This window comes from Euleptes europaea, chromosome 1 (genome assembly GCF_029931775.1).
Source record: "Euleptes europaea isolate rEulEur1 chromosome 1, rEulEur1.hap1, whole genome shotgun sequence".
NCBI classification, from domain to species: Eukaryota; Metazoa; Chordata; class Lepidosauria; order Squamata; family Sphaerodactylidae; genus Euleptes; species Euleptes europaea.
Window position 1 is genome coordinate 148,471,387 of NC_079312.1, and position 144,179 is coordinate 148,615,565.

A 144,179-nucleotide genomic window follows, 5' to 3' on the forward strand; every position below is an offset into this window, starting at 1 on the left:
AGATGGTGAGGGGTCTGGACTGAGACCAAGTCCTAAAAGGTTGAAGGAGCTCGGTATGTTTAGTCTGGAGAAGACAACTGAGAGGTGAGATGATAACCATCTTCAAGTACTGGAAGGGCTGCCATATAGAGGATGGTGTGAAGTTGTTTTCTGTTGCCCCAGAAGGCTGGACCAGAACCAACGGGTTGAAATTAAATCAAAGGAGTTTTCAGCTAAACATTAGGAAGAACTTTCTGACAGAGTGTTTCCTCAGTGGAACAGGCTTCCTCGGGAGGTGGTGGGCTCTCCTTCTCTGGAGGTTTTTAAACAGAGGCTAGATGGCTATCTGTCAGCGATGCTGATTCTGCGAACTTAGGCAGATTATAAGAGGGTGGGAAGGTTTGGCTCTCATGGCTGTTTTTTACATGCTCATGGTAATGCTGATAGCCATTTTGGATTCAGGAAGCAATTTTCCTCTAGGCCAGGGATCCTGGAGAGTTTTTTTCCCATCTTCTGGGAATGGAGTAGGGGTCTTTGGGGGGGGGGGACGTGGTTATGAATTTCCTGCATTATGCAGGGGGTTGGGCCAGATGACCCTGGTGGTCCCTTCCAATTCTATGACATCAACTTAGGATGCTTATGGATGGATTCCAATACTGGCACACCCTAAGTAGTGCATTTTATTTACCAGCTCATTTTAATAAGTAACCTGCGATTCAGGGAAACTGAACACCTGCCCTGAGCAATCGACACCCTTCAAAGTCCAATGATCTAAGTGGACTTTGTGGTTTTCGCTTAGGATTGCAGTGTAAATCAGAGTTGCATCTCATTGTGCAAGTCTGCCAATCTTGTGTCTATAAACTGAGGTCCAAGCTACTTGTTTGGGTGTTTTTTAAAGAGGATTCCTTGCAGCCACATAGCAGCTGCGAGGAACAGCTTTCAAAAAATAAAGAGTTGGTTTTTATACCCTGCTCTTCTCTACCAAAAGGAGAATCAAAGCAGCTTACAATCACTCCCCCCCCCACAACAGGCGCCTTGTGAGGTAGGTGAGGCTGGGAGAGTTCTGAGAGAACTGCAACTGGCCCAAGGTCACTCAGCAGGCTGCATGTGAAGGAATGAGGAATCGAACCCGGTTCTCCAGATTAGAGACTGCCACTTTTCACCACTGCAGCATGCTGGCCCAAATATGCTCAGAGTGCCACCACAGCAGGAAGAAGGGCCCCTGCCTCCCGCCCCTGCTTTTTTCCAGAACTGAAACAATACTGGGGGAGGGGGAGTTGCATAGGGAATGTTCTCTGCAAGTGCAGCAGCAAAAACAGGAAAACAACCACCCTAGTGCTGTTTCCACACAGGGGAAAAAAGGCTTGGGGGGAAGCCAGGAGCCCTTCCTCCCTTGTAGAGCATTCTCAGCCCGTTGGCTTTCCTTTTTTTTTTTTTTTAAGCGATTCCCTGCAGCTGCTGTGTGGCAGTGGGGAACCTAAGTTGGGTCCTGGGAACCCAGACCCAGCTCTTTGGGGGAAAAACCTGAACTCGTACTTTGGCCCTGAGATGTCTCCTGAACTATGGCTAGGCTTCCAAACTGTATACCAAGCACAAGAGTGCCGCCTACTGGTAGCAGCTGCACACCCACTTATGTTCAGTACATTCTCACCTTCATGTCATGGCCACAAAAGGCTGTATCAGAAGCAACAACAGTAAAAATGACAGCGTCTTTATTGAATACAAATGTTTCATACTCAGCAAGATTGTAAGAAAGCAGAATATTTTACAAGTCTAAAAATATAGTTAGATCTAAATTTAAGTCAACACATTAGAAAAGACTAAAAACTACACAAGAAAAACCCCTTCACCCAGCTCAAAAATACTATGATTTATAAAATGAATGCAGTCAAGTTAAAAAGCTCTACAACACACAATGCTAGGAAATCAGTTTCAAGAAAAATCTCACGATTGTGTCTTTTTTTAATCATGTAGATTTTGTTTGTTCTGCATGTGTTATTTTTCGTGCTAACTCTGAAAATCTGGCAGTTTGGTGCACAGAGAGCTTCTTAACTTAGGGTTTGCATCCAAGAGTAGAAAGAAGAGTGGAAATTTCAAGTAGAAAACATGATTCAGGAAGACAAAATGCAGAATACGAGTAGTAATACACTGTAGACAGAAGCCTTGCCCTCTACACAGACAGTTCTACAACTTACTACTGTTCTTGGAAATTAAAACATCATGGTTCTAACCTAAGGATGAGAAAGGTACTCTGTCACACTGGCCAGCCAGGAGGCTCAGATTCACCTAGGTCCTGATTTGCAACAACGAAAGTTGTACGCAAAAGAGCAAAGTGCAAAAGAGATTTTTCTCCTGATTGCTGCCAACTATGTACCCCTAAAATCACTCTGTCAACTGCATATTTAAGATACATAGCTACTGGACATCTAGAAGACAGTGTTTTCACTATTAAAAAGTATCCCAGTTATCCATTGTGCTTTAACACATACATTAAAGTGCAGTCACCATTTAAAGCAAACTCCACCCACCCCCCTCGTTTGGAACTGGTCCCTAAGCACTGAAATCTCAGTTAGTGGTAATAGCAGTGAATTTTCTTCCACTCCATCTGCAAGCTACCAAAAATGTCAAGCTACCAAAAGCAGAACTGGATAAGAGTATTGAAGAAGTGACCAGGATTCTGAATGGAATTTTACTCAGTGGAGGTGGCGGCAGCTATCCCACACCAATGACTGTAATGTATACTAATTCACTCCCACAAAGTTAATTACATTGCAGGTTTCCAATGAACTTTCCTATGCAATATAGATCCGAGCACGTCTTTATGGTTCCCTTATGTGTCAATTTGCGGCACTGTGTTATTTCTGCAGAGGGCAGCCACTTTAGGAAGAAAAAGACCCCCCCCCCCAATTAAACATACATTAATTTAAGGCCCAGCACCTTGCAGTAAGTTATCTAGTAAAGCCCATTTATTCTCCTTCCCCCTCCTCGTCCTCATAGTATCTGTTCCTCTTGATCTGTTCTTCCACTGTCAAATCTTCTAGCTCTTCGCCTTTGAAAAAACCAGTATCTTGGGATTTATGACTTGGACTAAAGAATAAATCTTTTGTGGTTGCAGAACTGACAATTGCATGCATAGGAGATGGAAGAATGGATGCTGCTTTATCCATAGACTCAGATGGCTTTTCAACATTTTCGTCTTCCTCCTCATCCGTCTCTACACTCCGCTGGCCATTCGCAAACAGGCTTTCTCCTCCTCCTCCTCCTGCTTCTCCCTTCTCCTTCTCCAGTTCTTTAGCCTCCTCCTCCATCTCCTCTACACTGGGGGTGTTTTTAGGATCGAATGTGCTATTTTCCTCCCTTGGCTTGTCTTCTACCAACATTTCCTTGGCCAGTTCCTCGTGTCGCCTGACAGCACTCCTCTCGGTTTTGGAATGAGACCCATTTTCAGTTCTATGGCTCTTAACAGACATTGTTCTAAAAGAGGCTGCCACTGTAAATGGCCGGCTTCTTTCTTTCAGTGAAGAGGACCTTCGTAATTTTTTAAGGTCTTGGTCTACATCTTCTTGATTATCTGGCCTAGAAACCTCGTCCTCTGGGGGCCACTTGGGCTTCAATACTTTGAGACCTTCTTCCAAGACACTGCCTTGACTACCATGCTCAGCAGGTGGTGGCCAGGCAATCTTCAGTTTCTTCGTTTCAGTCGGCCTGTCTTCCTTCTCCAGCATGCCGACAGCTTTTGCTTCCATGCTGGCTGCCAGAACTCCAACTTTTGCAATCGGTGCATCCTCCACTCCAGGACTTTGGGGACCTTCTGTTGCATTCCCAACAGATGCAGGTTTCTCTGGGGATTCTTCGCTCTCCATTTTGCTTACCCACAGTTCCTTGTGTGGTTTATGCCCAAAGCCTTCATCATAGTTGCCTTTGGATTTAAAGAGCTGGTTAAAATGAGGCTTGCAGTAAATGCTCCCGTGTAGAGATGCGTATGTTCCAAGACTGCAAAAGAAAACATGCACACACACACACACAAAAAAAATTCAGTTAGAATACCTAAAAGGATATACAGCAAATATAATATTCTCACTTGCAGGTTAAGTAATACAGGTATCTGTTCCTCAAAGTACATCTGCCCCATCCCTATCTTTCAGGTAACCTTTTAAAGCCTGGGCTGGCCTAGAGGCATGAGAAGGGGAAAGTACTGGACCACCACCCAGCTGCTATAAGCCCTTTTAGCCAAGTCTCTGCCCTGCGCTTTTCCTGCAGGTAACCTTTCACAGCCTGAGCTGGCCTAAAGGAGTGAGTGGAGCTCAAGAGCCAAAGGGCATCTTTGCCTTCTGCTGTTAGCCCAAAGGATCATAGCCTGGAACAAGTAAAAAGATCTGCCAGCAGAGAAAGAAAAACTGCCCCCTCACCCAGAAGCCCTTTTCTCTCCTTTTGTTTACATTGTATTTTGTGTGTGCTGTAAGCTACCTTGAGTCCCGGGGGGGGGGGGAGATGGCATATAAACAAATAATATCAGTAGTATTGTAGCATCATATAAGTTGGCTGCTGCTTTACCATAGCAAGGACTAGCGCAAAGCACCGACACTCATATTCTGCTAATGGTCAAGGTGGAGGACAGACAATAGATTCGTTTTTCTGAGACAGATGAGGTCAGGTGAAAGAGGGATTGATGCTCTTGGTGTAGATATTGAATCCACCCTTTGCAAACCAGCATTTGTGTGTGTTTTTAGTTTAAAAACAAACCAAAGGTGAAAGGTGTGTGAATACCCCATGGGACGCAAAGCCTCTCCTGAACAACTTGCAGCTTTCAAACTAGATGACTATCTCCAGTCTAATTTACCTTCTGAGAAAACACAACCCTGACACCTTCCTGCCATGAAACCAGCACAGGCAGGGGTGGAAATCAGTCCTTGGATTCCATTGTAAAGTACAGTGATCAATTCCTCTTGCCCACAGGGAAATGGTCTCTATCAGGTGGTCCTGATACCATCATGACATAAACACTTGCACAACAATAGCAGAGCTGCCTTGCAGCAGGGTAAGCAACTGCCACCCTAATTTGCAATTTTCATGACGATCTCTACTTTATCTTCCCGAGTATCCGGCATTGTGGTATGGAATCCTTTTCACACTCTTCTCAGTGAGAAGAGCAGTGACCAAGTCAAATCCTAGCCCAGACTACTAGGAGAGGTTTGCCTGCCACCAATGATCTGTCCAAAACATGCACCTTTTCTGATGAAGAGAACAGTGGGAATAGTGGCTTCTTTTTGCATGGGCAGATGCACCCACTACCTTTATAAGATCTCTGCTACATCAAACCAACGATTAATCTAGTCCAGATTCTGTTCTCCACAGTGACCTGGCAGATGATTCTGAGAAGCAGAGTGTGAAGACAGCAAGCTCCCTATTTGTTCCCAACATCTGATGTTCAGAGGTGCACTTTCAGGACTTGGAGGCTCCACTTAGGTCTGATCAACAGCTATTAGGCATGACAATGATCCATGGAGTCATTAATTTTTAAAGCCCTCTGAGATGGTGGCCTCAACTGATGGAATTCACTACCACAATATATTGTAAGAAGAGTGTTCCTTTTACTACCATTCCTAGATCTCCTGAAGTAGTTCAATGATCAAGGGCAGTCACATATGGGGCATGCGCAATTGTAACCAAAGCACTCAGTTCCTCAGCAGCTACTGATTTACAGCCAAAAAAGGAAGAATTTCATGTTTCTGAGCCCAGAAAAGATTCCCCCCTCCTCTAACCCACAGGTTTATGACAACCCCCCATTTGTTTCAGAGTAACTCCATTGGTACTGCAATGATCGAGGCTTACGTGAGTCTACTGTTACAGTAAGAACAGCGGAAGCAGCTAATATGGTAAACTTGCTGGTTGGCAAAGAGACGCTCCATTGGGTAAACGGTTTTCTTGCATGCAAAGCAGGTTTCCTTTGCTGGCAGCTGGAACTTCTGATGAAAAAAAGGGAGGTAACGTTAACGTATGAGACTGATGCACTCTCCCTTCCTTAGTATTTTTCTTTAGGTAACCCTGAAAGTTAATTCTAGCCAAAGTTCCCTTAAAGCTGAATACTGATCATTTAGTTTTGAAACAGCAGTACCACCTTCCCTTCCAGTTCTCATACTGCAGCCAGGCTCCACACACCCAAAAACTGTACAGCCTTCTCCTCCCATTTTTATGGAAGTGGCCCAAAATTAAACCAATAAGAAAGAAACATGGAACAGTGAGCAATAAATTAACTATCTAAATCATGCCCCCAATCTATTGCAACCATCTGCACATATCTTCAGTCTCTTTGCAGAAGGCCAGCAGATGGGAAAAGAGAATGCAAGAGGAAAACTTTAAAAAGGGCTAGATCAGCAAAAAGCACTCAGCTGTCTAGGGGTAAAGACAGACGCAACAAACAGAGCTCACACCAGATTCTTCTGCTGTTGTGCCAGACTGGATTTTCACTAACGAAAAAGCTATGCTTATCAACAAATCAAATGCTGGCCAGCATATATATTTTTTAAATGCCACATGGGTGCACATTGTGTTTGAGCATTTACCACCTGATCAAAAAAGGATTTTTTTTTTAATGTAGAACTGCTCCAAGGATTCAAAGGTCTTGGTGACGGGTGGGCAGCCAATCAGCACCATGCTCATCAGGCTTCCATTTAGACATGCTTGTTTGTTCTCCCTCACCCCCCAAGTTTGAAACTGGAGAGGAAAGGTATGTTTGGACTAACACAGTGAGGGCTCTTCCAGATTAGGCTGATCTTCTGAAGAGTTGTGTATGTCTTTACCAGCACATAAAACGCAAGAGAGAGAGAGAGCATGCACACCCAAATCAAACAAGCAAAAGGAAAGAGGAAGAGTGCTTAAACAAATCTGGCACCTCAAGCAAGTGGGCATACTTAAAGCAGCTTTTATGACACATTCTGCCTTCAGGCCAGGAGTTAACAGTGACAGGTCTGCTTTCCTAAAAGCAACTTATGTGGAAACAGTTTCAGAAGCTAGTGCCAATGTTCTAAAGCGACAAGTAATCTAATCTCCTGAACTAAACCTTGAACCATTACGCCTGGCAACTGGGATGTGTGGCCCAAGCCAAAAAATAGCCAAAAACTATCCACAGATGACAGCTCCACAGCCAATACATTATGTTGCACTAATTGCCCTCATGGGTCAAAAATTGCCTAGGTAATCCCGCCAGTTTAAGCAATGCAAGGCTTTTTATCCCTAACATAGAGAAATTGCTTTTGAAAGGGAGGGAGAAAGAGAGCAAACAGCAATTTTTTCTCTCTCCCTGGTAATCACACAGAAGTCCCAATATTTGAGCAGCATGGGGAAAATATTCTTCCAGCTACAAGTGAAGTGCCTATAAACTTCATTTATGGAAAAACATATATTCTTTCATATGTATGTACCCTCATAGCTTTATGAGGTGCTATGCTCAAGTATAAGGGCATAGCATCAGGCACACATATATTCTGCACACATATGTAAAGGCAATGCCCCAAAGAGAACTAATCTTTGGTTCATATTCACTAGTGTGTGAATATGAGTTAGCATAAGCTGGCAGCCATTGCTATCAGGTGTCAGTGATCTCATCCTGCAGGCCTGGTACAACCAGGCTCCTTAACAAGGCCTAAGACCAAGGGATTTAAGACACCAGAAGTGTCAGAAAGGAATGTTAAGTTTCGGTTCTTCATGCAGCCACCTAAATCCCCGCCTCAAACCACAGTGATAGGCCTATGCTAATCCAAAGGTGTCCATCATTGGGTCTTTGTGTATCTATGCACTATATTACATACATTGTAACACCCCTGACCAGAGGTTGTTGCAATCCTTTGTTCTGGTGTGTAAATTGTCCTGCGCATTTGGGGCAGTTTTCACCCGGTGTGTATATTGGGCCTAATAGACTGCTTGAAACTCTCAACCTCCTTCTGTATTATAGTCATTGGAAATTAATACAATAATGCAGACCATTTCACAAGAACCTAAGCACTCAACTTGATTGTCTGTTGGAAACTGATTTCCCCAGTCCTGTTTAGGAACCTAACATTTGCAAAGCATAACATTATTAGTGCATTTGCTGCAAACATGTTTCCCCACAAAACCTAGAAGAACCTTTGTAAACGTTAAGTAGTTCTGATGGTGAAGAATAGCATAGTGTGCGGACTCCAATTGTTTGAATCAGTTCAGAGTTGCAATTGTTGCGGCTCATCCTACCTGCTTTTCCACTGATGAAAGGGGGATGAGCGCCCCTTTCTTACTGCCAAAAAGAGTATGAGACCCATGTGGGCAAAAGCTGCAATGAGGAGGGGAATCAGGCAAAGTTGAGCAGGGAAGCTAGTAGCATCCAAGTCACAGATCTTAACTGGGGCTTTTTCTATATGAGTTTTAAGAAAACAATGTAGCCTTGGATCCTTTGGGTTAAAAGTGCCCTGCACAAACACAGGCAGGGAAATGCAAGCTATGAAAACCAACTACTGCAGAAGGCTGAAGTCCCTTTCATAAAAAGAGAAAACAGGCAAGAAAGCTGAGAGTTGAGCTCACATTAAGGAGGGAGGCAGAAGGCAGGAGTAGAGATTAGGAACCAGGAGCAGGAAACAGAAGCTGGAAAAGACAAATGGCTATTTTATAAACACATCTCTGGGCTGATATGACGTGTGTTCAGAGAAGAACTCGAGAGTGGAAAACCATGCCCATATTCACACTGAAAAACGCCAACTGATAATTGGGGTGCCCAAGCCATAATAGAGGAGCCTTCCTCAAAAGTTATAATCCTATACATTTTACAGCATTTGTCAACTATGAATAATCATAAACTAGATTTACTAGTTATTCTCTCTAGTTAAAGAATGGGGAGTGATGACTTAATGGGCTACTTCCAAGTCTTTAAAGCAAGCTCATTGCAAAGCTGAGAACATAATTTCAACAGTAGTGGGAGCCACAATCACCCCCCCTTCAGTTACACAGTCAAAAGCCACCAATAACCAAAAGATCTTAAGCTGTCACTGTACCAACATTTTAAAAAAAAAAGTTCCTACCAGAGTATCTTCAGCCTATAATCTATTTTTAAAGCGTTAATAAATGAAATTACACAGTAGGTTTTGTTTTCCTTCTCTGCAGTTCCTACATGCTTTAAATTAGCAAAATTAAGCATGGAAGAGTTTGGCTGCTGATAATTTTGAAAGTCAAGACTTGGGAGTGGGGAGAGGCAAATGCAACTCACTAGCCAACACTTTAAGTTCACATTTCTTTTGTATCACATGTTGCTACTAAGGTCTCCCCCCCCCTCCGCCCCTGGATGCCATTGAGAAGTGAGGTTTTTTTCCCTGCAGTCTTTCCCACAACACTATGGAGCTTCTGTGTACCTCCCGGGCTCTCCCTGCCTTTCCTGCAAGCATTCCCAAACCTGCTTTGCTGTGATGTTTTGAGGAAAAGATTGCTGTGAAGCCATGGTGCCCCAATGTGGATGGGAAAGCCCACTTTCCCAGTCCTGCCTGCATAGGCACCATTTTCCCTGGCCCAGTCCTCCATGGTGGCTATTTTGTGCCCTGCCATTGGGGGCTTTTAAAAAAAATCAGCCATTGAATATCATTACAGCATTATAATGGCATGCCCTGACTTGATGGGACAAAAAAAAATGATGTAGCAATCTGCCTGAATACCCAGCTTCAGGTTCTCTGAATACCCAGCTTCCATTAAAAAATTAGCCCCTTTACTTTTCCTTTATGTCTCCACAACAAAAGATTTTTTAAAATTAAAGCTGGGAATTCAGGGAACCTGATTCTCATGAGCCCCAACCTGGTCCTCATGATTTTCCTGTTTCGGCTTCTAAGCCCAGGCTAGGTCTATATAAAGCATCTCTAGTCAGAGCAGTAACAGGACAACAAAGCCCCGGAGAGAGGAACAGGAGTTCACTTCAAAAAGGAATACACCAATTGGCTTAGCATCAGCCAGGAACAGTGCACCTATCCATGTTAGGAGGTGATTATAACAGATAAAACTCTGAGAGTTACTCTAGCCTTTTCCAGAAGCACAGAAGGGAAAAGGAATCCCTCATAGGATAGGCTCGTGTCAGGCTAACAGAGCTCAGGAATTATGAAGAACTGTAAGCCATGAAGCTAGGGAACCATTTTATCTTGGCTGCGTTAAACTTACTTAACTGTTTTACATCCTTAAATCATTCCCTTGTCCCTGTTTCCCATGCAAGCAGTTATAATTAACTTCCCTCTTTACTCTGTTTTCCAAATAAAGTTCATCTTTCTATTTAAGAGAACCTGTGTAGTACTTGTATTGCTTAGGTGCAGTAGGACTAGGTTCTATGTATGTCAGCTCTTAGCTGAGCCAGGCTGCATGTTTAGCTGGATGAAGAATATGTGCGCATGATAGAAAGGGGCAGAAGTAGGACTGCCAGATTCTTAAAAGGATGAAAGGGGCAAAATAGACTTTTTAAAAAACAAAAATTGGGACTTGAGTCTGATAGACAGATTGGTATAATGCTGTAAGGATAATCAATTGCGTCTTTAAAAAACAGGAAAAAAAACTCTGGTGGCATATAGGGGGCACTTCTGGGGCAGAGAAAATGTGGGGAAACCTACCATGGAGAAAGCCTCATTGTTACTGCACTGCAGCACCGGGAACTGGGAAACCACACAAGCCTGTCTCCATGTGAAAAAACTTTTAGTAAAGAAAAAGAAAATCCACTGTACCTTCACTGATTTGGGTGGAGCAGCATCAGTCTGGCAGGATGATTTAGAATCAGGACTTTGTTTGGCATAGACTGATCTCAGGGCTTCAATTTCTTTCCGGGAGTTAAATCCAACTAGAATGGAAGGAGGAGACTTATTAGCATCTCTTTTTAACAACCATTCAGTTCAAATCTTGGGTCAAGAAAGGTACAACTGAAAGCGGATGCATCCGGAAATAGCAATTACATCTCTATAAATCAAGTGGACAACAAAATGAAATCATTACAAATAAGGTGATCCCACTACTTCCGATACGGCACATCGTTCAGAGTAAACTTCATCCTCCTTCAGAGAACCAGGATTATGACAGGCTTCAAACAGACAACAGCTTGGCACAAAGGAAGCTGTTTCCATATAAAACACACAACCAGTGCTGAATTCGCTACATCAGAAGGTTAAAGGATGACCTACATAGGGAAAATGCTAGGCAAGGGGTCTCATGAGATCATCCACCTGTCAGTTTCTGCTTTCAAGATGCCCGGTGGTGGTGGACACAACCATCTAAAACAAATATTCAGAACATATGCAACCATATGTTGGAGAAGGACATGAGAAATAAGCACCACATTTGCAATGGTGGACATCATCATAAATATAGAGTGGAAGTTAAAAAAAATAGTGGACTACTCTGAGCTCTAGATCAGTCCTGGGAATTGTATGCGAGGTTCCAATCACTTTCAGTCAGAACAGCAATGATGCAAAAACCCTGCAAACTGGTAGGATGCTTTACCTCCCACCATATGAGTTCAGTATAGATATCTGGTGATGGGAAAAACACAAAGTACAGGATGGTATATCAAGAATAAGGGTGTGTTGTAAACTCCAAGTTGAAAACACCAATGGGACCCGCCACACGAGAAAAAAAACAAGTATACAATTATAAACAACGTACCAATAACAAGTATATAAATACACAGTAAAATGAACACTACAAATGTAAAAATATGTAATACTAAAAAGGAGCTAACGCATGACAAGCAAATGGATTGCCAGCCAAACTCTATTTTCAGTGAATCTTCATCAGATCCTTTCTGTGTTGTCCTCTTTATCCAGAACATGCATAATTTTAAAACAAGCTGCCAATTCAAAACAAGGCATCAATAAAAGGTCTCCTGCTGTCAGGCCTGTGTCTCAGATAGTTTCGTTTTCTCACAAACCCCCCTTCAAGGACTGTTTTCCCAAAACTGCATTCCTGTTCCCTTTGAAGCTTGCAGATGTCCGTGGGAGCAGCGGCGCCTCTGTGCTGTTTGTAATGTGTTCGAAATAATCTCATGAGACTGTACTGCTGAGTGCTTTTTTCAATGCTTTTATATTATCAAGTGCATGCCAGTTTCCCCCATTGCTGTCTTGGGTTCTCTATGCGCTGTTTGCCTTTGTTACCATTAAACCAACTGCTTTGGACAACTACGTCTCCTGCTGTGGCTAGTGGTTCTCGATAGGGCAAGAGCTGACATTAAGACAGAAATCATTTCTCTCACCTGTCAGGCTGGAACCCCGGGGGGTTCGCCTGCCACTCGGACTGGAGCAGGGACGGTGCTCTCCGAGTGACCTACCCGTGGCTGGAGCCCCGTGTGGTTCGCCCGGACCCGGGGGATCTGTTCCCCGGGTGACGGGTTCCTGCTAGGAGCCCTGGAAGGCTTCCATCCCTGGTCTCTTCCGTTGGGAACAGTGACTGACGACCCTGAACTCTTACGGGACGTTATAGCTGAACTACATCGAACTGATGCGGAAGTTAAACACCTGACTGGACTTGTTCGTGCTCAGTGGCGTTCTCTAGCCGCGACGGTCCCCTGGACATCTGACATTGCGGATACCAGCGCCTGCCAAGACCTCCATACCCTTGACTGGTTGGTGGAAGATGCTCGGTTGGCGGCTGAGGATTTACAATTGCTGACTAGCCTGTTGGCCGGACTTACTGCCTGTGAAACACAAATAACTCTGACCGCGGTCCTGATCCGTTCTGACGACATGGCGACCCCAGTCACACACACCCCGAGCTCTGCCAAGCGGAAGCGAAAGCGGTGGCCACACGGGTGGCTACCCTCTTCCAGGGCCACACTGCGGCCACTATTTCAGTGGCTGACCTCACGAAACAACTCACCCCCGACTTCGGTGCTGATGCGGCAGCCTTGGCGGTACAGATCCAGCCGATGTTGGATCTGGCAGATCGCGCTGAGCTCCTCTACACCTTGGAACAGGAGGCCCTTCCACTCGTTACCACGGCACTGACTGCCAAACTGGAAGCCGACCAGGCCCTAACCGAGCGCAAGAGAGCGGAGGAGCAAGCACGGACAGCAGCTGAAGCAGCGGCAAAAGCTCGGGCTGAGCAGGAAGAGAGGGAACGCTTAGCTGCTGAATGGGCACATGCCCCAGACAGCCTGGGGGCTATGAATTACCCCCGTTCTCCCCGTCTTTCAGCCCGTCGCGTAGCGTTCAACGCTCCCGCAGGTTGGCGGGGACTTTGCCCGAGAGGCCAGACAATTCCGACGAGGAGGACCTATATGGGGGGGAGTCTCTCTGGGCCACTAATTTATGGGTCAGCCAGTCCCGCTGGGCTGGCGGCACTGGCGACGAGGTATTTTTGTTATGTAACCAAAATCTGGACCTTATGGAGGAGGTGGCACGCTTGCAGGATCAATTGACCTTAGTACTCAGGAACAATGACACAACGGGCCCAAGCTGCGCCCGTTGCCCCCGCTCCCGTGACACCACAGCAGCCACCGCAACAACCGCCACAACAACCGCCGCAGCAACCAGCTGCGCCGGTGGTTCCTCCTGACGGAGGCCCCACAGCTCCTGGCGGGGGTTCCGTCGCTCCTGATGGAGGACCCATAGTTTCAGGCAGAGGCCCCGCAGTGCCCAGCAGAGTGCCTGTTGCACCTGCTTTACCGGTGCCACCGGGTGCACCGGGGTTACCAGGAGCCCCAGTGCCTGGATACCCGCCTGTACCCCCAATGCCATTGAAGCCACCGAAACTGAAGGTTACTTATGATGGCTCTGTTGAAACTTTGCCCTGTTTTTTGCATCATGTGGATAGTTATATGAGGGAGCAAAGACAATTCTTCCCTACCGAAGATAGCCGCGTCCGTTTCGTTGCCTCTCTGTTAACAGAAAAAGCGGCCGACTGGATGATCCTCCAGTTTGATACGCAGTCCCGCTCCATTCGCTCCCTCGACAATTTTATGTTCGCCTTGCGACGGCGCTTTGGAGATCCCTTCATGGGAGAGAGAGCCAAAGCGGAACTTTTGCAACTCAGGCAAGGCTCCTCTCCAGTTCGGGAATTTGCAGATGAATTCCAACGACTCGTGAGTAAGGTAGTGGACTGGCCTGAAGCTACCCTTATCCACTACTTCCGAGAAGCCTTGCACCCAGACATTTTGAACTGGTCTTATATGCGAGGCGACCCAGATACCCTTGAGGATTGGATTTTACTGGCCGAGGAAGTAGAAAGCCGCCGGCGATTTGTTTCACTAGTCCGAAATAGGACCAAGGAGAAGAGCGGGCAAAAACCGCCCACCAAACCTTCGACTCCCAACCCGCGGAGACCAACCCGACTCCCTCTGGATCGCGAGTCCCGATTCCAGAGAGGAGCCTGTCTCGTTTGCGGTGCTATGGGCCACTTTGCAGCGGCTTGCCCTCAAGGTCCAGAACCCACTCGACCAAGCGTACTGCCTCGAGCTCGGGACGACCTCAACGCAGAGGCACCGCGGCCACCCGCAGCACCGGGACGACCCACACCCTCTGCACTTCACGTCAGAGAATCGTCTAGTCTCCCTGCACCCATCAATCCCGTAGGGTCCTGGATTACAAGTGCCCCAGTGGGGGACAGCTCTCCTTCTTCTGACAAAGATCATCAATGGAATTCCCCAGCCCTAAATCTGGAATCTCCTCTTGACCTGTCAAAAAATGGATACGGTCTGTGGTGAGTGGAGCGTCCCCACAGACTCCTGCGGAACCTCCTGCAAAATCCAAGGCTCCTGTCATGGTGAGTGAAGTCGAAAACACTGTTTATGTGGACGTAGTGTTACAACACTATAAAAAGGGCCCCCAGTTACGTGTCAAGGCGCTCATAGATTCCGGCTGCGGGCACTCTTTAATCAATGAGGCCACGTTTGCAGCCCTAGAAGTCAAGTCCAAAGATCTACCGGCTCCCGTCCAATTTGCCCAAATGGACGGTAGCCACTTTAAAGGGGGGCCGGTCAACTGTCGCACACAGGGGGTGGCGATGGGTATCGGATCCCATTGGGAGCAAATAGACTTTACCATAGCTCCTATCCGGTACGAAGTCATTTTGGGGATCAATTGGCTTAAGGGACACAGTCCCTCCATAGACTGGGAAGCTGACACTATTACGTTTACCAACCCTGGATGTGAATAGCATCGACGTGAGGTCGCGGTTGTACTTCCACCAGCCTCAGCCTTAACCTCCGATGCTCTATTGCCGACCCCATTGCCCGAGGTATACCGAGACTTTGAGGACGTTTTTGGTGTAAAAGAATGCGATGCCTTACCCCCTCACCGCACCACGGACTGTGCGATTGAGGTAGTGGGAGACTGCAAACTGACTAAAAGCAAGATTTACCCTATGAGCGTTTCCGAACGCGCCGTGCTACGAGACTTTTTGGATAAAAATCTTGCTCGAGGGTTCATTCGGCCGTCAACTGCCCCCAACTCAGCCCCTGCTTTCTTTGTATGTAAGAAGACGGGTGACTTGCGCTTATGCATGGACTTTCGAAAACTCAACGCAGTCACCCAAACCAACGTCTACCCCATACCGTTGATCTCGGACATCTTAGGACAACTAAGGGAGGGGCGCATTTTCACTAAACTGGACCTGGTTGAAGCTTATTACCGGGTCCGGATTCGGGATGGGGATGAACCCCTCTGTCATGAGTCAGCCTGCAGAGAGTCAGCCTGCAGAGACCTCCTCTGACGAAGAGGAGGTAGAGGCCAGAATAGAGGATCAGCCAAAGTCAGGAGATGACTCACCATGCCTGCAGCCTGCCAGCTCAAGGACTCCAGTTGGACCTGACACCTTGCAACATGCAGTGTCTCCAGAGGCCTCGCCAAGGCCACTGGAGCAGAAAAGACAACAGGTTCGTCTGGCAATGCAGCAGAGACGGCAGAGTGCTAGACTGAAGGCTTTACACAGGAACCTCCCCAGTAGCAGTGATGAGGAAGAGCAGGGCTGAAGCACCACCTGTGAACTCAGCCTCATCAGCACCAGCTGGCTCTGCTACAGCAGCAGGGGAAGGGATTTAAGCCATCAGTTAGGCTTGGCTGTTGTGCAAGCAACTTGTCACCAACCTCCTGGTGTACCGGCCTTGTTTCCCTGCTATCCTTTGGATTCCTGATATCCTGACTTCTTGAACTGGCTCTGACTAACACCTTGGACTTCCCTTGCCTGTATTGATATCTCGGACTCTGCCTTCACTGTGAATGACCTTGGACTGTTCCCCAGACTACGCTTACAGCTTACAGCCCTCGCTCCTCACCTGCACAACAACACCCTCACAGCCTTCTCGAGCTGCTTCGGAATGTACGAATTTCTGGTAATGCCTTTCGGGTTAAAAGGGCCCCCGGGGGTCTTCATGCAACTCATTAACGAGATCCTCCATGATTTATTATATCGGGGCGTGGTGGTTTATCTTGATGATATCCTTATTTACTCTAATACCATGGATGAACATATTGCTCTGGTCAGAGAAGTGTTGCAACGTCTCAGGAGCAATCAGCTCTACGCAAAGTTGTCTAAATGTGAGTTCCACCAGGAACAATTTACTTTCTTGGGATACATAGTTTCACATCAGGGCCTCACCATGGACCCTACTAAGATTCAATCTGTACTTGATTGGGCTCCTCCCTCCACCTGCAAGCAAGTGCAACAGTTTCTCGGCTTTGCCAATTTTTACCGTGGTTTCATTCCCAACTTTGCTCAGGTGGCCCTGCCAATCACCGACCTCCTTAAAACTAAGGGTAAAGGGGTCTCTGCTACATTGCCCACCGCCAAGGTACATTGGACTGATCAATGCCAAACTGCCTTTGTAACTCTCAAGCAGCTTTTTACTTCTGAACCTGTGCTGCAGCACCCCGATCCAAACCGCATGTTTGTTGTGCAAGTTGATGCGTCGGACGTAGCCATGGGGGGAGCTCTTTTGCAAAGGGGACCCGATGGTCTTCTTCGCCCCTGTGCTTATTTTTTAAAGAAATTTGCGCACTCTCAACTGAACTGGCCCATTTGGGAAAAAGAAGCTGCAGCCGTCCATCATGCCCTCACTACGTGGCAATTTTTGGAAGGTTCCAGGGTCCCCTTTGAAGTCTGGACCGATCACAAAAATCTAGAAGCCCTCACGGGGACCCACAAACTATCCGCAAAACAACAACGTTGGGCTGGCTGACTTCTTCGCTCAATTCCGTTTTGTGCTCAAACATGTACCTGGAAAGCAAAACGTGCTAGTTGATGCTCTTTCCAGGCTTCCCCAATATCCAGTGAAAATCGACCGTCCTACGGACTCCTTATTCACCCCAGCACACAGAGGAGCTCTACCAGTTCTAGCTGTAAAAACTCCGTCCCAAACTCTGCTCCAGTCCCAAACCCAAGCAGCGGACAGCAAAGCATCTGTCCAAGGGGAACCGATGTCAGGTCCCGGGCTGGGCTAGGAGGCTGGGTAGTCATGCGGTCCAAGGTCGAGTTAGTGGAGATCAAAACAGGAGTCCAAAGGTGTCCAGAAGAAGAGTCGTTAATCAAGCCGAGGGTCAGAGTGCCAGGAATTCAAGCCGGTCAGAGAGAGAGTCAGGAGCCGAAGTGGATGCAAAGCAGTCCGGAAACTGAATCGTTGCTTCCAGGGAGAAACCTTCCAACAGCCTGGGATTATATGACCCTCCGGTAGAGTGCTCATTCACCCCATCAATTACCTAGCCTGGCTCCTCTCAGTATTCAGGGCTTTGTGTGCGTCTATACTCCCGTGCCTGCTTGCGACGGGTAGCTAAGTCTTTGCGTAATCTTTCCCAAAGCCTATCTATCCGTGGGGGTGAATCTTCTATCCTTGCCGGCTGACTCTCCTCATCGTTAATCATGAGAGGAGTGGGAACTTCCGACTCCAACGGAGGCAAACTGCCAACTTCAGAGGAGTCAGAGGGCCCGGTCTCTGCCTCTGTTACCAACTCAGCCGGGATCTGTGTCTGTTCAGTATCTAGATCCCTGCTGCTCACGACAACCGACTCCCTCGCCAGACCAACCCGCGCCACCTATTGCCAGCGCTCCACATCACCCGGGCCCCCCCTCCACCGCCGACGGCTCCTGCTTCACCCTCTGCAGGGGGGGTGATCCTGCCCGACTCCTTCCTGGACTCCCTTTGTACTCAGTGCCTAGCCGAGCGCACTGCTCAGGCACTACCTTTAGGCCTGCTAGAACGGGGTGGTTATTGGTACAAAGTCTCGAAATTGTACATGCCTAAGATACTTCGGAGAGAGATCCTACAATTGGCCCATGGAGCTAAAACGGCGGGACACTCTGATTTCCTAAAAACCTTCACTTATTGCGCAGGCAGTTTTGGTGGGTGGGCATGCGCACTGATGTAGATTCCTTCGTTCGCAGCTGTCCCATCTGTGCCACTGTCAAACGTTCCCAAGGTAAACCCCCGGGACTGTTACAACCGCTGGAAATTCCCACCAGACCCTGGGAAGTGATTGCTATGGATTTCATGACTGATCTCCCACTCAGTGAAGGGAAAACTGTACTATGGGTTATTACTGACTTGTTTTCCAAACAGGTACATTTGGTTCCGTGTGTGGGTATACCCTCCGCCCCCAAGTTGGCCCGCCTCTTTGTGTCACATGTTTTCCATTTACATTCCTTTCCACGTAAGATAATTTGCGACCGCGGAAGTACCTACGTAGCCAAATTTTGGAAAACCTTTCGCAAGTTGGTGGGGGTGGAACAGGGTTCGTCTAGTGCTTATCACCCCCAAACGGATGGGCAAACTGAACGTGTAAATGCTGTACTAGAATGTTATTTACGTTATGTCAATTATCACCAAGATGATTGGGTTGAATTATTGCCTTTTGCTGAATACACTTAAAATAATGCTGTGCATCAATCTACAGGCTTTAGTCCTTTCTATGCTGTGTATGGTCAGGATTTCGGTCCTATTGGTCATGTAGATATGGCGGGGGAGGAGGGAAATGTTGATGTAGCCTCTTGGACTCAAGCTATCCACACCACCTGGCCCTGGTTAGTAAAAAACTTAGACAGGGCCAAACGCAAATATAAAGCTCAAGCAGATAAGCATCGCTCTCCCAGCAAAGACTTTCAGGTTGGTGACTTAGTGTACCTTTCCACCAGGAATCTGCGGTCCACCCGACCATGTCATAAGCTCAGTGCCAAGTACGTGGGGCCATATCCCATTGCCCGGATAATTAACCCAGTCACTGTGGAACTGACTCTCCCTAAAACCTTGAGGCATATCCACCCTGTCTTCCATATCAGCCTCCTCAAGCCGCATGTTGCCGCCTCAGATTGGCACCCGAAACCGCCTCCTGAGGAGGCTGTGATGGTGGGGGGGGAGGAGCATTTTGAAGTGTCAAAGATCCTGGACTCTCGTGTGCGTCACGGCTCTCTGCAGTACCTAGTTCGTTGGAAACACTTCCCCCCTGCCTACGATGAATGGGTTCGTGCACGAGATGTCTCCGCCACACACTTAGTGCACGCCTTCCACACCGCGTACCCCCATAAACCGTCCCTCTTGCAGAACGAGAGGGGGCCCTAAGGGGAGCAGAATGTCAGGCCTGTGTCTCAGATAGTTTCGTTTTCTCACAAACCCCCCTTCAAGGACTGTTCCCAAAACTGCATTCCTGTTCCCTTTGAAGCTTGCTGATGTCCGTGGGAGCAGCAGCACCTCTGTGCTGTTTGTAATGTGTTCGAAATAATCTCATGAGACTGTACTGCTGAGTGCTTTTTTCAATGCTTTTATATTATTAAGTGCATGCCAGTTTCCCCCATTGCTGTCTTGGGTTCTCTATGCTCTGTTTGCCTTTGTTACCATTAAACCAACTTCTTTGGACGACTATGTCTCCTGCTGTGGCTAGTGGTTCTCGATAGGGAAAGTGCTGACACCTGCCTATGCTGTATGAAAGCCAGGAACTAGTACACTGTTGCAATAAACAGTTATACTGTTCAAATTCCACAGTGACCTAACTGTTAGCAATGTTTTAAAAGCCAGGGTGGGGGGAGCCATGGGAGGCTGAGACAAGGAAAGCACGAGGAACATTTCCATGTGGATGTGTCAGGCCTGCTCTCTGCGTTTAGGGATAGTTTTGGTTTCTCACAGATGCTCTGCTGTGCTCAAGGACTGTTTTCCTAACAATCGCATTCCTCTTAGGCTTTGAAGCTCGTGGGAGCCTGGCCCGTTGGACTAAGGGGTTACCATGCCAACCTGTGCTATCATGATACGACCTATTCCCCCATATATTCCGTTGTATGTCCCTTTTGCTCCATTCCTGCCTTTTTTACTTTTGTAAGCTCTGAATACCTGTATGATCTCCATTAAAGTCAACTCTTCTTTAACTACCTGTCTGCGAGTGTTGCTTGTGGGAGTGCATCGGGAACAAGTGCTTACATTAAGGCATGAAACACTCTCTCCTTTTACCTGCCTGGCTACAGCCCTGGAGGATTCGCCTGCATCTCAGCTTCGAGTTTCTTGTGTGGAATCCTGGAGGACTTGGACCACTGGTCCCTACTGTTGGGAACGTCGACCTGCCCTGACGAACCTACTCTGCTGCGTGATGTGCTCCTCGAAGCTGTATGGACTGATGCGGAAATCAACCGCCTAGTGGAACTTATTTGGGTTCAGTGGCGCTGCCTTGCCGATGCTAAGCCTTGGACGTCCGAGGACTTGGATCGGGATGCCTATCAGGAACTCTTGGTCCTGGACGGGCTATTGGATGAAGTGCGCGCCGCACAAGAGGACTTGGTAACCTTAACTCGCTTGTTGGCGAGATTGACTTTGCTAGAGACTCAACAAAACTCGGCAGCGGCCCCTATCTGTCCCGACTCGCCCCGGGTCATGGCGGGAACACTGGTGGGGGGATCCCCGCTGTCACTAGTACCTGATCCTGCTGTGTGTCAAACGGAGGCACAAAAGCTCGCTGTCCAAACAGCGTTATTATTTGTGGGACTGCCCCCGACCACAACCACGGTAGCCGATCTAATGCAACTGTTAACCCCGACGTTCGGGGATGGTGCAGCGCACTAGCTGTCCAAGTGCAACCTCTGCTTGGTGGGGACATTATCCCGCTCCTCACTCTTCTAGAACAAGAAGCCCTTCCGATTGTCACCACGACCGCCGCCTTTAAGCTCGAAGCTGCCCAGGCGCTCGTCAACCAAAAGAAGGCTGAGGAACAGTTGCAAGCAGCGGATGTGGCGGCGGCCAAGGCTCAGGCCGAAAGGGAAAAGGAGCAACGATTGGCCGCCGATCGTGCGCGAGCGGCCGCAGATGTACGCCCTAAAGACACTGTAGGAGTTGAACTCTCATTAGGGTCCACATTTTCCCCGGTCTTTGCCCCGTCTTGCACCACACAACGCACAAGGCGCCTTGCAGAATGTCTACCAGAATCGGACTACTCCGACGAGGAAGACCTGTACGGGGATGGATCCCACTGAGCTACTGGTCTTCCGAGTCAGCCAGGCCCGGCGCACGGGGGGAACTGGAGATGAAGTGCACCTCTTGCGGAGCCAAAACCGGGACTTGAATGATCATGTGACCCGCCTGCAGGACCAAATGGAACGTTTGCTTCGGGAAAACAACCGTTTGCAACAAGCACTGACTACTCCGGCCCAACCGGTGCCAGCTCAGCCAGTTCTACCTGGCCCCGGGGCCCCAGTTGTGTCAGCTCCCAGGGCCCCGGTTGTGGCAGCTCCTGGAGCGCCGCTTTGGCCGCCTCCAGGGCAACCGCCGGCCCCCGGAGCACCAGGTGTGCCAGCTCCTGGAGCACCACTTCGGCTGCCTCCAGGACGACCGCCTGCCCCTCTGCCCATACAATGGAAGCAACCTCGGTTGAAAACCACCTACGACGGCTCGATCGAAACTCTGCCCTGTTTCCTACATCATGTGGACAGTTACATGAGGGAACAAGGACAGTACTTTCCCACCGAGGACAGCCGAGTTCGTTTCGCTGCCTCTTTATTGACGGGGAAAGCGGCCGACTGGATGGTCCTCCAGTTTAACACTTGGCCCTATCCATCCGCTCTCTTAACAATTTCATGTTCGCTCTGCGGAGACGGTTTGAGGATCCCTTCTTGGGAGAAAGGGCTAAAGCCGAACTCCTGCAACTCCGGCAAGGCTCTACTCCCGTCCGGGAATTTGCAGATGAGTTCCAACGACTCGCCAGCAAAATTGTGGATTGGCCTGAAGCCACCCGAATACACTATTTCCGGGAAGTGCTTCACCCTGACATTTTGAACTGGGCGTATATGCAATGAGATCCCGACACCCTGGAAGATTGGATCTTACTAGCTGAGGAGGTGGAAAGCCGCTGCCAGTTCATATCTCTGGTCCGTTGCCGGACCAGAGAAGGGGGTAATCATCCGAAATCTTTTGAAAGCCCCAAACCCCGCTCTGCGGAGACCAACGCGGCCCGTGCAAGACCGCGAATCCCAATTCCAGAGGGGAGCCTGTCTTGTTTGCGGCAATATGGGTCACTTTGCTTCTGCCTGTCCTCGCCGTCCAGACCTCACTCTTCCTCCCCGACCAGACAGACCACCCCGGACCCATGGACGGCCTCAATGTAGAGGCACCACAGCCACCCGTAGTGCAGCTCCTGGACGACACGCGCCCTCCACACTTCACGTCGGAGAAGCTCCCAGCGAATCTGCATCTACCACCGGGGTCTCGGATTACAAGTGCCCCATTGGGGGGCAGTTCTTCTTCAGATGACAATCACACCTGGAATCCCCCTGCCCTCAATCTGGAATCTCCTCTCGATCTGTCAAAAACGGGCAGGGTCTACGGTGAGCAGAGCGACACCGAAGACCCCTGCAGCTTCTCCTGCAAGACCCAAGGCTCCTGTTATGGTGAGTGAAGTTGAAAATACTGTCTATGTGGACGTAGTGTTACAACATTACAAAAGAGGCCCCCAGTTGTCAAAGCCCTCATAGACTCTGGTTGTGGGCGCTCCCTGATCAATGAAGCCACTTTTAATGCACTTAAGGTCAAATCAGTGATGCTGCCCAACCCCATCCAATTTGCCCAAATGGATGGCAGTAGCTTTGGGGGGGGGGGCAGTAGACCGCCGCACACGTGGCGTCGCGATGGGTATTGGCTCTCATTGGGAACAACTTGATTTTACCATAGCCCCTATCAAGTACAAAGTCATTATGGGAATAAACTGGCTCAAGGGGCACAGTCCTTCTATAGACTGGAAGGCCGATACTATTAGGTTTTCCGACCCCGACTGCACCCAGCACCGTCACGAAATTGTGGTCGTCCTTTCAACAGCCCCAGCCTTGCTCTCTGACGACCCCCCTCCCTCCTCGCTACCCATTCAGTATCGAGACTTTGCAGACGTGTTTGATGCGAAAGAGTGCGATGTGCTACCTCCCCATCGCAGAACGGACTGCACCATTGAAGTGGTGGGGGATGGTAAACTTCTGAAAAATAAAATCTACCCTATAAGCGCTGCGGAATGTACTGTATTACAGGACTTTTTAGACAAAAATATTGCTCGTGGGTTCATCCGACCGTCGTCTGCCCCTAACTCTGCCCCCACTTTCTTCGTCCGCAATAAAACGGGTGATTTGCATCTATGCATCGATTTTCGGAAACTCAATGCAGTGACCCAAACCAATGCCTACCCCATCCCTTTGATTTCGGACATCTTAGGGCAACTAAAGGAGGGGCACATTTTCACTAAACTGGACTTAGTCGAAGCGTACTATCGAGTTAGAATTCGTGACAGAGACGAGCCCCTCACTGCCTTTTCCAGCTGTTTTGGTATGTTTGAGTTTCTGGTAATGCCATTCGGATTAAAAGGAGCTTCGGGGGTCTTCATGCAATTTATTAACGAGATCCTACATGACTTGTTATACCAAGGCGTGGTGGTTTATCTAGATGATATCCTTATCTATTCCAACTCTATGGACGAACATATTGCTCTAGTGGGAGAAGTATTACAACGCCTTAGAGACAACCACCTCTATGCTAAAGCATCCAAATGTGAGTTTCACCAGGAACAATGGACATTCTTGGGTTACATCATTTCGCACCAAGGACTCACAATGGATCCTGCAAAAGTGCAATCGGTAATCGATTGGGATCCGCCCTCAACCCGCAAACAAGTGCAGAAATTTCTTGGCTTTGCCAACTTCTATCAGGGATTCATTCCCAACTTTGCTCAAGTGGCACTCCCAATCACGGACCTACTTAAGACTAAGGAGACCTCAGCCACACTGCCCACTGCAAAAATCCAATGGACTCCCCAATGCCAGACCCCTTTCCAAACCCTTAAGCAATTATTCACCTCCGAACCCGTGCTGAAGCATCCTGATCCAGAGCACCTGTTTATAGTGCAAGTGGACGCTTCCGATGTAGCCATGGGAGGTGCTCTTTTGCAACAGGGTAAAGATGGTCTGTTGCACCCCTGCGCTTATTTTTCTAAAACGTTTGCACACTCTCAACTGAACTGGCCCATTTGGGAAAAAGAGGCAGCCGCTGTCTACCACGCCCTCACTATTTGGAGGCAATTTCTTGAGGGTTCCAGAGTCCCCTTTGAGGTCTGGACCGATCACAAAAATCTAGAGGCATTCACTGGGACCCGTAAACTGTCCGCGAAACAACTACATTGGGCTCAATTCCATTTCGCTCAATTCCGTTTCATGCTCAAGCATGTCCCCGGTAAACAAAATGTGCTAGCAGACGCCCTATCTCGACTTCCCCAGTATCCTGCCAAGGTAGACCGCCCCACAGAGTCGCTCTTCTCCCCTGCGCACAGAAGGGTACTCCCTACACTAGCTGTTCAAACCAGATCCCAGACCCGACTCCGCTCCCATCCTGGACTGGCCGACATGAATGCCCGAGGGGGGGAGGCCGCCCTCGCCCACTCCATCCACTCCGCCGGCTCCTGGGAGCCAGAATGAGCTGCTTATGCAACCCCCCTCCTCGCCTCCGAACTCGTCTCCCACTCAACCTGACCATGTCCCGCCTACCTCTCAGGGTAAGATGGATCTACCTATTTCTTTTCTAGACTCTCTCCGTTCCCATTGCCAAGCAGAACTCTCTGCTCACACACTCCCCCCTTCTCTGCTAGAACGAGGGGGTTGTTGGTACAGAGACTCAAAACTGTATGTGCCTAAGGGGTTACGAAGAGAAGTCCTGCAACTAGCCCATGGAGCCAAAACCACGGGGCACTTTGGATTTCTGAAAACGCTCCACTTATTACGCAATTATGGTGCGCAGGCATGTGTGCCGACGTGGACTCGTTCATCCGCAGTTGCCCAGTCTGTGCCACTGTCAAACGATCCCAAGGGAAGCCCCCTGGACTATTGCAACCGTTAGAAGTCCCTTCTAGACTCTGGGAAGTTCCATGCGCTGGCATTCCCTCCGCCCCAAAGCTGGCCCGCCTCTGTGTCACATGTCTTCCGACGACATTCATTTCCGCGCAAGATTGTGAGCGACCGCGGAAGTAGTTACGTTGCCAAATTTTGGAAGGCTTTCCTCAAACTGGTCGGGGTGGAACAAGGTTTCTCTAGTGCTTTCCACCCCCAAACTGATGGACAGACTGAACGTGTTAATGCTGTGTTGGAATGTTACCTCCGTTGCTATGTGAATTATCACCAAGACGATTGCGTTGGGCTGTTGCCTTTTGCTGAGTATGCTTATAACAATGCTGTACATCAATCCACAGGTTTCAGCCCGTTTCAGACTGTATATGGCCAGGACTTCAGTCCTATTGGCCATATCGATGTTTCGGGGGAGGAGGGTGGCAAAGATGTGGCAACTTGGGTGGATGCAATTCACTCCACCTGGCCCTGGCTAGTAAAAAATCTTGAACGAGCTAAAGGTAAATACAAGGCTCAAGCTGACAAACACCGGTCTCCTAGCCGAGACTTTAAAGTGGGCGAGTTAGTTTATCTGTCCACCAGGAACCTCCGGTCCACCCGTCCATGTAACAAACTTAATGCCAAATACGTGGGTCCATATCTCATTTCTCGGATCATTAACCCGGTGACTGTAGAGCTTTCCCTTCCAAAAACTCTGAGACGCATCCATCCAGTCTTCCATGTGAGCCTGTTAAAACCTCATGTTGCCTCCCCGGAGTGGCATCCCGACCCACTTCTGGAGCAGCCGGAGATGGTGGGGGGGGAGGAGCATTTCGAAGTCGCCAAGATCCTGGACTCCCGTATTCGTCACGGCTCCCTCCAATATCTGATTCGTTGGAAGCACTTCCCCCCTGCATATGACGAATGGGTACGGTCAAGCAATGTCTCCGCCCTGCACCTGGTGCGCGCCTTCCATGCCCCCTACCCCCACAAACCAACCCCCTTGCAGGACGGGAGGGGGCCCTAAGGGGAGCAGAATGTCAGGCCTGCTCTCTGCATTTAGGGATCGTTTTGGTTTCTCACAGATGCTCTGCTTTGCTCAAGGACTGTTTTCCTAACAATCGCATTCCTCTTAGGCTTTGAAGCTCGTGGGAGCCTGGCCCGTTGGACTGAGGGGTTACCATGCTAACCTGTGCTATCATGATATGACCTATTCCCCCATATATTCCGTTGTATGTCCCTTTTGCTCCATTCCTGCCTTTTTTACTTTTGCAAGCTCTGAATACCTGTATGATCTCCATTAAAGTCAACTCTTCTTTGACTACCTGTCTGCGAGTGTTGCTTGTGGGAGTGGTGCATCAGGAACAAGTGCTTACAGGATGCTCCATTGTATTGCAAATGCAGCTGCATTCACAGCGTCAATGAAAACTACAGAGAGAATGAAAGCGACACCACTACATGTAGAAGCAATCCTGCTATACTAGAGGTGGGGAATATCACGCCCAGGGGCCGTATAAGGCCTGCGAAATCATTTGGTCTGGCCCTTCGTGGGTCCTGGCAGATCTCTAGCTCAGAAAGATCTAAGACTGGTGATCCGCCCCTCCCACGGACAGGAATAGCCTCTATTCCAGGGGAGGGGAACCTTTTTTCTGCCAAGGGCCATTTGGATATTTATAATATCATTCGCAGGCCATACAAAATTATCAACTATTATCAATTAGCCTGCTATATTTGGTCAAACATTTAGCCAAGAAGCATGACCGGAGATGGCTCTGAGTGTCTGTCACATAGAGTGACTCGCTTTTGAGCTCTGCATCCCCAAGAAGGCAGCTGCCCAGATGATCCCCCCAGCATGCGGGCAAGCAGGCAGGCATCCAATCGGTGGCGCACTCGCCCACCTGGTGGCACAGGATGATCTGTTGCACCAGCGTAGCCATCCAGCCAAATTCTAGAGTTCCTTCTGCTCAGCATGGTCGGGGCTGGATTCTACAGCTGGTTCCTGCTACCTTCGCCTGCAGAGATGAAATGAGGACACACTGGCTAAGAACTCACCCTCTGGCCCTGCCCCCTTTAACCCCTCCATTGTCGCCACTTCCACCCCTTCTGCAAGGGGAAAAGAAGGTTCCTTTTCTTGGCAAAACAAACTCACATCCGCTTTGAATAGAGACATCCCAGAGGACTGCCATGGCAACTTTGAGATTCTCCTTTACAAAAGGGGGTGCCCATATACCTTCTGCCATGGAAGTCTTCCAGGGGAAAGTGATCCCTCAACTCACGTTTGGGTCGCAGATATGCCTCTGTAACAGTTTTCACAAATTAGAAGTAGTCCAGTCAAAATTTCTCAGATCCTTATTCGGTGTCCCTCAATGTATTTCAAATGCACTGATTAGATTGGAAGCTGGGATGGTATCGTTAGAAACATGAGCCTGGTACCATGCCATTTCCTATTGGTTAAAGATGAAATTGTCCTCATCTGGTTTAACTCCCCTAATCTTTGCAGATAATTTCTCCTCAAAATGGATTAATCTAATCGAGGATAAACTTAAACGTTGGAGTTTATCAAGTACAACTCTTCTAAATCTTGGCTATCAAGGAGCAAAAACAATAGCCAAACAGAGGCTTCGGGACATTGACCTTCAAGATGACAGATCAAGGGCTTACTCGGTCCCAGTAGTGGAGAACCGTAAAAACTTTTTGGCCCCTCCAAATTATCTCTATACCTTAGAACACCCTAAACACCGGAGAGCCTTCACCTTAGCACGTTTTAATGCCCTTCCATCGACTCTTCTTGACGGGAGGTATGCCAGCCTCCCTTACGAATTCCGCCTCTGTCCATGCCAATCTGGAACGGTGGAAACGGTTAAACACGTGCTATTACACTGCCCATTTTATCAAGACATACGCAAAACGCTCATTGATCCAATTTTGTCTAGCTTCCCAGATAGAGACAGAGTTAGCTATACCACCTTACTATTAGATGATTTTGTTAAAGATATTACGTATCAGGTTGCGAGATTCTGTGCTAGGGCATGTGCAATAAGGCAGAAGAAGCTGTTAAAATGACTTTTACGTCAAACAGACTATTTTACCAAGAGCTGTTGTAACTAAATTTACGATTTATTGAGCAAATATCAGACATTCTGTTTTAATTATTATGATATCTCTTTTTGTAAAAACTGGTCTTTGACCGTATTAAATAAATGATGATGATGATGAATAGAGGCTATTCCTGTCCGCGGGAAGGGGTGGATTACCAGTCTTAGATCCTTCTGAGTTAGAGATCTGCCAGGACCCACGAAGGGCCAGACCAAATGATTTTGCAGACCTTATATGGCCCCCAGGCCTGACGTTCCCCACCCCTGCTCTATTCAAAGCGGATGTGAGTTTGTTTTGCCAAGAAAAGGAACCTTCTTTCCCCCTTGCAGAAGAGTAATTAGTTATGGAGCTGCTAGGACCACCCAAGAAACTGTGTTAACCCTTTCCCACCCGGGCCATGGAGAAACTTATTTCCTCTGTACTACAAAAGGATTGGGGCTGGAAATGGCGACAATGGAGGAGTTAAAGGGGGCAGGGCCAGAATGCGTGGGGCAAGTTCTTAGCCAGTGTGTCCTCATTTCATCCTTGCAGGCAGAGGTAGCAGGAGCCAGCTGTAGAATCCAGCCCCGACCATGCGGAGCAGGAGCAACTCCAGCGTGTGGCTGGATAGCTATGCCCAGCTGGTGCAACAGACCATCCTGTGCCACCAGGTGGGTGAGTGCGCCATCGGTTGGATGCCTTCTTGCCCACATTGGGGGGAGGGGTCATCTGGGCAGATGCCTGCTTGGGGCTTGGTCGGTACCCCCCCTCCCTTCTGGTTCTTTCCCCTCTAAGTCCTTCAAAAGACGCGTAGGGTGGGAAAGTGCCGGATCAGGGTGTTACTGGACTGGGCTCCTTAGCCTACAAGCCCAGAGCAGCTTGTCGTTCACTCCGTCTTGTGTTTGCTGCCCTGCCTGAACCTCTTGGGCCCAGATGGGGACGGCAGAGCTCAAAAGCGAGTCGCTCTATGTGGCAGACACTCGGAGCCGTCTCCGGTCATGCCTCTTGGCTAAATGTTTGACCAAATATAGCAGGCTCATTTTTAAGCTGATAATTTTGTATGGCCCGCGAATGATGTTATAAATATCCAAATGGCCCTTGGCAGAAAAAAGGTTCCCCACCCCTGTGTTATACTAATGAGGAACAAACTCCAAAAGGAGATTCATCCGCAAGACTAGGGTTGTGCATATCAACAAACCTGAACCGAAAATAAACCTGAAATTAGCCATTTCGGCTTTGTTTGGGTTTACAGAACGTAAAAACCTGGGATGCTGCCCGAAGCTGAATACATGCTTCCCGAAAAAAGCCGAATAGATATTGGGATTTTCAGGTTACGGCTACTCGCCTTCTGTGGAGTCTCCATTTCGTGGCCCTTGTTGCGTTTAAAGGAGAGGTATCTCCTTTCTTCATAATCCTGCCCCCTGGCTGGTTTCCAGGGCAGCCGGAGGGAGAGAGCAGGCATCTTGGAGTGGCCAATAGGAAGGAAGGCTCACTGGAGCTTCCCATGTGGCCAATGGCAGCCATGCATTTTGCATGGCTGCAAAGCCAGCTAGTGCAGTCTATCTTGATTTTTGCAATAGAGGACAACCTAGAGGGAAGAAAGCCAGGAATTCTCAGTGGCCAATAGATATCCAGGTAAGGAAGAATTCTTTGGCCAATCACAGAAGATGTTTTTTGGCTAGAATTATTTTTGAACTTTTCTGTGCTTGGCCAAAGACTATAAAAGCAGATCTGGTTTCCAGACCAGATCATTCCTCAGAGGTTTGAGAGAGTTTGGCGGCAAAACGTGGCTTAAGTGCCTGCTGCCCAATTCTCCCTCTGCATGCCTGGATCCTGGTGCCTCATCCTGACCTGCTGGATTACTACCTGCTACTTGGATTGGATTCCTTCCTGCTTGCTGCCTGGAGGAGAAGACTTTGAACAGTTTGAGATATCATCGTTTTCCTTTTAAACCAGTTGTTGTATTTTGGGCTTATTTTCTATATTTTGCTAGAAGCCAGCAGGCCTTGACCTGTTGGTTGGTTGGTGGGGGCGTTGATTTGATTATTTTTGGGTGAGAGGCCCTGCTTCCATCTCTTCACTGCTGTTTCAAAGTTGCACTGTTAGGATTTTGGGGTTTTCTCTGCTTCAGATCTTGCTGACTTTCACCTGAAAGGAGAAGGTGATTTGACTGATTGTGTGTGTGTGGGGGGGAAGGACCTGCTTTGTTGTTGTTGGCATCATCATTCTCACTGTTGCCTTTAGAGAGAGGTTTTTTGTGGCATTTTGGTATCTGTGTTCTCTGGTCTGCATAAGCACACTCTCTCCACAGGTTTGTTGTTCAGCCATAGAGACACATATCTTTAATAAGGGCCTGTTAGGAACTTGTTGAGTTACATTTCCCTCAAATGTAAACCACAGCTGTAGGGCAGTAGTTTCTTACCAATTAGGCTTCTATTAGGCCTTCAAAAGAGTGAAGGATATCGATTTCCAAATACTTAAATAAATAGCTTAATAATTTATTTGTGGCCTCTGTCCTGGGCTCTATTGAGGCTGGCTGAGGTTAGAGTTACAGTTCCATGGTTAGGGAAGCAGTTCCTTGTAGGACAAACTTATCCTGGTCCCTTGGGAATTCATTGGCGGAGTCTGGAGTTAGATAGGGTTAGTGAAGGTACTTCCCATTTTTTAAAGTTTCCTAATTCCATCTCCAGGGCAGTGTGAGAGGTTAAACTTGGACAGGTCTGGACAAGGCAGGAACTCATCATCACCAGGTAGTTAAATTATTAACTCAAGGTTAGGGCCTCTTTTTTTCTTCCAAAGAAACCTTAGTTTCTTGGGGGTCAGTCCATTAGAAGTTTTCAGGGCAGGGACTGATTATAGTACAGGAAAGGTAGCTAGGCCCTTAATTTCCCTGCATTACAGAAAGCCAGAGTTTGGTCCAGGGGAACAATGAGTGGCAGGGGTGCAGCTCAGAAGGGCCCCAGGGGCAAAGCAAAGGAGAAGACTAGAGGGGGGGGGAGGGGAGGGCTGCAGCTCCTCCCCCCCCCCCCGAACCTGAGAGGAGACTAGCTCCAGAGCCACCATCCGCCACCCCAGCCTCTGGCTGGATGGTGCAATGAAGAATCCACGCAGGGCTCTTTGTCAAGGGGGCCTCTGGAGCTGCCCAACCCTCACAGTTGACTGCAGGTGCTGGCACTGCGCAGGGGTCTGCTGCTCAGGCTGTCCCTCCTCCTTCTGCTGTTGTTCACCTTTCACAGCAGCAGGGGAAGGAGGAGCAGCCTGGGGTGTCTTTGGGGCTGAGCTTCATGGACGCGAGTCTGTCGGAGCTCACGCCAAGATCCAGGAGAGTGGTGGAGGAGCTTGCAGAGGTCCTGGGCCATCCATCACCTTCGCCTCCTTCACACCCCAGCAGTCCTTCCAAAGGGAAACAAGAGGAGAGGGTGGAGGAGGTGCAAGAGGAAGAGATGGAGGTGCAACCAAAGGTGCAGCCATCTCAACCCCTTCTCCCACCACCATCTCCCCTTGCGTCCTCCCCAGACATGGTGTGTCTGCCCTGAGTTCCTCAAGGAAGGCTGCTCCAGTGGCGCCTGTTGCTTTTGGCAGTGTGGATGCCCCCTCGTACCCTTGGTCTAGAAGCACTTCCAGGTGGTGGAAGATTCACGTTATGCACTGTGCCAGCTGTGTAGGGCCCAGATCAGTGGAGAGACAGTACTCATCTCTTGACCTCCGGAACCATCTGAAGAAGTACCACAACTCAATGCTTCTTTGGTTGGGGGGGAGAGAAGCTGGTGCACCAGTGGCCAAGGGGCCAGGAGCCAGCTGAGGGAAGAGTCGATCACCACCCTCACATCATGTTCTCCCCATTGCATGCAGTGCAGGGTCTCCGGTAGGGAAGGAAGGCCAAGCAACTCTGTCCGAGATGATTGGTGAGGGTGGCACTAGTAGGGTGCCAAGAGGTGGGATTAAGGTGGCAGGGAGGAGGGCCACTTGATCAGTGAGATGATCACCCTTGATGGGTTGTCGTTCAGCATTGTAGAGAAAGTCAGTTTTAAACGTGACACAGCAGAAACCAACAGAGAGGCTACAACAATAATTAAGCTTTTCAAGTGTTTCCCCCCCCCCCTAACTTTCTTCTTTGCAGGGGTGGGAAGAGGAGAGCCAGCGATGATGAAAGGCAGCTGCAGCACCATAGTTCCCACCTTGTGGGCTGTGTGAACTGCAGAGAGAGGAGGATCTGGGTGCACAACAAACCCCCTCCCTCTCACTTTCTGAGGCCTTCCTTCCAAGGGAAAAGTCTGGGTATGTATCTTTGTTGTGTGCCTCGTTGTTGTTGGGTTTTGCCCTGTGCGTTGGCTTGGCTTGGCGCCACATCTTGGCTGGCAGTAGTGCCCCCAGACCTCCAGCTACCTGGCATTGTGTGGCTGGATATGGGTTTGTTGGGCGTGTGCCGCCAGAGCATGTCTGGGTGCTGGTATTTGGCCTCCGCCTTGTGCATAGTGTCGGATTGTGGTTTTGTATGGGATGGGATTTTGTTGTGGTATGCTGTGCTTCAGGGTTCTTGTAAAGAGTCTCGGCTCCATTAGACTTCTCTATGTGGTTTGTTGTGCTGCTGGACTGGGTTGGTGTCTGGTTGTATAGGGTTTACATGAGTTCTTGGGGAGGGAGGCATTGGCCTGTGCTCTCCGCTTTTCCACTGCAAATTAGACCTGTCCTCCCATTGCTTTGCATGGGCCCATTGAAATTAATCATAGGAAAGTTGGCTTGGCAATTCCCAGCACATGTGAAATAGGGCCACTGTAGTCTATAGGGATTTTTTTCAAAGTTCCTGTGGGGGTGTTTTTGGAGGTAGAGCCCCCAAATTTGCAGCATAGCTTGAAGGGGTCACCCCCTCCTCCACAGAGAAACATTGTGAACTTCGCAATGTTTTCCTATGGGGAATGGGGCAACCCCTTCCAGACCCCATAAAATTGGACCCCCAACCCAATTTTCACCAAACTTCGGGTTCATGCAAGGACAGTCTCTTCAAGTTTGCTGCAAATTTGGGGGCTCGTCCTCCAAAAATGCCCCCACAAGAGCTTCGGTGAAAATTCCCCCCATAGACTATAAGGGCCCAAATTTTTGTGTAAACCCGGAAATAAACCGAATGCCGATATTTACCGGTATGGGTATTCGGCTTATTCCGGGTTTACCGAAAAAAATCAGGCCCAATAAACCCGTACCCAAAATTTACAGAAATTTTGTTTTTTGCACAACCCTACACAAGACAAATGTTTGCTCTCAGAGATTACAAAATACATCATTTAAATATTTAAGAATAAAAAATATTTCAAAGGAACATGGCTCGCTTTTTTACGTTTATGCAATTTGTCTGACATGGAACAGGATTCAATCAATTACACTTGCATCTTTGCGTGTTAGACTGAAGCAACTTTCCATAATAAAGATCTGTGTATGTTTAGAGGAACACTGTAGCTCCCATGTTACGGAATGGCCTGTCTGAGGAGGTCAGGAAAGCTCTCATCTCCTGGCTTTCCGAAAACTATGCAAAACTGAATTATTCAAGAGAGCTTTTCTGCACAGGTAATAGGGTTGCACTGTACAAAATCATTCTCAAACTTACTTGAATAAATGATTAGGGACTGTGGTCTATATTGCTGTGTACAGCTTACTGTAAGTAGGATGCTATTATGTAATTACTGCTTAATGTGTCATGTTAATACTTATGCTATGCTTCATTTCATTCTGGTTGGTTCTAAAATCCTAATGCATTGGTTATTGAATGTCCCATTTTGTTGATTGTACTGACTCACTACGTGTAATCTGCCTTGAGTCCCAGTGAGAAAGGTGGACTGTAAATAACACAAATAAATAAAAGAAACATTCTTCCCTGAAAAGGAGAAATGCTTCTTCGATGCTCTCACTTGCATTCCTGACTTTTACAAGTACTTGTACTATACACACATTTTTAACATACACATCGGCTGTCCAGTTAATGGGGACACTGTTGCCACTGGCTGATCAGTTCATTAGTCATTGCAGCCTTACGCAGATTCCTATTCCATATCATCCCCTTACTCCTCGACCAAGGATACCCACTGAAAAAAGTAAATTCAGTATATCTGATTGAAGAGAGCCAATCCCTTAGTAAAATGCTAGCTTAGCATCTAACTTCAATACTTACAAGTTCTACTAACATTCTACTTCTTTGCAAGGAGCTTGAAGTATCAGCTGCAGTACAAACTTGTTCAGCTTAGAGCATTTTGGTGCAAAGAAGTGCATAATATTATCTGAGCATACAAGTTTATTCATATTTTTGATCCAACCATTCAAACGAAGATAGGCATTTAGGCTACAATCCTAAGGACACTTTCCAGGAAGTAAAGCCCCTCTAAACAACATGGGACTCACTTAGGTGTAGACCTGCTTAGGATTGTTCCTTCTGTCCCATAAATATTTGCATTCTTATGTATTTCTTGAATCTCTCAGCTGTACACCCTTTTCTAATTATCGTGTTACTCTCACAATCACTCTGTGCTTCTTTAGTCACTTGCATTATTCTAGGTCACTAACCTCCTATAGTGGCCACCAGAAACTCATTTAGAACAAAACCCGCTATTCAGTTTTACCACACCGCTTGAATGATTCATACGCATCTTGCAGCATGAAGTTTTTTGTAATGTCTACAAAGTCATACTTCCAATCAACTAGGAAGACCAACACTGCCTCCAAAAAAATTCAGTTTCAAGATAAGTAACAATTGACCTTAACCAGACACAAATATTTAGTGGTGTACATGCATCCATTCTGAGGAACAGGGAGAAGGGAAGAGCTTAAGAACTTACTGGTGCCATCTTCACAGAGGCTGGAATTCAGACCATCACCTATGGCAACCTGTGGGTTGGAGAGGGGGAAATTGCACACTGTCAACCTTTTCATCACACATGTTATCCAGTGAACTGGGTTCAGAAGCTTGATTAAAAAACACACATAAGCAGCAAAGTGAAGGGTTTTTTTGGTTTCTTTAACCGATCAGACAAGGAGCAAGTGATTGCTGCATAAAGGAACAAAGCAGAGTGATCAGATGCCAACAACCCAGCAGCCTTACCAGATGCAAATTACAGGACTACACTGCTACTTTTCAGAGATCTATCCCAAAAATCAGACAGGAATCTTCTTCCATTCAAGCTTTTGCATTCATAGGAGAGGAGCTCCCATGGTTACCTGGCCTAATTATTTTGCCACTGTCATTTTATGTAAGGGCTATCATTGCCAGGATAACTTATCAACAGTTCTCAATTTATGAACAGCCTATTCACACATCTCTCTGACCCCCCCTTGCCCCACTGTCACTGCAGTGAAACTGTACACCTGCTGTCCAGGAATGTGCAAGAGTTTACCTGCATTCCTTAACCTGGAATTTTTGCAAGGTATGTGCTAGTCTGATCATCTATGACCTCAAAAACAACCCCACAGTGGATTCACATGAACAGCTACATACACTTAAGAGCACATTGTGTGGCTGCTCTAATTAGGGGGAGAGTTGACTACCTCTGGAAATCCAGAGAAGCTGGTGATGTGGTACAGCTGTATGCAGTGTGCACCTGGAAGCTGTACAAGACTGTTTCTCTGTACAGAGTCAGCACACATGTCGCTGTAAGAATCAGCTCCCAGAATGCTGCCCTTAACACTACTTACTCTTGATTTGCTTCTTTTCAAAACTGTTCTTTGTACTTTTGCCTCGTGTTTTCCCGACTGGGAAACTTCCTAATAAAGAGGAAGAATCTTCCTCTGCATAACAATCCTGATATTCCTTGATGGTCTCCCATCCAATTATTAACCATGGCCACCCTGCTTAGCTTCTGAGATCTGATGAGATCTGGCTAGCCTGGGCCATCCAGTTGAGGCCCATTCCCACAGATAGCAGTGGCTATTCCATTGGGAGAGGTCAGTGAAGATTTATGTGAAGTCTGGGTCTCCATGGAACATATAGAGCCCTCTTACCCTTTTAAGTCCATCAGAGTCAGTGGACTTAGAAGGGTGTGTAACTGCTTAGGGCAGCACTTCTAGTTATTTGCCATCTACCACCTTGGCAGTCTGGCAGGCCTTTGTTATAAAAAGGTTTTAAGTATAGGTTCACATTCAGGGCAATTACAAGGAAAGAGTGAAAGATTCAGAACCCAGAGGGTTGTTTTTTCCCCCTCAGGGATGTCGGCTCTATTAAGTAAAATAGAGCTTAAGACTGTTCACGGTAAGGAACTAATACACCATAATAAGCTTAACAATAGCTTCTCATTAATTTATACTAGCAACTGGAAGCCCCATTCTGATCAAGTGAACAATGTGATTTAGTGAGGAAGCACTTTAGCTGGGATAATGCACTGTGCAAATGCCCTGTTTTCGGAACAGGTAATTGTAAGCGTTCTGTAGCTGCTCACGTTGAAGTGCTCATGTACCAAGCCCACGCTGTCAAGTGAGGTGTGCCAAGGAGCAGCACTTTCTGCATGCAAAACTAAGAATGTGCAAATGAACTAGGCCTGGTTATATTTGTTGAGCATTTCTACCCCGCCCCACACACACAATGCATTTTTTTTAACACCAGTGTCTTGACACCCAAGTGTGGACACAGTGCTCCCACCACTCTAGTTTGGCTTCTCACATGTGCAGGTCCATGCACATCAAACAAGCATTTAGTCACCAAAGGGAAGAATGTCCATAAATGGAGAGAGTTATTCCCTCTTTCAAAAAAAAAAGGCAGCAGGAAGAGGGTCTTTTAATCAAATCATCCATTCAGCTGCAGAAAAGGGAACAAAGAGGGATATTACAAGCTCACCTTGACTGGGGAAGTCACTTCCTACAAGTTAAAAAGGTTACCAGTTGAGGATTCACAACAGCTGCCTGGGAGTGCAGTGGTTTGCCCAAGGAGGAATTAAGAAGCTGCTGATCACTCTCCAGAAGTTAGACCAACACATGTGCATTGTTCAAAGTACTGGCACTTGAAACCTGGAAACCTTTTTCAACAGTTCCCCGGTTTCAAAGATGTAGGGCAACTCAGCTTCATTACTCAATTTAGATGATGCTGATGCACTGTTTCGTTTTGCAAATCATGTTGAGAATGGGGAGAAATGATAGGGCAGCAAAGAATTTAGTAGAAAAGCCAGAGAGCTTAACGAAGGAAGCTCTGCTGCTTTTTATAGGAAAGGAATTTAACAATTGATAGCACAAGTTCTTACACCACTACTGATTAAATTGGGAAAAAACATGATTATTGAACCCTAAGGAACATACCATTTAAGGGGGGGACCCCATTTTATAATTAATATAGACAAACTGAAGATGGCAATCCTACACATGGTTGACTTGTTTAGATCCTGTTTACTTTCATGAAGTTTAAGCAGCTATGTGAACACTGGACTGCAGCCAAAGTGTCTGTCCCTTGAATGTTAAATTATGGAGGGCAAGAAGAACAGGACATTACTCAGTTTTTCCAAACTTTGGCTTCTCCAAACACACACTATACCATTCCTTAAGTCTCTTGAATTTGTACAATATTTTTTCATCTGAAGATACTCAATTTTTCAACAAAATCCAATTAGGAAAGAACCATTTAAGAACAAAAGGGGGAGAGGGTTTAAAAACATCAGAAAGCAATGGTTTCAGTGACTTGCCCAAATCTGATGAATGGACATTGTCTATTAGAAACTTCTCTTGTTCAAGAAGCATCATTGCAAGCAAGCAAGCTCTGTGAAAGGAGATACCCCAGCTGTTTTCCGAAGGGTCTGCACAAGAAAACCTTCTAGTGGACTTTGCATGAATCTTGGTAAGCACACTTTACAGATAAATCTAAGTCTAAAATTCAATTATGTTTTCCATGAACCTTAAAACAGAACCTTAGAAACAGCCTCAAACAATTTGCATTAGTAGATAACATTTAATTTCCAGAAGCTGTGGTTTTATGGCGCTCTGGGTGTGCTTCTTCAAACAATTCATCCCGAATGAAGCTGTTTTGATCTTCAGCCAACATAACCATTGCTTACCTTCTCCCCATCCTGCTGGGGAAAGAAATCTTCAGAGCCTGGTGGCCAATTTTCTTTCAGCTCACAACTGTAATTCTTGACTTCATTTTCACTGGCTTGAATCTCATTCTACAGAATGACAAAGTACTTGAGTGTTGCATATTTTATCCATTAGAACACAGAGGAAGAAAAAAGAAGGCAGCACTTCAGGTGGAAATGTGATGCAGCATTCAGCATGTCTCCCCTAAAAAAAACCTCTTACAATATCCAAAAACAATAGCAACATTCTGATATACAGCAAAAGCTTTGTTATCTGGTGCCTGATTACTCAGAATTCTCAGTTAACCGGCATCAACCAGAGGGCAAGCTCCTCCCCCTCAGCCACCATACCCCTGGGTCTTCAGGAATGGGTGGAGCCCACATCTCCAGCTGGCTTGTTGATGCCTTCAGACACTACCTGGATTATGACTGCTGGCATTGCCAACGGAGATCAACCTCAGGCGCCTCCTTTTCCTTCACCCCGTCTCTGCTGAAGGGCTCCCCAGGTAGCCCCCCTTGTCTGCCTGTTCTGTAGGATGTCTCCATGGCTCGGGAGGGGTGAAGGAGAAAAGTCCTGCCAGGCATGGGAGCTATTGCCATGCCACTCCCAATGGTCTGAGACTTGGCTGCTGCAGTTTCCTCTGGGTAGTGGGCAGAACAGAGCATATTTCATTAACCAACAACCCTCCTTCTGCCTGAGTGCATGGTAAAGAAACTTTGTTTTTAAAGATAATACAGATCATGATTACTTTTCCAGCAATGGAAGTCACTTGCCTTTTAGAGCTATGCTAGCCCAGATGAGGTACCAGGAACATTAACCTGAACAAATGTGAACACAGGGAGCCTTGCCACAGTGAGGACCTGCCTGTTCTCCTTCTCTTTAAAGGGGGCCATTGTGCACTCCACTGTAGGAGAAGGAAAACCACAATGATGTCTCCATTAAAGACCATTGCCAGAAGCAGCCTGAAGCCACCTCATGTGTGATAAAAGCCACAAACATCTAAGACAACATTTAGTTAAGTGGCAAGGTGTTGCTTTGAAGATTGGTGGCAAGCTCTCCCTCCCCCTGCCACACTCCTGGAAGAGTATATGAGCCCTTCTGCATTACAACAGGGAACTGCTTTGCCCTCCAGGGGAGGGGCTGTGTAGTTCGGTAGAAGAGCCTCTGCTTTGCATGGAGAAAGTCCTAGGTTCAGCCCCCAGCACCTCCAGTAAAAAGGATCAGGGAGTGGGTAATGTGCAAGACCTATGCCTGATCCCAGGAGAGCCGCTACCAGTCTGAGTAGACAGTATTGTCTATCATGTACCAATGGCCTGATTCAGTATAAGGCATCTTCATGTGTTCAGGCAAGACATCAATAGGGGTATCAAGCCAATAAGTGTGCATTCTGGGGGGAGGCTGCCCCTGGATCCATCTCCTTTATGTCCCATAAAAGCCCAAAAGGGGCAGAAAACATTTCTTCCCCCGCCACAAGCTTCAGAGAATACTGCAAAGGGAGAGGTGAGATCTCATTGTGTTGGGCTTTTGTAGAAGACACAGGAGGTGTCACTGATTCTGGAAAAGACCAGTGGGAAAGAGAGAATGTAGCCCCACCCTCTCCACAGTTCTCAGAACTTGACATTGAACTGAGGGCAGTTGCTGGGTGCTCCAGTTGCAGAACTCTCCACTCATGTCTAGTTTGACCCTGAAGCTCCACCACATTAAAATTATTACTTACCTTTAGAATCTTTTAAATGGCCAGACATTACTCACAAGAACACTTCAAAAGAAATATCTACTCAACTCTGACCCAAGCCAGCTGTTGGGCTTCAGCACAAATCAGCATTAAGGTCACCAAAGAAACATGCATTCCTTCACACAGCAAAACAGCAGGATTTTCTGTGCATGCCTTTTATAAGATAATCTTCTGTCAAGTGAGGGGATCACTTAAGCAATACCATCTTGCAGATAACAGACTCAAGCAGAGAAAAGTTTAAAGTACCATGGCATGTTTCATTTTACAGTCTCACTGGACTGTTTTACTTCACTCTCCTTTGACGAGTGGGTGGGGACCACACACAATGTGCTTAAAAAAATCAACTCATGGGCATTTGCTCCCCCCTGTAGAAGTACCTACACTGCAACAAAATTAAACAGAAGTAAGGTGGTACTTTAACTATTAAAACAAAATTAATCCAGCATAGCTTTTTGTGAGTCAGAGCTCACTTCATCCGACGCATTTTATGATGTAAGCTCTGACTCCCAAAAGCTTACGGTGGGGCAAAAATTATTAGTCTTGAAGGTGCCATTGAACTTAGGTTCAATTTTGATAAAATAAATCAACACAGCCATCCCTGTGAAATATAATACCCTACAGTATTTGAAAGTTACCACTGATGTTATTACAATGCTGAATGTTTCCAGCCATGCTCGAACACCCCTTCTTAGAGCAAGCTCAAGAGAAAACACGCTCCTGGAACTCTGCCAAGGTAAATGGGTGGGGAAAGCGTTAGCTACAATGAGACAAATGGTAGAGAAATAAATCCACCCCCCATTGCATTCCAAATAGTCTATTTCCTAAAGCTGCTTTTCCCTTAGAACAAGGTTCTAGGTTACCATATAATGCATTCTTCTAAGTCAGGGCAACTTAAGGCTGCCAATTAATCTGGAGAAAAAAATGTCCTGTCCTTTTAACAGAGGCTTAATGGGATGTTATTTACCAGATGATGTTATTTACCTCCATGCCATGGAAAGCTTCAGCTAAAAGGGACAGGACATTTTACCTCAGGCCAGTTGGCAACAGTCATGCTCATGCATTAAGCAGCTGTTCATTGGCTTACTCGTTCCTTGAAAGCTAATAAAACTGCTGACACCTGTCAGTTGAGTAGGCAAAGCTAGAAAACTGGAATACAGAACAGAAGAAAGGAAAGCTTGAAAGCCAGCCATTAGCACTTAAGCAGATTTGTTACACAAGGTGCAATTACTCCTTCCTTTCAATTACTGAAATAGAGCATAAGAACTGCAGACAGCACGAAGAGATCCTTGTGCTATAGCAAAGAGTGTTCCAACAGCAAGGTTCTGACAACTTCATTCATAACAGAAAAGAGCAACCAAAATGATTAGGGGACTAGAGCAACTGTCCTATGGGGAGCGGTTAAGACACTTAGGGCTGTTTAGCTTGGAAGGAAGGTGGCTGAGGGGAGACATGATAGAGGTCTATAAAATTATGCATGGTTTGGAGAGAGGGGACAGGGAGACGTTTTTTTCCCTCTCCCATAATACTAGAACACGGGGTCATCTGCTAAAGCTGGAGGGTGAGAGATTCAAAACAGATAAAAGGAAGTATTTTTTTCACACAACGCATAGTTAAATTGTGGAACTCCCTGCCCCAGGATGTGGTGATGGCTGCCAGCTTGGAGGGCTTTAAGAGGGGAGTGGACATATTCATGGAGGAGAGGGGTATTCATGGCTGTTAGTTAGAATGGATATTAGTCATGCTGCATACCTATTCTCTCTAGTATCAGAGGAGCATGCCTATTATTTTGGGTGCGGTGGAACGCAGGCAGGATGGTGCTGCTGTACTCGTCTTGTTAGTGGCTTCCTAGAGGCACCTGGTTGGCCATTGTGTGAACAGACTGCTGGACTTGATGGGCCTTGGTCTGATCCAGCAGGGCCTTTCTTATGTTCTTATAACAGATCTGAGAGGCCTAAGAATTTTCAGAGACTCTTTTCAACACAGGAAGCCAGAAATTCAGACCATCTTCCCGATTTATTATGAAACCCATTTGTATTATGACAGCTTGGCAACAGCTGACATGCACTACTGGGCTGCACACACACAAAAAAACTATTAAAGACTTATAAAATAGGGGTTTGCCTACTGCATCTCTGCATGATTTACTGTTCTGGCCTTACCACTTTCAATCTTCTGCTGAAGGTGGCTAATGCTGCCCCATTTCTACAGCAAAGGCAACTAAGTTACCCAGTCACCTGATCCAGAGATATAACACAATTACTCTACAAAAGCTCTGTGTCTGTCTCCTTGCAGAAAGCACATAATGGTTCTTACTCTTAGGTTACTCTACTGTTAAGCAGCCCTTGCCACTTTAAACCCAAGATAAAAAAATATGACTCCTGTCAGAGGATTCTGGAAACACTGGGCTAGGGAGAATTAACACATGGCTGACATAACCCTCTAGTAATGGATCAAAGCACATAATTCCCATGCTGAAGTGAAGAGGCTAGATTTTTCCTTCCAAAATCTGGCTACATTTACCACCTTCATGTCATGGGCCCTGCCTTGGGAGCTGAGGACTCTGAGGACTCTGAAGCTGAAGTGCAGGAACAGGTTGCCTCTGGGCCTTCAGTACCTCCATTGCAGTCAGTAGCACAGGAGCCTGAAACAACTCAGCAGGAACCACAGCTAGGCAGAGAGATGGAACAAGGGCAGACAGACGCTACTCTTCCCCCAACCCCTGCAGCGGAAGCTGAGAATGGCAGCCCTCCAAGCTCACCTGAACCTGATAGGCATATCAGGACTCGGCAGCGTGTGATTTTGCAGGGTAAAAGGAGGAGTGCTCGCTTGGAGAGGCTAAGCAGACAGAGAACTGGTGCTGAGTCGTTTCAGGATGAAGCCTAGCTTTGAAGTGCACTGACTGATAAAGGCAGTGCAGGCATGCTTTCACTTTGTGGAAGCAACCGTGCAGTTTCTCTGTGTTCCTGCTACCGTTCATGATTGATCTTTCCGGCCGTGGACTCCTGCCTGCTTTGATGACGCCTCTGACCTCTGACCTTGGTAGATAGCATAATCTTTGTTGCCTGCTCCGAAAGGGGCTAGATACCTCCCGCACGTCTGAGGACTGCGGGCACCGCCCAGCCCTTGGCCTACGCCGGCACACTTCATGGCTCCTATTCAAATGTGTGTTTAGCAAATACAAATCAGGAGCAACAGAACAGCATTAGCAAGCCAAGGTAACATAGACTGAAGGGGAAAGAGACAGTTATTTAAAGCACATTTCAATGAACCAGAAAGTTGGGGTGGGAAGAAAAGGGGGCTGGTTGGGCAAGTCACATCACCTTTTGGGCAAGTCACATTACCTTTTAGCCCCAGCTTCCCTTAGAAGGTTAGCAAGGCTATACGCCTATTGTATACAGAGATCCTCAGAGGCAGGGTGTTGTACTCATGCAAATAAAGAAAGCAACATTCCAGAAGCAAATGGAAGAGTTTGTTCAGTAGCTTTAGGATGCAGAATACTCATCTTCTCCAAAGATTAACAGGAGACCCTCCCCCCTTGCCCTTATCGCATACACAAAAAGAACACATCTTGTTTTCTTCAACCCACAATCAACCTTTTAACAAGCCAGTTTTCATTAGAAACATCTCCTAGGCAGAGTGTTCTGGCAAAGCATTAGCTGGAGCCTTGGAAGGCAAAAAACAGGAACCTACCAACTGACTGCTGGAGCCGCCCTGCTTGGACACTGCTGCCTGGTACTTAGCAAGTCTATCCTTGACTGACGTTTCCGACAAACGAGGTATCTCCTGGTTTTTCCTGTTCTCTAGGCTAGATGTTGGAGAGCAGCATAGAGGATGACCTAGAACAAGGCAGACAGTGTAATTTGCCTTTGTAAAAGACTGAATCAAACATTTTGGAAGGACTATTTATTAGAACAAAAGAGGCGGCAGAAGGCCACCAAAGGGGTTAAAACCCCTCCTCCTAGACAAGATAGGATTATTACACCTAAAGGGATTAGAGGGGATCAGTTTTCAAGGTTCCCCAGCCTCCTTTGCTAACCAAGGCTCAAAGTCGATGTGATAGCAGCAGACTCCTTTGCCAGGATTGGGGCACTGCCTAATCCCTTCTAACCAAATTGTATAGCCAAGGAAAGGGGTGGGGGAATGAAACCTTCCGTTACCCGACCTTCTGCCTCCAAAACCACTTGTTAGTTCTTTCTCCTGTTTGGAAGCCCAACTAGCTGAACCCAGCTTGTAAAAGAACCACTGGGAAAGGAGGAAGAGGCACAGGCAGCAGCTTAATTTAGCTCATCACACCCTCTTCCTCGCCTATGCCCATATAATAAGTGTGCTGTCAAGATGCAACAGTCTCATGGCAATCCCAGCACCATGGGGTTTTCAAGGCAAAAGATGAGCAGAGATGGTTTTCATTGCCTTCCTCCACATAACAACCCCAGTCTTCCTTGGGGGTCTCCCATCCAAGTACTAACCAGGGCTGACCCTACTTAGCTTCCAAGCTCTTTCTAGATCGTGCTAGTCAGGCTGGGTTTAAATCTTCCCAGCTCCATTTAGTAGGATTCACTGTAACCTAGGCTGAGTCATGTAGCAGTTGCATCTGGTCATGCCCTTATTTCATGTGATAATCTTCTCATGTTTCTGCTCCCCCGCCCCGTCTTTTTGCTTGCATCAATTCTTTTTGGATAGTGGCACTGCTGGAAACGCAATGTCACCCACAGCTGCAAGTAAGCAAACAGTGTTTGAGGCTTTATGTTGCTCCAAAATGTGTACAGCAAACAGAGCACTGCCAAGTAGCACTTGGTGCATTTTAGAATTCTTGGTTTACCAGCCAACATGAAGAACAGTCATACATGTTGGGAATTTCTCTCAACAGGGTTCCATAAAATGTAATTTGCTTCTTCTCATACACGTTTGCACACATAATGCCACCCATGCAATATTTAACATGGTATGGAAACAACACAAGCCTGTGAATAGCATGTACTCACGGCACACTCTTGTAATGTGAAAGAGCTACCCTGATCTTTTTAATCTCATGTACACATCTTAGGAGTTCAGCGACTACAGTAGCTTCCCTGCAGCACACATCACCAAAAAGTCAATAGACACCTTACTTGTATGCAGCAGAGAAGACCACACGTACCGAGTACATCAGCATCTACCTGCCAATTCTGTTCTGAGATATAAGCAGTAAAGCACATTTACAGTCCTTAAACACCCCAAGTTTGAGTCTGTGTGAGTGGGGAGGGGGAAGAACAGCTTCTACATCTGGAATGGCCTGCAAAACATTCCTACTTAAACAGTATTGAATATTGTCTACCGGAAGCATTGTGGTTTCTTTCTCCAGCACTGAAGTCAAGGTCCTCTGATGAAAAGCTGTTCTCTGAGATCCTCCTGTCACCAGCAGCTCTGCCCTGGTCACGAAGCACCTGTTTTTAAAAAAGACAGAAGCCCATCTATTTACTACTTGGACCCAAAGATGGTGGTGTGTGTGGGGGTTCCCTCTTCCGAAACACAATAACGTTTGAGCACACAATGGCATATTGAGTTAAAGGAGACATACTTTTAAAATTTAGATGTCGCATATATTACAAAAAAGTGCCTCCTCTTGCCCTGACTGCCTCCTGCCTTAACTACTGCAACCTACTTCTTAGGCCTTGTTTCACTTCAGTCCTTCTGCTTCTTCCCAGACCTCTGCTAAAGTTCCCTTGTTGCTCAGATCGTGAGACCCTATGCCCCCACACCATCCTCAAATCTCTGTTGGCTTTCCCATCTTCTCTCACATCTGGCACAAACTTTGTTTTTTAAAGCTTTCCTTAAACATTTACCTTCCCCTTAGGTTTTTACCTTTATTTTATTTTCTGCTCTTGTAAATTACTTTCACTCTTCCCTATTACCTTGCTCTTAGACAATTCTTCCACTTTGTTGCTCTCTGTGTCTGGAACTCTCAGTAAACAACTATATAAGACCCAGCCTCATCTTATCCATCATATCCACACTCCACATCAATGTCTTCCATCAACTCTTTGGAATAACCTTTAAAAGCATTTATCCCAACTAAAACAAACACATGCATGCTAATAACTGAGTTGTGTGTGCATGCATGCAAACACACATGCCTATCCCACTGATCTTTTATCCCCTCTGTTAAGTTTACAATCTAAAGTATATCTTACTCTAGAAGTGTCATGTAGATTAACTATCACTCTACAACTATTACCATCCTGCATAGTTTAAGCAACTGGTCAAGCTTAATCTAAAACGATTACCTAATAAGACATTGGCTTGCCCCCATCAAATTAGGCTCCACAGCTGTGACTCAAACATTTTTCATTTATTTAAGTCTTTAGAGCCCAAAGGGACACAGTGATTCATAACAACCAAAAAACTTAAATATAAATAAACCAAGAAAACAAAACAAGATGTCTTGAGCTAGGTGGGGTTTGATAGCTTGTTTCTCTAAGGGCACGAACTGCCAGCCACAGGTCAAGAGTTTCAGATTGCACTTAAGACCAAACTTATATTTGACATTCCCACTAAACATAGCTCAGGTGGAGAAGCAGTACATGTTGGCAGGGAAATTAATACAGCAGAGGTGCATAAAGATTAAATTATAAAGCTTTATTCAGGAACTAACATACTTGATAGTAAAGAAGAGACAAAGATAAGTTCCTAGCTACATCACTAGTTGAGGCAGAGAGATACACACTGTGGAATTTGGAGAAGAAGCAGAATATTGCTACGGGAATAGCAAGCTGGAGACAGACAAGGAACAACACTTCACAGGAGAGAAGGTGTTGTCCTTACTATCCAATCTGTGTTCTTTGTACAACAGGCACTGCCTATTCCAACACCCCTTCTCAACGCCTAGTGTACAAAGTCCACAAGCTTTATCTTCTTACATAGACTTTCAAACCTTTCTTAAGAAAATGGCTTGGTGAGTGTGTCTGCAATCATTTCTTCTGTAAGGCAGTATTGCAACTCAACAAGCCTTTCTTGAATTGAAGCCAATATGGTGACAGAGTGAAGGTGCAAATCAAAATGTGCCTTCTTGCATCTCCTGTTCGGGGGCATTAACTGGAGTTAGTTGATAATCAGGGTTATCAACTAACTCCAGCCTCTTTCTAAATGGAAGGCATACTGCCTGGTGATAGAAAAACAGGCAGGATACTTTCATTGAGGAAGCTTTTCATCTGTTTGAAGATTAGAAGAAATCTAGAGCCATGCAGGAGTTTGCTCACAATTTGTATTTCAATAAGGTCAGCCCGGCTTTTATTTGCTATCAGTTAATTATTTTTGTGGAACTTGCCTTAACACCAACTGCTTGTAACTTCAAATAATTAGAAACCTTGAGCTTTGAATAACAACAACGTTCTCTGTTTTGCTCTTTTTTTGGGAATTGTGCAAAAAAAAAAAAAGATCCACGCCGGGGGAGGGGGGGAGACAACAGTGTTATTATCTGAAAAAACCCAACAACCAAGTTGGGCTATATATATTTTTGGAGACATATCTTTTGGCGTGTCTGCTCAGCCACGTCTGTATTAGGATTATAAATAATGTTGCTTGTGTTATTTTGGTATCAGGAATCTTACAAAACGAACATTTGGATTTTCTTCACCTATTGGGATTTAATATTTGGATGTTGGATTATAATTTCCAAAGGAACTCTTACAAATATTATTCAGAAAACTAGGAACGGGAAGGGAAGAGAGTGGACTTAATTTGCTATTTTTTCCTACTATAATCTTTTTTTGCTCTGTGTTGGACCTTTACAATCTTTATAATTTCTGTTGCCTTGCTAATGAGTAAAAAGGACTACAGAACTATGAACATTATCCCTTTCTTATTTTTCTCCCATTTTGGGACAGTCACTCTGAAAAGCATTCCTGAAGTTGGAAAAATACATCTTTGCTGCCATTTACTGGCGTTTTGTTGCAATTGCTATATTTTTATCAAAAACCGTAATTTTAACCCTTTGTTGGTCTGATAATTTTAAACAATGGTATATATTTTAGGTGTTTAAGTTTTTACAATAATTTTAAATAAGTTAATGATAAAAGTAGTAATATCTATAAAAGACTATTTCATTATTTTTTCTTATAGCATATATTTCAGGTTCTTAAATTGTTACAATAACTTTTAAAATAGTAATAGAATGTACCATTCCAATCATATATAACACACATAATAACATCATATTATATATTAGCAATTATTAAGTTGATGAACACAGTAGTAGTATCCATATAAGATTAAGGCAATGAACAGTTATGTAAAATTTCCATTATTAATATATAGATATATGACTGCAAAGTTAGATGGAAAAAGTGTTCAGGGCAGTTAGAGATGGAGACTAACAAAATTAAGGAATATGGTGAAAGTAATTAGAATGGCCAAGGAAGAACTCATTTCACAAGACGACATTGATATAATACTGAGAAGTTAGCAGCAACTGTAGCAAGACAAATTACTGTTCTTGCAACAGAGTTAAAACACGAAAATAAAAATGTTAGAGATCAGTTACAACAAATAGATAAAAAGACACAAGATCTTTCAACTCAATTACAACAAACAGACAAAAGAACGTAAGACATAGCAACTGAACTGCAGGAAATAACACAAAAAAACCAAGAAAATAAGTTAGAGATCCAAGAAAAAAAATCAAAGATACACAAAAAGAAATAGGCTAGCACAAGAACTTGCTTAGAGTAGTTTAATAGAAGCAAACCAAAGGATGGATAGCCTCGGGGGGAAATTTAGAAGCAATAATCTACGTTTTCCAGGAATTCCAGAAGGGGGATTTGGATTTAGAGGAAGGGTTTAGGAAATTAATGCAAAATTTTGTGAAGGGACAAGGCAACTTCCCAGAAATTGAACAATTTTTTAGAATTCAAAATATGCATCGCATAAGAAATTACCGAGGGATATATTAGTCGTTTTACACACACACAAAAAGAGCAAAGGACACAACTTTAAGTAAACATAGAAAAAAAAACCCACTCTAAGTAGAAGGACGAGAGATACAGATATTCCAAGTGTATTCAGAATATACTAAAGAAAGAATTGGGAAATCTGAGACAAGCATTACAAATAAAACTGATAAGATGTGGTTGAAAAATTCCCTTTGCTTTAGAACTATTTCTGTCAAAAGGTATGAGAATACTAACTACTGAACAAGCCAAAACAATTTTATAAGAACTAATAGCAGGAGATAGAGTTTAAAGCTCTGAGTCAGAAGAAGATTGAGACACATTACAAGAAGAGGGAGGAGCAACAAAGGAAAAAAGGTAGAGTAGAAGAAAGTTCTTAAAGTATGGAATCTGAAGATGCAGGACCTAAATCTACAGAGGCCGAAGGAGCAATACTGGAAAAAGTGAAGCAATAAAAATAAATGGGTAAAAGAATTTCTGTGAATTTAAATGCATTAAATTCAAAAATCTTCAAACAATAAAGGAAACAAAAATAGATATTGTGTCCAAGAAATCCACATCAAAAGAGAACAAGGAAATATACTGAATTGTAAAATATTAGGAAAAGTAGATATAGTTTCAGCACAGACTAAAACTAAAAGGGGTTGCAATATATATCAATAATCCAAGTTTGGAAATATTTGACTAATCAAAAGATCAAAATGGAATGTACTTGACTTTGAAGGTAAGATTACCAGGACAAATATGGACAAGTGTGTCAATATATACACCAAATGACTGCAAAACTGATTTTTTGAAAAATTCATTCAAGCATTATTGGACTTTTAATAAGGAAAGACTTTAATTTTTGGAGCTATGAATGGGGTTTTAGATATAAAGAAAGATAGATCAAATAATTTTGGAGGAAGATTTCCTTCAAATGTGTTTTATAGGGGAATTTTAGAATTAGAAGGTGTTTGGCGAGCACTTCATCCAGATGGTAAAGACTTTTACATTTAAAAAAAAATAGATATTCAAGAATAGATATGTGTTGGATTTCAAATACACTATTAAATACAGTTGAGAAAGCAGAAATTCTGTCAAAGATGTTGGCAGATCATAACCCAATAGAAATAAATTGGCAGATCATAACCTGTAAGCCCTTGGCCCAATCTGAACCAAAAACCACATCAGAGACAGTCAGGTCCAAAGAAGTTGGTTTTTACTGGTCAAATAGGTTAACAGAGCACAAAGAAAAGGTGACAGCAATGGAGCTTGCTGGCTTGCACTTGGTAATATAAAAGCATGAAAAAAAGCAAGAGATTACAAAACACAAACAGCGCTGTGGTTCTCACAGCTTCAAAAGAGTTTAGGTATGCATAACAGTCCTTGAGAGCTGGTCAGTGGGAAAACGAAACTAACTGAGACACAGGCCTGACATAACCCAATAGAAATAAGATGGCAAAGTGGAATCAAGAACGAAAGAAGATGGAGATTAAATGATTCACTATTATTACAAGATGATGTAATACAAAAATGTTCCCCCCTCCCTCTACCGTATTGACCCGCGTATAAGCCGAGTTCGGCTTTTTCAGCCCTTTTTTTGGGCTGAAAAACTCGGCTTATACGCGAGTATATACGGTAAATGGATCTTTAATGGAAAAAATTGAAATAGCAAAAGGAACACAACAAAAATGTCCAATATCACCAATATTATTTATTATAGCAATGGAAATATTAGCTACAAAAATCAGACAAGATATGTATGTCGGCTTCTCAGTCACAAAACCTAATATTTCAGTAAGCAACATTTAAAAGACACAACTATTTAACCACATGGTGGCAGCGGCAAGAGCAACAAAATGGACAGCATGGAAATACCCAGATTTAGATGAATGGATTTTTAAAAAAAGAGTATGCAATTTATGGAAAAACTGACATCTTCTATACATAATAGATCAATTTCAGAATTTTGGGAAAAACTGATTTCCCCCCAATTATATAGCTAGAAATGTGAAATAGAACGGAATTAAATTGAGACAGAATGAGAAAGATTTAGGTAATATATGTTTAATAAACAAGTGATAAATATGTTATTAGATATGGGAAAATATCTGTTAAGAACGAAGATTAATGTAATCCAAAAAGTTGACAATCCAGTTGTAATTTTCAATGGCAAGCTTCGCATATGTTGTTATATTATTTAGTTCTTGAGTTGATGTTCTCTGTGCAAGTTTTATGCATCCTTGGTTGTCTTCAAAGAGTTGTACAGGTTTGGGTTCATCTATCGCAAAGTCTTGCATTTGTTGCAGTATCCATTTGAGTTGTCTGCATGCTTCTGCTATGGATACGTATTCAGTTTCAGTTGAGGACACAACTACAGTTTCTTGCTTCCTGCTGCTCCAGCTGACTGCTCCACCATCACAGAAAAACACGTGTCCACAGGTTGACTTTCAGTCCACAGTATCTCCTGCCAAGTTTGCATGCAGGTGTATCATGCATGTTGTCCATTGTGCTCAGATAAACTATTTCTATTTACTGTGCTTCACTATTCTCTGTTGGTGTAGAGTCGCCGATGTCTACTTTCTCCATGTTCCTTGATTTTTCCCTTTCATTGATGTAGACCACATTGCAGATTTGACCATTTTTGTCTCTGGGTTGAGGATTCTATATCCTTTGCATCCTAGTGCATAGCTAACAAAAATGCCACCTTCTGCTTTAAGATCCATCTTGGTCCATTTTTCTTTAGGCTTTTGATCCAAACACTCTTAGATGATTCAGCCTGAGTTTGTGCCTGTACTACAGCTCAAATGGTGTATTACTGCCAGTAGGTGATACCTACAGTACCTGTTTTGCAGGTAGGTAGCAGTGTTGGCTGCTTCTGCTCAATACTTGTCAGGTAGCTCTACCTCAACAAGCATACATCTAGACATTTTGGTGGGTTTTCCTTTCTGCTATACTATTGTGGTCTGAAGTGTATGAGACTGTAACATGATGCTCTATTCTTTGTTCAGTCAAATAATTCCTCATCTCATGTCCCATGTACTCCCCTCCATTATCAGTGTGGATTGCTAGTGCCTTTCTTTGGAATCTGTTACTGACCATTGCCACTTATACTTTAAATTTTTTCAGCACTTCACTCTTCTCTTTAATTAGGTAGGTCACAGTGTATTTTGAGTAGTCATCAATAAAAATTAGTACCCATGTATTTCCACTAGGGGGTTGAGTTTTCATTGATCCACAAATATCACTGTGAATCAGCTCTAGGGGTTGCTGCACTTGGCTTTTGCCACAGCAACAATGCAGACTGGTTGCGGGGGATAGGACTACCAAGCCTCCTCACCAAACCCATCTTGGCCCTTGACCTCACAGAGGCCTCGGGGGGCGGGAGAGGAAGTAAGGGCAACCCCAGGCCCAAAGGGCTCAAGGAATCCCTCCTTAGAAAACACTCCTCCACCAAGGTGGTCTTTTCCCGAGTACTTAAAAATTTGGTGATGAGAAAAGGGGAGAAGTCTACCACAATCAGGCACTCCCCAAACAGCACTAGGGAAACATACACTTTGGCCCCACTTGCCATGGAGATGCTGAGGCTTCCACTTGCGGATGCTCCTACAGCAGCAGTCCAATCCTCTGGACTGTTATGAGAGATGACATGGAGTCTCTCAGAGACCCAGTGGATAGGCAGGCCAGCCTCGCCTCCACTAAACCTCCTGATGCTCTGACTACCCCATCCAGGCCTCTACTGCTGCATCACTCATTGCCAGGGCAGCTAGTGTCTGGTCTAGGGAGCTGCCCACTCTAATTCAACCTGAGCAGGAGGGCACTGCGGATGAGGGTGTGGGCAGCAGATTCCCTGCTACGTTCTTACCCCTGGCCTAACAGTATAAAGGGGGGACGCCTATCTGGAGGGCAGGCTGGATTAACCACTAGTTGACATAAGGGACAAGAAGATGGCCATGCCCCAAAGCCTTGAGAAGCAGCAGGGGCAACACTTCTTCAGCCTGTCCATCCTTTTGGTCCTTTCACTCCCTCCCACAGCCAAGATCTGATGCATGCCACTCTTCGTGGTCTTCTCCACCATCCCCAAAAGGGATGGGGACTGGCGCATGATCCTGGTCTTAAAGTACATGGACAGATTCACATGCACCAAGCTCTTCCATATAGAATCCCTGCACTCCATTGTCAAAGCCCTACGCCTTGGAAACTTCATGTCTTCAATAGACCTGATAGAGGCATACCTCCACGTACTCATTCATGTCAGTCACTGATGACACCTCCGGTTCACCAACAGGGCCACCACCTTCAGTTCAAGCGGCTCCCATTCGGCCCCTCCACCACCCCTGGTGGTCTTCCTCAGGTTTACCCTTATCCAGATGACTTCCTGGTCTGCACTCCTGCGAAACAAGATGCTGCCCAGCACACAGCAAATGTGAGTTACTTAAATTTGCTTACAGGATTAAACAAAGGACTTTTCCTCTAGCAACAGCCTGTATTCAAGTATATTATATATTCCATGCATTCAGAAAACTTGTGTCCTTAAAGTCTTTGAAATGCATGGCATCATTCAGACTGAGCGGTCGCTCTTTGTACTAATCACTAAGTGGTCACACTTCATATTCAAAATTTAAATCAGAAGGAAGATTAAACACTTAAAATAAAAGGCTCACAAAACAAAAGCTAGAAGTTGCTCAAGTTTCTTAGGACTAGCTTTATCCTTTTCTCTCCCCATCCGATATCTGCAGTCAGCAGATAGGAATTCAGTTGGCAAGGATTTTCCCAAACCCTTAACATGAGAAGATTGTGTCAACAAAATTTTAGATCATTGCTTAAGTTCCAGGAAATCTCAGCATTGTAAAAAAACAGAAGTCATAACTTTTAGTGAGGAGTGTCACTTAAACAATAAAAAATATATAGAAACTTTGGGTCACAGTATTCACCCTGTAAGAGGCTCTCTTTGTGATACACACTTTTATTAGAAATTTAGAACAAATGGGAAAATATATCACCTGCAGCTTAAGACACACTGAAAGCCATCATTGTCACCCAAAAATGGAGAGGATATGGATAGCAAGAGCTCATGCTAATTCAGTGTTTCCTTGTTTTATCCAACAAGGAGACCTCTCCCCTCCCCCCTTTGCTCATTCACAACAATTTCTTGGGTTAATGAAAAGCTGCCTTTGTGGGCTGCAATGGAGTAAGGAATAGCAGCAAGGATGACAGTATGTTCTTCCCCTTCTGACTATTAAATATAAACTCAAACTGTTCTCCTACTTGGCATTCCCATATCTTTTTCTTGATATCGGTATCAGGAAAAGCAGCTGGGGAGGGGAACATAGTTTGTAGCAAGCAAACGTCAGTAGGCATCACCTCCTCACCTCTGCCACTCTTCAGTTCCCCATCACAGCCTACAAAGGCTACTTATTAAGAAAAACTAAAGGAGTTGGGGTGAGAATCCCTTTATATCATCTCTAGTTTTATTTATTTCCACCTCAGTTTTTCCATATAAAATTGCCAAAGCCCCTTACAAGTAAAAATCAGAATAAGGAAACATTGGCCCAGAGGTAAGTTTCAACCACCGCTGCTGGTCCATGGTCAGAAATACTTAAGGAGAAGGGAGTTCAAGAAGGGTGGGAGTTTCTTAAAAAAGAAATACTGAAGGTGCAATCACAAACCATTCCTATAAGAAGGGGAAATGGGAGGAGCCTAAAGAGGCCAGGGTGACTTCATAAACAGCTTTTTAAAGATTTGAGAAATAAAAAAAGACTCATTTAGGAAGTGCAAAGATTAATATACACATATAACTAGTACTTGCAGGGAGAGTGTTAGGTAAGCTAAAGCACAGTATGAGCATAGGCTAGCGAGAGATGGTAAACACAACAAAAAAAGGGTTCTTTTCCTATGTACAGAGTAAAAATAAGAACAAGGGCATGACAAGCCGGTAGGGACCGGAAAGTGAAATTGTAACAAGAGATGGAGAGGGCAGAACTGCTCAATTCCTACTTTTCCTTGGTCTTTTCTTGCGAGGTAAATGGTGCTCAACATGGCATAAACAGAACACATGATGAGGGAAGGGAGTTGCTGCCTAGGGTTGGCATTGGGGTAGTGCACAAACACCTAGTTTCTTTAAATGAAACGAAGTCCTCAAGGCCAGATGAACTGCATCCAAGGATACTTAAAGAACTTGCAGATGTAATTTCTGAGCCTCCGTCCATTATTTTTTAGAATTCTTGGAGAACAGGTGAGGTGCCAGAAGACTGGAGGCGGGCAAATGTTGTCCCATCTTCAAGAATAGGGAAAAGGAGGATCCAGGTAACTACTGACCCACCAGCTTGATGTCTATGCCAAGAAATATTTTTGAACAAATCATCAATCCGTCGGTCCTTGAGCATTTAGAAAGGATGCATCTGATTACTAAGAGCCAGCACGGGTTTCCCAAGAACAAGTCATGTCAGACTAATCTTATCTCATTTCTTGAGAAAGTTACTACTTTGCTGGATCAGGGGAATGCTGTAAACATATTTTATCTTTTTTTTCAGTAAGGCTTTTGATAAGGTCCCACGTATTATTCTTGTTGACAAATTGGGAAAATGTGGTTTAGATCCTATTTCTGTTAGGTGGATTTGTAACTGGTTGACAGATAGCACCCAAAGAGTGCTTGTTAATGGTTCCTTGTCCATTTGGAGAGGAGTGACCAGTAGAGTGCCTCAGGGATCTGTCCTGGCCCCTGTGTTGTTCAACATCTTTATAAATGATTCGGATGAAGGAATAGGGAGGATGCTTATTAAATTTGCAGATGATACTAAATTGGGAGGGGTAGCAAATATGGTAGAAGACAGAGCCAGGATACAGGATGATCTTGACAGGCTGGAAAATTGGGCTAAAACTAAAAAATGCATTTTAACAGAGATAAATGTAAAGTTCTGCATTTAGGTAGGGAAAAGCAAATGCATAATTATAGGATGCGGGAGACTTATCTGAGCAGCAGTGTGTGTGAAAAGGATCCTGGGGTCTTAGTAGACCAAACACTGAACATGACTCAGCAGTGTGATGCAGTAGCTAAAAAGGCAAAAGTGATCTTGGGCTGCATTAACAGAAGAATAGTGACCAGATCACACGAAGTGATGCTATCGCTTTACTCTGTTCCGGTTAGACCTCACCTAGAGTATTAGGTTCAGTTTTGGGCACCGCAATTTAAGAAGGATGTAGACAAGCTGGAACATGTCCAGAGGAGGCCAAAAAAGATGGTGAGGGGTCTGGAGACCAAGTCCTATGAGGAAAGGTTGAAGGAGCTGGGTATGTTTAGCCTGAAGAGGAGAAGACTGAGAGGAGATATGATAACCATCTTCATGTACTTGAAGGGCTCTGTCATATAGAGAATGGTGCCGAGTTGTTTTCTGTTGCCCCAGAAGGCTGGACCAGAACCAACGGGTTGAAATTAAATCAAAAGAGTTTAGACATTAGGAAGAATTTTCTAACAGAGCGGTTCCTCAGTGGAATAGGCTTCCTCAGGAGGTGGTAAGTGCGCCTTCCCTTGAGTTTTAAAATTTTATAGTTTTATTGAAGTATGCAAAATATTACAGAATATACCAAAATATACAAAAAACTAGTACGCAAAAAGAAGTAAAAAAAGAAAAAGTGAAATACAAAACAATATAGAAATCGACTTCCAATTCTCCTCATACAGAACAGAATATATATACCGTATATACTCGGGTATAAGCCGACCCGAATATAAGCTGACCCCCCCAAATTTGAGGCCAGAAAAGGGAATTTCTTATTGACCCGCGTATAAGCCGAGGGTCAATAAGAAATTCCCTATACCGGTAATGCTGCGCTCTAAAATGGCAGCTGCCATTTTAGAGCGCAGGGATGGTCTCGCCCCTGCCCCAGATCGCCCTCCCGCCGGCCTCCCGGGCCCTCCCGACCCCAGTGCCATCCAAGTGGGGGAAGGGGAAGAGCCCCTGAACCCACTACTCACCAGGAAAGGCGGCGAATCGGCGGCGGTGCGGCCTTCCTGCTCCTGCAGGAGGCCCCTGCAGGCTGCTGCCGGCCGGGGAAAGGTGCGCGGGCCCGGCGGCGGCACGGCCTTCCTGCCCCTGCAGGAGGCCCCTGCAGGCCGCTGCCGTCCGGAGGAAGCCGCGCGGGCCCGGCGGCGACGCGGCCTTCCCGGGCCTGCAGGAGGCCCCTGCAGGCCGCTGCTGGCTGGAGGAAACCGCGCAGGCCCGGCAGCGGCACGGCCTTCCCGGGCCTACAGGGGGCCCCTGCAGGCCGCTCCCGGCTGGAGGAAGCCGCGCGGGCCCGGCGGCGGTGACGGCAGTAAGTTCCTCCCTCCCTCCTCCCCCCTACGTATAAGCCGAGTTTGGCTTTTTCAGCCCTTTTTTTGGGCTGAAAAACTCGGCTTATACGCGAGTATATATGGTATTATTTCTTTTGTGAATAACACTTTAATTTTTCTGTTTTTACTTTAGTTATTATTTAGCTCTTTTTGTCTTAGTCCACAATTTAGTAAGTATAGGTTCTAAAACCTAGGGTCATTTTTCTCTCTCTAAAATACTGATTCACATATATTGACCATACCTTCCAATCTATATTAAAGTCGAAAACCCAGCTATCTTGTATATATTTAACTTGGCTATCTTGGTAAACTCTATAACTTTCTGATACTGTTCATGCAATGTGGGTATTTCTGTTATCCATTTTTTCACCCATGATTTTTGCCGCTGTTGTTAAATATCTAAAGGTATCTCCCAACTGTTTTTCTAATGTCCTATCTAAGATACCCAGTAAATATATTTCCGGTTTGAGTGATATTTTTACTCCAATAACTTTAGAAAATTTCTTCATGAATACCTTTCCAAAAAATTTCACTTTACTACTGTGTGGTTCACCTCCTTACCTGGAGGTTTTTAAGCTGAGCCTAGATGGCCATCTGCCAGCAATGCTGATTCTATGACCTTAGGCAGATCATGAGAGGGAGGGCATCTTGGCCATCTTCTGGACATGGAGTAGGGGTCACTGGGGATGTGGGGGGGGGAGGTAGTTGTGAATTTCCTGCATTGTGCAGGGGGTTGGACTAGATGACCCTGGTGGTCTCTTCCAACTGTATGATTCTATAATAAAGTCTCCCGTGATCTAGTCATGTGTTTCGGGTGCTCCAAGGCATTTCCTATTCCAACAGGACTGCATGGTATCCCTCCACAGTGCTGCATGATTATTAGTATCATGTCACTCTCCAGGATCTTTTAAAATAATGTAAAGTAGTGCTTTTTGGTTACATGAACACACATCATTTTCCTCCTTCATTTGACTCAAAGATGGAGGTGGGGTGAACACATGCACTGTGTCAGTCCGCATTAGGAATAATCGTGCCACAAGCTGTATAAACAGCTGAACTACTTTAAGTTACAACATGGTTGATCTCAGGAAGAATGGAAATCTCTCTCATTAGACCAGTTTCTACATAGAAGAAATGGCTACTTGCTACCCAGTTCAAATATGGCATGCACGCATCTTTATTTCAACTGAAATAGATGCAAATGCATTTTATCTACTTTGGGTTAATTATTTCCTCAAAGACTAACCCTGACAATAACTGCAGTACAAGGTCTAATCAGCTTCGACAGGATACCTTTGGCTATGTTCCGGGTGACTCATCTACAGACTAGGTGCCCACAACTCTGGAGAAGTTACACCCTGCCATTTCTCTAGCACTTTCATGACTAAACAGCTCAGTCAGCAATTCAGAAACTTAGATAAAGTAAGAATTTCATCATACACCCACACCCTCACAATTTTATTAAGCTTAACTCACCCCCCCACAAACACATACACCCTTAAACACAAGCAATTTAGGGTCAAAGCTGCTTAAAAATTATATTCCAGCTCAAAGTATGACAAGTGACAAAAATCAAACACTGAGAAAACTTTGGGAGGAAAAAAAAATCAGCCAGACTGTTTTAAACCACCAGCATATGTAACTCATTTTCTAGTTACGCAATTTTCCCTGAGGACACAGTCTGCAGTTCACATGAAGGATCAGATTTCATGAGCAATTGTAAGGAAAATGCAGGGCCTGTGAATTTGCAAGTCAAAACAGGTGATGGCAAGAGCTAGGGTGACTAGCTTCACACATTTTTCCTGTAAGAAGATTCCCTCCCCCCTTATAAGTTACAGGAAACGAAAATTCACATAAGAAAGACAGCAAGAGGGGAGACTGGCATTTTAGCTTAGCACCAAAGATTCAATCTAACAACCACATCAGACCCAAAAGTGAATTGAAGTATTTTATTGTAACAGCACACTCCCCTTTATTTTTATTCAGAGATCACAGTTATCTCAGGTTTGACTGAGTCCAGTGTAACACCTCAATTAACTTTTGGTAATTCAATTGCCTACTCCACCAGAGTTAGCAGCACCCAGAAAAGCAGCATTTTGCAACACCCATTCCTTTGGGTGTAATTTCTTAGGCAACACCATTTTACAGAAGACAAGTCAGAAAACCCACTTTGGCAGGTCTAAAAAGCATCACTTTGCAGAGAATCTTTTTCTGTCAGCCAAAACAATCCATTCCTTACCTTTGTCTGGCTTGCATCCCCCCTCTCAAACATCATCTTTAGCCTGCTCAGAGGAACACTACATTTCTCTATCTTCCCTGAAGAATCTGTGTTTTCAATGGCCTCAGGCTTGCCTACTTCTTGCTGGGTTTCTCCAAGACAATTTTCCATTTTCCCACTCTCGGGTGAATAGTCTTTCGCCTCTTCGCTGTCAACACTTGGATATCTGAACTGACCGATCACTCCGGAAGACGAATGGAGTTGAGATGTGGGACCATTCCCTGAGGCTTTGTCAGTTTCTGCTAGAGAGGCAGTTCCACCAGTGGGGCTGGCAGCCTTCTGCCTAAGCTCAGCACCGCTGCTTCGTAGCGTTTCCTTCCGAGCCTCCGTCCCCAATACGGGATTCTCCCACTTCTTCTTCAAGACACTGAGTGACCCTCTTTTAAAATGAGGGGGAAGATTTTCAGCATTCTAAAAAAAGTGAACAAGAAGTTAACGCTGGTTATTAAAGCGGCCAGAAAGAGCTCTGAAGCGCTTCCTTTCCCAAAGAAAGGAAGTTAAATACTTAGCGGGGACCTTAAGCCCCCTGCTGTTTCAGACAGCTGTGAATAGTTACAAGTGTGCCACATGGAGCAAGCCTGAATCCCGGGTAAGGAAAGGAGAGGGGAGGGAAAAGAAAAAGGAGCTGGAAGCAGGAAGTGATACAACAGGATGGCCTTATATGGAAGAAAGGGAGCCAGTCTGATGAGAGAGTTAGAATTTGAGGGGGAAAGACTTGGTCTGCACAAAGACGAGGGGAACAAAATCCACCGACTAGCAAGCAGTGGTCAAGAAAGGATGGAAAGCCATATGAGACAGTTATTGCCAAATGCTGCAGCGTTTTCCATCTGTTCTACAGCACAAGGAAGGAGGACCAATTAGCAGGCTGCTTAAGAAACGGAGGATTATCTTACAGAGCACTGGTTGGTAGCCTTTCAAGCAAACAACCTTCTTCATCACCCCAACCAGAAATAAGATTTCTGTGCACCCAGTAAATAAAATGTGATCACGCACCTTGTTACAAACCATTTTTATTCTGCTCATTGGAAAGTTGTAAAGGCTGCCTATTAGTATTTTAAACTTCAAGATAGCCACGCAATCCTGCCTACAGCCTGCAGCCAAGGTTCAAGCCTCTTAACAGCTAATATAATTTCCCCCCCTCAACAAGCCAGTCTACAATCAAGAAATTAAAATACATTACCTGCCAACGCTGCATCTCTGTAGCCCACTCCTTATGTATCCTACCAAGCATGAAACTAACTGCAAAGTGGAACAGGTCTGTAAGGCTTTAGAGTATTAAACAGGATTATCAGCTATATTGGGATTTAAGTCTCTCACCCTGTTACTCTTCTGGTCACATTTTCAATACTGCTTTGCAAAATTAACAAGAATCCCAACTACGCTTTAAAAATACACAGGTATCAATTTGTTTGTCTGCTTTCAAGATGAGCTCAAAACTTGCAGAGAAAAATGATGCAGTGAGATCAGAGGCATCAGAAAGGTACACAGAGAAGAGCTGCACAATAGGAGTGCATACTGAAGCTCCTGTAGCGAGCGGAGCCTCAGACACCAAGTGCCCTGCTGCAAACAGGGAGGCCTGGCATGCCCCGTACACCATGGGTCACATCCTGTGCTTCAGCTGTCCATCAGTGCAATGACTAAGTGCCCAGCTGGTAACCCTTTCCTGTTGCCCCTGCTGAAAGATCACCTGCCCCACACTCACATTTACCATTTAAATTTTGATACCCAAAAGAATGGCCACGCTGCTAACTCATCATGTGTGAACTGGACACTTTTGCTACCATCATCCATCCGTACCAGACTCAGAACTCCACATTCACCATTTATGCGCCCAGTGATTCAGAAACAAACAATGCTTCTTAAAAGAACCAAGTTTGAAAGCAATCAAAAAAGCAAGACAGATTCCACCCCAAACTTGTTTGAACAGAACAAAACAAAGAAGAGAAGCAGTATATAAATTGTTTAAATAAAATAAAGAAAAAGGGGAGGCAGTCTTACTACTCCAGTGGAGCAACTCATTCCAAGCACACTCAACTAAAATCTGGCCAAAGTTAGGGATGTGTTTGTGGCAATTGCAGTAATGGAATAAGAATGGTTCCCTATCTGCGAGACAAGTAGGAAATTGATTCCTTATTCTACAGAGGTACAGAAACAATTAGAATAAGAAACTGCACTTTGCATGCTTCTGCTCCACAAAAAAATTACTTGGACCGGCTGGAAACTGTCCTCAAAGAGATCCTCTAGCATAGGGTCCAACCCAAAGTTTTTGTCTTGGGTTAAGGTACTTTCATGTTTGTTGTACTGAGGTCATCCTATGAGAAGGAACTGGACGTGTGCATCCTTGAACAAGCCTTGCATGCCCCTAAACCACACATTCTACTAGTAGACTGTCCCCCTTCAAAAGTTCCCTAGCATTGTGACTAACCCAAAACTTACTTTTCAGGCAAAGTGCTCAAGTGTGGGATTTCAAATGCTAAACAGCATCAAAAGTTTTCTGCCATATATCAGGATCACCACAGCCAGGATGTGGCAACATTGGCATACCACAGTAGGTGTTGCAAGAACTTTTTAAGCCCAAGTGTGTTGCCGACCACGATGCAACCATTCCACCCACCCTCTGTAAAGGCCAAATCATTTTTCACCCTCAGTACATGTACTAAAGCCGCAGGATATTGTAGTGGCTCAGGAGCTGCTTGTCTTTTCAGTTCTGAAATTTTATAAAGGGAACCATCATTTTAAATCTTGTTTAACAAACTGACAACATGTAGGTTGTTAATCTGAGGTTTACAAAATAAATGAAATTGTGAATTTGTCATCCATTTTCAAGACAATAAAGCTCCTGCGTCCCTTGAAGAGGATTCTGTTTATTAGGAGTAGGGCTCCTTGGATTGACAAATTGGTACAGCAAGTCTTTGCAACTACATTGTAAACTATTGAGGTGAATGATCAAAGATCACAACTGCCTTACATGAAGACAAAGGCTTGGCCTGGACAAGATATTACAGCACTTTACGAAGAAGTGTCTCTGTGCCAATGGGCAGTGCATGATTTGGTATGGTCCAAAGATTCTTTGGGGAAGCAGAGGTATACATCTGATACGCACACAGCCTGGGTGCTGAGAAAAGGAACCAATTTGAGGCCTGCTTCCCAAAGTGTACTTCAGGATGCATTTTTTTTAAACAGAGAGGTACTTAATATTGAACAGTGCAGGCAACAAGTAAGATTTGTCAACAGCATCTGTTTAATCTTCAAAGCTTTGGAACGAATGAACGAGAGGCCCAGAATCTAACAGCTATCTTTACTTTGGAGACAGAGAGAGCTATTCATGTTTTCAGGTTAGGACAGAGGAATTGAAAGGCAGGAGCATTTTAGTTTCTGAGAAGCCAATACAGTGACTCAGTGCATGACCTCACGAAAGTCACTTGACTTCCTTGTGCTTCTGTCAACCCCTGGAGGGACTAGAAAGTGGGTCAGAGCTAGATCTGGACAAGAAGGCAAACAAAAGCATAAGAGGAAAATTTCCCAGTCAACACCAGATGAAGAGACAGACAACCAGAGAGAAAACACTGGGAGATACAGAAACTGAGAACTTTATATATTAAAAAGAAATCTTAAAATACTTACACTTCTTTTTTTCTCTGCAGTTGCTTCCTCAGCTGCCTTTTGATACCTTTGGGAAGAGCAAAAACAAATCAAAAATGATTTCTGAATCTCAGATTTTTCAGATTGAGGTACCAAAAAAAGATTACAAGTCTTTCAAGAAATTAGATGTTGAGAATGATCAACAAGGCTGTTTGGGAGACGAGGTGGGGGGGAGGCAAAACACAAGAGTCACCCATCAGGTTATTTTAAAAGTTATTTACAGTCAATTAAGGGACGAGTAACTAGTTTAGAAGACTAAGCCCCTTCTGTCATCTGACTGAATTGTTAAGACACCCTCTACTCACAACGTTATTTGATTGCTGTGCTTATAAATTTAAGCCAGTTAGTGAAATATTAACAGTCCTGAGGAAACATCAAAGTAAACGGCTCTTGAATATGCCTAGTTGCCACACCCATAGACTAACATCTATCAGATACTTTCCTTTGCATAACATACTTATATCTTCAGCAGCCTCCACCTATGTATTCTACTACTAATCGTTCTTTCATTATGTAGATCTTTAAGTCAGGCCCTCCTCCTAAATTTATTCCACCATCTGGCACCTACCTAGGCTTTCTGTTCATGGATAACCCACATCACTAGGATATGTGTTCGGACATCGGGCTACATCCTCATCACACACAAAAAAGAGGGGGATAAATACCATTGCTGTAATAACAAACTTGAATTGAAGGGAATATACATTTCTCTTATTCGGCTACACTCTGTTTCTTATATCCTATACATCTCAGTCTTCCTGCAATGAACTCAAGTGTGGTAGACAGGGTCCTCCGGGCCTCCATTTTATCTTAAGAACCCTGTGAGGTATGTTAGGCTGAAAGAGGGCAATTGATCCTAGATCACCTCCTGAATTTCTGGGTCAAGTATGGATTTACAGCCAGGTCTCTCCAACTCTAGTCACTAATTTTAGAAATGTTTGTTAATATTACGGATGTGTAACCTGCCATTCCTCCATCATGGAACCTGGGGTAGCATATAGAAGGGTCCCAGGAGGTCCCCCAGCCAGACACTGACCAGACCCTGGGCTGCTTAGCTTCAGCAAGGTTGATGCATCCTGTGCCTTCAAGCATTCACTTGCGGCCCATAGCACCAGGAGTCTGCATACAACATTGTACTGTTTGAATGAATATAGAGTCCATGTCATCATAATTACTATTTGAGAAACAAATTTCAGATCGTACCTTGGTCCACAACATCCAATAGCTAAATAAATAAATAACAGCCGGCACCTCCCATTTTTATTTGGCATCTTGTCTCATCCAAGAACATTAGGGAGCCTGACATGGATGTAGCAAATCATGTCATGCCAACCACACTCGCTCACCGTAACACTGCCCAAGTAAATTACATAGCTGAGTATAGATTTGAATACATCCACCTGGATAGAGCTCAGCACTCTACCTTCCCACTGTTCTTGCTCTTTGAACAATGACTAAGTTCATGACTAGAAAACAAGCCATACCAAGACTGAAGGTCCAGTGGCAAAATAAATTGAGTGCTATATGCTCAGCAATAAGAGGAATCCTATCAGGCGAAACTGTGAGAAGCTGGGAGAAAAGGCTGCGCCTATGAAGTGAAGTAAGTTGGCATTCATATCGTGTCATCGCTGTTCACAGCACTTTATGTGTGTGTGTAAAGTGCCGTCAAGTCGCAGCCGACTTATGGCAAACCCTTATGGGGTTTTCAAGGCAAGAGACTAACAGAGATGGTTTGCCAGTGAGTTCCTCTGTATAGCAACCCTGGTATTCCTTGGTGGTCTCCCATCCAAATACTAACCAGGGCTGACCCTGCTTAGCTTCTGAGATCTGACAAGATCAGGCTAGCCTGGGCCATCCAGGTCAGGGCACAGCACTTTATAGAAGGCAACAATTCCCTGCCCTGAAGAGCTTACAACGTACAGCTGAACATAAGGAAGGGATTTGGGACAGACAGGGGAAGACGATGTATCTATTCCAATTACACATGCCATGGCGTAGTGTCAAATAACAATTTGTAATGTGTAGTGTCTGGTTTTCCCCAAACTGACTTGGACTGAGATGACCAGATATCAGGTGCAAGGGAACTCATTTCCCAAGTGCATAGGTCCCTTTGGATCAGGACTACAGATGGAGACGGGGCTTCAGTTTATCTCTCTGCACTGTTTCCCCAGTCCAAAATGGCCAAGGGGTGTTATTTGCCTCATGTGGAGGGATAAGAATGTAGTCCATCAATATACATGCAGCCTCCCAGTGGGGCAGATACCACCTCTTGGTTTTTCAGGTCAGGAAAATGGCATTGGGGGGCGAGGGGCTGAAACGCCTTCTTGTGCACCAAGGTCCCAATCTGAATCAGGAGTCTGCACCATCTGGGGTCAGCACATTTGAGAAATGAGTTCCTGTCCCAGTCGCCAGGCTGGAATAATCCAGCCACTACACATTACAGATTATAACATGTAGCAAGCCTCTCGTTTCATTTGGGAGGGGGGACTATACAACAAGCTTCGCAAAAAGAAAAGTCACAGGGTACAATGCATAACTGAGGCTTGTTGTGCCAAAATTCTTTTAATACTAATAGTTTCCCCTCAGGCCACCAATGATAAGGAACTGATGAGAGAAGATAATTTTCACAGTATTGTGAAAGAGGTGTTAAGCAATGCATCTGCTGGAGAGCAATATGTAATCGAAGGATTCTATAACAACCTTAAAACCCACATGATATAGGCTTATGGCCTTTTGTGTGTTTATAGCACATTTCAACAAATTGGCTCATTTCTCAGAAATCCTTACAAATAAACCTTCAGAGCAGGCCAAGCCAGGCAGACCACTGTTATCCTATATTAAGATGGAATGGGCCAAGGGTGCAACAGAGACTTGCTTAAGCTAACTCATTGAGTTAAAGGCCAAGATGGACCCAATGAAGGAACAGTCCTCAACGCACCAAGCAACATTAGTTCAAAACAGCAATCAACATCCTTTCCCAAACAATCCTGATAATGTATCACAGTAGCCTTCTGACTACACATACAATTTCAAGTGATCATCAGTGTTTCATCTGTATTTTAAATGAGTACAGCATTAGCTTAGAATATCAGATGAACAGAAACACCACAGTAAGGACTGGAGTCATTAGAATAATGCTGGCACTGCAGCTATGGCTCCAATCCTTCAGGTGGGAGTTCTCCCAGAATTACAACTGATCTCCAGACAGAGATCAGTTCCCCTGGAGGAAATGGCTGCTTCAGAAGGTAAACTGCATGGAATCACATCCTTGATGAGCTCCTTCCCTTCCCCAAAGTCTGACCTCCCTAGGCTAAATCTCCAGAAATTTCCCAAGCCAGAGCAGGCAACCCTAGAAGCAGTATTAATGGCTTAGAGTGGAAATTCAGCCTACAATAGTTTCAAGCAAGCATTTCAGGGATTTGCAGAAATTCAAGGGAGCATTTGCTTACAGAGAACTTTAATTAAAGGTTGACACATCCACAATCCTAAAGTTAATTGTGATAAAAACAAATCTAGACTTTTACATTACCATAAAAACCTGGATCAAGGACAGTCATACTGAGTATGCATTCTTTCCCCCATAACTTTTGAATCAATATCAACAAACTCACAGGCCCATCTTCTGTTCCAAATATAGAAAAGCAGTTATCAAGTTCCATGTTGTTTCCCTGAGAACCCTGAATGAAAGCTGACTAGAGCTCTTTCAGCCTTCTTTTAGAAAGTGCTTCCTAAAATGAGGCCAATAGACTACCAGTCAGCTTTTCTGGCATCCTTTAAACAAAATTACAAAAAAATCCCACCCATGATCAGCACATGATTCTCTGTACATCTCCCGAATGCATACTGAACTACAGTGTAGCAGGTTTTATTTTTCAGGGACTAAGTTACACAGAAGTAATACCGTTTGCAAGAGCACTTTTACACTAGGCCTTTGAACTGGTCATTTCCCTGAAGCCTTAAGGTGTTTAAAAAAAAAAAAATCACAGACTTCCGGCAGAGAACCGAGCTTGCCAGACGCGATCTCTTTCGCGGGTTCCCAACCGCTTCCGTGGAGACCCCCCCAGGCTTGGGGGGAGTGGGCCAAATAGGAGAACTTCTCCATAAAGCCCCCCACCCGTACTTTTTCTGGGGTCCGACTACCAGCAAAACGCCATTTTACAGCGTCTGTTGATGAAGGAAGCAGCTGGGGGTGAGTCTACTGAGACCATGGCGGCCCTCCGTCTCAACTTTCCTTCCCCCCCCACTTCCGCTTTTTAAAAACTTTTAAATAACTGACAAAAACAACTCATAAGTCGAAACAAAGTTAGAACTTACCAAACAAGCAATTTAACAGCCAAATGTGCTTCAGAAGGGGCTGCGTGTCACCGAAGATGGCAGAACGAGCAGAGTTAGAGGAGAGTGGGGGGGGAATCGTCCTTCTTAACGATCCGAGGCTGAACTTCCTAGGCTGGGGCGGCAGAGATCTCTAACTAAACCACCTGTGCGGCATGGCATCTATTGTGGTTTCTGCACGGCTGCCCTGAACTGCCAGCCTGTCCGGGAGCGGGCGGACTTACAGGAGCAGAGCGGGCCACAGGAGCCTGAATGGCGGCGGTGGTGGCGGTACCGGACAAACGGATACAACGCGGCTGTGCAGGACACCTGAAGATCTCTGGCTAGAATATTCCTCAGACCCAGAGCTTCTTGTTCCTGTTTTGTCTACCCCCCCCCGACGTCCTTCGCTTTGTTACTGGATTTAGCTCCGCGCCCCTTTTTACTTCTTTTTATTTTCTGTTTTGCCAACAAACAGTACAGATTTTGAACAGAGCTCAACAAAATAGAGCCGAATTGCTTCAGAGTTACTTTCATTTCTTCATACTGAGAAAGCCTTACAAACGCTTTGCTGCCCTCCAGTGGCTTTTGGATTAATTGCATTTGTGTTTTTTTTCAACTTCCATCACCCCCCTATTGCCACACTAAAATTGATGTCCCTGTCTGCTACCACAAGAAATTAATTGAAGAAGACTTTTATCACTGCTACAAAATTTTTTTAACTACGAACTATAGAATTTGTAACAGCGGCAATCAATGAATTTTTGATCAAATTTTAACTGAATTAATTATACCGGTGAACTAAACTCCTTTTAATAGTCATTATTAGAATATTTTAATATCATTGATTAACTGATAAACAAAGATTGTAATTAATTTCAGTTTTTAAGGTACATCAACTGATTATATTAACTGAATTATTAATTGGACCTATTTAGATTATTGATTTTATCATTTAAATAATAAGTGATCTTATCTGACGTATCTTTTTATAAATTTGTTATTATACTGTGTGGCTTGGGGAGGGTGAGGAGGACAATACTTCCAAGTGTGTGAGACCTGAATTAACATTCTTTCAGGGTTTTAACTAGCATGAGGAAAAGATTTACCAGTTTTGCACACCGGCAATCTCAGAAACTGAAAGGAAAACAACGAAAGAAGGTAACCTTAGAAGACTTTGAGGACTCTGAAGAAGAGCAAGAGGTTGATGTCGCGAAATTCAAATCTACATCAGAGCAGCCATCGAAAGAAAGCCCGGTTATGGCTAAAGAAAGTCAGGACTTTTTTTTACGTACTCAAGAGATGAATTGACTTCTGTAAAGAGGTTTTCCTATCAAGTATCAAGACTGAGCAGAAAGTACTTCAAAGCATCGCAAAGGTCGAAGAAAAGCTCAAATTCAACTCTCAAGAAATAATCAAAGTCAAACAGAAACAAGAAGTCATAGAGACATCAGTCAACCAACATACTACAGAGCTGCGAGACCAATCTAAAACAATTCAAGACCTGTCAGTTAAATCTGATGCACATGAAGTGAAATTCAGAGACAAAAATATCAAATTTCGTGGCATTCCTGAACGATTTGGGAAAACCAGCTTAGAGTCAGATATTAGGACATTACTTCATGAAAACTACGAATTTGACGAAGACGATACTCTGTTGGAATACTGTTACAGAATAAACTCTGCCTATGCCAGCAAATACAACAAACCCAGGGACATACTGGTGAGATTTGTCCACAAAAGAACCAGAGATCTGCTGCTTAGGACACAAGGAGACGATCCCTTGGTTTGGGAAGGAAACTCAATACAGATTCTATCTGATCTTCCGGGAAGTGTCCTAGCCAAAAAGAAAGAGTACAACGATTTAAAACAAGAACTGATAAAGAGACAAATCAAGTTTTGCTAGCTCATTCCATACTCTTTAGAAATTTCGTTGCCATAAGGAAAAATAATAGTTCACAACCAACTTCAAGCTGAAGAATTGCTCGAGGAACTAAAAACACCAGGAGACTTTCCCTCTAAGAACTCGGAAGATACCCCTGAAACAAGTTCACATAGCTCTCAGTTGAGTCAGAAAGATAAAAAACAACCACTTGAAAAACGAGAATTACAGAAACATAAAAAAACTCCTGAAGGAGACAAATTAGACCAAGCAGCAGCATTGTAGATTTGATTTTCAACTTATCATGGGCCACTTACAAATTGTATCATTGAATATCAGTGGTCTTAACTCCTCTAATAAAAGGAAGAGAGTTTTTCACAGTTTAAAAAAGCAAAAGAAGGATATCGTTTGTCTTCAAGAAACACATATTAAGAAAGAACATGAAAAAATCCTTCAGACTAACCATCTTGGGACTCCTTACTCTGCATCGGCCCAAGTGAAGAAGAGAGGTCTGGTCACCTATATTAATGAGAATATTCTAACTGTTAAGAGTCATCTTGCAGACCCAGAAGGACGATACCAAATTTTAATTGTTCATGGTTCAGATGGAATTTGTTTTACATTAGCACATATGTATGCCCCAAACGCAGCAAAAGAAAATTTCTATGAAACACTGTTTAAGAATCTCGCAGACTGTCATCAAGGAGAAATTATACTCATAGGAGATTTCAATGCGGTTACAAATCCAATGATTGACAAATCCCATAACAGCACATCTGGAAAACTACCGAAAAATGTTTTTAAATTCATGAAGGGGTTCAACTTAACTGATGCATGGAGAACGAAAAATCCAAGAACGAAAGATTATACATTTTATTCAAACCGTCATGGATCACTTTCCAGGATTGTTATGTGCTGGATTTCCAGATCAATGATAACAAGTGTAGACTCGATACAGATTGTCCCTAGAAAACTGTCAGATCACAATCCACTTGAATTGACTTTGCTACGAGGAAGGTCAGGAATTAGGAGATGGCGGCTAAACGACCAAATATTACGGAGAAAGCAGATACTTGAACAATTTAAACGTGATGTAATAGAGTTCTTCGCCTTAAATAAGACCCCAGATATGTCTGACTTTGTTGTTTGGGATGCCAGTAAAGCTTTTATTCGAGGAAAAATGATAGCTTTAAATGCCAAAATCAGAAAAGACAAAGAAACTTAAAGATCTCCTAGAACAACTAGGATTACTAGGAAAAAAAATTCAAATTAAACCAGATAAAACCATTCTTCGTGACATCAAGCTGACCAAACATCAGATTGAAGTGATAGACAGAAGAAATTAAAATAAAAGTCAAATGTGCCAAGCAAAGATTTTTTGAAAGAGCGAATAAACCTGGCCGATTTCTAGCCAATTAACTCCGACAACAAGAGAAGAAAAGAAAGATAACTGGAGCAAAAGTCAATGGCATAACTTATAATAAACAGGAAGAAATTGAAAAAAATATTTGTTGATTATTACAAGAAACTATATGCAAAGGACGATTTGCAAGAACAGGGGCTATCAAGTTATTTTTTAGATGCAAAATTACCCAAGCTATCACCAGAGGAGCAAGAGAGTCTCAATCAGAAGTTGACAACACAAGAAATTGCTGATGCCATAAATAATTTGAAACCAGACAAAGCACCAGGTCTGGACGGGATTACTCCAAAATTTTACAAGCTTTTTTAACAACAACTAACTCCTGTCTTACTATCTCTGTATAATGAGGTAATTGAACATGGAAAGATTCCACCATCCTGGCAAGATGCACATATATCTTTGATACCAAAGGAAGGCACCGATCCCTATCTTCCTCAGGCATACAGACCAATCTCTTTGCTGAACATTGACTATAAATTGTTTGTCTCTATAATCACCAAAAGACTTCAAAAACACATCAGCAAGTTGGTGCACCTAGATCAAACCGGGTTTATTCCAAAGAGACTTATGAGAGATAACATACGATTGGTCCTCAGTGCAATCAAACATATTAAGTCAAAATCATTAAAGACAGCTATGATTTTCTTAGATGCAGAAAAAGCCTTTGACAATGTCTCCTGGCTTTTCATCCTAAAAACACTTCAACAAATGGATTGTGGAGACACGCTTCTTAAGGTATTCAATATAATATATTCGGCTCAAAAGGCACATCTTCTAATTAATGGTTGTCTATCAACAGAATATCACTAAAGGCACCAGACAAGGATGTCCACTTTCTCCACTTCTTTTTGATTTGTCTATGGAGGTTCTCGCGAACTATATAAGAAATGATCCAAACATTAAAGGTCTTACAGGAAATGAAGAACATAAATGAAGAACATAATGAAGAACATAAAATTAAACGTTACGCAGATGATGTTGTGTTAATATGTCAAAACCCAAAACAAACTCTCCCGTTTGTTCATCGTCACATTATGGAATTTGCAAAGTACTCCGGTTATAAATTGAACAAAGTAAAGGCAAAAATTCTGACTTTTAATACTACAAACAACGAAGACAACCATATTAAAGAAATTACCGGATGTCAAATAATGAAGGAGTCAGTTAAATATCTGGGTGTCAACATATCATCACAAAACAAGACACTTCTAAAACTAAACTATTTGAAAATCTGGGGAGAAATAGAAAAGAGACTTAAGCTCATGGTCCAAAATGAATATTTCCTGGCTGGGAAGGATATCTGTGATAAAGATGAATGTGCTTCCAAGATTAAATTTTTTATTTCAGTTTCTCCCGATTTATTTATCAGACAGAATAATAGAAAATTGGCAAAAACAAATCAATCGTTTCGTGTGGAATGCGAAAAAGCCAAGAATCAGATTTAAAGTCTTGCAAGACGAAAAGAAAAGAGGATTAGCACTACCCAATCTTAAACTATATTATCACGCTGCTTGTTTAACTTGGATTACAGAATGGATTAAACATCCTAAAAGTAGACACGTCACTTTAGAACGAGCGGATTTTGGGCAAGGATTCCATAAAGCTTTGTGGGACTCCTCAACAACAACTCAAACCGGTAAAGCATCAGAAGACTGTGATATTAAGATGGCGATACTAAAAGCTTGGAAAAGGTATAAAAAAAGAGTCAGTCCCCCTCCACTATCCATAATGTCTCCGATCGAAGCCTATCACGATAATGTTAAACTGAAAACGGCTGTTCATTTCACGTACAGTGACATGGTAGAGCCTACAGGAGAAATCAAAAGTTTAACTAAACTTCAAGAAAAATTCCAAACGCTAAACTGGCTGACTTACCTTCAACTGAGGTCCAATCTACAAAAAGGCTGTCTACATCCTTGCCCATTTTGAGAATTGACTGAATTCGAATTGACAATAACCAAGAAAGATGTTCACTAATTAGGAAAAATCTACAAACTCCTCTTGAAATATGACACAGAAGAACAAGTGAAAATCAATATGATCAAGTGGATGCAAAACTTTGGTGAAATGGTTACAATGGAATCATGGGGAAAACTCTATGTCTGAATTGAAATATACTGTGTGCTAAGAAGTGAAAGAAAATTGGTATAAAACATTCTACAGATGGTGCATGACCCCAAATATGATTTCACAGATGACTTCCTCCGGAAAGAAAGGCACTTGTTGGAAATGTCAAGAAACGGATGGTTCTGACTTTCATGTTTGGTGGACTTGTTCTAAACTACAAACGTTCTGGAAAAAGATTTAACGAGAATTACAGACAATAACAAAAACGAAGATAACACTAGACCCTAAATCTTTCCTGCTCAGTATGGTCCCATCAAATTTGCCTTCGAGATTTCATGATGTTTTTAAGTAAACGACAACGGCAGCCAGAGTGGTTCTGGCAAGAACCTGGAAGCAAATGCAAATACCCGAAATAGAAGACTGGAAAGAAAAACTGCTAGACTACGCCAGTATGGCCAAAATGACTTTTATGCTGAACCCCAATCATAACGAATTTACAGAACAATTTGGATTAGGCAGAACATTTTACATTTACATGACTTCCAGTTAATCAAATGATTGATATATACCGAATAGTACTAGAATGAGTAATAGGCAATGTTTTATCCATTATGTTCCAACCATTCGTCATGCAACTCCTGGGTTTTCAAAAGGTATAATACACTTTTATTATGTAATGGTAGATAATCTGATTGTAAAAATATAAAAATCAATCAAATCAATCACATGTTTAGATATATTTTATTTTACTTGATTAATATTCATGCTTGTTATATGGTATTGTATTCAACTAAGTTTATTTTTCTATTGAATCTGCTATATTGTTTTTGTATATCAAACGGTTTACCCTTCCCTTCTTTTCCCTTCTGTATCCCCTTAATTATAAAAATAAACCTTAAAAAAAAATTCACAGAAACAGCCTCTCTTGCCCCATATTGAAAGTCTCCACATAGGGCAGTTCCACTTTCAGCCAGCTGAGAAGGAACTGCCATATTAGTACCAGCTAAGACTGCCTATTGCAAACAGACAATTCCCTTCGGTTCTATTCTTTCTCTTAGCTTATATCTCTCACAGGAATCCAGTCAAAGCATTTCCTGAAAGAACACTCAAAATACAGACTTTTGGCAAACGACGGCTGCTTCTTCCCTTGGTTACCATTTAGTTTGTTTTCCTAGTTCAACAAAAACATGGCAAAGTTCGCCAAGTTCTTTGCCCTCTCCGGTGAAAAGGAACACAACAAATCTCTTACTTAAAGTGCAACTCCAAGGTTGTGAAGCACCACTGTAGGGAAGTTACACACTATTACTTAAATTAACTCCACAACCCTGCTTGTGCACAACATTCCAGAAGGTGGAATGTTCAGCCTGTTCTCAGCACAAAACCTGTGTTACAGTTGCTTGGTTCCCTCTCCCATATAACAAATTGTAGTGTTGGGTAGTCTGCTTCAGTAGCTTTCTTCTCTGGGGCCTCTGCCTCAAATACACAGTGTGGTTAATGTTGCCAGCTCCAGGATGGGAAATACTTGGAGAATTTGGTGGTGGAGCCTGAGGAGGGCGAGGTTTGGGGATGGGAAGGAAGGTACTACAATGGGGTCTAATGCCATAGAGTCCAACTTCCAAAGCGGCCATTCTCTCTAGGTGAACTGATCTTTTGTTTGGAGATCAGTTGTAGTAGTGTGAGATCTCCAGCCACCACCCGGAGGTTGGCAACCCTAACGGTGGTCCTTGCCACTCTAGTTTCCTTGCACTTGTGGCAGGACACAGGGGACAGGACTTCCACTATATTGGGCAGAATCCTACCACTCTGTGTGTGGAAGGTATGGTTTTCCTACCTTCCTCTGCATTGCTGCGGCTCTTTCTGACTCCCTAGAGGGATCAGCCCTAGAGTATGGGGGGCGGGGGCTGAAGTGAGATGGATGAATTTAAATTGCTCCTCCTTCCTGATGCTGCTAAGAGGAGGGTACAATTTAATCCCCTTGCCCCTCCTCTCTCCAGCCTACCATCCCTCACGGATGTTCCTATGCAAGTATCCTGCAACCCTATGAGGGACCTTTCCAGCAGTCAGAGGGAGCTGCTGCAGTGATGGAAGGGAATGTGGGAAAACTGCATGTGCCTTTTGCGTGGTAGGACACTGTTGGAGAATGGCCAGCTGTTAGTAGTTCGTTAGTAGCAGAATGAGCACACAGCTCATTCTTAGGAGAGGACTGTTACAGTACTTACCTCGAGAACCTCTCTGCAAGAGCAGATGACTTGTTCTTGTTGACCAGGGACAACTCTTTCGCGGTGATCCTCAGAGAATGTGAAGTCCATTGCCTTCTATTAAAAGGGGAGGGCTCCATCCTGAAATGCACCAGTATCTGGGGGGGGGGGGGGAAGAGAGAGAGAGAATACAATTCTTTATATAGGGTATTCATACTAGAACAGTAGCCTTCTAAAGCTGCATATTCTCCAGTTGTAGAAAAAGATTTACACTACATTCCCAACTACAGGTTCAGAAAACTGCACCGGGCACAATAATTAACCTTCTCCCTGTACCACAGACATCATCTGTATAGTGACCTCCTGCAACGGTTATTTAAAAAGGAAGGAAGGAGTAGGTTTTTATACCCTGCTTTTCTTGACCTTTAAGGAGTCTCAAAGCGGCTTATAATTACATTCCCATTTCTCTCCCCACAACAGGCACCTTGTGAGGTAGGTGGGGCTGACAGAGTTCTGAGAGGACTGTGACTGGCCCAAGGTCACCCAGCAGGCTTCATGTGGAGGACTGGGGAATCAAATCCGGTTCTCCAGATTAGAGTCTGCAGCTCTTAACTACACCACCTCACTAACACACAGTGGCACCACACCACACTAGTTTAGAAGAGAAAGTACCTTGGTGCTCTGGACATAGAGCTTTCAGTCTCACATATAATTGATCTCAGGGGTTTGTTTGTTTTAAAGAGACACTGTGCATAGCAAAGATCAAACTGGATAATACGTAATGCAGAACATCTTGACTTAGAAAAATTGATGAGGTGTGCATGCACCCCTTTCCCCAGTATTCTTCTTTCCCATCTCCACTGTCCTAAGGCTTCTACAGAAGGCAGACAGCCTGACTCCTGTTCTGAATACCCTGCACAACTTTATCAAGCTAACCTAAAGAATACAGAAGAAAAATAAACCTTTTACAGTTAAGAAACTAAACAGATGGTACTCCCATGCAGACACTTTTACAGTCTGAAGTCAATACTAGGTTCACTGCTTGTGAAGGACATTCCAAGCTTTCCCTCATAATACCTGCCAATTAAGCCTGCAAAAAACCCACCATGCAACCCAGTTGAAGTTTGTATAAACCACTACAGGAATAAGCTGCCATATATTGAAGGCAATGAAATAACTAGTGAGTGAACTGGGCTACCCAAACCCTGCTTCATTGCTGTACACCAGTGTCAAGAGCTTTATTCTTGAAGTTGTTTGGAATGGAAGTTTTCTGCATTTAGAATACGAGGGGGGAAACCTTGTACGGACGTCTGTTTTAGTCCCGCCTAGTAGTTCCACTCATGAGCTGCCATTTTCTAAATTATTATTTTTAAATTACATTTGTATCTTACCCTTCTTCAAGAGCAGCTCTGTACCCTTACAGCCACCTTATGAGGTAGATTAAGTTTCAGGGCAGATGACAGATTTAAATGTGGGTTTCCCAGATACAAGGCCAAGACTGAACACTACACTAGACTAACACTACCTAGCACCAGAAAAATGCTAAGCAATGATAATGAGGGTAGTTGAAATGGATAGTTTTTTACATGAACGGTGATTTCATAAACTGACCAGTAGCACCCTTGTTCAAACAGGTTAGTGAACAGTTTTCCACCTGTTACTATTAAGCATGCTGAATTCAGCAGTGTAGTTGTCTTTCCTCCAGATTCAACATAGCAAACAACAATCAGAAAATCACTCACTGCATGGAGCAACATTTAATCTTTCAGGCAAGGCAATCTCGTTTCCCTAACTGACAACTTCTCCCATGTCAACAGGTGAGGAAGCTCCACTTAAAGTGATGCTACGCTGACACAATTTCCCATATGAGGTGCCTGTGCCTTAAAGCACTAAAAACCTGCTACGCTGTGCACAAAGATTAAAATGCGATTTGAGGGTGATGGATGGGCATTCTGCAAAAACCATATTTATCCCCAAGGAAGACAACCTTGAATATAAGACAAACTCCCTGGTACTATTCAGTAGTAACATCTTCATCTGAAAGACTTCGTTATTTCAACATGAGCGGTGAAGGGGGGGGTTACCTTTTAATACAAAGTATAATTATGTACAGTAATAAACCTTTTGTGTATAACATTTATTACGTACATAATTATAACTTGCATATAAAGGCACACATACTCCATTTTCTGTACAGCATATGTTGCAAAAAGGCCTAAGTCTTCCTTTCAGATAATTAGGGGCCAGTCTTGTATGTGTAAAAAGACATCTAGTCTCAGATGCCTTATGGAGATCCCTCACAGGATTTTCAAAACAAGAGACAAACAGAGGTGGTTGCCTCTGCATAGCAACCACTTCCTTGGTGGTATTCTAAGATCTCAGATCTGATGAGATTGGGCTAGCCTGGGTCAGCAGGGGCAGGGCCCGACTTAGCAGAGCAGATTTCCAGGCACCTGGAGGGGACACAATACCTCCTTTCCCCCAACTTTCATGAAATGTTCCACTCTAAAGTAGATGGAGGAAAGGCAACGTTTGTTGTTTTTGAATGTGAAGCAAAATGTCACATCTTACAGAAAACACCGCTCAGGAGACCTCTTTTCCAACCTGCCTGCATACGTGAAGGAAAACTATCCCCACTAGCATCGGAAAGTCTATTACCTTCTGAAACAGATTCTGAGGTCCAACAGCTGCAAGACCCAGCTCAAGTGAAACACTAAAACTGGTTCTTCTACTTTGTTTGCTGGGAAAATGACCTGGCATCGAAACCTTGCCCTGAGTGGTGGAATAACCTGACACAGAGAGAGAAGCTCTCTTGCTTTACTCCTGCACAAAACGAGTATCTTTTAAAAAATGCTGATTTCCGCTGAACCAGTTTGCATATGCAAACTGATGTAAAGCAGAGCCAAGACCCGGTGGTAAAGGAGAAGGACTTGACTGAAGGGCTAGCAACATGCTATACTTTACCCCAGGTCCTTGTCATCAGGTGTGTACTGGAAACTCAGTTCTCATAGACATGCAAGTCTAATGTGGATCAAGACAATGGATAAGGGGTATCAGCTCCCCACCCCACACTGTTTTCCCAACCTGAAATGGCCTCAGGAGGGCACCATTTGCTTTGTCAGGGGCACCACAGGTACTAAGGCTTTCCCCAAAGGGGCAAATAAGAGCTCCCTGGGTCATTTGGATATGGGAGAACAGCACTAAGGTAAAAGAGAAGCTGAAGCCCCTTCTCACACACCAACATGGGAGAAACACCGTAGAAAACAGCAGTTGGGACAAAATATTGCAGGGAAGGAAAATGAGATAAGATGGTCACACACACCCCATTCCTGCCTGCACTTTTAATATTTAAATTAGACCACCCATTCACCCTGCAGATATAATAATGAGGCAAACACGGCTACTGTTGTGACAGGCGGTTTGACCACAGGCAAGCAATTTCCTGTCCGATTCAGTCCCAGAGTATGGAATTAAAACCATTTTACCTTACAAAGTAGTTTTAAGGATTACAAGTGTTCTGAATACCATAAATCACAAGTATTTCACTTCACATTTTCCAGTGACGAATCCTAGCATCAAAGGCCTGTCCCCAATAAACTCTGACGCCAATTAGATCAAGGGAAGGTCTGGATCATTACTCACAACTTCAAATGCATTGTAAATTAATTTTACACTTCTTTCAGAGTAATCTGCTACTCACCAAGAACAACTGGTCCTTTGAAAGTCAACTACATAGTCACCCATTCAGAGATGGGAACACAGGCCCTAATACCAGAAGGCTCTAGCACAGTGATTTCTAACCTGTAAATGCACTAACTGCTCTTTCAAGTATTCAACGCTATCAAATGACCCCTCCAAGAAAAATTAAAGTACAGTAAAATCTCTGTAACCTGGCACTCGTGGAGGGATTTTCTGGTTAATCCAAAAGCACCTGGTTAATGGGGTTTTCTGGTTAATCAAGAAGCACCTCTTATCCAGAGGAATCCACAGCAACCAAGCCCCACCCCACTGAGAATGCTACTGGAATAGTCCCTGGGGCCTTCTCTTTCTGCCCAAGCCATTGAGCCACCCTACACCTCAGGATGACACCTGCTAGCAGAAGTGGCTGTCAGAAACCCAGAAATATCTAGAGGCAACAAGATGGCTGGCTGGAGAGGGTGTGTGCCCGGCAAAAATGTAGAGGTATGGTAGCTGGGGCATGTAACTCAAACGAAGCTGAAAGGGAAGGAGACATCCAGGGATGACAGTGTGGGCTGTCAGAAGCCCAGCAACAGCTAGTGGCATCAACCACGTCAACTGGAGTGGCAGAAGTGGGTGCGTGCCTGAGGTATGGTGGCTGAGTGGGAGAAGCATGCCCTCTGGGTGATGCGGGCTAACTGGCCATTCTGGATAATCAAGTGCCAGATAACAAAGCTTTTAACTGTATTTATAGTCTGCCTTTTCCATCAACCAATGCAATACAGAGCAACTTTCAAAAAACCTGATCTGCAGTTTCAGATAGTTAAACAGAGAAAAAGAAAACAAAAACACATCTATGCAAGTTTTCTTCAGAATACGCTTATGAAACGAACTGTGCACAACAGCCACCTTAAAGAACAGCCTTATATTTCTTACAGTCGCTGATAGCATAGGGGCTCATGCACCTCCTTGGGGAGGGCACTTCAGTAGGCTGAATCCACTACTGACGAAGAATGGCTCGTGCTGTGGGCAAAAAGGCAGCTCGAAGAAGAGTCCCACCAAGAGACCACTTTAGGATGATCCCAGGTGGCAAAAAGGCTCAGTGGTAAAAAATTAGGCCATCAACACTCCAGACAAGGCAACTGTATCTCCATAGATAAATTTATGATATGGCATATGATACACAGGCACACATTCAATGAGACCCTTGCAAGACACTGGAGCCTCCATCTATCTGACTGGCCATTGCCTAAGTACATATTCCAGAAGAAAGGTCAGGAGTCTCATCCTCGGTCTCTTCCAGCCATCATGAAAGGCTAGATGACTAAAGAATCTTGCTCTGCCTGCAGCAAGGAACAGGCAAGTTTATGGCAGCACAGTTCTAGACTGCAGGGAAGGAGTACTATGCCTAACACTGATAAAAGCACCTTTGCATGACCCTTTACAGACATTCTGCTTACAAAAGAGCACTGCCCAGGTTGTGAGGACTCACGTGCATGTACAGAGGACATGCTCTGGAATTCTTTCTCTCTCCTGCACCTGCATGTGGGTGAGGAAGCCTGAGTAGGCAGACAGTTCACACATACACATTTGTTCCTTCTCTTTTGATCTAGGATCCCAAGGATTCCTTGGACCTAAATCTGAAAGTCACCACCAGAAAGAAATCAAAACTGACCCACCTGAACACTGCAAACTCCAGCTGTCTCTGCCACTCTCTCTTTCAATGCTGGCACACCCAGTGCTGGTTCAGAGCAGCGGGCAGCATAGGAGTTCTTGCTGGTTAATGTTTACACATGAACACTCAAGTGTAAAGCAAGTATTGCCTAGGTAAGTCCTCATGCCCCTCCCCACTAAACAGGCACTTCAAGGAGCGACAAATATGGGCTTCAGGATCCCAGAGCAGTTTTGAACACTGCAGAAACAGACTCCTCGCTGGGGAAATCACCAGTTTCCCTAAAAACTGAAGTTTTGCCATTCCGTTACAAGCAGCAAAAGAAAATACAGAGAGTTTAAAAACACACGCAGGCTGCTTTTACCCGAACCTCCAAACAAACAGCAACTCAGAAGCTAAACACAACAAATTCAGAAGCAGCCCAGACACATTACAGGTTTTTACCACTTTGCAAAACTTCAGCTCCTTCAACTAACTTCAGCTGAAAAATTCACTCTGGACCATTACCCTGTTCTTCTCTCCCAGTTAGGAAAGAAGTTCCATATGAGAGCAGGCAAGCTTCAGCTCTCTCTCTGCCAGATCCTTTTTCCTATAAAAATGCAAATTCACACACAGTCCGCCAGAAAGTTAAATTATCATTGTTGTTTATAGCTGTAATCAAGCTCCTCCAATTTTTATATAGGGCCTCTTTTTTCCTCCAGTTTACCAAGTCCTTGTAGTTCTTTTTAAAAATGTAGTTCTTTTTAAAAATGCAAATAGTGAAAACTGTCTGCTACGTACCTCCACAATATCTACACAGAAACCTGTGTACAGACTAGAATGACTACCTGGAAGTGTTTTTCCTTTTTACAACATCTGTAGAGACATGCAATATGGGCACCAGCACACATTTGTATTTTTGCCAGGATTTTTACCTTGCATCTTGGCAAAGTTCCTAGGAATTTCATAAGCACTTAACAGCAGGCATTTGAAACATGCTGCTGATTTTTAAGCATGATTCCTTTCAAAACTCCAGGACTGAGCTTCTAGAAAATATATTACTCAAGTAGGGAACTCACTTCATCGTCCCCTGTATTACCTTTCCCATATCCTTTCCTATTTCTCTCCTCCTGACACACACACACACACACACATTATCCTCTCCAATTTCCCTGCTTGTCTCTCCCCTTCCCACTCACCAACCAATCTCTTTTTCTGCCCTCCACTCTTCAGCTCTATTTTTAACTTTATTTATACCCCACCCTCTTCCCCAATGGGGACCCACAGCAGCTTACATTATTTTCTTCTTCTCTATTTTATCCTCACAACAGCCCTGTGAGGTAGGTGAGGTTGAGAAAGAGAGTGTGACTGGCCCATGGTAACCCATCAAGCTTCCATTGCAAAGTGGGGACTTGAGCCTTGGTCTTCCAGATCCTAGTCTTAGGACTTAGCACTACACCAGACTGGCTCTCAGCTTTCCCTCCTTCCCTTTCCCTAGGAAAAGCCTGGCCAAGTTGCAGAAAGTCACATAGTAAGTAATTCACGTGAGTTGTGTGGTGGCCAATGCAGGGCCCAGCCTAACTCTGCAAGTTGTGTGGATACTGCCTTTGGGCCCAGGCGAGCCGCGTGACAATTAATTGTCACCACTGCAACTGGGTGAGTTGTGAGGATTGCATGGTAGCAAGTTGCCCAGTAGTTCCTGCTGGGCTTGGTCCCGATATATCCACCCTCTAGGGCCGTGTTGGCGAACCTATGGCACGTGTGCCGCAGCCGGCACGCCGAGCCCTCTGTGGGCACGCACGGATCCGTCGCGTCTGCCTAGGGCTGTGCCGTGGTGAGGGCGGTGCTCCTTCTCCCCAAGCCCATGCTCCCCAAGCCTGCGCTGGCGCCCTCCCTCTCCTTGCACCTGGGGCAAGCCCCTCCCTCTGGGCTGAGCTATGGCGCAGCTTAGCTGTTTGTCAGGCCCGCCCGTCTTCAGTTTGGACCAGGAGGCTGTGGCCAAGCACCTTGCCACGCCCCTCTCAGCTGAGCTGTGGGGCAGCTCAGCTGTTTGTCGGGGGCCCCGCCCGTCTTCAGTTTGGACCTGGGAGGCTGTGGCCAAGCACCTTGCCACGCCCCCCTCAGCTGAGCTGCGGGCCCCCCGCCCGTCTTCAGTTTGTCTGGGGCCCCGCCCCTCTAAAAAAGCATTTAGAAAATTCTACAACATTTGCAGACAATCCTACAAGCCATCAGGAAATTTACAAGGAATTTTCTAACATTGTAGCAGCTGCAAAGGTGAATTTCAGTAACAGATTTTTACAGTTCCGGAAGATGGAGACAACCCTGTGTTTTCTTACTTCTCCAGATAAAGCCAAATTTTAAGAACTTGATTTTTCCTGCCTACACTGGTTAGATTTAGAAAATCTGGAAATGGAGCTAATAGAATTTCAAGAAAGCTCTATCTGGAAAAATAAACTCTATGACCTGCTTGAAACACTTGAGAAGATAGAAGGGATGACAAAGGACAGCACAGTTAGTTCTGAAAACGAAATCCTTAAAGTGTGGAATTCTCTGACAAATAATTTTAAGTCAGTGAAAGCACTTGGGATTGCTTTCCTTACTTTGTTTGGATCATCTTATGCTTGTGAGCAGCTGTTTTCAGCTTTGAATTATATCAAATCTGACACCAGAAACAGGCTAACAGATGACCTGAGTGCTGCATGTGTTGCTCTCAAACTTACAAAGTATGAGCCAAGGGTAGACAAATTATCAGCATGCACACAACAGCAAAAATCACATTAATTGTTCAAAAAATTTGATGATGTCCTCAAAGATGTCACAAAAATGGTGAATTACATCATGGCTTGTGCTCTGAATTATCGACAGTTTCAAGCACTTCTTGAGGAGGTTCAGGCACAGTATAATTGTTTACTTATGTACAATAATGTCCGGTGGCTGAGCAGAGGACGAGCCCTGGAGAGATGCACGCCAAATACAAACAACTTTTTATTGAAAGGTAAAAGTTTGCATCATTGAAAGCTCTGTTATTGTGTTTTTCTTTTAACGCAAAATATGTGAATGTATGAATTGTTTTTTCTAAACTAAAACCTCAGTATTCAGGTTAAATTGCTGTATTGGCACTTGGTGATAAATAAGTGGGTTTTGGGTTGCAGTCTGGGCACTCGGTCTCTAAAAGGCTCGCCATCACTGTTCTAGGGTATGAGGAAGGGGAGCAGGGGTTGACTGGGAGGCCAAAATAACCCTGGAAAGTTCCCTCCCCTCTGCCTTTCAATGACAGAAGCCAAGGTATGAAGGCTGGCAATATTGCTATGGTTGCATAAGCAGCACCCACAATGGCTATTGAGATCTTTTTTAAAGGTGCATGTGATTCCGTGGCTGAGTGGTAGAGCCTCGGCTTGGCATGCAGAAGATCCCAGGTTCAATCCCCAACTTCTCTAGTTAGAAGGATCAGGTTAGTAGGTAGGATCAGGTTAGTAGGTAATGTGAAAGACCTCTGAGACCCTAGAGAGCTGCTGCCAGTCTTAGACAATACTGATCTTGAAGGATGGATGGTATAAGGCAGCTACATATATGTGCCTATGTATTTGGGGGCTTACATATTTTTATGATTACACCTTTTTCTGGAAACCTGGGGCGTTTTTCAGGTTTGTAGAAAAACCTGTCTTGTCGGTTCATGGCTCCAATCTCTGCACTGAAGTATTCACAGATAGGGCCATATTGAGAATTAGATATAGAGATGACAGATCAGTCCTATTACACTGATCATCAAGTTAAGGTACTGGATAAAGCAACACAGCAACAACAAAAACCCTGACACTGGAAAAACACTTCTTCAATTTTTAAAATAAAAACATGAGGCTGCTGTAAAGAGACTAGTCCAAGGAGTCAGTAGTAGTGATACAGTACACACAGGTGTTCTACTGATCACAGAGCATCCAACATCTATGCAATGTCTGTTCTGCATGTTAATTTCAAATATATCAGGAGTACAAAAACAGGTTTTAATAGCAAGATGGCCAAGATCAAAGGTTGCACAGATTCTGTTACCCTTTATTTCAGAAGCAGCTACTAAACTGATATTTATTATTTCTTTACATTTCCCAGCAAAACTCTAAATCTGCACCTGGATGTCAACAGGTATACCCACTACTGAGATTTTTAAAATGCCACTTCTCTTCCTTGGACACTCTTAGTATTTACTAAATAAATTGTTAGAACTTTTTTGAAAAGACAATGACAGTTCCTTACTCAGCACAGAATTGTCACCCCTTCAAAGTTACTCATTCCTACATATGAGAGGAGTTCACTGACTATTTCAAGACTACTCCAGAATGTGGAAGAATAAAGAACAGAGGAATCATCATCAATGTCTGCAGTGTCCTGCCAATCTAACATTTTATTCGATTTCCTAGATATTTATACCCTGCTTTTCTCCCCATTGGGGAAACAAAGCAGCTTACAATAACCCCCCACACCACACACCCACACCATTTTATCTGCACATCTACCCTGTAGATATCTATAATAGCTTGCCAAGGGCTGTTTTATAGCAGATGAACTACCAAGGTGTTTCACCATCCAACTCAGAGCCCCTCCCACTTTCCTGGCCATTCTACACTTAATTTGAGTTGTGCAAGCATCTAAATTCAGTATCTGGTTTTAGAAAAATGGTTCTAAAAGAGCATGCCTGCAGTTCCAGATGAAAAGTGTTAAGATTAAAACCTATGCAGCAAAGGGCAAAAGTGAAAGTATGGCCAAAGAGGTGAACACTTTAGAATTGTACTACATAGGAATATAAAATGCATTCAACCTTTGCAGCTTATCTGGCTATTGCCGTAATAAAATCATTAATTCAGCCAAGGTTTCATCTTGTTGTGTCAGCTCCAGCTTTAGAAAACCCTGTTAAATATACAACTTATAAAAAGGGGAAAGTGACAAGAATGATCAGGGGCCTGGAAACCAAGCCCTATGAGGAAAGACTTGGGAACGTTCAGTCTGGAGAAGAGGAGGTTGAGGGGGGACATGATTGCTCTCTTTAAGAATCTGAAGAGTTGTCACTTAGAGGATGGTAGGGAGCTGTTCCTTTTGGCAGCAGAGGATAGAACTCACAATAATGGGTTTAAATTGCGGGCGGAAAAGTACCGGCTGGATATTAGTGGGTTTTTTTTTTACAGTAAGAGTTGTTCGACAGTGGAATCAGCTACCTAGGGAGGTGGTGAGCTCTCCCTCACCGGCAGTCTTTAAGCAGAGGCTGGACAAGCACTTTTCAGGGATGCTCTGGGCTGATCCTGCATTAAGCAGGGGGTTGGACTAGATGGCCTGTATGGCCCCTTCCAACTCTATGATTCTGTGACTGTCATTAGATGGATTCTAAAATAAGCCACATGCTTTACATAGTGATTCAATAAAAGAGCTTTGTCACTGTTCCTTTAACTTTGATCAGTCATAATTCCAGTGCAGAAGACAGAACACCCTTGCTTTGGATGCTACTCCTTTACATAGATAATGGGTTCTCACATACAATTATTATGTTTGATTCCAAGGGCAGGACCAAGTCTGAGTTTTAACAAAAAGGACAGGGATACTCCTTCCTCCATTGCTGAATCATTATTAAAACCTCTGACTATTTGCCCCACATTTTTGAAGTATTTTTTTCTCATCCTCTTTCTTTGCCTCTTGTGAGAGGACTATGGTGTACATTCTATTTTCAGGAATTTTTTGCTTTTCTATTACAGGTACATGTTTCAACAAAACACATAAGAACATAAGAAAAGCCAGGCTGGATCAGACCAAGGCCCACCAAGTCCAGCAGTCTGTTCACACAGTGGCCAACCAGATGCCTCTAGGAAGCCCACAAACAAGATGACTGCAACAGCATCCTGCCTGTGTTCCACAGCACCTAATAGGCATGTTCCTCTGATACTAGAGAGAATAGGTATGCATCATGACTAGAATTAATCTGCATGGAACGCACATGACTGGGAACATGGAAAGGAGCTACTAACTGGCAATTCCTACTTTCCTGAAATATCTCCCTCTGGAATTAGATTGTAGAAATCACTGGCAGTGAGTGAAGTGACAGCTGCCAGGAGCAACCACTTTAAGAAGGGACTGGATAGACTCATGGAGAGCAAGTCCATCAAAATCTACTCACTATGATCATCACAGGGAACCGCCACATTCAGCAGCAGCAAACCTCTGAATACAAGTGCTATGAGGCCTCTCATTGTCATAATCCGGATTTTAATGTCCTTAAGATCTCCCAGAATTTCATCCAATTTCCGAACAGCAAGTTCATAGGTGTTGTTTGTCAGAGAGAAGAGATGATCCATGTATTTAATCTCACTTTCCACGGTTGCCACTTCTGGTGGTTAATTGAAGTTTAATTTGTAAAATCCAGACAGGAATATGTTGAGCTGTAGAATGATGTTGCGGGGGGTAGAGTAAAAAGTTGCACGTCTGCCTCCTTCCTTTTGCCTAGGAACTGGGAAAGTATTTGCCAGTTACACAATGCCACACATCCGGTCTCAAATCCCGTAGTGTTCTCACGATGGCAGACGATAGCCGATACTTCCGGGTAAGACGTGGCAAAGGAATTTGTTTACTCAGAAAAGCCTCCTCCCAGAAATAGGGAGGAATCTGCTCGTCCCGCCTCCTTACCCTTCAGGATTTCTGATTGGTGGCTATACTGTCATTCAAATAGTCCCGATTGTTGTGTCTATCCACCGATCAATTTGATTAGGATCCTGTCGGCTTATCGAATGTTTTTAAATGTCAAAGAGTCAGCCAAATCTCAGATGGGAAGATTCGGATTCTATAGATATTTTTCTACTCCTTCAAAGCTTCCAATTCCAGGTAAAACAAAAGAGTTCTTGTTACTTACTCAGATTTTAGAAGAGTAGGTATTCTTGCTTAAATATCGTTGCTTAGATGGTAATAGATTGGATTTTAGGCTCAGCTCTCCCCTAAGAGATGTTCACGGCAATGGTTCCCCCTCAAGCCAGACGGGACCTCGTCCAGGATTCCAAGAGTCGCACAATGGCTCTCTCTGCAAAACTGGGGGTCAAACCGTACTTCGTGGGCAGCAGGAGAAATCCTGTTTCCCAATCCACTGTTTAGGATCGGGTAGGGATGCAGGATTACACCCCAGATTTGAACAAATCTTGGTTCTCTTGGGAGCCCCCAAGAGACGTTGCACTCAGTTCAGCATCCCTAGCGGAATTTTCTCAAACATGCTAGTTTTCTATTGGCAGGGGATTTTTTTTTTTAATTCTAACAAAGCATTCACAAGTGGGAATTCTCATCTACATCATGAAATGGTATAATCAGGCTACCACCTCTTCACACTGCATTTGTAAATTCAGTTTCCAGAAGTAAAAAACACATCTGAAACAGACCTTGGAAAACACATTCTAACCTAGTGCAGCTGCCAACAGACAATGCCTAAAGGAAATTTTAAAAGCCTTTTCAACTCACTATGAGCAAATGAGGAAGAGAGTCATTATCTACAGGAGTTAGCTCAGAGTAAATTAGTTTTGCCTGCATCGTTTTCTAATTCTGTAATCTTAGACCTATTGCATTGTTTACTTAGGCTGTCCGACTGAATTATTTTTTATATTTTGCAATCCACCTTAAGTCTCTGAGAAAGTCAAGCTATAAACGAAGCAAATAAATAAACTGGAGTTCTGTCCTTAAGATCCTCCTTGTTCCACAGAGCATTCCTAATAGCCATCAAAAGATAAAACTACAATTTAAAGCTCTCCAACATTCACTAACCCAAACAGAACATTACAGTAGTGAGGGTAAGCTTCAGAGTTTACCAAAAGACAGTAGGAAACATTTGCTACTGGACTTGGTGAAACAGCTGATAAGAGATCACTATTGAATCAGGAGGCTCATATTCAAGTGCAAGGAGATCATTTAACACCCTATATAAAGGGTTTCTTGTTTCCAAGAGTAACGTTTATGGCAGAAGAGATGGCCATCTGCAATAGTACAATTACCTGTTTTTGCTGGCAGCTTAGCCAGCATACAGTCTGTGCCGGCTAACAGCTCTATTCAGTGCCAGGGTACACATGACAAATGACTTCCCTCATTGAGCATAGTGGTCAAGCTTAACATTTCCACACAGAAATCACCTTCAAGTGCGCAATTCTGAGGATGATTACAGGCAGTCAAGGTTTAAGTATTCCACTTACAAAGAACTATAGAAGTCAATGCCAATAAGGTGTTCGTAAGAGCATCTTGTATTTGAATGAGCAAAAAGTAGGTTTGGATCTCTGCCCAGCAAGGCAATGCAGAATTACTTTACATGCTATGCAGACCTGTAGTTGGTGGGGGGGCTACATCAAATCTCCCCAGCAAATGTACTTTTGTAATACCCACAGTGGTAAATGTGCATGCATCACATGTATACATTACCTTTATGTTTACCCATATTAAAAATATGATGTATGCAATTTTGAAAACCTCACTGGCTGCCCTTGGGCAAGACATGAGTTTTCAGCCTAGTCTAAACCACCTCACAAAAATAATGTAATTTACCAGATGCTACTGTTTGGGGTTGCAGCTGGGGTTCATCACCCATTACTTCAGTCAAGCCAGGAACATTTAGATGTTTATACCCCACTTTTCTCCCCAACGAGGACTGAAAGTGCCTTACAACATCACTCTACCCTTCTGCATGGATACCAGTTTCTCCAATGTTCACGGCCAGCTATTCACCACCTTTGAAAAGTAATACCAGTCAGTGCCATTTAAACGTATATAGGAATCAAGAAGAGGATTCTTGACTTCGGTGTCCATATGGCTATCATCACAGATAGAATCAAAGTTATATATGGCTGCCAAAACCTAGGTCAATTGCAAAATTTCAGGACACATTTGGTATTGAAACTGTCAATGACAGAGAGGAAATGATGCCAGATCATACAGGAAGAACAGATGCAGGGGAGAGGGAGATATAGCTATCCAGAGTCACTTAACTCTTCCCAAATATTTATCAAAAGCACAAAAGAGAAAACAAATACCACACTTTTCATAGTCAATCCTCCAATCCCCCTTTATGTACAGAAGCTAAGGCTCACTGAAGTAATTCATTCAGAGCATCCTTCTCCCCCCCCCATTTTAAGCACATGCAAAAGAAAGATGCAACTGTTGTACTTTGCCCTAATCTGCAGAAGAGCTCTTCAGTTTAACACAGCATGTCACAAACACAGGTTTATTGTATGTATGCTCATAGCAGAGCTTTCCTTATACACAATAGAAGAATTCAAGCATGAGAGAACCAGTATTTCATTTAAAAACCCTTCCCATTTTTGAATGGGACATCTCACCCCACCCATACAAGATGGGGTGGGAGTGGAAGCCATCCATGATGCAATAAAATGTCTTCACTGTAAGGAAAGCTTCCTGAAGTGAAACTAAACAGCCTCACTCTGAACACCTTTCCCTTTGTAGGTTAAAATCGAGAATATCCAGCCTTGCTTCAAAAGAACCTTTCTACTCTGGGCATTAGTAGCCACTTCCTCATTTGCACTATGCACCTAGGAGAGATTTCTAGGGCACAGGTAACAAGGTGAGTCAAAGGCATAAATTGGGAGGAGATTTTGGTTAAATTTGATTAATCTTTCCAGACACACCCAGAGTTTTAACAAGTGAAAGAATGAACAACTATTTAGGTGCTTTTGGCAGGTTCTTAAGTACTGTTAAGAGTATTGTCTGCCCACACCTTCCTTCCCAGGATCAGTACTCCTTGCTTAAAATAATCCAATTCTAGGTTAGGAACATGCAGCCACTTCCACTCTGTTGAGTAGTCTGTACATACAAACATTTACATAAGGCCCAAGTAGTTTGTATGTTGATGCAATTAGGAATCACAGGACTCCCAGAGCTTTGCTGTTTAGCTTCCTTCCAAGTTCTTTCTACGTGGGAACTACATTAACAGTTTCAGCACCAGAAAATTCATAGCAATTATTTGATAACCCTCAGCAAAACTGGAATATTTAAATACCAAATGCACAGGACAGACGAACCAAGTCAACAACCCAGTCACTTCCAGCTATGCCAAATCTGCAGAAAAATATTACACAGGCATCCAAGATCAGGTTAATCAAAAGCATTCAGAGTGGGCAATATCACTTCCTAGAATCAACATGAAATCAGCGAAATCCAGCCATTCCCCCCTGAACATTCAGAAAGTTCAAAATGCTATAGGAGTCACAAGGGAAGAATTGAACACACCACAGCACACACCGAATGCTTCAAGTCATTAATGATAATGGTTTGTTTAGTGCTATATAAAAATTAAGGATCAGCAACTGGAAGCCCATGGACCAAATCCAGCCTCCTGAATTCTCCTGCACAGCCTCAGGTTGTTGACCAAGCAATAGGAGAAATGCGCAGAGAGAGTGGTAGCTACAACAACTTGACCAACAGAAAGGACCTTCGTCTGCTTGTTGCAGATATCTTCCCATATAACTAGCTTCTGAATACGGAGTTTGAAGGACTCTTTTAACATTAAGAAGGAAGCCAAGAAGGAAGTAGTAGCCATCATCAGACAGGTGCTATAACACAACCAAACATTTTGGGATCCCAGAGTAACTTTAAAGGAAAGAGGCTGAGTGTCTGCTAAACCTGTTATTCTCAGGATGGCACCTGAACCTTTCACAAATAACATCTTTGCAATACATAGTTCTTAAGGCTAAAGTACCCAAATGTTTCCTTGCAGGAGACAAACTCAGGGGTTCCAAAAAGCATTACAGTCTAGCACAACACATCATTCATTCAAGCTACTGCACCCACAATCACCATCCTGACATATGTGATCATCCCACTCCCAAAAAGTTACCTTAAGGACCAGTAACTTTATTATACTTTATGCCACCTTTCTTCCATATATGGTCCCCCCTTGGACACCCCCACAACAACCCTATGAGGTAGGTTAAACAGATGGCAACGTGCCCAAGATTACTTAGTGAGGTGCACACCTCAGTCATTGAGCACGCTGCCATCTGTAAGCCTCCCTACACAAGCACTTTCTTAATTACAACACCACACTGGATCTCACACTTATGGAAGAGTCTCACAGGAGACAACAAATGAGACTTCTCAATCACACACACCACAATGACATATTTGCTTCCCAATTAAGGTCTCAACAGTTCACCACAAAGTCCTACTACAATATATTTACAGCATCCCATGAATCACCCCCTCAAATACGACCACATGCCCACACCTAACCTTCGCGGGACTTAAGACTTCCACACCTGCCCTACTTTAACCAATAACTTGGCTACCCCTTCTCCCCCTCCCCCCCCCGTCACTGCGTACCAGACCTTATTAGCAATTCCTGCTGCCTTCACTACACGCGAGCAGGCGTTTCCTCTCCGGGATCAGAGAGAGACAAGCGGGAAAGGATACGTCCCTCCCTTTTTAGGATTACCTCTAAGGCATATTGCTTCACAAGGCACTATTAGAGTATTTCTGCCCCCAAATGAAAAACAAGCCCTGCAAAGGCGATAATTCCCTTCCGCCTACCTTACCTTACCGCCCCTCCCCTCGGTCTACGCACCTGTTGCCTTTGCTATCGCCACAGCGCGCCTGGAACGCCGGGCAGAAAAGACACGGGCTGGCCACGCCCCCTTCTGGACTCTGAGCCGCCCACCCTCTCAGCCACGCCCCCTCACCTTCCAACCTAGGACGCTTCAAAGATCTTTGCGCATGCTCTTGCTGATACTTCGTTCCCCCCCCTCCTCGCCCGTTTGCCACGAGCGCCAGCAACTTTTGGGAGCGCGCATGTGCGTTGTTCTGCAAGAGAAAGTAGCTTGTGTTTCTTGATCTTTCAACCCGGAGAAAACCCTGCCCGGCTGGTACGTATTGGTTCCTGGAAACCAGGGCAATGCCAGACAAAGTTGGTTTGAAGGAATAAATACTAGTTAATTACGATCCTGACTTTTTAAAAAAGCATAAACAACGCTGGTAGACTTTTCTGAGTTTATGGCTGTATGTTGTTTAAAGACTGGAAGCTTAGCAAAAGTTGCAGTGTAAAGAAATGAATTTTATTTGCAACCACCCTGTGCAAAAATCACATTTTAAGCACAGTGCAATTTGAAGGCTTGGGTGGGGGGGGCATGCCCTCAAGTAACAGCTGAGTTATGGCGACCCTGTGGGGTGTTCAAGGCAAGAGACTTCAGAGGTGGTTTACCATGATCCTGGACTTGTTTGGTGGTCTTCCATCCAAATACTAACTAGGGCTGACCCTGCTTATCTTCCGAGATCTGACAAGATCAGGCTAGCCTGGGCTATCCAGGTTACAACATGAAGGTTTTATCCTTCATAGTGTAATTCATGATACCATATATTAATTCACCTCAATCACGAATGTTGGATGTATCTAAAATAAACAGGAGTCTAGTGGTACTTTAAAGACTAACACAATATTATTCCTCTCTTGTTTATTTTTGCAGTAACAAATTTAACACAGCAACCCCTCTGGTTTTATTTAATTGATGGTATTTGTAAGGTTTTCACCAAGCCTTTTGCGGGAAGATGAAATGCAGTAAAACAAAAAGCGAAACCAGGGTTTGAAAACTATGAAAATCACATGATTCTCACTGTTTAGTCATCTGGAATTGTTACTTCTTGTGATTTAGTAAAACTGGCTACATTCCACAGTGAACATAGTAGGACTTATTTCTGAGAAGAAATGTCATAGCATTGGGCTGTGTGTCCTGATTTAAATCAGGTCCAAAGGACTAAGAACCACATTGTAAGAAAGGGTTTGCCTTGACCTGGATAGCCCCAGGCTAGCCTGATCTTGTCAGATCTCAGAAGCTAAGCAGGGTCAGCCCTGGCTAGTATTTGACTGGGAGACCTCCAAGGAAGACCAGGGTCATGACACAAAGGCAGGCAATGGCAAACCACCTTTGAACGTCTCTTGCCTTGAAAATGCTACCGAGGTGCCATCGGTCAGCTGTGACTTGATGGCAAAAAGGGGGGGACCCTAGAGAACACACAGTTTGGTGAAAAATGCTTGTGATCTTGGGGAGGGGCTGAGGCTCAGTAGTAGAGCATTTGTATTTGATGTAGAAGGTCCCAGGTTCAGTAATACCTAAGTGTTGTCGAGACTCAGTTGACTTATGGTGACCCCAAGCAAGGGACTTTCAAGTAAAGTGAGAAGCAGAGGTGATTTGCCATTGCCTTCCTCTGCAGAGCCTTCTGCACTGGTCTCCCATCCAAGTACCAACCCAGCTTAGTTTCCAAGCTATACCATGCCATCTTCCCTCCCAGATTCAGTAATAGGTAGAGTGAAATCTCTCAGAAACCCTGGAAAGTTGCTGCCAGTCATAGTAGACAATACTGAGCTTGATAGACCAATGGTCTGACTAAGTAGAAAGCAGCTTCGTGTGCCCCTGTTTAAACAAGGACACTCAACCAAAGTAGAGAGGTAAACAAATTACTCTCCTATAGGGCTGAAAGTAAATTTCTTACCGGTACTGTCACTCTCACGGGGAACAAAGCAGGAGATGGAACGTACCATCTTGGCCACCTTCTTACTGGATACTCCATACTGGCCCGTACCAGCTTATCTTCACACTTCTCTTGGTTGTGGCAAGAGAAAACTTTGCAGCTGTCTATAACTGAAGAGGGGCGTGGATTGCTGTTGTGATGGTGGTGTGAATTACAGGTTTTTGTTTTTGTTTATGGCTGTTATTATTATATGTGTGCTTCAGCATAATTTTGTAAACTGCCTTCGGCCTTCTAGGTAGGGAAAATCAGTAAATCAGTCATCACTGCATTTCATTTATTGGGTACATAGTGCAGGATGTATTAAACTAGTATACTGGAAAGGGCAGCCAAACTTTTCAGTATATATCTATAAATGGAAACATCGTGATCTGGAATCTGAAGAAAGACAGCTGTCTAGCAGTAGAACCAGAGGTTCTGCATTCTTTAAAGTTTGATAAAAAGACTGTTTGAGGTTTTGACTAGTTTGGCTAGTGTGGTATGACAAGACAGCTGTTTCCCAAGTCACTGATACCTGCCATCCTTGTTTACCTGTCCACTAATGTTTCCTTGCCCTGACCTGAATGGTCCAGGCTAGCCAGATCTTGGAAGCTAAGCAAAGTCAGTCCTGGTTAGTAAATGGATGGGAGACCACAAAGAAATGCTGGGATTGTTTTGCAGAGGAAGACAATGGCAAACCACCTCTGTTAGTCTCCTGCCTTGAAAACCATATGAGGTTGCCATAATTCGGCTGCAACTTGACCGGCACTTTACACACAGAACATTTCCTTGAAAAAAGTGTGTCTTTTTCCTCCTCCCACCCTCTACCCTCATGCTAACTCCCTGTACAACGAGAACATTTGACACTGTCGCTGGCGTTGGACAGGTTCAATCCAACCAAAGGACTCAATTTGTGAACCTTGGAAGGCATGGCCATGATAATCAGTACAAGACCTTCTGAGTCCCAGGAACCAACTCTGTTGGTGGAACTAGATTTAGGATTGCACTGGATGTGAGGATGAGAAACATTAAACTAGTGCATTGAAAATACATCTTTTGCGGCAGAATAGGATCAAGGCTCTTAGATAGGGAAGGGTAAAGGAACACTAGTACAACACTGCCACTGATTTAAATAGTGCATAAATAAGGTTATTTCAGGGTAAGTGGGCTGCAGGCCACGTCAATAATTATTTCCTGCTATGACCTACATCTGCTTTCTGGGACTGTGCACGCGTCATTTTGGCACTAGGATTTTCAGAGGACTTTTCCTTATGATTTTACGACTTATCAGTGCCTCTATCCTAGTCTGTACATGCAGCAGAATAAAAAGATAACCTACAGAAGGGATACAATAGACAGTAGCACTTCAGATGTCATTTTTGGATGATTCCCTCTGTAAAAATAATCCTGCATATGAAAATTTCAGCTCAGAGAAAGGTTCTAGGCCATCCTGTTCTCTACTATGCTTGTTTTCCATTTCTGGATTAAAAAAAAAAAAAAAAGCAGAGTAGCTTTTAGAAATGTAACTCTGAAGTGATACAGTCCATTTCATCACATAAGGATTCTGTGGTATCATTCCCGTCTCATTCTACTGCCTACGTAGTCTGTTTCCACATGGAACTCTTGCTCTCTCTCCCCCCTGCCCCATTGCAGTGGTTTCAAATGGGAGTTTCCACACAACACTGTCATGCAATTGTCCAACTTCTGGCTTTTTCATGGCTCTGCTTCATTTTCACAAACCTGCTTTGGTGTGATTTTTCTTGAAAGATCATCCCAAAAGTAGATTTGAGGAGAGATTGGACAGGAAGGCAAAGATATGTGTATCTCCCTGTCTGTATCTAGCATGATTTCCCCTCACACCCAGCATCCCCCTGACAATTTTAATTTTTTAAAAAGCAAAAAGCCCACCAGTTGTCAGTAGATGGGGGTGGAGGTGTATGGCTGGTGCAAAAGGAAAACATGGGGAAAACCCCTCTGCCAAAGCCCCATTACAGCTGTGAATACCTGTGTATTCCTGAGGCACACTTCATCAGATGAATCTTTTAGACAGGTGAGGCTCTGGGAGGCATTTATTTTTCCAAGAGTAGAAAGGCTAGCCTGTCTAGGAAGCTTCATGGCTGACCAGCAATTTAAACCTCCCGAATCTCTTCCCTACATGCAAATAAAACATAGATGTCCATTCATTTGTGCTATGGGTGGAGAGCTGACAGCGTTCAGGGGCATCCCCATTTTGGTGAGGCCAGCCAGCTGGAGGCTAAGCACAGTTGTCCCCGATTTTAAGAAAAGGGACAAAGCAAAACCACAGAATTATAGACCAATAAGTTTGCTTGATATAGTGGCAATATTATATAGTAAATATTTGCTACGTCAGCTAGAAGAATGGGTAGAGGAGAATCACATCATACACCCGCACCAGGCAGGATTTAGAACGGGCTACTGCACTATAGATCACCGCCAGACTCTCCATCAGCTGGCCTTTTCGAGCATAAATGGACCAACGAAAGTGCTATATGTAGCATTTGTCAACCTGGCTGTGGCGTTTGATTCTATTGATAGGAACTGACAATTGCAAAAATTAGCAGATCTGAACACTGATAAGCGATTATTATTCTTACTGCGTGAGTTGCACACAGATACTTTTGCTCAAATTAGACTGGGAATATCTGGCTCTCTAACTAATAAAATCCCAATTTGTAGAGAAGTGAAGCAGGGTTGTGTTTTGGCCTCTATGTTATTTAATTTGTACATAAATAACATAGTTGCAAGTTTATCTGGCCATCAATTTGTCCCACCAACCCCAGGAGAATAGAATATCTGTTCTCCCATATGCTGATGACATGGCTCTAATCTCTCTTACAAAAATCAGGTTGAGAAGGCTCTTACAGCAATTAGGTACTTACTATAAGGAGGGGGCCCTGGATATAAGCTATGAAAAAACAAGAGTGGTGGCTTTTAGAAAAAATGCAAAAACCTCTCTATGGAGTATACTTGGAAATCAAATCAAGCAGAGTAGCTCCTTCAAATATCTTGGCCTAACATTTAGAGAGAACCTAAACTAGAACTACCATCTGGCATCATAGAATAGAATCATAGAGTTGGAAGGGACCACCTAGTCCAACCCCTGCACAGTGCATTCACACCTCCCCACACACACCCAGTGACCTCTACTCCATGCCCAGAAGATGGCCAAGATGCCCTCCCTCTCATGATGTGCTTAAGGTCATAGAATCAGCATTGCTGACAGATGGCCATCTAACCTCTTCTTAAAAACCTCCAGGGAAGGAGAGCTTACTACCTCCCAAGGAAGCCTGTTCCACTAAAGAACCACTCTGTTAGAAAATTCTTCCTAATGTCTAAGTGGAAACTCTTTTGATTTAATTTCAACCCATTGGTGCTGGTCCGACCTCCTGGGGCAACAGAAAACAACTCGGCACCATCCTCTATATGACAGCCCTTCAAGTACTTGAAGATGGTTATCATATAACCCTCAGTCTTCTCCTCTTCAGGCTAAGCATACCCAGCTCCTTCAACCTTTCCTCATAGGACTTGGTCTCCAGACCCCTCACCATCTTTGTTGCCCTTCTCTGGACACATTCCAGCTTGTCTACATCTTTCTTAAATTGTGGTGCCCAGAACTGAACACAATTCTCTAGGTGAGGCAGAGCAGAGTAAAGTGATACCATCACTTCGTGTGATTTGGACACTATACTTCTATTGATACAGCCCAAGATGGCATTTGCCTTTTTAGCTACCGCATCACACTGCTGACTCATGTTCAGTGTTTGGTCTACTAAGACCCCAAGATCATTTTCACACACACTACTACTGAGACAAGTCTCCCCCATCCTATAATTATGCATTTGATTTTTCCTACCTAAATACCTAAATCCATAAGGTCCTCTGCGACAAGGATCGTGGGTTCTGTCCTGAGGTTTTATTATACCACGGGAAGTCACCTAATAGATCTGGCTATAAAATTATTTAAAAGCAAGGTCATTTCTTACCTCCTATGTGGTGCGGACGTCTGGGATTGGAAAGAGGATAATATTGCCAAGATAGAAATAATTCCAAATTCATTCCTGAGGTGTATTTTGACCCTTCCCAAGGGTACCCCAATCACTCTGATGAGAGCTGAAACTGGACTGCCATCTCTTGGGGCCCACATCCACATTGCGGTCCTAAAACGTTTTTTAAAAAAAATAGAGGGGACAGTTCAAACTCTTTCAGTAAACTATCTTTTGATACTATGCTCTAGAGGGACCCGGCATGATCAGGTGTTATTAATAAATTATTAACTCAGTACTCCATCCCTGACGATCTCCTAAGGCCTTCACTGGCTAACACGCAACTAAGAGATCGGGTCTTCAGATGCGATGCCCTGTTTGACAGGGCGTTAATTCAGAAAGCACAGTCCGCACCATGGTTTAAATTGTTCAAAAGTGGCCATGTTAGAGCCTGGTATCTAAGATCTCAAATTATAACCTCAGAGCAGCATTTTCTGCTCTATGCTTTGAAACTGCTGTTTTAGTTGGGCGATACAAACAAACCCTTAAGAATCAACGCTTTTGTATCTGCAATTCCCGTGTGCAGGAGGATCTTACTTTATTGTCCACCATTACTTACTTTATTGTCCACTATACGTGCAGCCCAGGGTTAAGTTTCTTGATGGGCTACTAGTGGGTACAAACTTTCACTCTGAAAACAAGAAAATAATATTCCTGTTGTCTGAATCCTATGATTTTATATCTGATAGAACATCATTGTTTGCTCTGGTAGCAAGGAAAATAAGGGTGAAGGCAGATAGCTTTAGAGTAGAATCCCATAAATGATGTTATTGGTGGTCTATAGCAATGTTAACCTTTTCAGATTTTATTTTTCTATACATGCTTCCTGTTGCTTATAATGTGTTACTCTGTGGATGATGGTTTGTGAAGGCCTATGGCCACATACAAATAAAATTTTACATTTTGGTGAGGCTCCCAGGTGCAAGAGTGGGGCTCATGACAGGGGAGAGGAGTAGAAGGCAGCGGGCCAAGCTGTAAGGTCTCAGCAACACGTTGCGTTCCTGGTAATAAAGACTTTCCTCCAGACGATGCAGCGAGTTAAAAGTTTTATTTCAGCAAGTCAGCGAGTTCAGCAGATCATAGAAACATAAGGCTAGAATACAGACATGGGGAAATATCGGTACATATATAGGGTAAATACAATGGGGTTGATTAGGTTAGAGAAACAAAGAAACAATACAGAAGTTAACTACCGGTAAAGACTTAAGACGACGCATACAGGAAATAAACGCGTGCGTTAACTGGCTGATCTTTCCGGGCTCCCGGAATTGTCTTGCGGGACCCCGTATCAGATCAGCGATTACTCGGCCGGGTCTCCATTGAGGTGCAGATCTTGGGCAGGAGACCAGGTGCAAACGGGGGGGGGGGACGGAGTGCAAAAAACCATTTTGTTTTTGAGGGGAACCATCTTGTTTCATATCCGGGGCCGGCAGAGAGCCTATATGACACAAGCCCAGCTCAGCCAGAAGGGAATCCTGATGAAAGCAGACTCTTCGTCATACTAGTGGTAAGAACTAATCCTTGCCCCCACCTCCAAGCCCCAATCGGGCAATTAACAACCGAGAAACCAGGAGGGGGAGGGAGTGCTGGGGTTTCCTCTTGGTTGCTCTTCTCTTCATTTCTATTTAAAGATTCATTGTTTTATTGCTGAACTAAATATGTCAGACAAAAAAAAATTAACAGGCTTGTGTCCTGGGTGTAATTCTCTGCTTTGCTTGTTAAAATGATACCGGCCTCAGTTAAAAAAGAATCCCTGAGATCAGGAGTGAACACAGCTGGGCAGATTCCTCTCCCCCCTTCACACGCATCCTCTTAAAGGCATTAAACTCCCCCCCCCTTTGCGAGTAATTACTGAAGGAAAGATGCAATGGAAATGAACCTGCCAGGGTTTTTCTGTTCTTATAACCCCTGCATTGAGCTAGCCTGAAACAAATTGGTTGTGGGGGCGGTCCGAACCCATCTCTGCTTTGGCTGTAAAATGACCACATGGTTTTTTTACAAATGCAAGAATCCCACTGCAGAGCTGGCAGGGGCTGGTGACGTATTTCAAAGAATACACTACACTCAATTACAAAGCAACATTGCCAGGGGAGAGGAACTCAGAAGCTCCACATTTTGCTGGGGATGAATAATTGAGTGCAAGGTAGTCCTGGAAGATCTTCCAGGTAAAAAGCCCCCATGGATACAGTTTTGAAAATTCCGATCAGAAAAATGTGTGTCTGCTGAGTGGCAAACTCAGGGCAAATATCCCCTGGCCAAGAATGAAACTGTAAGTACTTGAGCCTGTGGTGGGTTTTCAACAGGTGATGTGATTGACAGCACAGGTATTATAACTGTGCTTTTATGGTTGCCAATGTAAAAGTCCCATCAGTCCCTGCATAGTTCCTTTATTCCCTGTTTCAGCCAGGCTTCAGCCAGGATCAAACACACGTTCAGTGAAAACGCATGTGTTCGATCCTGGCTGAATCCTACCTGAAACAGGGAATAAAGGAGGCTAAAGCGACCATGCGTTTCGCCCTATAGATAGCACAGTAAATGTCTGATGCTAATTTTAAGCGAGAAGTTATTCAAGGGGAAATAAAATGCATGAAGACCAACATGTTCACATTTTAATTGAGTAGTGGGGTTGCTTTTTGTCTCTGCTTCTTAAACTGCTGGTATAATTATTGGCTGCTCGGTTTTTCAAATATTTTGGATCTGCTGCTTTATGTCTGCTGTATTCCCTCTTCTCTCTGGCTTTATATCTGGTGGTTTTAAATTGGATTTGGATTTTATAATTTTTAAACTGTTTTTATTATGTTGTTAGCTGTCCTGGGCATAAGTTTCTTGGTCAAGAAGCAGAATATAAATGCCTTTAAATAAATCAAAAACAGTGAATCTATCAGAAGGTCATAGCAACGTAGGCTTGCAAATTAATGTAATGTTGTACCTGGAACTTATTGGTAGGAGCGAGCAGGGATGGACAGCTATGGAATATTGGTGAAACAGTTCAATCACATTTATCACTGAAATATGGCTCAACTACAGATTACTATGGGGATCTGTGATCAGATCTTCCAATGTATCGTTCAAATTTAAAAGAACAGATGTGGGCAGAATATCTGGAGTGAGGCATGGCCCGAGAGGGTCAAAGCTGTTATCTTCCTGTAAACTTCCCTGAAACTGTCTGTCATTAGTCCTAGTAAGGAAAGATATGTCACACTTTTTATTTCTTACTTTTTCCCTACCAGGATTCATACGAGTTTAAAGAGACCAGAATTTCTATCAGGAAACAGTTAGGAAAGATTTTTTTAACTCTGTCCTGATGCTGTGGCCTTGACCCCCACTCCAGCTGCTTTTTTTATACACAGAGAGATTGATTGCCAGTTTAATACTATGGGAGTTTGGGGTGGGGAGCTAATCCATCAATGCCTGAGCTCCATCTTCTGGGACTAAACATGTATCCCAGAGTTGAGTGCTGATTTGGAGGTTCTGGTCCATTTCAATAACTTGACTAGTGTTTGAGGCCCACACCCCCTGACACCAGCTGTACCCAGTTGTTGCTTGTTTTTCTTCTTCGTAGCTAACTTAACAGAAACATTCCCTCCGGAAAGCCCTGGTTTCATCCGTGATTACAGTGGAATTTACCTAACTTTCAAGGATCCACTTTCCACCTCACAGAAGTACTAGACAACCGGAAAAACAAGCACAGTCTCCACGGCAAGGTCTGGACTGGAATTGCTCACACAGGAGCTGTATCAGACCAGTGATTGTAGATTCAGAGTCCAAGAGGACTTCAGAAGAGGAATGGGAACAAGTTTTTCTCAAACATCATGCAACAGAAATCCATATTTGTAATTGCTCTCACTCACACAGAAAGAGAGATTATACTGGCACACTCCCAGGAAGGAACTAAGCAAACTAGACTATGGAGTTGAATTATCCATGATGCTTTCACTCAATTGCCTTGTCCTGCATGGAGTCCTATGACTTCAAAACAGGGCGAGGCATACAAGGGCCAGGTGGACATTATATGCAATCACATTGTGTCATTATCTGCCTTTTCTGCTTCGAATTGTGCCAACCTGCACTGTAGTAAGGATTCTAGGTTGGCTTAATTGCCAGCTTTCCAATTTGACCTGATTTGTAGATTGCTGCCAAAGGCAATGTTGTAATTATCCCTAAAGTATGATGTGTTCGTCAGCTGTTATGTGTTAGTCAGCTGTTTCCCTTGTTCTAAAACACACACACACACACAAATAAGATGGAGGGGATTTTTTCCATCCTCTTGCTCCAGCAGTGATTTGTTCCCATGTCTACGTTTCCTTACACATTTTTGACTCAAATGTGTTTAAAGTAGCTGGGATCCACAATATCGGAGGGGGGAGGGGAGGGGGGACTGAGGAACCCTCCAGACCAGGTATCAAATTTCTGCCTTCTTAAGCCACTGGAGATGCTGCTCATAGGAGGGAACTGCTGCTAGTAAAGAGAGTCACATAGCCCAGAATCCCCCTAGCCCATGGACTCCAGTGACTCTAGAGGGCTGATTTGGTGTCATTTGTCTGAAATAAAGCTCCCAGATCTGGGCTTTCCCTTCATCTGGACCATTGGTTACTGATGGAGATGCTCATACTGAACTGGCAGATAATCAGCACTTTGCCTGAGGTGTTGCAAGATGATCCTTGTATGTTTCACTCTTACCACACACATCCCATTGTGTCCTCAACTCTGCTCAGTAGTTATGGTTTTAGTGATCCAACCATGCATAAGGGAAGATTGGTGCTATGTGAAATCCTCTTAATATGTGCGGGTGCCACTTTGTGTGAATAGGGCAATGTGTGTCTTTTCCAGCTTGGTACCCATGTTTGGAAACCCAGATTTTTTTATGGTATGCATTTGTGTATCCTGAAATTGGAAATACACATGTAGCCTTAATCATGCCCTAACCTGGATGGTCCAGGCTAGCTGATCTTTTCAGATCCTGGAAGCTAAATAGGGTTAGCCCTGGTTAATATTTGGATGGGAGATCACTGAGGAATTCCTGGGGCGCTATGCACAGGAAGGCAATGGCAAACCACATCTGAACTTCTCTTGCCTTGAAAACCCAACAGAGTCAACATAAGTTGGCTGTGACTTGATGGCAATTTACACATACAACCCTAGGAACATAAAGTGGTAGCTGTGTGTATCAAGAGGATCCTGAGTAGTCCTGATATGTGAGGTAGAAGCACCAAAATTATGATAACTGAATAGTCCTTGGGTCTGCATTGAGGTTACACATGAGACATCCTGTGTTTGGATTAGATTCCTTTGACTAAGGCTATGAAACAATACAAAGAAACAGAAGCAATGTGGGGTAGGACTGCCAACAGGCATGGAGACAAACATACTGTCCCTTTAAAAAGGTAAAGGTCCCCTGTGCAAGCACCGGGTCATTCCTGACCCATGGGGTGACGTCACATCCCGACGTTTCCTAGGCAGACTTTGTTTACAGGGTGGTTTGCCAGTGCCTTCCCCAGTCATCTTCCCTTTACCCCCAGCAAGCTGGCAGAGCCTTAATGTGTAGAAATGGGCAGCTGAAGCTTTTCATGGCATGGAGGTAAACAACATCACCTGCTAAATAACATCCCATTAAGCCTTTATTGAAGGGCCAGGACATCTGTTCCCCCAGCAGGGCAACCCTAGAAGAAAAAAAGAGTGGACGTGAATGGGAAATTGGTGCATTAGATCATGTCAAGTCTTTGGAATTATTTGAACCTTCCTTCCCAAACAGAACGTTGTCCATTCCAGGAGTCACTCTTGTGGAGGAAAGGGCTGCTTGACCACCATTCCATCAGTCAGGAGCAATGGCACTGTGAACGTCCACCTGGAAGGAGAGGGAAAAGGCCACATGGCTCTCACTAGCCACAGAACTGACATCTCTGGAAAGCTCATGCCTCCCATCTTGGAACACAAATCATATCAGAAGTGCCAGCTGTTCTGTGGGATGCTATGGAAGGTGCCAGCTATTTGGGGGCTGCCTTATAAAAGTCTTAAGGGAAAGTTCTATGTCTTAGTCTTCCCTCCTGACTTTTAAAAATATAAATATGTAAGTTGTAATTGTTAGCCATCTTGAGCCTTAGGGGTCGGGTGGGATATTAAAAAACTCAGAATCAGTACCCTCCATGAGCACAAGCTTCAGGGCGAGGTGAGTCCCTTATTTTGTATATTTGTAACCTGCCCTTCCTCTAAGGAGTTGCATTTTTGAGCTGCAAAACTACTCTGAGAGGTAGGTTAAGTGGAAAAGCAGGAATTTGCACACTACCACTCAGAATCAAACTAGGCATTATATGCAGATGTATGCAACATCACCCCAGTTAGCCCTTTTTGAACAGGAAATGCAACTTCTGGAGGAGTGATTGGGACAGGAGACGTACTTGCTTCCTTCACAGAAGTTTTTCAGCTGCAGAATTCCCAGTGTGGTTTGCCAGTGCTTGGAACTTGAGTTGGGGAGGGGAGCTGCTGGGAGGGGGGTTGGAAGCAGTTTTTGCCATTGGAAAAGGACTGTTGAACAAATGTGACGAGTATGTGCATGTATAGAATAATAAAATCATAGAGTTGGAAGGGACTACCAGGGTAATCTAGTCCAACCCCCTGCACAATGCAGGAAATTCACAACTACCTCCCCTCCACACACCCAGTGACTCCTACTCCATGCCCAGAAGATGGCCAAGATGCCCTCCCTCTGATGATCTGTTTAAGGTAATAGAATCCACAGCTTCTCCACAGCTGCAAGGTATACGATATACTCCTGCAGAGGTGAGGGGGTCTCTTTTGTCTTTTGCTGATCGTAGCATTTGTTGTATTTTCTTGGTGGGTTTAAACACTGTTTGTAGGTTATGTTTTTTCAAAAGTTTCTCCATCCTATCAGTGACTCCTTTAATAAATGGCAAGAATACCTTTCCTATGGGGGACTGTTTTTCTTGAGTTTTCTGATTTTTGTTTGGTTCAATGGCTCTTCTGATTTCATTCTTGGAGTAGCCGTTTGCTAGCAGTGCGTGATTTAGATGGTTAGTTTCTTCCTTGAGAAACTGTGGTTCACAGATCCGTCTTGCACGGTCCATTAATGTTTTGATTATTCCTCTTTTCTGTCGGGGGTGGTGGTTGGAGTTTTTGTGTAAGTAGCGATCTGTGTGAGTTGGAGAAGTTTACATCGGGACCACAAAACGCAGCATACAAACAAGGATAAAAGAACATGAAAGATACTGCAGACTTGGCCAACCTGAGAAATCAGCAGTGGCTGAACATGGACTGACACAAACAGGACACAGGGTCTTATTCCAAGACACTGAAAGACTGGACAATTCTACCAACTATTTTGTCAGATTGCACAGAGAAGCCATTGAAATTCATAAACATCAGCACAACTTTAACAGAAAAGAGGAGAGTTTAAGAATGAATAAGGCTTGGCTTCCTGCCCTGAAAAACCTCCAGACAAAGACAACATTCAACAATAGCCATACAGATTAGTTTTGGATTACACACATTAACAGATCACTTCAGGATACAATGGTTCCATATTAACATACCATACCCTCATTAGCACATTATCTTGATACTTACAGGACAATACTTTTGCAGGACAATACTCAGCTCAAACCCAACCCCTTTCTGACTATATATTACTCTTCCTACACCCTTGACACTGAGAGACACTGTCCTTCAGTGTTACTACTCTGAAGATGCCTGCCACAGTTGCTGGCGAAACGTCAGGAAAGAAAATTCCAAGACCACGGTTACACAGCCCGGATAACCTACAAGAACCATTTGTAAAGATGTTGAACAACACAGGGTCCAGGACAGATCCCTGAGGTACTCCACTAGTCACTCCTCTCCAAGTGGATGAGGTACCATTAACAAGCACTCTTTGGGTGCGATCTGTCAACCTGTTACAGATCCACCTAACAGAAATAGGATCTAAACCATGTTTTCCCAATTTGTCAACAATAATATTATGGGGAACCTTATCAAAAGCCTTACTGAAATCAAGATAAACTATATCTACTGCATTACCCTGATCCAGCAAGGTAATAACTTTCTCAAAAAAGGAGATAAGATTAGTCTGACATGACTTGTTCTTAAGAAACCCATGCTGGCTCTTAGTAATCAGATCCATCCTTTCTAAATGCTCAAGGACTGACTGTTTGATGATTTGTTCGAAAACCTTTCTCAATATAGAAGTCAAGCTGATGGGTCGGTAGTTACCCAGATCCTCCTTTTTCCCCTTCTTGAAGATGGGGACATAGTTGCCTGCCTCCAATCTTCTGGCACCTCACTTGTTCTCCAAGAATTCTCAAAAATAATGGATAGAGGCTCAGAAATTACATCTGCAAGTTGTTGAGTACCCTTGGATGCAATACATCTGGCCCTGAGGACTTTGTTTCATTTAAAGAAACTAGGTATTTGTGTACTACCCCAATGCCAATCCTAGGCTGCAAATCCCTTAAGTCCGACCAGCAAATATGCTCAAGTGAGGATAGTAACCCCTTGAGAATGTGGATGGTGACTGGCTGTCGGGAGTCACCCTGACTAGGCATGCCCCGCTTCCAACCCATGACTGCCCGCCGAGCCCGGTAGTCAGAGCTGGGTTCAAAATACCCGTGGGCCCGATTAAAGAATGTTAAAGCGGCCAAATGTACGCCCATGGTCTTAACTGCGAGCCCACTGTCTTTAAGATGGGCAAGGTAACGTAGCACCCAAATCTCCTTGATCGGCCAGCACACCGGACCCCCCATCCTTGAAGAAAAAGTCAGAAAACGTTGGGCTGCCGCTGAATATGCTTTAACTGTTGTTGAAGAAACTGATAGGTAAATCCCATGCATTATGGATCGATGCCAAGTGCCCACAGCTCCTCCGGAAATTCTGCTGGAAAAGGATCCGCCTCTGGCGCCAACATCCGGAATCTGTCGAGCTGTAATCGAGATAGAGAGTCTGCAATGCCATTATCAGTGCCAGGGATGTGGCGAGCAGTGAATGAAAGGTTAGCAGAAAGGCAAGTTAATACAAATTTGAGCACCAACCGCATCACCCGGCGTGATTTGGAAGTTTGACGGTTTACAATGTGGACAACCGCCAAGTTGTCACACCAGAAAGTGATGTGTGTATTCTGAAAAAACTGCTGCCAAATCACCACGGCCGCTACCAGTGGAAATAGCTCCAGAAACATCAAGTCTCTTACCAAACCCATGACATGCCAGTGTTCAGGCCAGGGCTGTGCGCACCAATGACCCCTGCCGTATAAACCAAAGCCGATGCTGCCAGCTGCATCTGAATTCACTTGGAAATCCCGGCCTGGCACCCAACTGGTCTGCCACAGTGAAACACCATTAAAACTGTCAAGGAACTGAAGCCAAGTGTGAATGTCTTCCCTGATTTCCCGAGTTATTCGAATTCTATGGTGAGGAGCCTTAATGCCCACTGTGGCCATGCACAATCGAGTACAAAAGGCTCTCCCTGGAGATATGACCCGGGAAGCGAAGTTCAAATGTCCGATTACAGATTGCAGCTCCTTCAACGTGCACTTCTCTTTTTTTAGTATAGCAGCAAGCAAAGGCCGCAATGCCAGCAGCTTGTCCTCTGGGAGCCTGGAGGTACCTGACACTGTATCGATCTCAATGCCCAGGAATCTTAAACAGGAAGAAGGGCCTTCTGTTTTCTCTTGCGCCAGGGGGACACTGAGCTCTAAAGTTAATGCTGTAAAATTCTCTAATAACCTGGCACATGTAGGCGATCCCTCCGGCCCCACCAGCAGAAAATCGTCTAAGTAATGAGCAACCAGATGGCTGCCCGTCCTATCCTTTAGAGCCCATTCCAAAAAGGTACTAAATGTCTCAAAGGCAGCACAAGCCACGGAACAACCCATCGGCATGGCCTTATCAACATACTATTTACCTTGGAAATGCAGGCCCAGCAGGCAGAAATCGTCAGGATGTACAGGTAACAACCGAAAGGTTGACTGTACGTCACATTTAGCGAGCAAAGCCCCCCGGCCGCAGGAACGGACAATACTGACCGCATGATCAAAAGTCTGGTACCGCACAGAACAAAGTTCTGGAGGAATGGCATCATTAACTGAACTACCTTTAGGGTAAGACAAATGGTGTATGAGTCTAAACTCACCAGGAGCCTTCTTAGGGACGACCCCTAGTGGTGAGACCCTCAAGTTCAACATGGGAGTTGCATTGAATGGGCCGGCCATCCGTCCTAGCTGGCATTCCTTAGCTATCTTGAGAGCTACCACGTCCGGCAGTTCGTGTGCTGATTTCAAATTACCGGCTGCCATGGGACGTCGGGGTAGAAAAAATGGGATCCGGAACCCCTTGGAAAAGCCCTCCCATATGAACCTGGCTGCCTGCCTATCTGGGTAATGAGTTAATAGTTTTGCCAAAGTGTTCAACCTGATGGGTGAACGAGCCAATTGGAACAAACTGTCCTTACTGTTTTGACCCTGTGGTGTGATTTCCCACGTTGGACAGCTCCTTTCGGGTGGCTGAAGGAGGTGGTCACTGACCTCGAAAGGAAGATGCACCGCTCGAACCGCAAGTGCAGCTAATTTTAGGATGAGGGCCTGAGCAGAGCTCACAGTTACGATCGAAGCGGCATTTTGCCCTTACACATTTCCCAGCATTGTATTCCCAACACACACGCCTGCTGACCTCTCTGCGGGGCCCTCCCCACCTATTCCACTTCAAACCTTCAGGTTTTGCCCTGATATTAGGCCCAACAGTAACTAGCCATAATTTATCGTTGAGTAAATCCCATCTAGATGGTTCATTCTGGGATGCCTGTTTTCTGAAGGCCTCATCGTAGTCTATTGCAGCTGCATCTCCTGCCAAGCTTCGAGCCCAAAGCACGTTGGACAAGTGATTTGCCAAATGCCAACCCCATGCTGGGTAAGCAGAAGCAACCACGCCCATGAATATGGTATATCCAGTTAACCATTTATCGAAGGTCCTATCAACCATGCTTCCCTTGTCTTTTTCCTTCCTTTTTTCCTTAGAAGCAGCCCGTGATCTACGCCCTTCCTCAACCTCAGGTTTTATGAGGGTAAAGAGGTCAACGTAAAACCCGTCTAAAATATCTTCCCTCAGATCTCTAGGAAGGTGAATGCCTGGTGGGTCTTCGTCATCATTGAAAGGAGGGGGCACAGGTGAGCGTGACAAGCTCCTCCCCTCTTCCCATACCCTCCCTGGGCCAGATTTATCGAGGGGATCAGTCTTAGTAGAGCGACGACGGATAGCCCAAGAAGGCAACCCTGGCACATTGGCAGCCGCTAACCAGTAATCCCCGCCCAGAACCCCAGATATAGAGCTGGAGGAATTCTCACCAGCAGAGCTGTCTTCTTGAGCCCGACGGGATGAACGATGAGGTTGATGACGTGGTTTGCGCCCCCATTTACGGCGACTATGCTGCACCCTCTTAGGAGGTGGGCTGTTGGATATCAAGAAGCCCTCCTCTTTCTGGCCGCTGCTCGACCACGTCTAGTGCCTCTGGAAGGGGTATCCCTACTTGGGCCAGCTTCAACAGCAACTGAGACCGGCTGAGCAATTGAGTAATCAACCCGCTCCTCCATATGATCCCTCGCAGATGACAGCCCTGATAGAGAGGCACTGGTAGACGCAGGGGTAACCCTGTGATTATGGGAAGACGACTGCGGGGTGGAAACCTCCTGCGGTTGCGACTTCCAGTGATGTCGCTGGGGTGAGTGCCACGTTCTCCCAGGGGCTCCTGGGGGAAATCCAAGTTTGCGTTAATTTTGTGGTGTTTTATTGCACCCCAACCCGACCCTTGCAAGTGGGTTGGACAGCAGGACTTCCCTGCAGCCCATTATGCAGTTTGACCTCCTAAATACTCTGAGGGAGCTTTTATAAGTCCCCCGGAGTTTTGGATGCCGGTCCTGCGGGCATCGAGGGAATTAAATCGCCAGAACGCAACTTCGGCATAAGACTCTACCCTCCACCACCTTATAATCAACATAAGGACCACTTTAAGATAAGAACCTCACCTCTAGATGCCCAAGTGAGTACATAAGAATCCTTCGTTTTTTACTGGTGTTACCGGATAACTGGGGGGTAGATGAAGATATTCCCAGTACCCTTGCTCTTCCCTTAATCGAATCGGATAAATTTGATCTATAAAATCCATCAGGAATAGCGGCAGGAGCCTTATCAAGTCGATCAGCTTAAACCAAAACAATGAGTTGGAAGGACGGCTACGTGATGGACTAAAACTTTTACCAATGAGAAGCGCTTTCAAAGGAAGGGGAGGGAGAATTACCTTCTGTTTCTCCGGCGTAAAAAAGGACTTCCTGCCACGTTGTATAACAAGGGACTCCTTGGACCGGAAGACCCTCTACACTACCCTCTCCCTCTCTATCATCTGACCAACATCAACAGGAAGCAAGTCGTAGGACCGGATACACGTCGCACTCGAGTAACATAGAAATAGTTCCTGAAGGAAATAACCATCGAGAAGAGGCGGTAGAAGGTCCACGGCGAAAATAACTTCCAGAATACTTCCTGGTTGTGCCGACCTAGAGCGTCCGGAAAAACTCATTGGTACTTCAAAACTTTAAGAAGCTATTTTAAAGTGAAAATTGGATCTTTTCAATTCGAAAAAACTGTTATGCTGATCGTTGAAGCATTCTCTACTAACTACAAGTTAGAGGGCCCTGTCTGAGGACATGTATTTTACCAGCCTAATGTCAATGTAAATGTCTGGGACTCGCCCTCGTTCTGGCTCATTGCATAGCCCTGCCTATACAAAATTAAAAGAAACTGCACAAACCTTAACCATGGATAAGAAACTACAGGAAATGCTCGCCAAACAAACAGAGGCAACAACTAAGCAGTTTGAACAGATGTCAACACAGATGGCTCAGCTGACATCCATGATGACAAATCTTGGCCAAGCATCTCAAGCTATTAACCAGAAACTGGATGTGGTTACAGAAGATCTTAAAGATGTAAAGACTCAAATGAATACTATGAAGACTGACATGCAAGCAATGGACTCATCAATTAAGAAAGTGATGGAAGAACATAAGGATACAAAGAAAAAACTAGAAAGCCAAGAAAAACAGATTGAAACAATACAAACTAATCAGATTGCAGCCAAGGATCAAATAGCCATGATGGAGATGAAAGTTAGAGAAACCAACCTTCGTCTGCGCAATTTACCAGATATGATGGGAGATAACAAAGAAACTTTTAATTCCAAACTTGGCCTACTTATTTCAAATAGAAGAACAAGTGTTAGACCAAGCTATTAACAGAGCTTATAGAATACCATTACCTGCAAGAATGAAAAGATCAAAACCAAGAGATCTCATGATTGTTTTTTATGATACAAGGATTAAGGATAGGATCATGAAGATCCATTATGACAACCCGGTTTCAGCAGGAGATACCCCTTTGATACTTTTAAAGGATATACCAAGACATTTACTCTCACAGAGGAGAAATTACAAAGAACTTATATCTGTCTTGAAAGCTAATGGTATCAAATATCGTTGGATAATGCCACAGGGCTTGGCCTTCACCTACAAAGAAATTAAAATGACAATTACATCTCCAGCGGACGTGGGAAAATTTCTGAGGAAATATAAGAAAGAACTTAAAGGACTAACTTTGGAACAAAAGGAAGAGGAAGAAGAAGAAGAAGAGGAGTTACAGGGAGCAGAAGCAGGTGCTGAATTATTTGTTATGTTATGTATGTATATCTGGTATGTTTTTATGCTGGTCTTGGACCGTATTAAACTCTCTTTGTACTTTGACTTAATATTTTGCTTCAAAAATTATCACAACATGGCAAAAGTAATTTCTTGGAATGTGAATGGCTTGAATGAAAAAACTAAACGGGCTAGAATTTTTAAATATCTACAGAAATATAAATACTCCCTAATTTGTCTGCAAGAGACTCACATAGCAACAAAACTATATTTGGACAGGCAAGTGCTTGGACAAGCATTTGTCTCTTCGGCCAAAACAAAAACAAAGGGAGTAGTGATATATGCTCATTCTAGCTTTAGTCCTGAATTATTATACAAGGATGATGAAGGAAGAATTGTAATTATCAAAACCAAAATATTGGGGCAAAAGACAATTGTGGTAGGCATATATGCACCTAATGAAGGGAAAGCAAAGTTTTATGGTCAACTACATGAGCTGATTTCCCAATATGCAAATGATCAGATCCTCTTGATGGGAGACTTTAATGGTGTTATTCTCTCAACTTTGGATAAAAAATCAAAAGCAAAAGATGAAAATGAAGGATGTTTGCCTAAAACTTTCTTCACCATGGCTTCAGAATTGGAAATACAAGACATCTGGAGAACTATGAATACAACAGCTAAAGAATATACCTTTTATTCAGCAAGACATGATTCACACTCCAGGATAGACATGATATGGGCTAGTAAATCTATTTTTACTCAACTACGTAAAATTCAAATTGTACCAAGAACTTTTTCTGATCACAACCCAGTCATATTTGAATGGAACAATAGACAAGCATTTAGATGGCGATTAAATGATAAACTTTTAAAGGATAATAAGATCCAAAAAGAATTACAGGATTTAATTAAAGATTTTTTTGAAATTAATTTAAATGGGGAAACTTCGTTAAATACAGTTTGGGATGCATTTAAAGCTGTTCTAAGAGGATTCATGATACAGAAGCATACGGCGTGGAAGAAAACTCAACTACAATTCACCAATAATATACTTTGGGATTTACAAAATCTGGAACATAAACTTGTTATGGCAATACATGAAGAAGAAAAAAATGAAATATTAATGTATCTAAACATCAATTGAATTTGGTAATGATGGAGGAAATGAATAAAAATTTAAAATTTGCCAAACAAAAGTACTTTGAACATGCCAATAAACCTGGAAAATTTTTAGCAACTCAACTGAAGGACTCATTTCAAAAGAAGATCATAACGAAAATCCAATCCGCTAAAGGACCAGTATACACAACTATGGATATACAAAAAGAAATTGTTTCATTCTATACTAAGTTATATCAGAAAGATAACATTTCAAAAAAAATAGACAAGTTTCTAAACTCAATACAGATGAAAGCTCTTTCAATAACCCAACAACAATTGATAGATGCCCCAATTACAAAGGAGGAACTACAAGAAGCAATAATGAAACAAAAAACGGATAAGACACCCGGACCAGATGGAATTACTGCGTTATTTTATAGGACATTTAGTGACAACTTAGTGGAATTTTTCTTATTACTTTGTAATACAATTTTGGATAAGGGAGTATCTCCAGAGACTTGGTCACATGCATTTATATCACTGATACATAAAGAAGGAAGAGGTCCAGAAAAAACGTCAAATTATAGACCTATTTCATTGCTAAATGTGGATTATAAGATTTATGCCTCGATCTTATCGAATAGGGTGAAGCATTTTATTAAGGATTTAATACATGAAGACCAAGCAGGCTTTGTTCCAGGAAGGCAAATCAAAGACAACATACGAATTTTATTAGATTCATTGGAATATTATGACCAGAATATTCAACGAACGGCTGCCTTTGTATTTTTGGACACTGAAAAAGCTTTTGATATGGTCTCCTGGGATTTTATGAAAAAGATATTGGAGAAATTAAATTTTGGAGACCGTTTTTTGAGAGGTATATCGGCCATATATACATCCCAACAGGCAAAAATCTTGGTGAATGAATCGATGTTTGATAATTGTTCAATTAAGAAAGGAACTAGACAAGGATGTCCCTTGTCTCCGTTACTATTTATTTTGGTGTTGGAATCACTATGTTGCAAGATAAGAGCTATGGAGGACATTCGCGGATTAAAAATTAAAAAACATGAATTTAAACTGAGAGCTTTCGCGGATGACCTCCTGTTAATTTTGGAAAACCCAACACAATCAATGAGGACACTGATGGAGACCTTGGACGATTTTGGAAGGATATCAGGATTTAAAGTTAATAAAGAAAAAACAAAGACAATATTCAAGAATCTGACAGAAGGAGAACAGCAGGACTTTATATCACATACAGGTTGGGAGAAAGCCAATAAGGTCAAATATTTGGGAATTTGGATCTCTGTGAAGAACAAAGAACTGATAACTAATAATTATTTTAAATTATGGGATAAGATAAAAACTGACATGATCATTTGGTCAAATAAAAAGTTGTCACTCTTGGGTCGTATATCAACAGTCCAAATGAATATTTTGCCAAGGATACTTTTCTTATTTCAAAACTTGCCTATAATATCACAAGTTAAGTATTTTGACACTTGGAGGAAAGACATATTAAATTTCATCTGGCAAGGGAAAAAACCGAGGATTTCTTATAAACACTTGGTGGACTCTAAAATTAGAGGAGGCTTAGCACTACCAAACTTTCAACTTTATGCTGAAGCGGCCGCTTTAGTATGGCTAAAGGACTGGATTAACCTATCAAATACACGCTTGCTAGATGTGGAAGGTTTCAACAATATAAGTGGATGGCATGGCTATTTGTGGTACAATAAAATTAAGACACAAGCATCATTTCGTAATCATATAATCAGGTCCTCCTTAATTCGTATTTGTTTTGTTTTTGTTTTTTTTTAATTTTATTTATATTTTGGGGGATACAAAAAGGAAAAAAGGGAAAAGGTAAATCATTCAATATATAAAAACAACATTACAATTTCCATTAGAAAATAAAGCTCAGTCGTATACAACCAAAATATCAGTCAAGTACCATACTGTTTATCTAAATAGAAAATAATTATGAAAGTAAAAATATCATTCTTTTATCTAACTATTATCCTTTTAAGAAAAGTATTGCCTGTTCTGTATTTTAGACTAGTCAGTACGTCATCCATTCACTTAACTAGAAATCATATAAGTATAAAATGACTCCCACTTTTCGTCAAATTGTTCTATAGATTCATTGAGCTTTGGATTTAAAGCAAAAGTCATTTTAGCCATACTGGCGTACTCTAAAAGTTTTTCTTTCCATTCTTCAATTTCGGGAATGTGCGTTTGTTTCCAAGTTCTTGCCAGAACCGTTCTGGCTGCTGTTGTGGCGTACTTAAAAACATCATGAAATTTCAAAGGCAAGTTTGGTGGCACCATACTAAGTAAGTAATATTTGGGATCTCGTGTTATCTTCGTTTTTAATATCATCTGAAGTTCTTGGTGAATCTGTTTTCAGTACAATTGTAATTTAGGACATGTCCACCAAACATGGAAGTAAGAACCGTCTGTGTCTTGACATTTCCAGCATACACCTTTTTTCCCCGGAGATGTCATATGAGAAAGCATATTTGGAGTCAAATACCATCTATAAAATGTTTTGTACCAGTTTTCTTTGACTTCTTGGCACACGGTATACTTTAATTCAGAGGTACAGAGTTTTTCCCAGGATTCCATATTGATCATTTCGCCAAAGTTTTGCATCCATTTAATCATATTCGTTTTCACCTGTTCTTCTTCTGTGTCATATTTCAGAAGAAGTTTGTAAATTTTTCCTAATAGATGGGAATCATTCTTAGATATTATCGATTCAAACTCTGTCAGTTCTCGGAATGGCCGGGGATATGAACAGTCTTTCTGTAAATTAGACCTCAATTGAAGATAAGTTAGCCAGTTTAATTTTTGAAATTTGTTTTGAAGTTCAGTTAAACTTTTAATTTCACCTGTTGGCTCTATCATATCGTTATAGGTAAAATGAACAGCTGTTTTCAATTTGACGTTGTCATGATATGCTTCCGTCGGGGACATTATGGATGGTGGAGTTGGACTTATTCTTTTTTTGTACTCGCTTCCATACTTTTAATATCGCCATCTTAATATCGCAATCTTCTGGTGCTTTATCCTTTTGGGTTATTGCTGTAGGGTCCCACAGAATTTTATGAAATCCTTGTCCAAAATCCGCTCGTTCTAAAATGACATGTCTATTTTTTGGATGTTTTATCCATTCTGCTATCCAGGTTAAGCAGGCTGCATGATAATATAATTTAAGATTGGGTAAAGCCAAGCCTCCTTTTTTCTTTTCGTCTTGTAAAACTTTAAATCTGATTCTCGGCTTTTTCGCAGCCCATACAAACCGATTAATTTGTTTTTGCCAGTTTTCTATTATTCTATCTGGTATGTTAATCGGAAGAAATTGAAATAAAAAGTTCAATCTCGGGAGTACATTCATCTTTATCACCGATATTCTTCCCAGCCAAGAAATGTTCATTTTAGACCATAAACTTAGATCTCTTTCTATGTCTCCCCAAGTTTTCAGATAATTTGACCTTAAAAGTGTCTTATTTTGTGAAGATATTCTAACACCCAGGTATTTGATTGACTCCTTCGTAATTTGACATCCGGTGATTCCTTGTAGATACTTGTCTTCATTGGTTGTAGTATTAAAGGTCAAAATTTTTGTCTTTGTTTTATTCAGTTTATAACCAGAATACTTTGCAAATTCCATGATATGGTGATGGACACATGGTAAAGTTCGTTCAGGATTTTGACAAATCAACACGACATCATCTGCGTAGCTTTTAATTTTATGTTCCTCGTTTTCTACTATAAGACCTTTAATTTTTGAGTCATTTCTTATATAATTCGCAAGAACTTCCATTGATAAGTCAAAGAGCAGTGGAGAGTGGACATCCTTGTCTAGTGCCTTTATTGATATTAAATTCTGTTGACAAACAACCATTTATCAGGAGACGTGCCTTTTGAGCAGAATATATTGTATTAAAAACCGTAAGCAGAGTGTCTCTGCAGTTCATTTGTTGTAGTATTTTTGAGATAAAGTGCCAAGATACATTGTCAAAACTTTTTTCAGCATCTAAAAAAATCATTGCAGTTTTTATTGATTTTGACTTTATATACTTAATTGCACTAAGAACCAATCATACATTGTCTCTCATAAGTCTCTTTGGTATATAACCGGTTTGATCTGGGTGCACCAGTTTACTGATGTATTTTTGAAATCTTTTTGTGATTATGGAAACAAAGATTTTATAATCAATGTTCAACAAGGAAATTGGTCTATATGCCTGAGGGAGATAGTGATCAGTACCTTCCTTTGGTATCAAGGATATATGTGCTTCTTGCCAGGACGGTGGAATCTTTCCATATTCAATTACTTCATTATACAAAATAGGCGTTAGTTGTTGTTCAAGAAGTTTGTAGAATTGTGGTGTAATCCCGTCCGGACCTGGTGCCTTATCTAATTTCAAATTGTTTATAGCATCTACAATTTCTTGTGTTGATATCTTCTGATTAAGGCTCTCTTGTTCCTCTGGTAATAACTTGGGTAATTGTGCATCTGATAGGTATCTTGTTAGCCCCTGTTCTTGCAAATCATCCTTCGCATATAATTGCTTGTAATAATCAACAAATACTTTTTCAATTTCACTTTGTTTGTTGTAGGTTGTACTGTTAACTTTAGCGCCGGTTATCTTTCTTTTCTTCTCTTGTTGTTGGAGTTGGCTGGCTAGAAATCGGCCCGGTTTATTTGCTCTTTCAAAGAATCTTTGCTTGGCATATTTAACTTTCGTTTTAATCTCTTCCGTTTCTATCACCTCAATTTGATGTTTGGTCATCTTGATATCCCTGAGAATGGTTTTGTCTGGTTTAGCTTGGATTTTTTTCCCCCAGTGTTCTTAGTCGGTCTTGAAGATCTTTAAGTTTCTTTTGCTTGTCTTTTTTGATCTTGGAATTTAGAGCTATCATTTCTCCTCTAATAAATGCTTTACTGGCGTCCCATACAACAAAATCGGACATATCTGGGGTCTTATTTAAAATAAAAAACTCTTTCACATCACGTTTACATTGTTCAAGTATATGTTTCCTCCGCAATATTTGATCATTCAACCGCCATCTTCTAATTCCTGGTCTTCCTCTCAACACTGTGAGTTCAATTGGGTTGTGGTCCGACAGTATTCTAGGTGCAATCTGTATTCTATCCAAACTTGTTATCATGGATTTGGAAGTCCAACACATGTCAATCCTGGAATGTGATCCATGACAATTTGAGTAAAATGTGAAATCTTTTGTTCTTGGATTCTTCATTCTCCATACATCAATTAAGTTAAATTCTTTCATAAATTTGAATACATTTTCCGGTAATTTTCCGGATATACTGTTATGAGATTTATCAATCATTGGATTTATTACCGCGTTAAAATCTCCTAAGAGTATGATTTCTCCTTGGTGATAGTCTGCAAGTTTCTTGAACAATGTTTCAAAAAAACTTTCTTTGGCAGCATTCGGAGCGTATATGTGTACCAATGTAAAACAGATTCCATCTAATCCCGAAAGGATTAAAATTTGGTAACGTCCATCTGAATCTGCTATATGAGACTTGACAGTTAAGATTTTTTCATTAATATAAGTAACCAAGCCTCTCTTCTTCACTTGAGCCGATGCAAGATAAGGAGTTCCAAGGTAATTTATGTGTAAGATTTTTTCATGTTCTTTTTTGATATGAGTTTCTTGAAGGCAAACAATATCTTTCTTTTGCTTCTTTAAATTATGAAAAACTCTCTTTTGTTGGGGGAATTAAGACCGTTGATATTCAATTATACAATCTGTAGCTGATTCATAGTGAAAAAGTCGAGTCTACAACGCTGTTGCTTGGTCTAATTTGTCTCCTTCAGAAGTCTTCTTAGGTTTCCGTAGTTCTCGCTTTTCTAGAGGTTGTTTTTTGTCTTTCTGTGTCAGTTGGGAACTACTGGAACTTGCTTCCGGGATGTCTTCCGAATCTTTTGGGGAAGAATCTTTTGATGTTTTTAATTCCTCAAGCAGTTCTTCAGCTTGAAGTTGATTGTGAACTGTTCTTTTCCCTTGTGGTAGTGAAATCTCTAAAGAGTATGGAATGAGCCAGCGGAATCTGAGTTGTCTTTTGATCAGTTCTTGTTTTAACTCGTTATACTCTTTCCTTTTGGTTAGGACGCTTCCTGGGAGGTCAGATAAAATCTGTATTGAGTTTCCCTCCCAAATCAAGGGATCGTCTCTTTGTGACCTAAGCAGCAGATCTCTGGTTCTTTTATGAACAAATCTCACCAATATGTCTCTTGGTTTGTTGTACTTAGTGGCATAAGATGAGTTTATTCTATAACAATATTCTAGGAGGGTGTCATCATCGTCAAAATCGTAATTGTCATGAAGTAGTGTTCTGATATCTGATTCCAGGCTGGTCTTCCCAAATCGTTCAGGAATTCCACAAAATTTAATATTTTTGTCTCTGAACTTCACTTCGTGAGCATCAGTTTTAACTGAGAGGTCTTGAATTATTTTAGATTGTTCTAGAAGTTCTGTAGTATGTTGCGTTACTGAAGTCTCTATATCTTCTTGCTTCTGTTTGATTTTGACTATTTCTTGAGAATTAAATTCAAGCTTTTCTTCGACCTTTGCAATACTTTGAAGCACCTTCTGTTCAGAGTCTTGAATTGACTTCTGTAAAGAAGTTTTCATATCCAATATCATCTCTTGAGTGCGCAAGAAGAAGTCCTGACTTTCTTTGGCCATCACCAAGCTTTTTCCCTGTGACTTCTCTGATATGGGCTTGAATTTCGCAACGTCAACCTCTTGTTCTTCTTCTTCAGAATCCTCAAAGTCTTCTAGAAACTTCTTTTGTTGTTTGCCTTTCAGTTTCTGAGATTGTCGGTGTGCAAAACTGGTAAATTTTTCCCTCATAGTAATTAAGAACCTAGGAACATCTCAATTCCAATCTCATACAATTAAAGTTGTTATCTTCTTCACCCTCCCAACTACACAATATTAAAAGAATAATTAATCTAAATGTGACAGTTACTTCCTGAATAGTCAGGTCAATAACTATTTAAGTTCATTTGGTAAATCAGTTCATACAATCAATTATTATACTTCAAAGGATTAAATTAGTTGAATTGTTTGTCAGATAGTCAGTAATGTTAAAAAAATTTCAGAGAATGATTATAAAAAATTAAGTTTTCAAAAATATATTTAGTTCAGTTAATGGTTTGTTCCAGAATTCATTAATTGCCGCTGTTATAAAAATTATGTTCCATAGGTAAGTATTGTGTAAAAAAAAAAAGTCTTCAATTGATTTCTTATTGTATGGTAACAAACAGGGGCATCAGCTTTAGTGTGAAAATAGGAGAACAGTAAGGGTTAAAAAAAATGCAACTGTAATTAATCCGAAAACCACTGGAGGGCAGCAAAGCGTTTGTATAGGTCACTCAGTTTGGAAAACGAAAGTAACTTGCAGGGACGTCGGCTCCATTTTGTAAGCTCCGCTTAAAGTTTATGTTGATTATTAGCAGAGCAAAAGAGAAAAAAGAAAAGTTTTTAAAAAGAAAGAAAAAATCACAGTGAGGGGCGCAGAGCTAATCCAAATACAAAGCGGGGGACTTCGGGGGGGGGGTTGGAAGAAGAAGCAAAAAGCCGAGGTCTATGCTGTTAATGGCTGTCCAGTGCCACCGCCGCCGATGTCCTGGCTCCTACAGCCTGCTCTGGGTCTGTCTGCCCACCCGCTCCCAAGTGGGCCAGCAGCCCAGGGCAGCCACACAGAGACCGGTAGTGTGTCATGCCGCACGGATATTTTGTTGTTTAGACTCAGCCGCACCCAGCCTGAAGAACTCAGCCACAAAAAGGTAATTCCCCTTCTTCTTCTCCACTCCAGTCGTTCTGCCATCTTCGCTCCCACGCAGCCCCTTTCAAACGTATTAAGAACTTAAATTGCTGGCATGATAGATTCTGAGCTTATAATAACTTACAGTTTGTTTTTCTATGGGGTATAAATAAGTCTTTTAAAAAACGGAAGTGGGGGGAAGGGAAAGTTTAGACGGAGGGCCGCCATGGTCTCAGTAGACTCACCCCCAGTTGCTTCTTTCATCATCAGATGCTGAGAACAGCGTTTTGCTGGCTGTTGGACCCCCGAAAAAAAGACAGGGGGGCTTTATGGAGAGATTCTCCTATTTGGCCCACTCCCCCCAGGCCTGGGGGGGGTCTCCTCGGAAGCGATTGGGAACCCGCGAAGGAGATCGCGTCTGGCAAGCTCAGTCTCCGCCGGAAGTTCCCCTTAATTCGTATTTGGATGAGATATAAACATATTCTTGAACCAGCAACACCGATGTGGATATCACCCCAGGAAATGCTGACATTATGCCCACTTAGACCGGATAAATTTGTTACTTATCAGGAGCTAACAACCTGGGAAGGGAAAAAATGCTCACTAAAAGACTTTCAGTTACTTAAAGACGATCTACAATGGCTTCAATATTATCAAATCAAATCAGTCTTTGCACAAGATATGAAAAATGGATTTTCTAAAGAAAAATCACCTTTTCACAGGATGTTATTAGATAATAATACCCAACTGATTTCCAAGATGTATAATCTTCTTTTAACAATATATTGTGAGCAGGAAACAATTAAACCAACAATGATCAACTGGGCTCAAACTGTGGGACATGATACCGTTTTAAATAAATGGGAAAGACTATGGACGAAAGACCTGAAAGGAATAAATGCACAGTCAATTCGAGAAAATGTCTACAAAATAATGTATACATGGCATTTAACACCTAAGAAGATCGCAAGGATTTACAAAGTGACATCCCCTAAATGTTGGAAATGTAATAAAGAAGTTGGTTCTTTTTATCATATGTGGTGGACTTGTTATAAAGCTAAGGATTTTTGGGACATGATTTATAATGAACTAAGATTAATAGTACAAAAAATATACCCCAAACACCAGAAATGATGCTATTAAGTATGATACCTGATGACTTGTTAATACAAAGGACTTTTTTGATTTATGCGACAACAGCTGCAAGATTGCTTTATGCAGCAAAATGGAAAGGGGCAGATACACCTGAGAAAAAAGACTGGATGATGAAAATGTTTGAACTGGTGGAAATGGCAAAACGTACAGCCACTTTAAACCAAAAAGACAATGTACGATTTATGGGGGAATGGGAGGCTTGGATGAAATACTGTGAATATGAATTAGGACTGGGGAAAATGGAAGAGTACCTTTTAATCTGATCTAGATGACAATATTAACATAAAGAACTGTAATTAATTATATCAACAGTTTATTGTAATTGAAATTTAATTGAGATATAAGTATAATAAAGATCAGGTCATATCACGATGGGATAGAATACTTTATTAAGAGGCGGACGGAGGTGATGGGGAAGTCAAAAGGTTTTCCTTTATTTTTTGTTTTATTAAGTACTTAAATAACCATAACAACATTACTTATGATTTAGTTTTTCACATTACTTTCATTGTTGTATGTTAACATGGAAAATTTATATTATAAAAACCAATAAAAATTTTCAAAAAAAAAAAAAAACCTCCTGCAGTTGCCTCCGCCTGAGGCTGGAGGCTTGCTTGGGAGCAGCCCTAGCCCTATGGCCAGACCCGCCAGAAGGATCGGGCGTCACTGCACAAATCCGAGCCGACTGCTGGGTGGGAACCTCCTGCGTTTTCCTCCGCCTGAGACTGGAGGCTTGCTTGGGAGCAGCCCTAGCCCTATGGCCAGACCCACCAGAAGGACCAGGAGTCGCCGCACCAATCTGATCCCCTTTTCGCCCTGGTGCCAGGTGCTCCCAGGATCGTCGCGCAGCCCCAGCCCCGCTCCTCGTTCGAGGTAGCGGTGCCTGCACCTTCCTGGCACTGGGGGTCTTTTTAGGCGACATGCCGGCCAAATGGGATCCCACGCAAGGGAGAGTGATTGTGCAGCTCAGTGATTTCTTTTTTTAAATTATTGCTCTTTTGATTCAGCCCGTGGAGTCACCGCTCCGCGCTTCGGGCTGCTCCGAAGGCCCCTGTGCTCGCTGCGCGCCGTCCTCACCCCGACCACAACCCTGCAGCCGGCGTCTCCAACGGCGAAGAACGGCGCACTGAAGAGGGGCTCCCAGACCCCTCCCTTCTTAAGTGCTGGGAGCGGACCAGACTGAAAACTTACCGGGTCCCGCTCCCTGCACCGACCGACTCAAGTCAGGGGGAAAAGCCGCCTGATTGGCCCATTTGAACACCGGGGGCTGCGCTGATTGGTGGAGACAACCTGGCCGGCAGGTGCCCCCACCACGTGCAGCAGCAGCCCCCCCGGTCCACGTGCCTGCCCCACCCACGCAACAGGAAATCTCCGGTTGCCTTTTTGACCCTCCCGGCCCGGGCTCTGCAACCCAGGCTCCAGGTAAGTCCTGGAACCTATTATTTGTCAGCAAGACAAGTCTTTATTGTTCTCATCTCCAGTTATTGTAATCATACCAGGCTTTAAGTTTTTGTCTCGCTCCCCCATAGGATTTAGTTTAAAGTCCTTCTTAACAGGTTTACAAGGCTCTCACCAACACATTTTTTCCTACGCTTGTGAGGTGCAAACCATCTCCTGATAGAAGAGCTTCATCTCGAAAGCTTAAACCATGGTCCAAAAATCCAAACCTTTCTTGACGACACCATCTACGCAGCCAGTCATTAATTTGTAGTATTCATCTTTCCCTTCCTAAGCCACAACCTTCGTCAGGAAAAACTGATGAAAATACAACCTGCATCCCTCTGTGGGCTTGATGAGTCTTCCTACCCTTTCTGTCATATCTTGGATGTGTGCACCTGGTAGACAGCATACCTCCTGAGATGACAAGTCTGGTTGGCACACTTTGGACTCTACCCCTCTCAGTAAGGAATCCCCAATTACCAGAACACACTGCTTCCTAAATTGGGGAGCACAAGCTCAGGTCCTCTCATTCACAGGAGCCTGAGAAATTTCTTTCAAGCTTTTTTTGGGGGGTAGCCCTTGTTCCAGTGGTCCAGAATCAATATCTATGGGGAGATCCTGGAGCCAATTGCTGAGCAACAGAGGATCAGAATGACTCCTGATTTTCCTGTTCCTGTGGGTCACATTCTTCCATGCACCCTCCTCCTGTGTTGGTTGCGCCTCCATTTGTTGAGATACCTTTTTCTCCTCCTGTTGCCCCCTAAAGAGTGCTCCATGCATTCTGTCCATGAACTCTTCACCCTCCTTTATATAATGGAGAGTGGACAAGTGTGCCTCAAGTTCCTGTATCTTCTCCTCCAGGAGTGCTACCAACTTACACCTGCTGCAAGTGTAATTATTGTTACCCTTAGGTAAGAATACAAACATGCCACAGACATTGCATGTTACTGCCTCAGCTCCCGCACTAGCCATGCTGCTGTGATCCATTGCTGAAGTGGTTCAGTTTCTTTCCTGAATTTCCCTGATAGCTTCCCTGACAAACTACCTCTCAATACTCTGTCTCTCTCTAGCAGCTCCTGCTCTGCCTCTAGCGAGAGGAGCCTTCTTAATTAAAGGCTTTCAGCCCCACCCCTCAACAGCCAACAGCAGAGGGCAGGGCCAGCAGTTAACCTCAGTCACACCAGCCCTATTCACTCAGCAACAACTAGACAAAAGAACAAAAGGAACCCCTCAGAAACCCCTCTCCAGCAGGCTCCAAGCACCCACTCACTCTCACACACTATCCTTTCACACACAGCAACCTCAGCTACTGCTTCCCAGCAAAGGAAAAACAAAAAACCTGCACTGACCTCTCTATCAGCTCTAGCTCCTGCTCTGCCTCTCAGCCCAGCTGCCTCAGCTACTTCCCCTACTTATTCTCCCTGCCAGCTCCCCTCTTTTTCACGCAACATTTGGGGGTTCTATAGCAACCCAATATGCTGGAACTCTGTTTAGTGGTGGGTGGGTTTTTGTGTGATGTTTGCGCATACCCAGACATCACTTTTTAACATTTGGGGGAAGGGCTACCCCCTATCCACTCATCAGGGAGAAAGTAAATGGGTGTGCGTAGGAACACTGTTGGAGTGAAGCTAAGCTTACACCTCCTGCCCAGTGTGTAATTTCTAGGGGGAAAGATGCTAGGGTCAGTTTAAAAAGTATGATTCCTTCTTATTTTCTTTTTTACACTCCATGTCCAACTTGCCAACATGTATTTCTGGTCCAGCAATTCGTTTGGAATTTGCTGAACCATCTTTGGAAGCCAAAGCTTGGATTGCAACATTTACCTTTACTTTAAAAATTATTTATTCCACAGAGGGGTGCTATTTGCATTTACTGGCTAAAGATGGCTTTCAGAGTTCAGGGCAAAAGTTAGTTGAGGATAGATTGCAGAGACTGAATTTGTCCCTTGAGGTTTTAAAGCAAATGGAATCTCCCTCTGCATGTAAATTAGTTAGATCTAGAGTGTTGCAACTTGACAAATGGAGTACTGGCTGCAGAGCGCAAAGTGTATGCTCTTTGTACCATCTGGGCCTCCCCATTCCAAAGATTCTACCAGCTTATTGTAAATGTTTAACTGTTCCCAAATACAGTACTTTTCTCCAAGGCCAGATTAAATGCACTGCCACTGGGGGAGTTAGCAGGCAGATTTTCAGAGGTCCCCTTTTCCAAGCGACTTTGTGATTGTGGATCAGGGAGTTTGGACACGGGCATTTTTTTGTAGATTGTAAAAAGCATGATCTCACCAGAGACAAATGGATCACAATATACATTCAGAGGTGGGGACCTGCCCTAAAGCAAAATATAGTTGCAAAGTTATTGGCTGATACTGATCCAAATGTAACCCTTGCCATGGCAAAAATTTTATCTATGGTTTTTAATTATACCTCCTTTTAAGTGTACTGTTTAGATATTATATTTTGGTATGTTTGGTTATTTATGTATTATGGAATGTATTGAATTTGTTTTGCTCATGACCTGCTGGTCCATGAGCATAAAGAATGGAATACAGGAAAGGATGGTTAGAAATATCACTCCCTGATCTGAAAGTTCTGCATCTTAGTTCTACACACCTATCTGTTATTACTCAAAATGTAATGCCCAGATATAAGGGCTGGTTTAGAACACTATGTATTCATACACACACACATGAAAGCTTTGGGAAGTTGGCATCCGGAAGCCATGAACCAACAAATCATGCTCTCTGTGCTTGGTATGGCCTTTCACCAGTAGAGAGCTCTGAATTACCTTCATCTTTAAGTATGTGGTTTCTAGTTACTAAGATCACAAGACCTAGAACTTGCTTAGAGACAGCCTTCGGCCAATATCTATAGGTTATGCTAAATAGAGTGAAGTAGACACTTAATGTGCATTGGTGCTTTTGTGTATCAATCTGCTTGTCAGCAGCCATGGGCCTGCCCCATGCGAATGCATAAATGATACTGACTTTCCTTTGTTTCTCTGGTGAGTAACTCTGCATCTTATTTGTGGGTTATTTCACCCCAGGGTCTCTGTTTAGCTAAATAAAGAACTGTCGCTTATTTTAACCTCTTCCTAGTTGTCTTCATTGGACTCTATAAGACAACCAGGGCACTTCAAAAGCTGAGAGAATTACAGTTTGCACATGATTAAGGAGCTCTTTCCGTCTCCTTTTAGTTCCAATGTTAACACTCTCAATGTCCTGGCATTGAAAACAGATGCCAGGGTGGGGCCTTGGAAACAAATGAAGCCACGTACCTGGTGAATCCAGTGTTGAGAGTGAAAGACACATTTATTGACTTGTCCCAGATTGCAGTCTTTTACTTTGTAAATTACAATTACAATGGGCACCATTGACAAATGAGTTAGCCTAATCTGCATAGCTTAGTGGACTTAGAAGGGTGTAACTCTGTTTAGATTTGCGCAGTAAACTTGCTATGAAGCAGGCCTGTACAACTTGTGACTCACCCAGCAGAACACAGCCCATCAGCCAGATATAGCCGGCCACCAAGAAGCATGACAAATGTCCTGCTTTTGTTGTTTTCCTGAGCTTACAGAATCAAGCTCCTTGATTTCTCATTTTTATCCAAGAAAGGCAGTCAACCCAGCTCCCTGGGACTTCTCTTCCGGTAGGCAAAAGGATGTAATTTAACAGGAACATTCCTCCCAACTGTTTCTTCTAAAAGGCCCAAGACAGTAACAGAGTCAGCGTCTGGCTGATATTTAAATTTGCCAGTTGTCAGCTTTTGAATTGGCTTGCTTAACTTTGTCCTGGATTCTCCACCATGAAACTCTACAGGTCAGAGACTAGTGCTGTACTGGCCGGGCGGGCTGGCGGGGGCTGCTACTGCAGCACGGTGCAGAGGGAGCTGAGAGTGGACGTGGCAGGAAGCGGTGGAGGGTACAGAAGCCAAAATTTCTGCAGCCTGGGAGGCTGCACAGAAACAATGGGGTTAGGAGTGATAAGGCAAAGTCTAGGAAGAAGTCAGGCCAGGATCTCTTATGTATCACAGGCTAGGCAGCAAGGGTCATCGTTAATCAGTCCAAGGTCCAGGTCACAGGCAAGGCAGTAGGCATCGTCTTTAAGCAGTCCAAGGTCGTTCTCAGGCAAGACAGGAAACAGAGTGGAGCTCATCTGAAACCAGAATTCAGTTAGTTGCTTCCACGCTGAGGCTGGCTTTCGCCATTCCTTAAATCTGGCCAGCTATCAGAGTGAGGTTGGTCCTGTCATCACTCACTGTCATTCTCTACAGCTGGAATGCCTCTCCGGCTTTGCAGCCGAGCTGATTGTCTTCCTTCATATAGCAGAGTACAGAGTCTCTGCCACCAGTGAGTCGTGGGGGAGGACTCTTGTGAGTCTCCAGCTGGCTCTGGCAGTCGGGCCTCCAAGGGGGACTGGAATTCCTCAGCCTGGCTAGACATAGAAGCGTCTGACGGCCCTTTTACTTCAGCATCTGGCTCAGAAGGCTCATCAGCTGCATTCCCAGGACGGTCAGCTGCCTATGGGACGGCCAACTGCTCCAGTTCTGCATCGGAGGCCTCGGATTCAGCCACAAGGGGGGCCATGACAAGTGCCAAGTTTGAGGTCTACTCCTCTACTAACATCTGATAACTGTTAACCTCTTCACACTAGTGGTTTCCCCAACTGAAAGTACAAGAGTAATTCAGGGCTTGGGGAATGATCAGAAAGTATTTGACAAAGTTCCATCATTTAAACCAGGGGTGTCAAACATGCAGCCCGTGGACTTTTCTCCGGTCCGTGAACCGAGGCAGCCAGCCCCCACTCCCCCTCCCTTTATGGGTTTCCTAGGGCTGCAGTGGCCCCGGTTGCCCAGCCAGCGACCTCCTCCCATTCTTTCCGGGCCCAGCAAGGCCCGAGCGGCCCCACGCACCCACCCACCCTGCCTCGTATGCCCACCCACTCAGCCACCCCCGTCCCTTACTGGGTGCAGCAAAACAACTAAGGCCTCACTCTCCCAACCAGCTACCCCTTGTCCCTTTCTGGGTGCACAGAGACTGCTTGGGCCTCGCTCGCTCGCCCACCCACCCAGCCACTCCCCATCCCTTTCTAGGCTCAGCGAGACTGCTTGGGCCTCACTCGCCCACCCAGCCACTCTTTCATCCCATTCTGGGCGCAGCGGGGCCGCAATGCCCAGCAAGCCCAGCCACCTACCCTCCCCATCCCTCTTTGTTTTTTCTCCTTCCTTCTCCCTCTCTTTTATTCTCTTTCTTTCTCTTTCTTTATCCCTGTTTCTTTCTCTCTTCCTCTTTCTCTTTCTTTCTCTCTTTCCCTCTCCCTTTCTCTCTTATCTGTTTAACTCTTTCTATCTCTCTTTCTTTCTCTTTCTTTCACTCCATCTTTCTCCCTGTCTTTCTGGACTGGGGGAGGACAGCAGGCTTGCCTGCCAAGGCAGCCCTCCCCATCCAGATCTGGGCTGGCGAGCCCACTGCAAGCTTGCCAGCCAAGGCAGCCACCGCCATCACCCCATCCAGATCTGGGCTGGTGAGCCCACTGTGGCCTCACCAGCCAAGGCAGCCACCACCCCCCACAGTTTAAAATGAAAAAAAATTAATGCAAGGGACTAGAGATCCTAACTTTATAGAAGTCACAGGTATTTTATGGTATTTATTTATTTAGTACACATAGTCGGCCCAACCAAGTGACATTTATGTTATATCCAGCCCTCCTCACAAATGAGTTCAACACCCCTGACTTAAACTAAGCAAATCTGAGATTCGGTTAGAAGATGAAAAGGAGACCACCTTCTCCAGGCTATTTGGATAAAGGGTGCAGTACTAAGGTACAACAATTACTGTTTTGAAGTATAGTATGTGATTAAGCCAGCATGGTGTAGTGGTTAAGAGTGGTGGTCTGGAGTGGTGGACTCTAATCTGAAGAACCGGGGTTGATTCCCCACTCCTTCACATGAGCAGCTGATGCTAATCTGGTGAACTGGGTTGGTTTCCCCACTCCTCCACATGAAGCCAGCTGGGTGACCTTGGGCTAGCCACAGCTCTCTTAGAGCTCTCTCAGTCCCACCTACCTCACAGGGTGTCTGTTGTGGGGAGGGGAAGGGAAGGAGATTGTAAATTGGTTTGATTCTTCCTTAAGCGGTAAAAACCAACTCTTCTAATTTTTACGCTAGATGAACTGGGAAAATGCACACTGTGGCATGAACTTCTTTTCAGTTAAGTAAGTACAGGTCATAGATCCAATAAACTTGGGCCATTTCCCACATAACCTTGATACATAGATCATTTGTATGGCAGAACACAGGAGTGAGTCTCCACTCTGAGCATTCTTACTCATCTTGTGCATAATTTGTAATAAAAACCATGGGCTGCAATCCTAAAACACTTTCCTGGGAGCAAGCTCCATTGAATAAAATGGGATTTATTTCTGAGTAGACCAACTTAGGCTTGCTGTCAGGGTCAACACACAGCAATGAAAAGAGAAAATTATGTACCTAGGCCCTGGCCGTGGCGGGGGAGTTCTTGCATTGGAGAGGATGAAGAACAGTACTGGAGAAGAATGTCCTGTTGCTTTAACAGGGGTTTAATGGGATGTTATTTACCTCTGTGTCATGAAATGCTTCAGCTGCACATTTCTACACAATAAGCCTCTATTAAGGTGGCCGGGCATTATTCTCCAGGCCTGTTGGCAACCATAGCAAGACCCCAGGCTCATTCATGCATGCCTGGACCTTGTGCAGACCAGTGTAGAATTGTTGCTGATTCCCATATCCATTTCCAGAGACTCACTCATAAGAACATAAGAAAAGCCCTGCTGGATCAGACCAAGATCCATCAAGTCCAGCAGTCTGTTCATTCAGTGGCCATCCAGGTGCCTCTAGGAAGCCCACAAACAAGACGACTACAGCAGCATCCTGCCTGTGTTCCACAGCACCTAATATAATAGGCATGCTTCTCTGATACTGGAGAGAATAAGTATGCATCATGACTAGTATCCATTTTGACTAGTAGCCATGAGTAGCCCTATCCTCCATGAACATGTCCACTCCCGTCTTAAAGCCTTTCAAGTTGGCAGCCATCTTCACATCCTGGGGCAGGGAGTTCCACAATTTATCCTGGGGGCAGGGAGTTCTACAACTCATGTTGTCATATTCAACACTTATGCTTTTTCCTCATATAGCGACTAATTGGCAAGACAAAGGAGATGAATATATGTTTCATGTTTAACGTTTCTATAGAAGTTCATGCTGTTTTTATGGCAATGGCAAACAGCCCTTTATTTGTTTGGCTTTTTAAATACTGATAATTTGTTATGGCTTCATGGTAAGCAGTGTTTTTTTTTTTTTTTTTTTTTTTAAAGGTGCTAGTACTCATATATAAGGGTGCACTGATTTCTACCAGTTCCCCACTCAGGACTTAGGAGCCCCAGAAAAAAAGGTACCATTACTCCAGTACCAGTGAGTACTGTCACACACAAAAAAATCCTGCCTGTAAGATACCTTGAACAGTTCACTGGAGAGGCAACATACACATTCCCTAAATATATATATAAATAAATGAATAACATCTCACATAATCTACAATTCCCTCTGGTATATATTTTTAAAATCCATTTTCCAAAACCCATTTTTTTCACAAACCAAGAAGTCACAATCTGTGATATCAATGTCACTAAGAGAGAGAGAGAGAGAGAGAGAGATGGGGGGAAATTCCTAGGAGTTGAGATGGTTCCTCATTTTAAGAAATGATGAAGTACTCAGTGGCTTTCCAAAAACTTGTGGAGGTTCCAGGTCTTGAGGGAGGGGTGCAGCCACAGATGAGATAAGCAGCCCTGTAGAATCAGCTGTCACAGAATGCTGCTCTTTCCAACTCCCCTTGCCAAGGAGCTGGGTGTGCCTTAACCCAGATGCATGAGTGATTACTCAGTGCTCTTGCTGATTAATATCTTGGGTTTTATGTGAGTTTGCTCAGAGGCCATGGGGTAACTTGCACCTGATTTAGGAGAGCTGGCTTTTGCCTGGAGAATTAATCATTACTTCCAGAAGAAGGGGGGCATTAATAGCTTATAAGGACATCGACATAAAATCACACCCATTAACGATTATTTAATTAGTTTGGCATAACTACCATTACTGATTCTAAGATCAGGTTCACACCACTGACAAAAATGGGAACCAACATTTTAATGTTAATTTTAACGCTGACAGTGCAATCCCCAAGAACCCTTTCCTGAAAGTAAGCTCCGTTAGATACATTGACTAGGATTCTGAATAGACCTGCTTTGGGTAGCACCATAAAACAGTCAAAGTCAACCCTTTATCATTTCATTCTATTTAGGAGTAATTTATCCATGTTACATAACCTTGAATTTGTTAGAATGGGTGGCTTTGTATCTCTGGTGATTGAAAAACAATAATGTGATTCATCACATACATTTCATTACACCGTTTGAAATAGGTGTCTTGAAATCTCATGTAAAATCCTTTCTATTTCCAAAACAAAATGGCCTCTTTTAGTACAAGTGACAATCAGGTTGGCAACCTCTTTAACATTGCAAAAATATACTGTTCAGTCTCTTTATGCCTTCAAAGGCAAAAACACTTACAACTATATTCCTACAGAGTCTGCATCACACAATCCTAGCAAAGTAACTACCCCTTTTTTACCTAAGGTTGCCAACAGTCTAGAGAAAAAAATGTCCCTTTCAGAGAGGTCTAATTTTACTGAATGATGTTATTCACCTCCTCATCATGAAAAGCTTCAGGTGCCCCTTTTTGCATACAAAGCCTCTGGTCAGTTATGCATGGCTGGTTTGTCTTGAGATTCTGCTGTGAATATCCCGATTCTCTGCGGAATTATTCATGATGTTCTCCTTCCTTGGGGCTCAGCTTGCTTCCGTTCCATGATTTCCCTGGGTTTTCCAATCCCTGTTTTATCCAAAAAATAAGTTTACTTCCAAGCTTATCTCGGATGTGAGTAGGTGCCTGGTTCAGCCGCGGGCCGATCTTCCCATGTCACAACAAGCTCCCATTCTCCTACCATTCCTCCAACTCCTCCTTCAGCCATGTCTTCCTCAGTGCTCCCCTATTAATGATTTTCAGCAGTGTGTGTCCAACTGTGGAGAGTTCCCCCCCTTTCCTTTTGTGCGATTTACGGGGACCAATGGCAAGCCTGCCCATCTATTCAAGTCATTCTGTGTTCAACTGCGGAGATTCCCCCCCCCACACACACACACACACTTTCCTTTTATACGATTCACAGGGCTTCTAGTCAGTTTCAGCAGTGGAGAATCTCCTCCATTTTACTCTTGTGGATGCAAATCTGTACTCTATTGTAGGTTGTGAAATGGCCACTCACAGGAGGGAAGGGGGAAAGGAGAGGGGGCAGGATGATGTTTTTGTCAGAGTAAGCACTACTGCCAATTACAATGCAGTGTTTAAAGGGGCGGGGACTCAGGCACTTCCTGATTTTTCCTTTTGATTATGCTGTGCTCAAGAGACTGTCCAGGACTTTCTTAAGAACAAGCAACACCATGTGTAAAGGTTTTCCAGTCTTGGGATATAAAAGTGTGAGACAAAAGAGGGACGAACCAGGGACATACTAACCATGCATAACTGACCTCTATTAAAGGGATACTACAGTTTTTTCTGCAGGCAGCTGGCCACCCTAATAGCAGCAGAGCAGAGATTTCTACCCCTAAACAAGAGGCACATATTTTACAACGTTATTTTTTCCCCCTCATGTTAGCGGCTGTCTAATATGTTATATCTGATTTATCTATTCGACTTTCTAGAACTTCTTAACCGAGTAAGACTAGGATAGAAACCAACATATTGAATCAGTTGTAACAAGTATAATCTCTGTTTTATGATTGTATAATATTGATTTGAGATAATACTGTCTATTGCAAACGGAAGCGAAACTTCCCTCCTTCCCCTTGTTCCTTTTGTACTCTATAAAAAATAATAAAAAAAATTTAAATAAAAAACAAACAAACAAGAGGCACATATTTGATACACGAGAGGAGAGAAATTCAGTTGGCGAAGGAAAGAACTTATTGTCTGGTCTCTTTACCTCCCCTTCGTTGTTAAATGAGGCACAAGGAATACGATATAAATAATTACTACAATGTAAGATCCATTTCCAGGAACAAATGCTCTTGTAGCTTCAGAGAGCAAAATATAATTCCATGTCAGGCAATATCTAATTACAGCTCTAATATCAAGCAGGAACCCAAAACTGAAGAATAAGATCCCAGTCTTATTTGTGTCGATTAGGTCTCCCAACTACCTAGAGAGGGGGAAAGCACGGATCCTTTAATTTACTAGGTGATAATATTCACCTCCAGACCATGGAAAGCATCAGCTGCCCATTTTAATACATAAATCTTCTGTTAAAGGGACTGGACATTTTTTTCCGCTCCAGGCCTGTTGGCAACCCTAATGGTAATGCCAAGCCACAACCCTTCCAGAACTGCAAAGTTACTTGTTACTCCAGTGCAGCTAGGTGGCACCAGTAGTGCACACATTGGAGTAACTTGACAGTATGGATGCAAGTGTGTATTGAGTATAACATTGCCTGTAGCCTTGGGATGGATTAATACACGCAAGCAGTCCTTCTTTTGCTGTTGGGAAGCAAGCAGGAAAAACAGAACAGCAGTTTTAAAGATCAGACTCCAGAATAGGGTTGCCAGGTCCGTCCCCCCAGTCACTGGTGGGGGATGGGGGGGCTATGGTTGCCATATCCAGGCTGAGAAAGTCCTGGAGATTTGGGGATGGAGCCTGGGGAGGACTGGGACCTCAGTAGGGTACCATGCCATGGAGTCTACCCTCCAAAGACTGCATTTTCTCCAGAGGAACTGATCTCTGTAATCTGGAGATGAGCTTTAATTCTGGGTGGATCCCCAGGTCCCACCTGGAAGTTGGTACAAGGTTGGAATAGCCTTATGCTACAATGTAACCTAAATAAAAATAGACAGCCTAAGTCAGGAAGGTGCTATCTATCTATCTATCTATCTATCTATCTATCTATCTATCTATCTATCTATCTATCTATCTATCCCCAAATCATAAAATTTATGACAATTACATGCATTCTCAGACACAGTAATGAACAACCAAACATAAACAGAGTAATGTACAACCATACAGCATATTCCATGGAAGTCTTTAGACTAACACATAGTATTTTCTTTATCTCTTGCAGGAGATGTGAGAAACAAATGTATCACAGGAAAAGCTGAGTAGAAATACAGTTGACCATATGTCTTGAAGCTTGTGTTTCTTTCCTTATCTTTGCAGGTAACTTATACAGAAGACAATATCTTTCCAAAGGAGAACCTTCAAAGAAGAGAAGACAGCCTTGCAGCCTCATTCAAGAGCCATTTCGCATTGCTCAAAATGAGCTAGGCTTTTTCAATTCTCCTAATAATGTCCTTATGAACTCATCACATTATAGACAGCATCATATCACTTTTGTTTCCATCATAGGATGTTGTATGGTTGTTCATTACTGTGTCTGAGAATACATGTAATTGTCATATATTTTATGATTTAGGAGAGAGAGAGAGAGAGAGAGAGAGAGAGAGAGAGAGAGAGAGGAAGAAAGATCCTGGGGCTGAGGGCTAGTTCCCATGAAGCTGTTTAGTTCTAACCAGACCTAGAGATTATTCCTCTTGTGGTTATGTTGCAAAGTGCACTTCTGACTCTTTAGCGATCTCTTTCCTTTAATGAAGATCAGTCCTTCCCACTTACCATTTGCCAGCTGCTGAGAGAGAGATGAAGGCAAAGGATTTTGCTGCCAAATGATTTTTGTGTCTTCCATCAATAACTGAGTCAAAACCAGATGTTTTCAGGTGACTCATAGGTCTACCTTCTCAGCCAGCCATGCAATGCTCTGGAACTACCACCCATTGTGCATAATTTCCTCACAGAAATGGCATCCGGACTCCCAAGCTTCAGGAGACCTAGTAGCTTAGTGAATGATGGTGCTGAACAAAAGATGAACAGCTCTGCTTATATGGTGCTTATCCTTCCCTGAATCTAGGGTGAATAACATGCAAAGGTTTGCCAGATTTGCAGCATGATCCTGCCTTGTGTCAGGCCTGTGTCTCAGCTGGTTTCGTTTTCCCACTGACCAGTTCTCAAGGACAGTTATGCATACCTAAACTCTTTTGAAGCTGTGGGAACCACAGCGCTGTTTGTGTCTTGTAATCTCTTGCTTTTTTCATGCTTTTACATTACCAAGTGCAAGCCAGCAAGCTCCATTGCTGTCACCTTTTCTTTGTGCTCTGTTAACCTATTTGACCAGTAAAAACCAACTTCTTTGGACCTGACTGTCTCTGATGTGGTTTTTGGTTCAGATTGGGCCAAGGGCTTACATTGTGACAGCAATCATTTCATAATTTCTACGACCTGCCTAGCAGGATCCTGGAGGACTTGGACTTGGATCACTGGGCCCTGCTGCTGGGGTCGTCGACTTGCCCTGACGACCCTACCCTCCTGCGGGATGTGTTATTGGAAGCAATACGGACTGATGCGGAACCCTGGAGCCCCGGTTTTACCAGCTCAACCGCCAGCCCCTGGAGCCCCAGTTGTGCCAATTCCCGGGGCACCCATACAACCGGGACAGCCCATGCCCGGCCAATGGAAGCAGCCTCGGCTGAAAACGACCTATGATGGTTCGCTCGAGACTCTGCCCTGTTTTCTGCATCAAGTGGACAGTTACATGAGAGAACAAGGGCGATACTTTCCCACAGAGGATAGCCGAGTTCGTTTCGTAGCCTCCTTATTGACAGGGAAAGCAGCCGACTGGATGGTCCTCCAATTTGACACGAGGTCCCGATCTATCCGCTCCCTCAACAATTTTATGTTTGCCTTGCAGAGACGGTTTGAGGACCCCTTTATGGGAGAACGGGCCAAAGCAGAACTGTTACAACTTAGACAAGGCTCCTCTCCAGTCCGGGAATTTGCAGACGAATTCCAGAGACTTGCCAGTAAAATTGTGGACTGGCCAGAGGCCACCCTTATTCATTTTTCAGGGAAGCCTTACACCCTGACATTCTGAACTGGTCGTATATGCGGGGTGATCCCGAGACCCTAGAGGATTGGATTTTGCTAGCTGAGGAGGTCGAGAGCCACCAACGTTTCATTTCCCTGGTCCGACAACGGAACAGAGAAAAAAGCACCCAAAAACCCCCATCGAAAGCGTCGCTTTCCAACCTGCGAAAACCTACGCGGCCACCTCTGGATCGCGAAACAAGATTCCAGAGGGGGGCTTGCCTCGTTTGCGGGGAATTGGGCCACTTCGCAGTGGCTTGTCCTCAGCGCCCAGAGACCACTCGCCCCTGCATACCGCCTCGAGCTCGAGGACGACCTCAACGCAGAGGCACCGCGGCCACCCGCAGCGCAGTGCCGGGACGACCCACACCCTCTGCACTTCACGTTGAGGAATCGGCTAACCTTCCTGCACCAAGCGACCCTGTAGGGTCCCGGATTACAAGTACCCCAATGGGGGACAACTCTCCTTCTTCTGACGAGGATGATCAATGGAATTCTCCAGCTCTGAACCTGGAAACCCCTCTTGACCTGTCAAAAAACGGATACGGTCTGTGGTGAGTGGAGCATCTCCACAGACCCCTGCAGAATCTCCTGCTAAACCCAAAGCTCCTGTCAAGGTGAGTGAAGTTGAAAACACTGTTTATGTGGACGTAGTGTTACAACACTGTAAAGGGGGTCCACAGTTACATGTTAAAGCACTTATAGACTCCGGCTGCGGCCGCACTTTAATCAATGAGGCCACGTTTGCAGCCCTAAAGTTTAAGTCCGAGACTCTACCAGCTCCCGTCCAATTCGGCCAGATGGATGGGAGCCATTTCAAGGGGGGACCAGTGGATCATCGCACACGGGGAGTGGCGATGGGTATCGGGTCTCATTGGGAGCAAATAGACTTTACCATAGCCCCCATCCGGTTCAAAGTTGTTCTAGGGATTAATTGGCTCAAAGGTCATAGTCCCTATATAGACTGGGAAGCTGACATTATTACCTTTGCCAATCCCAAGTGCAAACAGCACTGACTCGAAGTCGCGGTGGTGCCTCCACCCGCTCCAGCCTTAACCGCCGATGCCTCATCGCCGACACCTTTGCCCGAAGAATACAGAGACTTTGGGGATGTTTTTGATATTAAAGAATGTGATGCTTTGCCCCCCACCGTACCACAGACTGTGCAATTGAGGTGGTCAAAGACTGCACACTGACTAAGAGCAAGATTTACCCTATGAGCGTTTCCGAATGCGCTGTGTTACGTGACTTTTTGGATAAAAATCTTGCTCGAGGGTTTATTCGGCAATCGAACGCCCCCAACTCAGCCCCCGCTTTCTTTGTCCGGAAAAAGGAGGGTGACCTACGTTTATGCATTGACTTCCGAAAGCTTAACGCAGTTACCCAAGCCAACGCCTACCCCATACCGTTGATTTCAGACATTTTGGGACAATTACAAGAGGGACGCGTTTTCTCCAAATTAGACCTGGTGGAAGCTTATTATCGGGTCCGTATCCGTGAGGGGGACGAACCCCTCACCGCCTTCTCTAGCTGTTTTGGAATGTATGAATTTCTTGTGATGCCTTTCGGGTTAAAAGGGGCCCCGGGGGTCTTCATGCAACTCATTAACGAAATCCTCCATGATTTACTTTACCGCGACGTGGTAGTTTATCTAGATGATATCCTCATTTATTCAAAAACCACGGAAGAGCATGTTGCTCTGGTCAGGGAAGTTTTGCAACGTCTGCGTAAACACCAACTCTATGCCAAGCTGTCTAAATGCAAATTCCACCAGGAAAAAGTGACTTTCTTGGGATACATAATCTCTCATCGAGGCCTTAGCATGGACCCTGCTAAAGTCCAATCGGTACTTGACTGGACTCCTCCTTCCACCCGCAAACAAGTGCAACAATTCCTGGGCTAATTTCTACCGTGGTTTCATTCCCAACTTTGCTCAAGTGGCGTTGCCAATCACTGACCTCCTAAAAACAAAGGGTAAAGGGGTTTCTGCTATGTTGCCCACTGCCAAAATACTTTGGACTGATCAATGTCAATCTGCCTTTGTAACCCTCAAGCAGCTTTTCACTTCTGAACCTGTACTACGGCATCCGGACCCAAACCAAATGTTTATTGTACAGGTCGATGCGTCCGATGTAGCCATGGGAGGGGCTCTTCTCCAGAGAGGACCGGACGGTCTCCTTCACCCCTGTGCTTACTTCTCGAAAAAGTTTGCGCATGCCCAACTGAACTGGCCCATTTGGGAGAAGGAGGCATCAGCCGTCCATCATGCCCTTACTCTGTGGAGGCAATTTCTGGAGGGGTCAGGGATCCCCTTTGAAGTCTGGACCGATAACAAAAATCTAGCTGCCCTCACGGGGACCCATAAACTGTCCGCAAAACAACAGCGTTGGGCAGACTTCTTTGCTCAATTCCGTTTTGTTCTCAAACATGTGCCCGGGAAGCAAAACGTGCTTGCTGATGCCCTATCCAGGTTGCCTCAATACCCAGTAAAAATCGATCGACCGACAGACTCTTTATTCACCCCGGCACACAGGGGCACTCTGCCCGTACTAGCCGTGCAGACCCGGTCCCGAACTCGGCCCCAGCCTGGAAACTGCACAGTGGCCGACAGAGTATCCACCACTAACCAGCCGGCTCCCTCGCCGGCCCCCCTTGCGCCGCCTGTACCCGGCGTCCCGCAGCAACCAGTTCCCCCCCCCAATCGCCAACAGCTCCTGATCCACCCTCTTCTGCGGGGGGAGGGGGGTGATCCTCTCCAACTCCTTCCTGGACTCCCTTCGTGCTCAATGCTTAGCCGAACGCACCACCCAGACCCTACCCCAAGGTTTGCTTGAACAAGGTGGTTGTTGGTACAAAGACTCGAAATTATATGTGCCTAAAATACTTCGAAGAGAGGTCCTGCAGTTGGCCCATGGAGCTAAGACTGCGGGGCACTTTGGGTTCCTGAAAAGCCTTCACTTGTTGCGCAGACAGTTTTGGTGGGGGGGGATGCGTTCTGATGTAGACTCCTTCATTCGCAGCTGTCCTATTTGTGCCATGGTCAAGCGGTCTCAAGGCAAGCCCCCGGGACTGCTACAACCTCTGGAAATTCCCAGCAGACCCTGGGAGGTGATTGCCATGGATTTCATGACGGATCTCCCCCTTAGTGGGGGCAAAACTGTACTGTGGGTTGTTACTGACTTATTTTCCAAACAGGTACATTTGGTTCCGTGTGCAGGTATTCCCTCCACCCCCAAGTTGGCCCGCCTCTTTGTGTCACATGTTTTCCGTCTACATTCCTTCCCGCGCAAGATAATCTGTGACCGCGGAAGTAGTTTCGTGGCTAAATTTTGGAAAGCTTTTCTCAAGTTGGTGGGGGTGGAGCAAGGTCTATCTAGTGCTTATCATCCCCAGATGGATGGGCAAACTGAGCATGTCAATGCTGTACTGGAATGTTATTTACGTTGTTATGTCAATTACCACCAAGATGATTGGGTTGAACTGTTGCCTTTTGCAGAATATGCTTACAATAATGCTGTACATCAATCTACAGGATTCAGCCCTTTCTATCCTGTGTATGGTCAGGACTTCGGTCCTATTGCCCCTGTAGAGGTATCCGAGGGGGAGGGGGATCCTGACGTGGCCTCTTGGGCGCATGCTCTCCGCACCACATGGCCCTGGCTGGTGAAAAACCTAGACAGAGCCAAGCGCAAATATAAGGCTCAAGCCGATAAGCATCGCTCTCCCAGCAAGGACTTTCAAATTGGTGACTTGGTGTATCTCTCCACCAAAAACCTACGATCCACTCGCCCTTGCCACAAACTCAGTGCCAAATACATAGGGCCATATCCCATTGCCCGGATCATTAACCCCGCCACTGTGGAACTGACTCTCCCTAAAACCTTAAGACGTATCCACCCAGTCTTCCATGTCAGTCTCCTCAAGCCTCATATCGCATCCTCGGAATGGCACCCAGAACCGCCTCCTGAGCAACCCGTAATGGTGGGGGGGGGGGGAGGAACATTTTGAGGTGTCAAAGATCCTGGATTCACGTATACGGCATGGGTCCCTGCAATACCTAATTCGCTGGAAGCACTTCCCCCCTGCCTACGATGAGTGGGTGCGTGCACAGGATGTATCCGCCCCACACTTAGTGAACGCCTTTCACACCGCCTACCCAGACAGGCCGTCCCCCTCGCAAGATGGGGGGGGCTTAAGGGGGGCAGAATGTCAGGCCTATGTCTCAGTTGGTTTCGTTTTCCCACTGACCAGCTCTCAAGGACAGTTATGCATACCTAAACTCTTTTGAAGCTGTGGGAACCACAGCGCTGTTTGTGTCTTGTAATCTCTTGCTTTTTTTCATGCTTTTATATTACCAAGTGCAAGCCAGCAAGCTCCATTGCTGTCACCTTTTCTTTGTGCTCTGTTAACCTATTTGACCAGTAAAAACCAACTTCTTTGGACCTGACTGTCTCTGATGTGGTTTTTGGTTCAGATTGGGCCAAGGGCTTACACCTTGCTGTCAGTTAAGTGCATATATTTTAGCCTTGCACTGAACTGAAAGATTCCTTGTTCAAGACATATGTCAATTTCATAGATCACTGACTGTAATCCTATGCAGAGATACACTTTTCTAAATATATTGAGGTCGATAGGTTTAGAAGGGTATAGCTCAGCTTAGGATTACACTGTTAATGAACCTTCTCTACTTTTGAAATATTCCAGTTCCATGGCACTCCCTAGCACAGAAACCAAAGTATTCTGTATTTCGTTACCATCCTGGAGAAAAAGAAGTTCAACAGGAGACTCCAGAATGAAACTGCTGAAACAGAATTATTCAAGGAACCTGATACTATCTCCCAAGGATTGAACAAGGGCCTGGGATTCCTCAGCCACTGCAAACGGTTAACCGGCTTAGCAAAAACAGGGAAGTAGCATTGTCACAAATTGCTGCTATTGTGAATAGTCTCTGTATCTGAATGTTACATAATTATGACTCGCCATGTGTTCCCTGCATTTCATGGTCCTTTGACCCTAGAGTTTACCACAATTTTCTTCATATTTATGTCTGCCAATGACAACCTACCTCATGAGAATTTATGTTAGAATAAAAACTTGTTAGTCTTTAAGGTGCTACAAGACTCCTGTGTATTTATGAAGTATTCTGTCTAGCAATTGCGGTGATACATTGTTGAGTCACACACGATGAGCCAAAACAGTGTCTGCTGCAGTGGTGGGGGGTGTTGACTGCTTAACAGTGATTCTATAGGATTATTGCAATTAATTTTACTGTTTTCCCACCCAGGGCTGACCCAAGACATTTATGCTTCTCCAGGCAGCTACATCACAGGACCTGTGCTCCCCAGGATCCACTGCAGTGTTGGGGAGGATGTTTGGCTGTGTCATTCTCTATGCATGATTCTTTAAGCATACCACAGCATAGTGTGTGACCTTGCAGAGGATTATGGAGTATACTTCTTGGATTGCATGCTGCTCCACTAACACACTGAAAAGTATTAGTGTTCCAAGTGACAGCTTGTGGTACTCATGCAGCTGTGATGACCCAAAATCCATATGAAGCTGTTTATCCAAAAAGGTTTCACCATGCATTTTGATATCCTGCTTATTACCATTTGTTTGGCTCATAAGGCTTGCTTTTGAACCCAAACATGTATTCAGAACTGTGGAGCATGTGCAGGTCTTAGTGATTCTGGTCCATCATAGGGCCCTAGAATCATTGTACCCTGCCCTCTCCCCACCAGGTAGGGTTTCCAGGTCCCTCTTCACTGCCGGCGGGAGGTTTTGGGGGCAGAGCCTGAGGAGGGCGGTGTTTGGGGAGGGGAGGGACTTCAATGCCATGGAGTCCAATTGCCATTTTCTTCAGGTGAACTGATCTCTATCGGCTGGAGATCATTTGTAATAGCAGGAGATCTCCAGCTAGTACCTGGTGGTGGTTGGCAACCCTACCACCAGGGCCATTCCAGGCCCAAGCAAAGGGCGGCACTTGAAGCAACTGACTGAGCCCCAGAAGGAGTGGGTGAGTGCAGTGGTAGTAAAAGCCTGCTGTCCCTGTCCTTTCTTCCTCTGTTGGAGTGTGGAGCTGTGGGCGGCCACGGCCCAGCCCAGCCCAGGGTCCAGGATAGCTGCCTCAGATGCCCTGTGGTTAAGTGCGCCGCTGAGTGTGTGAGGAATATTCCATTACTGACCTGAAAGTCACCATCCCTCAATAAAACATTAATTAAGAGGGTTCACACTATCTCCCAAATAATAGCGCTGCCAACCTCCAGGTGGTGTCTGGAGATCTCCTGGGATTTCTACTGATCTCCAGGCAACAGGGATAACTTTCCCTGGACAAAATGGATGTCTTGGAAGGTGGACTCTATGGCCTAATACCCTATTGAAGTCCCTCCCCCCAACCTTCCCCTCCCCAGACTCCACCCCCAAAACGTCCAGGAATTTCCCAACCCAGACCTGGCAACCATACGCAGTGGAGAAAACTGTCCTGACCCTTGAAGTGTGGAAATGGGCAGCTGAAGCTTTTCTTAACATGGAAGTAAATCACATCCCATTAAGCCTCTTTTAAAGGGGCAGGGCATTTTTGCCCATGTCTGTTTGGAACCCTCCCTCAGTTGCATAGGGCTTGGGGATTTTAATTAAACGGTAACTTTTGTTGGAAATTGGGCTCTCCCTAACGGTGTCACTTGCCTCCACACTCAAAGGGGGGGAAGGGGAACTGACCAGATAGTCAGATAGATAGATGGGAGTTTGTTAGCAGTTGCACCTCTCCCCTCATTTCCTGCCCTTTGATGTTTAGAGCTATATTGTCAGGGACAATATCCTCTTCTCTCTCTCTTCGCTTTCGCCCATCATCCAAACAAGATCTAGGAGCAGGGCGCTTTGCGTGCCCAGGCCTTCCCACTCCAAGATGGAGTGGAAGGCAGATGTCTTTTTATACCTAGAGAAATAGCAAGGTAGATCAGGATAGAGAACCCTTGTTTGTCCTTTCCTATCCAAAGTGTATTTCAACAATAAATATACTTTAGTTTGATTAGAGCAAACGACTGCTCCTTTTTATTTTCACACACACACACGCATGAGTCAGCTCCCGCTGTTTGCTAAGCTTGAGGCACTCTGCTAAATACAGGAATATCTCCACGATAGATATTCCAACAGGTTATGTTTGCCCAGATTTTTTGAAAGCCCAGAATTCTGGAAGAGAACTGGGTGACCGATCCTGAACAACCAGCTTTCCGAAAGCGATTTGCTGCTGAGAGATCTTCCTGACTCCAAAGGGTTACAGATTCGTGTTCCGGCCGTCTCAACGAAAGACCGAAAGACCGGTGGAATCGAACGTTCCCTTACAAGAGGAGGATCGGCTGTTTAAAGAGCGAAGGTGAGCTCAAAAAGCCCCAAGGGGGTGCTCGAATTGCTCTTTTGTGTGTGAGTTTATAATGCAGCCTACTACAATGGCTCGCCAGAAGGATGACCGCCACAGGATTGAGCTTTTGAATGATGATAATTATAATGCTTGGAAAAAGAGAATAGAAGTTGCAATGAAGTCGGAAGGTTTAACAAAATACCTCTGCGAGGACCCACCCGATAACCCTAGCAACGATTGGCTGAGGGGGGATGGCAAAGCACAGGACCTTATCCTGAGTAATATTACTGACTCTGTTCTTTGTGAATTGTGTAATGCACAGACAGCTAAATAAATGATTAAAATCATTGACGGGATGTTTATCAAGAAGGGTTGGCCCTACTTTCTAGCCATGAGGAGAAAATTGGACTCCTTAAATACAGAGATGGACAGAATATTAGAGAGCATATTTACCAACTGAAGGAATTGCTTGCGCAAATTGAGATGGCAGGAATGCCGGTTACTGAAACAGAGAAATTATGT

General features: G+C 44.1%; 1 protein-coding gene across 1 annotated transcript; it reads right to left on the minus strand.

Annotated features, from left to right (window-relative positions):
- Window positions 1-2,770: 2,770 nt before the first annotated feature.
- LIMA1 (LIM domain and actin binding 1) lies at window positions 2,771-94,068 on the minus strand. The gene is made up of 11 exons (XM_056853896.1): window positions 93,971-94,068; window positions 75,169-75,305; window positions 63,249-63,294; window positions 59,586-60,035; window positions 45,423-45,531; window positions 43,799-43,944; window positions 38,355-38,462; window positions 35,163-35,211; window positions 10,695-10,807; window positions 5,812-5,945; window positions 2,771-3,972 (listed from the first exon to the last, which is right to left on the minus strand). Exons 1-11 carry the CDS (start codon window positions 94,046-94,048, stop codon window positions 2,946-2,948), a joined length of 2,397 nt encoding a protein of 798 aa, XP_056709874.1. The 5' UTR covers window positions 94,049-94,068; the 3' UTR covers window positions 2,771-2,945.
- Between the last annotated feature and the right edge of the window lie 50,111 nt (window positions 94,069-144,179).

Bases quoted from the DNA above. Each gene is read 5' to 3' on its own strand.
- LIMA1 (XM_056853896.1), bottom strand. From the start codon at position 94,048: ATGGAGTATCCAGTAAGAAGGTGGCCAAGATGGTACGTTCCATCTCCT. The intron at 43,945-45,422 runs GTAGACAATATT...GCCTTGTTCTAG, and splicing joins AAGAAACCACAATGCTTCCG to GTCATCCTCTATGCTGCTCT. The intron at 38,463-43,798 runs GTAGGTTCCTGT...GTCATTCTGTAG, and splicing joins GCGGCTCCAGCAGTCAGTTG to AATGAGATTCAAGCCAGTGA.